Genomic DNA, 144,179 nt, shown 5'->3' with positions numbered 1-144,179 from the left:
TAAAAGTAGGAGCCCACTGTGATTCTAAGATGAATGCTCCCATTATTATTTAATGTGTCAGAGATAAATTAGAATCATTAGCATTTAAATATCATTTAAAGTGTAATATTATGTTAATATTTGGATGATGGATTCTTGTTATAAATGCAATGTTATGTCAAAAAGAGCGTACTGCTTTGATAAGGGCTGTCACGGGGCCTGTAACTGTGGTCTGCCCATCTGTCACAGGCCAAACGGTCACGTTTCTTATTACTGGGGTTAGTGCTGTAGTCTGTGCTTTTTCTTCTTTGAGCTTTCACTCTCTCAGATGGGCGTTTGGTCAAACTCTAGGGCAGTGGGGAGACAACTGTCCCTTTACCTGGCACCGTCTTTACTGCACACAAATGCTGAATGGATGGTGGCCTGGAGGGGCGAGTGTGGACGGCTGAGTCAGAGCTGAGGGCAGGGGAGGGGACGTGCAAACCTTTCCACTATGTCTCCTTCATTGTTTCCCTCCACAGTCCCCTGGGCAGTCTCCATGTACAATCTGGCACTTGTCCTCCAAAGTAAAACACAAATCTACCCAGCTCCACATCCCACCAGCCCCCACTGCCTTTTCCTGGACCTCTGTGATAGTTATCTAGGGTCTTTCTTTTCCATGCTCCCCCACCTGGAGATGGACAAGGTCATTGTCTACACCACAGCCAAAGTGATCGTAAAGCCAAGTGCGGGCACGGGCCAACTTTGGAGGAATGAGGGTGCAGTCCCAGCCCACTTCAGTAAAGCAACTATCACAGTAAAGGGAGTCATGCAGCCCTTTGGTTTCCCAGTGCACATAAAGGTTGTGCTTATTCCACACTGCAGTCTGTCAAATGTGCAGTAGCATTATGTCTGAAAAACGCCTGTTCTATTTAAAACATACTGGTTTGCTAAGAAATGCTAATGGTCAGCTAGCCTTCGGAAAGTCATTATCTTTCTGCTAGTGAAGGGTCCTGCCTTGAAGCTGATGGCACTGACTGGTCAGCGTGTGGCTGCTGAAGGCTGGGGTGGCAAGTTCTTAAGATGGACAGCAGGGAAGTCTGACACATCAACTGACTCCCTCTCACCGGAGCTTTCTCTGAGTAACAGCGTCTTACCTATTGTGGAACCTCTTTCAGATTGAGTCCATTGTCTCAACCCCCTGCTACCGTTTCATCAGCTAAACTTACTCACTATTCTAAATTCATTATTGTCATTTCAATATTGTTTATAGCATCTTCACTAGGAGTAGATTCCATCTCAAGAAACCATCTTCTTTGTTCATTCATAAGTGACTCTTCGTGCACTGAAGTTTGATCATGAGATCACACAATTCAGTCCCATCTCTGGCCTCACTTCTAACTGGAGTTCTCCTGCTATTTCCACTGTATCCCCTTCTTCCACTAAAGTCTTGAATCTTGAACCCCTCGAAGTCATCCACAAAAGTTGCAACTAACTTCCTCCAAACTCCTGTTATGTTGGTACTTTGACCTCATCCCATGAATTACAAATGTTGTTAACAGCATCTAGAATGGCCAATTCCTTCCAGAAAGTTTCAGTTCACTTTGCCCAGGTCCAGCAGAAGAATCACTGTCTATAGCAGCTATCACTTAGAAAATTCACTACATAATAAGACTTGAAAATCAAAATTACTCCTTGATCCACAGGATACAGAATGGATGCTCTGTTATCAGGCATGAAAATAAAACATCATTGACCTTGTCCATCTCCAGCAGAGCTCTGGGTGACCAGGAAGGAGTTTGTCAGTGAGCAATAATATTTGAAAGCAATTTTTTTTTTTTTCCTGAGCAGTAGCTTTCAATAACAGGCTTAAAATATCCAGTAAACCATGCCATAGACATATGAGCTGTCGTTTAGGCGTTGTTGCTCTGTGTATAGAGCACAAACAGAGTAGGGTTAGCATAAAGCTTGAGGGCAGGAGGATTTTCAAAGTAGTAAATGAGCATTGGCTTCAACTTAAAGTCACTATCTGCCTTAGCCCCTGATGAGATAGTCAGCCTGTGCTTTGACGCTTTGAATCTAGACACTCACTTCTTTTTAGTCCTGAAAGTCCTCGTGTTAAGACCAAATTCCGCCACTGAGAGATCACCAAACACACGTGCAAAAAAACAAAGGTGTGACTTTATTCAAGCATGCTCGGGCCGTACCTCTGGCAGGACTCTGCTCAGAGGGGACGATGCCCAGGCAAAATGATGGCAGGTTTTATACTCTTTGGCGTGATGCATTTTGGGTTGCAATAAAATGCAGGGGAAAATTCCTGGGGGAAACCGGGACCAAGCCGGGGGGTTGGTCGGTGCAGGGATGAGGTGACTTAGGAGGTTTGGGATTAGCTGGCTCTACCCGGGACTGGCCCTGCCTGGAGGCTGTGAGAACAAAGGCATGCATGTTGGATGGCTGGCTCTATCTGGAACTGACCCTGCCGGAGGCTGTGAGACCCAGGAGCAAGGGCCAACTTTCACCTGGTGGGGACAGCAGCTGTGACTCTCTCTGCCCCCTTTGCTTCATTTTTCTAACCAGCCTTCCTCCTGCTCTCTCTCCCCTTCTATATCCCCTCTGTCTCCCATGGCCCTCAATATCTCTGGGTGGGAGTTAGTCCACATCGTAGTGTAAATAACCCACTTGTAGTCAACATCCTCCTTTTCTAGCAATTAAAGAGTTACTATAAAGTTTGTTAAAAACTGTTTTTGGCTGTGAAAAAACTGGGGTTGCTATGTTACAACTGTCTTGAGATAAGGTGCTGGCATTCGGCAGAAGCCCCAAGGTCAATTACTTATTTAGAACTAGAGGAAAAAAACAGCTCTTTTCTTTTAAAACTGTAGCTTGCAGCCACTTTTCTCTCCCCTTCCCCTCTGCCCCATCGCAGAGTTAGAGTTCGGCGCTGGGCCCTTCACTCGATGGCCTCTTTGTCAAATAGGAGGTTATTTGGCGGCGCCTGTAGCTTAGTGGGTGGGGCACCGGCCACATACACCAAGGCTGGCGGGTTTGAACCCAGCCCGGGACTGCTAAACAACAATGACAACTGCAACAACAACTAAAAAATAGCCGGGCGTTGTGGCGGGCGCCTGTAGTCCCAGCTACCTGGGAGGCCGAGACAAGAGAATCGTGTAAGCCCAAGAGTTAGAGGTTGCTGTGAGCTGTGACCCCACGGCACTCTACCGAGGGGGACATAGTAAGACTCTGTCTCAAAAAGAAAAAAAAAAAAAGAAGGTCGTTTGATTTGCACTGGAAGTCTGGTGCTGAGTGGGTGCCCTCCCGGTTACGTCTGCTAGCCCTTCTGGGTAGCTCGCTGCCACCCTCATTAGCCTTGCTGCTGCACCTCGCCATTGTCATGGTCTGGAGATGGTGTCCTCGCCCCAACCAACTGCCCAAGCTCTGGTCACTTCACACTTTCCTCAGCAGCTTCCTTCTGTCTCTCAGCCTTCACATAACTGAAGGGAGTCAGGGCCTTGCTCTGCTTCAGGCTTTGGCTTAAGGGAGTGTTGTGGCCGGTTTGATCTTCTATCCAGACCCAAAAACCTTTCTCCATAACACCCATAAAGCTGTTTTGCTTTCTTATCATTTGTGTGTTCACTGGAGCAGCACTTTTAATTTCCCCAGAACTTTTCCTTTGCATTCACAGGATGGCCAACTGTTCGGTGCCAGATGCAAGTTTTTACCTCATTTTGGCTTTTGACACGCCTTGCTCCCTAACCTTAATCATGTCTAGCTTTGGATTTAAAGTGAGAGATGTGTAACTCCAGTGAAAATGGGAACACTTAGAGGTTAATGAAAGGTGATTAATTGGCTTGACGTCACTATTACTCTGTCTCAGGGAATAGGGAGGCCTGAGGAGAGGGAGAAAAATGAGGGAACATCTGGTTGGTATAGAGGTCAGAATATCAGTAACATTTATTAATTAAGTCTGCCTTCTTATTTTGGTGTGGTTTGTGGTGACTCAAAACAATGATAGTAGTACCATCAAAGGTCTATGATCGCAGATCATCATAATAGGTGCAATAATGACTAAAAAGTTGGAATCTTGCAAGAGCTACCCAAATGCGACACGTAGACACAAAGTGAGTGTGTGCTGTTGGAAAAGTGGAGCCAGCAGGGCTGTTTGGTGCAGAATCACACGAGCCTTCAGTTCATATGAAACACCGTCTGTACAGCATGACAAAGCCAAGTGCAATGATGCAAGATGTGTCCGTAAGTTTTCTGCTTCTTAAAGCTCTTTGAGGCCACGCACGGTGGTTCAGGCCTGTAATCCTAGCACTTTGGGAGGCTGAGGCAGGTGGATTGCCTGAGCTCATGAGTTCGAGACCAGCCTGAGCAAGAGCAAGAGCCCATCTCTACTAAAAATACAAAATCTGGCTGGGCATTGTAGTGGGCACCTATAGTCCCAGCTACTTGAGAGGCTGAAGCAGGAGGATCTCTTGAGCCCAGCAGTTTGAGGTTGCTGTGAGGTAAGATGCTGTGGGGCTCTACCAGGGTGACAGAGTGAGACTCTGTCTCAAAAGATAAAAAGAAAAAAAAGAGTGGGTGAATGTTTCTGAGCAGTCCCTGGACATCCTGCCTCCTGGCCGTGCGGCTTGCTTTTCTCTCTGGACAGAAGCCTTTTCTCTAAGTTTCTGATTTCCTTAGCTAATTAACTTCTACTAACTGTCCAGATCTAGGCTGAAATGTCACTGCCGCAGAGAGATATTTTACAAAATTATTGCTCTAACTTGTCACCCTCTGTCATTTTGTCACATGATACTGTTCCCTAAGAGCTTCTAAAAATTTTTAATTCTATGTTCAAAAAAATTTTGGAACTCTTTTTCTGGAATGGCCATCAGAGTTGTCGGAGTATGAGGTCTGACAGCTAAGTTTGCAAACTCATCCTACAAAAAACACTTTGAAGAGTGGCGCTGGCGTCGGAGCAGGACCTCCCCAGGGGAGTCCTTCCAAGGTGACCGCACTGATGGTTACAATGAGGCGTGGAGCTCTTTTTCTAGGATGAGTTCACAAACCTACTTCTCTGACCTTGTAGTGTTACTTCGTCCCAGGCACTAATCTACGTGCTTTATTTATTAACTCTGTTGATCTTCACAACTACTCTGTCAGTAGAAGTTGTTCTTATGTTGTGCAGATGGAGAATGAAGCGCAGAGAAGGAGCGTGACCAGCCCCAGAGTCTGGATCCAGAGTCTGCGCCCCAGCACGAGGCAGCGAAAGCATTTCTTCTGGGGACTGGGAAGATACTGTCCAGCCTCATGGCTGCTGATGATCTAAATTAATCAGATGGAACTTAGACAGCCTAGAAAAATTGATAGTCACTGTATTCCCTAGACTGTCTCTTTCAATTACCAGTTTCTCCAGTAACCTTGTAGCTCCTGTCGGGTTTTATCTGCATCAGCCTGCCTAGCAAACCAAGCCTAAAACGTTCTATTCCTGCTCATCTTCTCTGCTGTTCACATTACTGAGTTGGTCAAATAGTCAACTTTGTTTCCCACCAGTGGTGACTGGCAGCTGGGCTTCTGTGCAGGCTCTCCGGCCCTGTGAGGTCACCGTTGCTTTACTGCAATATCACAGACTGTGTTCAGCAAGGCTGTGACGAGATGCGATCAGCAGGGCTCATTTTGACTGGGGTGAAACACCCCTCAACTTCCTGGTCTATAATGGGAGCATGAGAATAGCTGACTCAGAGTGCTGGGTGAATATTATGAAATTAAGTAGATCACTTCCGTGGGAGCTGTGATCAGGGCCTGCCGCCTCCAGGTGATGTCTGCTGCCTCCAAGTCACTGCGGCCGTGGGTATGCAGGTAGCAGTGAGGCAGACAGAGTGTTTCCCATGGCCCAGCCCTGTGCTTGGTGGTGATGTGCACACTGTTTTATATTGTGGAATTAGGAAGTACCTTTATGAGATGATTTCCCTGTGCGGTCTAAGACCCAAATTAGGTCCAATATTGTGTGCTGCTTCACATTTGGTGAAACTGGGTGGCTGGGGAGTGTTGAATGTCCCAACCACGCGTCCTCCTCCCCACCCTGCTCTTGCGGATCAGGTGCCTAAACCAATCAACCCTCCTAATCAAATGGACCGGGGCGGGTCCCACTCATCTAAACACCAGGCTGCAGTCGCTGAGAGCTTGCAGATTTATTTAAAAGGCCAATCATTGGGTCAAGGTGTGGTGGCTCACACCTGTAATCCCAGCACTTGGTGGGGGGAATGGGGGGGGGGCAAGGCAGGTGGATTGCTTGAGCTCAGGAATTTGAGACCAGCCTGAGTAAGAGTGAGACCCTGTCTCTATTAAACATAGAAAAACTAGGTGTAGTCCCAGCTACTCAAGAGGCTGAGGCAAAAGGATTTCTTGAGCCCAAGAGTTTGAGTTTGCTGTGAGCTATGACACCACAGCACTCTACTGAGGACAGCAAAGTGAGACTGTTTCAAAACAACAAAACAAAGCAAGTCAATCACATCTTCCCGTAGGAAACAGGGCAGTTCACCCCCTTGGCATCGCAGAGCCCGCCTCCCACAGCCCTGGGCTGCTCACTCTGCTCCTGAGCACAACCCGTGCGGCTTGGTGAAGTGTGTGGTGCCCCCGCTCCGACCCTGCGGTGAGTGTTCCTACTAATAAGCCGCTGTCATGGCCTCTGGCACTGTCAGGTGTTGTGTGTTTGGTCATCCCCATAATTCTATGGCGGGAATCCTTCAAACAACAGGGTGAAATAGGAGACTGTCAAATACCCAAGAAGAAGAAACTGAACTGAATGGGGGCCCCCCCACCGAATTCCTTAGATCATTGCTTCTCAAACTTCAGTGTGGAAACCAGTTACCTGGGGATCTGGTTAAAATGCCCATTTGACTCAGCAGGTGTGGGTGGGGCCTGAGAGTCTGCATTGCTGCCAGGCTCCTCAGACCACAGGCTGAATAGCAGGGCCTGAGGGACAGATGCCAGGCTGGGGGCGCTGGAACATTCCCTGCATCACCTGTCAATGACCTTGCAATCCTCTAAGAGTCTGGCCTCTCCCAGAATGACTGACATCACCAGGAGAATGACCGACATCACCAGGAACTGGGATATCCAGCCCAAGGGATGAGAAACTGATTAGGAACTGTGTAAGGTGCTGCTGGTACCAGAGGGGAAATGCTTAGGGATACATGTAGCTGGGAGAAAAGGTCCCTCCCCACCTCTGCCATTCTGCAATCAAAGAGGATTACTATTATAAACAAGAATATATTAGTGTCCAGGAAGCTCATCACTGGGCTCGGTGCCCACGGCACAGTGGTTACGGCGCCAGCCACATATACCAACGCTGGAGGATTCAAACCTGGCCCAGGCCAGGTAGACAACAATGACAACTGCAAACAAAAAAATAGTAGGTGTTGTGGCGGGCGCCTGTAGTCCCAGCTACCTGGGAGGCTGAGGCAAGAGAATCGCTTAAGTCCAGGAGTTTGAAGTTGCTGTGAGCTGTGTGAAGCCACGGACCTCTACTGAGGGTGATAAAGTGAGACTCTGTCTCAAAAAAAAAAAAACAAAAAAAAGCTCATCATTGGACCACTTAGGATTAAAGAACTTGCCTTATTTCCACTAGTTTTCTAGTAGGTTTCACTGGGAAAGATGTCTGTCTGACTCAGGAGAAGGGGGAAAAGAGACAGGTTGGTTGTAAAGTGCTCTAGTAACAAGCAAGGCAGATACTTCTCCCTGAGGCCAGGAGGCCAAGGAAGAAACTGGAGCTGAAATCAAATTGCGTTCCCCCCAGGAGGCCTGACCTCAGTGAAGACCCCAAGACAGAGCCCCAGCAGAGTCCACCGGCCCCCGGGGGCCGCGCATATTAGATTGGCCTGATGCTTAGCGGAGGGCCCTGATGCTAATTTGTTCCTCTTGACCTTCCCATGTGACTCTAGTCAGCCTGGGCCTCATTTGTTAAGCTTGCTTACATTGTGCATAATGGCTCATTATTTTTTATCAAGGAAGCAGCAAAGGAAACAATTATGCAAATGAATGAGGTGTGTTGTTTGCTGGAGAGTCTCCGGCTAATTGGGCACTGATACAAAACACCGTTGCCAGCTGCTAAAAAGAACCCCACCAATCCTGAATTCAGGTTAAGTATGTCGGTACCTACCAGATAAAATTAAAGCTCAGGAATAAAGCTACAATGCCAGAAGAACTCAGCTCGTCCTTGGGAAGGCTGAAGGCTTATCTCGGTCGGAGAAGGCAGAGCTCCTAACGGCGTCTCTGTTTAGTGGTTGCCACATGGGGAGAATTTGTGTTGAACCTGGCATTCCTGCCCCTGGCTGCTCCTCTGGATTTTCTCATTCACCTATTCATCTTGCCTGTTTAATTCAATCCAGCTGAAGTCTTTCCTTGCCAGACTCTGTGTGGTGTGGTTCCTTTATCCCTTACCAATGTCACCTCTTGTCACCCCACCTCACTCCACGATGTGGCCCCAATTCTGACTTACTGATTAGGTCGGGAACAGGTATCAGATGCTTCCATGTTATCCTGTGTATCTCCCGTAGGGTGTTTATATTTGAAATTAGTTGCTGTTGAAACGTGATCTAAGGCCCTTGGGCAGTTATGATTATTACGTCTCCCCCAGAACTCACAACCATCAGGGACGTTACACTGAAGGTGAGTTTCAAAACAGATTCTGTCCAACAGATACCACCAAGTGGGCATGAAGACTGTCGCACAGCCTGCTGGTTGGCTCCGTGAAAGCCTCGCTGTCTGTCTTTTTAAGCACCTAGACAGCCCTGAATTAAAAGCTTCATTTGAGGCAGAGGTAAACATATTCTAGTAACAAAATTCAGCTACATTTCAAATCAGGATCAAATGCTGAGTAAATGGTGGGTACGGGTCCAGAAGAAATGCCAAGGTCGAGAACATCATTTCAAAAGATATAAGGCTGTTAGATTTGCATTTGTTTACTATAGGAGTGGGGGTGCCTATATGACATTTTTAGTCATTTCATACAACTAGAATATTATTTATTGGATGGAAGAAAATTCATCTACCATATCCATTGTACTAGTAACACACCTGCTATTGATCAGACATTAGGGCAACTGTAGCCTGCTGGTCTCTGCCCCTGGACTGTAGCTTTCAAATGGTCTCCCGGGTGCAGACTAACCATCCTGGGAGGTTTATTTCTGATTAGGGAAGTTTGGATAATAACCATCCCTAGGATATAAACTGCTTACCCATTTATCACACAGGCTAGAAAGTGTTTAAAGTGCAATAATGTGCTAGTTGTTAAATTTGTGGGTTGAAGTCTGATTCACTTACTGGGGGTGGGGGGTAATTTATTCCCATCAATCCAGGCAGCTCCAGGCCTGCTGCCCTCACTCTTTTCTTCCCAGTGTTCCCCTGGATTCTCATGGTCCTGTGTCACTCCTCTGCCCTTTATTCCTTCTGTCACTCTGTGAGCAGCTTACCCCTGCTCTTTCTCTTCCTATTTGCATGGGAACAATCATATATATCCCGCTGCTGAAGCTGTAGGCATCCAAAGACTTGCTTCATCCTGTCCCGTGCGTGAAGGCTGTGCGCTGTCCTGCTTCATCCTGTCCCGTGGGTGAAGGCTGTGTGCTGTCCTGCTTCATCCTGTCCCGTGGGTGAAGGCTGTGCGCTGTCCTGCTTCATCCTGTCCCGTGGGTGAAGGCTGTGCGCTGTCCTGCTTCATCCTGTCCCGTGGGTGAAGGCTGTGTGCTGTCCTGCTTCATCCTGTCCCGTGGGTGAAGGCTGTGTGCTGTCCTGCTTCATCCTGTCCCGTGGGTGAAGGCTGTGTGCTGTCCTGCTTCGTCCTGTCCCGTGGGTGAAGGCTGTGTGCTGTCCTGCTTCATCCTGTCCCGTGGGTGAAGGCTGTGCGCTGTCCTGCTTCGTCCTGTCCCGTGGGTGAAGGCTGTGTGCTGTCCTGCTTCATCCTGTCCCGTGGGTGAAGGCTGTGTGCTGTCCTGTTTCCCCTGTGGAGGAGGATTGCCCTTCAGAGCTGTGTCTTCTTCTTCCCCCTTCTAATTTATCCCCAGACCTGTTTCAAATGGGACTAGGAGGGGTGGGCTGTAGGAGTCTTGGTCCTTTAAACCTCCCAGATGGAGTAACCAAGGGCCCCACAACACATCTGCCTTTTGTCTGCCTGGGACAGTCAATGGAGTCGATGGAGTGCTGGGCTGCATCGGGATCTTTTTCTCTGAATGCTCAGAGAGAACTGCTTTGGAGTTAGCATTAGAGCCGAGGTCAGAGATCTCAGAGCCACATAAAGCATGACAGGCTTTGAAAAAAACACATGGAATCCCTTCTCCAAGCGGCTGTCGTTTATAGCTCAGTCACTGTGCTCACCTGGACAGGGCCCTGAGACAGGCTGCTAGGGTTTCCATTCTCCTGATCAATTCAGAAGATACTCTAGTTCTGGACAAAGATTGAGCACAAAAAAGTGCTTGTCCCCTCTTATCAATATTTTATATCAGGATGGCATTTTCCAGACTTCCTGGCTGTTCTGCTATAAAGTCACTCTCTCACTGCCATGTTTCTGCTTTGGAGGCCCAGAGGGTCCATGTGGATTCCTGAGACTTCTGCTCGTCCCTGCAATTAGTCAAGAAGTCCTCAGGGGGAGCGATGGTTTACAGGAGAAAGCAGTGGCCATTTTATCCCTACACAGTTCATATATTTGCGACACAAGATTAACCATAGGCATCAGGTAAGTTTTGCTAGGTTCCTAACAAACCCAAATATGCTAACGGTGTTGCTTATGGCAGGAGACCACGTGGCCACTATTCCTGCTGACAGCTAGTTATTGTTGCAACCATGTCCTGTTCAGCTTAGACTTCAAAAAGTTCCCAGTCACTCCAGATGGACAGATTTTACCTCAGACTGTGCAGAGAGTAAGAATAAATGGCAGAAGCAGGATTCCTGGAAACTTCTAGGCTCCCCTCCTTCCCATACCTCCACTTGTCGGGGTGAGGGGTGCTGGAGCACCTGCTGGCCTCAGGTTCTCTGTGGGAAGTGAGGAGAGTACGGCAGGCGGGGGACAGCTTGGGAGCAGTTAGGACCAAGCATGCACAGGCAGCAGGCCTCTCGCTACTTCTTAAGCCCCTCTGTCCATGTAGGGGCTTCGTTTGAGGCCAGTGTAGAAGGTCTGAAGGGGAAGGGTCTGTGAAGTGCAGGAGCCCAACCCCCCAGTCCCAGCTGCCACCCCCTTGGCCAGATGGCCATTCTTCTCTCTCTTGCCACAAATGTTTTCTTTGATCTGTAACCCCACATTCCGTTCCTGCCAAAGCTTAACAACTGTTTTTTACTTGATATGGCAGATCTAAAAATATGTGGGTCTTGTCTTAGACTCTGATTTATGCTCAGCGTCTGAACCACTGTCATTCCTTCTTTTCTTAGGTAGTGCACACACGCCAGTCCGTGCCACGTGTAAGTGCGCGCCCGTGGACTCTCACACCCAAGTGCGCGCCCGCGGACTCTCATACCCAAGTGTGCGCCTGCGGACTCTCATGCCGAGGACGTTCAGCTTCTCAGTTGTCACACCTGCCAGGTCTTTATCCACCTCACACCTGAACTGAGCTGGGCCGTTGAAAACTATTGTGCGTGGGAAATCTGCAAGTCAGGGCGATGCCTGTGGCTCAAAGAGTGGGGTGCCGGTCCCATATACCGGAGGTGGTAGGTTCAGCCCTGGCCAAAAACTGAAAAATATAAATAAACAAATATTTCCCCCAACCTCTTCCTACCTTTGTGTTATATTTGGTGTTATCCTTTATGTTTGTTATTTTTGATTTTGATCAATGCGTGATATCCTAATTTTATTAAAGTGATTCAATCCTATTTCAAAGGATTAGGTATAAACATTATGATAGCAACAGTCACTGTGAATTCCTCTGAACTGGGACAAGTAAAACCATGGGAATGATGATTTTCACAAGACCCCCCTCCAAGAAAAAAGGTATCATCAGAAAGTATAACAACAGATATTTGAAATTTGAGTGTTACTTGCCCAATACCTTAATTTCCCTTATGGGTGTATCATTCTTTTCAAAAAGCAGAGGCATAAAACCATTGCGGCCTTTGCATCTTTTTCAGACAAAGTACTAGGGGTAATTTCAGCCACCTATTAGAAATTAACCCTAAAATAACAGTGATGTGAGCAAGAGAGAGATTCATTTCTCTCTGGAGCAGTAGGGAGTCAAGGGTTGGTACAGAGGCCCCACCACACCCCAAAGACCCAGATTTTCTCTTTATCCCACCGTCTGTGTGTAACTTCTTCCTCATAATGACTTCTCGGTCACAGATGGCTGCTGGAGCTCCAGCGATCACAATCCCACGGTAGCCAGCGGGGAAAAGTCAGGATGGGCACACCCATTCCTGTTCTAGGAGACTTCCCATGGGTTCCACTCAAACTCGTCTATTTATACCTCACGGCCAGAAGTGAGTCACATGACAACGTGGCTATGAGGAAGGTGACAACTGTGGCCTTCTGTCTGAGCAGCATGGAGTCCATCTAAAATGTGAGGTTATGATGCAAAGGACGAGAGAGGGGAAAATAGACCTTTTATAGGCAATGAGGAGTTTATTCTGTGAGTGACCTGTGTAGCAAATGAATTGGTTTTTCAAGGAGAAGCACAAAATGACACTTTCTAGCATAATATCATACATTTTGTAGCTAAAGGTGAAGAAGAGACCAGAATAGCTGGATCATTTGAAGTAGTATGACCCAAACTGCCCCCAAATAAATACTTCTTACTCAAATCACAAGAGTCTTATAAAATTTGTAAAAGATAGTGAGAAATACATCTGGGGATTATTGGTACAATTCCTTTATGACGTGCACCCGCTGTGCCCTGCAACATAATGTGAAGGGGCAGTTACTCTCGCCAGGGCAGAAACATGGTGAACAGGTTCCCTCGCGCTTCTATGAAGCCACAGACACTCAGAGTTTTACATCATAGTAGCTCCTTACATTTAAGTTAGGAAGAAGAAAAATTGCTACACAATTTTTTGTTTAGTTTATTCCTGAAAACTCATGCTACAGATTCTTGTTCATTTAGTTAGCAGTCATTCTGTGTAACAATGTGAACATGGTGAGTTAGCACTGAAGGAGGACCAGCCATATCTGCAGCGAGGGACGGTGATTCCACTGAAAGACAAAATCATTCAAGGTTTTGTTTACATGGAATAGTTGGTGATCAAGTGTTGTGCCCAGATCTTGAAATCCCCCACAAAGACCACCAAGAAGCTGAGTCTGATGCAAAAGCAGAAGACCCGTTTTATTGCAAGCTCGAGCTTGGGCTCCTGGGGTCTCTGCTACAATGGATCTGAGCCAGGAGCCCCAAGCTCTGGAGCAGGGGGGTTTTATGGTCCTATGCAGCGGGTGGGCATGCACAGCTTGAAACAAAGGGGGCACTTCTGGATTGGTCACATGGGGGGTCCCTGATTGGTGGGCAGTTGTCTCATGATTTCGGGGAATTGCCTGGGCTTGCCTGGAAAGTGAAACTTACTGAGTGAAATGGCAGGGGGTGGGGGGGGGAGCGAAACCTAACTCCTAAGATGGTGCTGGTCTGGTTCTTTCACAAGGAGGCCACAGGTTTTAATTTTAGAGGGAATAATGAAAGGTATAAACACAAATAGTGGCTACTTAGTGTACAATGTTCAGTGCATTATTAAAAAAATTGGTTAGTATTTAAAATGTACTGCTGGTGGGTGGAATCAGCCCCTGGCATACAGGGGTAGTTGTGGTGCCACCCGACAGTTTTGGGTGCAGGTGACAAGACAGCTGTGCACAGCAGGAGGGCAGGTGCCCAGAAGCTCCAGCAAGGGCCTTCCAGGGGTGAAAGTGAAGATGCCAAGACAGTTGCTCCATCAGGCCTGTGCCGTGAAGCAGAGGCACAGCTTCTTCTAAATCTCTTTGGCTGACTATTATCATTGGAATGGGAGTGAATTAGTTGACACACAGCCAACACCTTGACTTTGCCCTTGTGAAATCTTAAATAGAGTCCATTTGAACCTGCCTGGACTTCTGACGGATAGAACTGAGAAGTAATGTATCTATGGGGCAGTGTTACACTGTTGAGTCTGTGGTTATCATTTATGTAGTGGTGGAAAGTCCATCTGATATGTTCCAGAGGCTGAGGATAAACCCTCAGGAGATTCAGGGCCCACAGCACTGGTGCAAAGTTCAGTACAGTGGTCTGAGGCACACTGGGTGTGCTCTAAAGCTGGGGGAGGATTACTGCACCTTCCACTTCCCCTTGCGTGGGAGGAGCACAGTGCCTGCACGGAACGTTTACAGAGGCAGCACATTGCACCCTTGAGATTCTGCCTCAACCATATACTGGGTGATGGGAACGACTCCTGTGGGGCCCAGATGGAGAAGCTCTGCAGCGAGTCCAGGTTGTGGGCCCCTCCTACACTGGATCTGATACCCTTTCTGTGTATGGGTTGCCTTTTCTGCCTGCTGGCCTTGGCCAACGTGGGCTTCCACATGGAGTTGCAAGAGATCTAGAGACCCGGATAGCAAAGGAGGTGCATCAGTGAGCATGTGGCCGTGGTATCCATAGGTCCCACAGTGTGGCCCACCACCCGGAGGCCACTGGCCTGCAGGGATGACACAGTCTGGATGAAGGTCCAGAAGAAGGGCCATCTTAAAGCAGACCCCTGTGCACAGGGATCCTATCCTGAGACGACAGATGCACTCCAAACGGTAAACCCTGTGTTCTATGGATTTTCCAACACAGCAGGTGGCTTCCAAAAGCCGGAGGTAAAGAAGGTGGCGGCTGACACTTGGCCCTCTGCCCCCGCTGGGAACTGGTGCTTCCTTTCCCTGCAACTCTGGGCGGACACTTTGTGTTCCTGGTTTTTAGACAGGCTGGTTTCATCAAGGAAGACAGCAAGATCCTGCTAAGGTGAAGACTGCTCTCAGTCACTCCTCAGACTTTGCTCCTAGAGACCAGCAGGTAAAGGAAGGAGTCACTACATGGCAGGGAAGAACTGACCCAGACCCCCAGCTGCTGTTGAGCAAACGGGGGCAGGGAAGAATGTTGGGCACCTAGGCGACCACTTGGGTTGCCTTTTGTAACATTTTGCTCTATTCTGATGAAGGTCGTGGTGACCAGGGAGTGGCCCATGGCCACCCTAGGAGTCTGTATGACCTCCGCAGCCTAGCCACCTAGATCAGCAGGCAGGCCGGCTAAGCACAGAGGGACTCCAGAGTTGGGGGAAGAGGACAGGGAAGACAAGAGTCTGTCATCCTCTGAGATCAGCTGTAGTGGGAGGAAGGCAGCTTTTCTTATTAACCTTCCTCTTATAAGATTCACCCACAGCACTGGAGCAGCTTCTCCCAGAATTTATTATGAGACCAAGTGTATCCAAATGGTGCACAGAGCTGTCTGTGGTGAATGTCAGTGTGGCTCCCAGAGCCCTCTGGTCTGTGCTTTCACCCGCTCCCCCACCCCAGGGGGGAGAGCTGTTGGTGGACAGCTGAGTTGGGTTCCCTTTCTAGGAATTGCCATGAGCTGGAAAGAGTTGTCTTGCCAAAAGTTACGCCTCTGTGGGCCGGGGACACAGGGAGCCTGTGACACTCACCTATCTTAGTTGGTGAAGGGTTGCCAAAGCTGAAGGGTTGCCTCAGACCCAGAGGCCCCTGTGGGCTCAGCTGAAACCTTTGCTGCACCTGTATGGCCGCCCCACCTGCCTGCCTGGGCCCGGCCATCCCTGTTCGCCTGCCTGATCCTGTTCCCTCAATCTGAGGTGTGACCTCACAGGGCCCCAGTGAGCCACCTCCCTACTTTAGTGTGTGACTCTGAGGTTTTTAGTGGGATATAAATTGCCTGTGCCAATTTATATCCCACTAGAAATAATATGAAGTAAAAGCTTCATTAAAGCATTTCTGGTATTGAATATTTTGGTTTCTATCGTTGGAAATTCATTTTTTGTTGTCTAAATTTGTTATGCAAAATGGTACATCACTTTTATTTAGAGTTATAAAAATTACCAGCAAGGTTCAAAGCATTTATCCATGTGTGTTTACCAGTTATACTTTTTCTTTTGTAAATGACTGTAGGCGTGAATAGCTTTGGACCTGTACTTTTTCCGCCATCCAGACCCAGGGACTGTTTCTTTCCCCCTCCCCCTCCCACCTCTTTCCTGTGGTGCCCATCAGGAGATTTTGAACTATGCTGGTCTTGTTTGCGGTCAGTGTTTGACAATTCTGTCATCCAATCTCCCAAATTCCAAGAAGGGCCAATTAGTGAAACTCAGCAGAGTGTTGGGTTGGAAATACGCTAACTATAAATAGATTTTTATTGAAGAGCCATAAACATGCTTCACAACTCCTCTTTGTTTGTTTAAGCTTTTAAAGCTTATAACTTCAACTTTTCCACAGCCAGGCTATTTTCTCTGGGTGCTGGGGTACACATTTCAGGACTCAATGTGCAGACAGTGCACATATCCAGGGCCCTGTATTGGGATCCTCTTTTGACAAAACCTTCTGCTTTCATCTGACTTCTTAGAAAGATGACACAGACTTAAGGATACTCAAAAGCCTTTTCAAAAATCAAAAAAACTTTAATAGTACTCTAAACTACTACTGACATTTAAAAATTTGCTTATGGCTCAGTGCCTATGCTCAGTGGTTAGGGCACTGGCCACATACACCGAGGCTGGCAGGTTTGAACCTGGCTCAGGCCTGCTGAACAACAATGAATGACAACTACAACAACAACAAAAAAACACAACAAAATAGCTGGGCATTGTGGTGGGCGCCTGTAGTCCCAGCTACTTGGGAGGCTGAGGCAAAAGAATCGTTTAAGCCCAAGAGTTTGAGGTTGCTGTGAGCTGTGATGCCACAGCACTCTACCAAGGGTGAAGCTTGAGATTCTGTCTCAACAAAACAAAACAAAACAAAACAAAAAAACCAAAGACAAAAAACTTGCTTATGCAAATAACTTCATCTCTGGGGTGTGGAATTATCTACTGCCAAAAATAATTCAGTTGAGACCTGGAATCCTTTTCTAGCTCTGATAGAAGAGATGTTGGCTCGATCAGTTGGCTGAATCTCTGTTTTGAGCAAAGACATGAGAAATGGTATATTTAGGAACAGTTACCTCCTGGCTCAGGAGGTAACTGTTGGTTTAACTTGAGAGGTTTAATCTATATAGGCTTCTCCTAATTAGGACTTGAACCACAATGAACAAACTTTGTCTTTCAGCCTACGATCTGAAACCCATGAAGTCGATGCAAATAATTAGCAATGACTCCATGTGACGTGTGGATTTGAGAGGTAAAGAATTTTGATGATACTCATGATTGGCAAAAGAAAAGTTCCTAAACTAAGCTAAAAATTTTGTCAAAGACATTACCTCTTGTTTTTAAGATTCTTGTGACCAGAGATTGAGAAGCCATCAAGAAAAGCCGAAAAATGGAGTGAAGGATGGTTTGATCCTTCAGAAAGAGAACTGGCTGCCAGATACCAGATTCCAGGGCAAGCAGAAAAGCCTTGCGTAAAGACAGGTAAAGCTTCTCCAGAAAAGGTAGCCAATGTCTTTGTAGATGAAAGAGTCTATTCAAGATGGTTGTTAATGTTTTTGAAAAGGAAGCAGGAAAGTACTGTAAGAGAACTCACCTTGGAGGCTCCTCCCTTAGAATTGACTGTTTATTCTCACTAGCTTATCAGTGGGAAATTTTGCCCCTGGTGATTTAAATATTGAACATTTATAGGTCCCTAAAGCAATAAAAACTGCAGTTTTGGACTCCTTGGAAATGTAGGAAGAGAAGGCATCCTCAGTCCACTGGACTCACATTTTTAGGAACAAAATAATTAACTCATACTCTCCATCCCAAATATTTTTAAAGGTACGTTTATATCATGTGTTGGTTTTACATTCTAAATGCAGTAGAACCTGTGTAGCTGACCACCTGCCAACACTGACCACCTTATGTTGAGCTGATTTCCATAGGCTGGACATGCATCCCATGTGCGTATCAGCACAGCAGGCCCAGCTCCTTATCGACCACCTCTGTGTGTTGGCCACAGTAACAAACTGTGTTGCTGTCCTTTGGGTGGTCAGCTTACAGAGGTTCTACTGTGCATGTTTATAAAAATATGTATCCAAAGTGCAGGTTTTTTTTTTTTCATGACCTTTTGGCATTTTAAATATGTGAAATGAGATTATTTCAGGCGCAAAACTCCACTGTACAAAACTTCAACTCTTGGCGGTTACTGACGTAACCCAGGTCTCAGTGACATCTGCTTCATTTCTAACTCCAGTTTGTCACTCCTTCCGAGGCACAGAGTCAGGAGGAGACGAGAGGACGGTGAGTGTTTATTGAGCACTGTGCGTGAAGGACCTTACCTAGTTCTCATTAACACTGCCGAGTCAGTGTCATCATCTCTGTCTTTTCAGGTGAGGAATGTGAGAGCCAGTCATGTGCCTGAGGCCGTGATAGCTGGTGACCAGGACCTGACAATTAGGGGCAGGTTCACTGCCACATGCTGCTTCCCAGGAATCTAGCCAATAAGAAGTTAAGGAGACAGCATGGAATTATTAATTTGAAAGTCAACATTGTAACTTTACTGAAGTTTGCCCAGCTCGGGTTTGGACACTCAGCAGGTGACCAGCCGGGCCACGTGAAGAGATGGGTAAGCACGAACTTGAACCTTTGGCTCTGGGGTCGAATCCTGGATTCACTAATTAAATGTGTTACCTCCCATTCCTACCTCCATTTCCTCAAATGGTAAAGTGAGGAGAGTAATGTTACTGTCTAGGTAGTGCTGAGTTGATCCTAGTAAAACACTTAGAATAATGTCTGTCGCGTATGTGCTAGTGACTATTAGTTTTTATTATGATTAATTGTACAGATTCTACAACATTATGGGTGTAATGTTGTAAGCCTCAGTTTCCTCACCTGTAAAATGGGGAAGTAATTGATCTTAGCTGCCCATTTCATTTAGCGAGAATATTCTTTTAGAATCTTTGCCTAGTGCCAGGTACTAAGTGCACTACAGGTATTAACTGATTTAACTTTCTAAACAGCCTGGGAAGGCAGACACCATTCTGATCCCCATGTTACAGATGAAGGAACTAAGAATGAAGAAGTCAAATGATTTTTTTGAGTCGCACAACTGGTAATGAGCTGAGCTAACATTCAAACCCAGACACACTAGCTCCGGGGTCTAAGTGTGTAATGATATTAGATGCTATGAATCTAATGAAATAATGTTTGTACCAAATCTGCCCAGGTCCTGACACACAGAGAAAGCTTGGGAGCTGTCAGTGCTTCTCGTGTCTTTTCAATGCAAACCATTTGAAAATCTCATGGGATGCAAGATGGTATGAACTTATCAGCTGGCCTATGTGCTTCCCGGAAATGCCTGCATCTGTGTAACAGTGGGAGCCCTGCACTCCTGAAGGGCCCCAGGAAAATGTGAACACACCTCTCTGTGGAACACGCCTCTCTTGGAGGGCTGTTTCTGTCAACACCTGGGATTGCAGGTAGCATGGTGTCAGCGTGTTCTCAAGTGTGTGCGGTGATAATTTGTAGAGCAGCCATCAGCAGAGACAGTAGGAGCAGAGCAGCTGGAGGGCAGAGCTGACATCTGTAATGAGGGAGAGCAGGCCAGGGAGGGATGGTGTCTGCCAGTGGCCAGCTCCTCCCCAGGTGGCACTGGGGGCTCCTTGATGGGGATGCTGTAAAATTTTAGGAAGACCCTGCTCTGTGTGGTGCAGGCCTGTCCTGTTTTATGCATTGTAGCATTTGTAGGATCCGTGACTCCCAGGCACAAAATGCCAGCAAATCCACCACTCTCAGAGACGACTAAAACAAGCCCAGAATATGCTGCCACATTTTGCTGCCCTGGGGGAAGATGTAGCATCATCACCCCTGTTGGGAGCTGTGCCCTGCGGAGGTCTTGGGGTTATATAGCATCTTACATTGGCTGGCTGCTGGAAATTGGGGGGAGGGGCCTGAGCATCTGCACCACCTGAGAGCTTAACACAAATGCAGAATCCCAGCCCCCACCCAGACCTGTGAACCAGAATCTGCATTTTAACAAGACATAGATAGGACATGACTTGGAGTAAGAAATTCTGAGGTTGACATCCAGCTTCTGCATCTTACTAGCTGTGTAACCACGGAGATGTCACTTAACCAAGCTTCAGTTTCTTGCTCTTTAAAAAGGTCTTACCTTGAATGCAGACATTCAACAAATGTCGTTCCCCTTTTCCTCTCCAACCTTCTACCAATCATAGGATCATAGTCAGGAAAACCAGTTTAGCTCTTTAGATAGCATTAGGGAATCTTTACCATAGGAGAGAGTGATAAGAGACAGAAAGGTCATTATTCTCTCTCTCTTTGCCTCTCTTTCTGTCCACTGTTAGAGACATACTATGGGTCAAGTTGCAGCTGGAGCACGGCTGGGGCATGACGCCCCTGGAAGAGGGGCTGATCCGGGTGTGACCAGGGTCGGAAGGGTCAGTGCCCCCGATTCAAACAGAACAGTTGGAGTAGCAACTTAAATCTCCCAGATGAAGTCTGGGACTGATGGCTAAGACGGGTCTACAAAGGGAGAGCTCAGAGAGCAAGTTCTGGTTTAGGAACCCACCGGGCACATGGTGGGGTCATGAGAACCAGGGGAGTTTGGGTGGAAAGATGAGGGGAGAGGGGAATGAACTTGTCAGGACACACTTAGGGCCTTCAGCACGTCTGCTTCTGACCCCCGGGTACCCAGCACATTGCTCTGCCAGGGTGCTCAGCACTCCCTATAGAATCATAGATTGGACTGTTTTATTATTAGACGGAAAACTTCATAAGGATGGGCATTGTCTGAGGTGTTTTGTCTTGTTTCATTTTCGCTCTGACATTGCAGGCATTGTCTAAGCAAGTACCATGAATGTAGAAATAAGTCTTGTTTATTGAATGAATCAATGAACAAATGTTTTGCTTCCAATTCTGTAATTTCCATCACTGTCCATTCCTTAGGGAGCTCTGTGAGGCTTATTAACAGAGAAAACACGGAGGCCCTGTGAGCAGACGCGTCCTCCTGGGTCTCAGCTCCCACCTGCCTCTGCTCAGGGTGCAGCCCGGACTTCCCACCACACCCTCTTCTTGAACAGAGAAAAAAGCAAGAGGGAAAGGATACGAGGTTGCTGGAATCTTCAGCCTACGTAGTTCTCCCCGCTCATAGTTTTGGGCGTGATTACACTGAGAGCCCCTTAATTTCCAAGGACCAGCTGCCACGGTTTCCAGCTCAGGCTGGCCAGAAAAGAAGGACTGAGACTTTCTTTACTGACAAGCCACCTGCCCCCTCCCTGAAGTAGCTCAAGGATTTTCCTGGTACATGAAATGCTGAAGCTGGCCTGTTGAAGAGACAGACGTGAAATCCAGCTTCCCCATTCTCTGGAAGAGAGGTCAGCAGCCAGGTCCCGCGGGAGCCTCTGGAAGGGGACGTGTGAAGGCCTCAGGCTGTGCCCCTCAAGAGGGGAGGCCCTTAACTCAGGCTGCGTTCCAGAAATAGATGTTCAGGAGGGGAGGGACACACCTCAGTCCCTGGACCTCAGGACCTGAGATTAATTGCTGCTGGGTATTACATGTCCTAAAGAGTATAATGTGATTTGTTTCATTTATCTCAGCTCCCAAGCTTGTTATCAGCGGCTCAGCAAAGCCATCTGCAGCCAGGAATTTCCTGGTGAGAGGGGAATGGTGTGTGTGGGGGGGGTAGGTGGGGTGTGGCCAGGGGAATGGGGCTAGCACTTCCGAGTTGAAAGGGAATCAATTAAAGGAAACCCTCCTCTTACTCTCCTCTCTCTGCCCAGCAGGTCTTTTATCAAGTCCTGGCTGTGTGAAGAATGCATCCTCTCTTCAGAGGGCTGGGGGAGGTCGGGGAGCTGCGGGGAGGATGGGCGGGCCGGAGTGGAGCATCCCCAGCTCTGCCTGCAGCAAGCTCAGTGCTGAGGATGCTGCCAACCCCCTACCCCCTTTTATCCCCTCACCTTTTCTTTGTCTTTGTGGGGAGGGTGGGCAGGGAGGGTAGAGGGCGGGCTAGAAGTATGCAGGACGAGGGAGAAAAGAAAGAGGAAACCTGGGAGGGGAGAGTGTTTGGGGCATCACATACAGTGTGAATTGGTCTTTTTTCCATTGGTAGAAACACTACCCCGTTCAGCAGCTCCCTTTATTTCCCCATTACCCAAGCATCAGTCTTATTCTGAAGGAAGTTTGAGTCACCTGCCAAGTAAAGCACCATGACCGGGTGAGATCCAGGCTGAGGACAAGAGGAACATGCAATGATTTGTACACAGAGAACGTTAGGACACCCATGTCGTCACATGGGCAGGAGCGAAAGGAAGTTTTTAGTAACTGCACATGGCTTGCTTGGCTGTGTGTATACATGAAAACCGATTCTTCTTTTCTGCCATTTTTCACCCTTTCCTACCCAACATAAAATGAGTGACAGTGGTTAACCCTACAATGTGGTATCAAGTGAAGATTGTGCTGGAGCTGGGAAAGGGATGAATGTTCCTAGAAACGGAGCCATGTACTGGACAATGTGTGTGTCTTTCTTTTTAGGGAGAGGCTGAGTATCCTCAGCTCTCTAAGGGGCAGTGGCAGCTTGTTAGAGGCAACGTGTTTCTATTGACATTTTGGGGATGTTCTGATTTGGAGTAAGTGGGAAGAACAATGGTTGCTATCACCCTTTTCTAAGCTCTCTTTTGCAGTAGAGAGAAGCAAGAAAGTACAGATCTCGGGAGGTACAGATCTCGGGGGTACAGATCTCTGGAGGTACAGATCTCGGGAGGTACAGATCTCGGGGGTACAGATCTCTGGAGGTACAGATCTCGGGGGTACAGATCTCTGGAGGTACAGATCTCGGGAGGTACAGATCTTGAGGGGTACAGATCTCGGGAGGTACAGATCTCGGGGGTACAGATCTCTGGAGGTACAGATCTCGGGGGTACAGATCTCTGGAGGTACAGATCTCGGGGGTACAGATCTCTGGAGGTACAGATCTCGGGGGTACAGATCTCTGGAGGTACAGATCTTGGGGGTACAGATCTCAGGAGGTACAGATCTCGGGGGGCACGGATCTCGGAAGGTACGGATCTCGGGGGGTACGGATCTCGGAAGGTACGGATCTTGGGGGGTACAGATCTCGGGAGGTACAGATCTCGGGAGGTACAGATCTCGGGAGGTATGGATCTCGGGATGCTCTTCCCTTGTGGTTCTGGTGAGAGCTTGTTTAGGTGAGACATGGAAGGTGGAGAAAAGGCACAGTCATTCTTCAGAAACAGTTGCCACCAGGCGTATGGGTGGCTGTGGCTTCCCGGTGAGCTGCTGAGAACCACCCACTTTTCCAGTGTGGTGGAGAAGGTGATGGTTTGCCAGAAACCCTAGCATTTTCACATTTCCTGCCGGTGGCTTCCTGAACCTTTTTTCCCGTTTTCTTGAAGTTTGTGTAAGATTCTACATTCTATATGAAATCTCTAATTTTGTATTAAAATTTTAACATATATTTCAGGAACACATGAGAGAGTGCTTTTTTCCCCAGCAGATGCCAGTCTCAGAGCCGAATGTTCAGGTGCTGGGCAGGAGGGGAGCGTTTGTCTTTCACACCGCCTGACAGGACCTGGCTGGTGACTGACTTGAACTTTTCAACACTCAGCTCAGCACTATTTGCCATAGCAAATTCCATCCAAGTCCCAAGGGAATTGCTTATGGGAGGACAGAGGTCTGGATTGTCTCACCACAGATGCCTCTGGGTCTGGTGACTGGGAGAAGGTCAGCCTGGAAGCTCCTGCTGTTGAGCTGGTGGAGATTGGCTGGGTGACCTTGACTAGAAGAACTGAGGTGTGGAGGCAACTCAGAGCCTGCCAGGTCATCAATCTTGGGGGCCCTGCTGTTTTTAAAAGATTCCAGGCACTGCCTTGACACATGTGAATGCTTGGCTACAAAGCTGCCTTCAAGTGGGTTCCGTTGAGAGGACCCTCTTCTCTGTTGGACACCTCCCTTTGGCCCAGTTGTCTCACAAAGACAGGCAGTGTGTATGTGCTGGGAACCCTGTGTGAGGATTCTACACAGGAGTGGCCAGAGCATTGACCCTGGAGAACAAGTGTTGGTATTTCAATTCTGCCCACCAAGTGACCCTGGGCACTTTTTTCACTTTTTTTGGCCCTTAGATTCCTCATCCAGAAATGAAGATATTAATAATATCCACATCATTGGGATGTTAGCCTCCAGAAGGTTCTCAGAAGGGTATCTATCTGAGTCATAGGAAGTACTAGATGAGAATCAGCTGTTGTCATTATTACCACCCAAGGAGAGTTTCCCCAGTGCTGGAGCTCCGGGTGATTCTAAGGGTGGCGTGCCCAGCCTGGGCTGCTGCAGACTCATGTGACTCCTGAGCATAAAAGTGGTAGGTGGAGAATAGGAGAGGTTTTCATGAAAATTCTGTGAGATCATGGTGCTCTGTGCTGGTGTCCTATGAGGACAGGAGGGAGGGCAGCTTCCTCTTGGCAGGGGGTAGAAGTGCCTGGCAAGACATACTTGCCTGGGAGCTGACTGGGCTTGCTTTTGGACTGCGTGATAGACACCCTTGAGGGGGGCTGTGTTGGGGGAGAATTTCCAGCATTAGAAGGAGCTATGAGGTCTCAAGACCTAGACATAATTTGATGCCAGTCCCTTGGGTGAAATACGACCAGAGAGACCTGCTTCAGGTCCTATCCCTGCCACTTACTGGACTGTGAATACATGGAGAGCAGAGACCATCTTACTCCCCATGGAGTGCACAAAAGCTCAGTGCATGGATGAGCAAATTCAGTATCAGTTTTCCCATCTGCAAAATGGAGACAGTGTCATGCCCTCTAAAGCTGATGCAAGGATTACATGAACGCCCAGAGACAACCAAGTTCCCTAAAGAATATTAGATTCCCTTCTTTTTCATAGTAAATATTTAAACATTACTCAAGATAAAAGCTCAGTAGTTTGTTGACTCAAACCGATCAGCGCCTTTGTGGTGAAGTGTGTATGCATGTGCCAGAGACTGGATCCTTTAAAGGGGACAATCCTCTCTCCCACAGGTTTTCCCAGTGAGGTCAGTGCTTCCTGAGAGTCATTTATGGTTGAATGCTTTCTGACGAAAGCTATTGGTGAGTGCTTCTGAATTTTAGAGAGTAAAAGATTTCAGGTGAGTTGCTGGTTATGATCTGACATAGGCAAGCTCTAACAGAGAAACTATATTGATCCAGACCTGAGAATTCGCAATTCGCAATTCCTGAGAATTCGCAACACTACCTACCATTATTTTTATTTATTTATTTTTTTATTATTAAATCATAGCTGTGTACGTTAATGCGATCATGGGGCACCATACACTGGTTTTATAAACAGTTTGACACATTTTCATCACACCTGGTTAAGATAGCCTTCCCGGCATTTTCTTAGTTATTGCGTTAAGACATTTATATTCTACATTTACTAAGTTTCACATGTACCCTTGAAAGATGCACCGCAGGTGTAATCCCACCAATCACCGTCCCTTTGCCCATCCTCCCCTTCCCTTGCCTCCTTCTCCCCCTTCCCCGTATTCTTAGGTTGTAACTGGGTTATAGCTTTCATATGAAAGCCATAAATTAGTTTCATAGTAGGGCTGAGTACATTGGATACTTTTTCTTCCATTCTTGAGATACTTTACTAAGAAGAATATGTTCCAGCTCCATCCATGTAAACATGAAAGAGGTAAAGTCTCCATCTTTCTTTAAGGCTGCATAATATTCCATGGTGTACATATACCACAATTTATTAATCCATTCATGGATGGATGGGCACTTGGGCTTTTTCCATGACTTAGCAATTATGAATTGGGCTGCAATAAGCATTCTGGTACAAATATCTTTGTTATAATGTGATTTTTGGTCTTCTGGGTATATACCTAGTAGAGGAATTATAGGATTGAATGGCAGATCTATTTTTAGATCTCTAAGTGTTCTCCAAACATCTTTCCAAAAGAAATGTATTAATTTGCATTCCCGCTAGCAGTGTAGAAGTGTTCCCTTTTCTCCACATCCATGCCAACATCTCTGGTCTTGGGATTTTGTGATTTGGGCTAATCTTACTGGAGTTAGATGATATCTCAAGGTAGTTTTGATTTGCATTTTTCTGATGATTAAAGATGATGAGCATTTTTTCATATGTCTGTAGGCCGTGCACTTGTCTTCTTCAGAGAAGTTTCTCTTCAAGTCCCTTGCCCAGCCTGCGATGGGATCACTTGTTCTTTTCTTGCTTATACGTTTGAGTTCTCTGTGGATTCTGGTTATTAAACCTTTGTCAGAGACATAACCTGAAAATATCTTCTCCCATTATGAGGGGTGTCTGCTTGCTTTACTTACTGTGTTCTTGGCTGTGCAGAAGCTTTTTAGTTTGATCAGGTCCCAGAAGTGTATTTTTGAAGCTGCTTCAATTGCCCGGGGGGGTCCTCCTCATGAAATACTCACCCAGACCGATTTCTTCAAGGGTTTTCCCTGCACTTTCTTCTAGTATTTTTATAGTTTCATATCTTAAGTTTAAATCTTTAATTCAGTGAGAGTCTATCTTAGTTAATGGTGAAAGGTGTGGGTCCAGTTTCAGTCTTCTACAGGTTTCCAGCCAGTTTACCCAGCACCATTTGTTAAATAGGGAATCTTTTCCCCACTGAATGTTTTTAATTGGCTTGTCAAAGATCAAATAATGGTAAGTAGCTGGACTCATCTCTTGGTTCTCTATTCTGTTCCAGACATCTACTTCTCTGTTTTTGTGCCAGTACCATGCTGTTTTGATCACTATTGATTTGTAGTATAGTCTGAGGTCAGGTAGTGTGATTCCTCCTGCTTTGTTTTTATTTCTGAGTAATGTCTTGGCTATTTGAGTTTTTTTCTGATTCCATATAAAACGAAGTATTTTTTCAAGATCTTTAAACTATGACAGTGGAGCTTTAATAGGGACTGCATTAAAATTGTATATTGCTTTGGGTAGTATGGACATTTTAACAATGTTGATTCTTCCCAGCCATGAGCATGTATGTTTTTCCATTTGTTAATGTTTTCAGCTATTTCTTTTCTTAGAGTTTCATAGTTCTCTTTATAGAGATCTTTCACGTCCTTTGTTAGAAAAACTCCCAAGTATTTCATCTTCTTTGGCACTACTGTGAACGGAATAGAGTCCTTAACTGTTTTTTCAGCTTGACTATTGTTACTACCTACCATTATTAAGCCTTTTCTTTGTATGCACATTTAAAGGGATTTTTGACCCCTCTTGTTTGGGAAAACTTGGAATGATGGGGTCTCACTCACTTTTGCGCCCACAGCAAGGCCATAGAACTGACCAGATAGTTGCAGGAAGGGCCTGTCTCAGGAGTGGGTCTCGTTTGCTATCTTCACTCTTCCCATAGTCTCAATACTATGCCCGTGGATGCCAGAAAATTAAACTTATGAAACTGACAGTTCACCTCCGTCATCTAACCCACAAGCCCCACCCACAGTTCACCTCCAGTCATCTAACTCACAAGCCCCACTGGGAACGTGGTCTGTGTCCCTCCCGAGGAGCAAACACATGGGTTTTGTGGCTGCTCTCTCTTCAGAATCAGAAGAGTCTTTGGTTGGCCACTGGGGATTGAAGTGCCATCCTGGATGACTGAAACTTTCTATTTACCTGGCGGATGAGGACAGCACGCTGAATTTAGCTCTTTAGAGGTGAGTGAAGCAAGTATTGAAGGGGTCACTCAGGCAACGCACCATAATGTGACTGGATTATGTGTGGCCACCAACTCATGGAATCACAGAGTTTATTTTCAAATCCATTTTATAAGGCACACAATCTAAGAGTAAACTGACTGCTTGCAAAGTTTTGTCAATCCTGATGTTCTTCAATTCTGCTTCAAGATCAGGAAGACCTTCCTACCATGCAGGAAACACAATTTATTACTGTAGATAGGTTCTCTTTAAGAACAAGGCAGAACTCCTGCATAGGAGAAGTATTGCCCATGTCCATTGAATGGCTTGAATAACCAAGCATATTAAAATACAAATCACCACAACCAGACACAAGCTTTTAACAACTTTAATTGATATAATTATAATTGGTATGTGATATGTCTTACAACAAATGTGGATACAATGACATCAAATGTCAAAGAAGTTTCACATCTTTCCATCTTTAAATGACATTGGCTAACTCACCCCAAGAGAGAAGTCTGGCATTGCCTGCTTGGTTAGCACTTTTACCAGTATCAACTAGCACTTTTAAAATGAAAGTTGAAATGGTGCATTCGTTTGCCCAGAAAAAAAAAAAAAAAAGGAAAAGGTTAAAGGCAAAGAAGGTGAATCAACGTGCAAATTAGCATCTGGCCCAGTTGCAAAATTCATGTCCCAGACGCGAAGGATTCAACCATGCATACTTGCAAGAAAGATAAAGAGCAAACAGATGACATCAAAGAATCCAGAAGACCTCAGGACGGTACAGGCCCGAGGTCCACCACTGTTAGCACTCAAGTATACACTGTGCTACCCTCACTGCCTGGACCCTCACTCAGGAGCCTGGGAAACCTGCGTTCTGGGCCAGACTTTCCTTTGGAAACAAAATCTCTCATTGGTGATCCCAGGCATGGTTAGCCCTGTAATCAATCAGCTGTGCTGGGACATGGGGTGCAGTCTGGACCTGCTGCAGCCATCTAATGTGGCTGGGATACAACTGTCACCTTATAGGATATGTAAGAACAACACACCAGTATAACAGAAAACAAGAAACTGAGCTCACTTAGATAGCCATATAATACTTAAAATGTCTATGAATATTTTTTCTCCAGGAACTGAAACCACTGTAGATGTGATTTCATTAATCCTCACCACACATCTTTGAGGTAGTGTGGTGTGAGGGAAGTCTGAAAGCATCACCCCAGTTTAGAAATGAAACCACCCCAGATGTGCAGCGAGGGCTGGAGATTTCATCGGGGCCACAGGAAAAGAAAACGTTGCACCCCACTCTTTCACCATGTGACATCTGTGGTTGAGGACTGGCTGGTGGCTCCTCCCGCTCTGATGTTCTCTCCAAAGCTTTATGGCTGGTCCTGTCACAGACAGGATGTGCATAGACCCGTTGGAGCCGTTGCCCTTGGGTACAACCAAACTGACTCCTCCTGAATTGAGTCAACCACTGGCATACATTTCAGGGCCATGTGTGCACGTGAGTGTGTGTGTAAGTAACATCTGTAGAATACACTTGCTAAAATCCTTTGGCCAAATCAAAATCAGACACCATACATTTGGCAAAATAAGGCTCAACCCTTAGGTTTTTATATTGACGTAACATCACAAGGAGCAGTAGAGGTTTTGCGGGAAGCTGTCACCTTGCTGAATACACCTGCTTTAGGCCCAGGCCCCTTTCCATGCCCAAGGCACCTGGAATTTAGTGACAGTCACAGGCCCTCACATGCTTGCATAGCAGCCGCCTGTGGTGAGGAGAAATGGGCTCCAAGTCTGTGGTTTGACAGGTCAGGGTTCCTGCGAAGAGGCTGGTCCCTCTGACCCAGTATTTATGACAGAGTACACCTCCCCAAGGGTATTTATGGATGTTTGGTCAAAATGTTTTTGCCCATGGGAGGAAAAAAGTGTATGGAATGTGCTATTTTTATTGGCCTAACCTTTGCCAAACTGCAAGCCCTATGGGGGTGTGTGAGGAAGAAGGGCAATGACCCAAGCCACGCACAGCCAGACGGGCCACCCTCAGTAGCTCCTGCCCGTGTGTCTAGGAAGGTCCACTTTGGTTATCTTTTGCTGTCAATACTCAGAGATGCCATAACCCCCCGGGCCTACTCCTCACTGCCGCGCAGGCTGTGACCTCTCTGTGACCTCATTCTCCTTTGGCAAGCGAGGAGCTCAGAAATAAATGTTTTTCAGAGTGTGGGAGGGCAGATTGCAGAAAGTGGCATTGCTTTTAGTGTCTCTGCCATCGGGCAGCTTAGAAAAGAAAGGGTGGTTTTCATGTCAGGCTCTGCCGGCCACTGCTAGTGACAGAATAAGCCAAGGGTCAGCGAGGTCCAAGTTTAGAAATAAAAACCGACCCATTTTCAAGTTCTTTATGACAACGTAGGATGATAGAACATTTTGAAATAAGTCCTAATGCTTTTTTCCTACTACAGGAAATCAGGACATAAAATGTTGACTGCTCATATCAGATGTTATGGGAGACAGGGTTGCAGCCTGTGAAAGAAAGTTCTCTAGAAAACACACAGGAATTAAAAGATGACCATGCATATCACAAAAATAAAACAGAGCCTATCAGCCAAGAAGCAAATACTTGAAGGATAAAAGTTTAACACATCATTTCATTAAAAATAAAAAAAAGCACAACTGATCTGTGGTGTCAGTAACCCAGTCTTGGCACTGTTGATACTTTGGACCACACAATTCTTTGTCTTGGTGGGTTGTGTTTGGTAGAAGGCTTGGCAGCATTCCTGGCCACAGGTCACTAGCAGCACCCCCACATCATGACAATTGAAATTGTCACCAGACATTCCCAAATGTTGGAGTCGGGGACAAAATACCTCCCAATTGAGAACAACACAGTGAAGGGACGACTGTGGGGCTGAACCGTTCTTTCTCAAAACTCCCTGTCAGGGTTCTAAGACTAGGGACCTGGGTGCGCGTTTCTTGAAGGGAAGAATTAGTAAGGTAAGTATAAGGAGAAGAAAGTGGTTAATCATGGTTTCTGTTTCCTATGGGAAGGCCTCACTGAGCCATTGCAGGTAGAATACCAACTCTTTTTAAAAAACAGTTTACAGCCATTATCCAGCAGACAGTAAAGTGGGGGACCGGGTGCTTTATGGCTATAAAGCCAGGGCTGTCTGGGTCCCCTGAGCAGTGGGTGTCGCTGACTGTTACTGGCCATGGATTTCCATGTGCGCTAATGAGACGCTAATGCAAGTCGGCATCCCTCTCCCCCATTGTCTCTGCCAACCTCCCCACCTGCACCGTCCCCCACATGCCGCCCCACTTGTCTCCAGGACGCAGCCTTTCTTATACCCTTGTTCCTGTAGAATTGCGACTCTGCCGCTTGCCTGAGGGTTGGGGTCCCACTACATCCCAACAGAGCGGCATCCCTCGCAGAGATGGGGATCTGGAGCAGGAGGACAGGCAGAGGGCACCAGCAGGGGTCAGCGGTCCCCACTGCCTCTCAGCCTGCTGGCCTCCTCTGGTACTTCCCGTCTGGTCTCGTCTTTCATTAATCAGGCAGCTAAGAAGCTGTGATTAACTTGTAAAGCCGAGAGGTGTCCTGTCAGGTACAGCCGGGTAAACACAGAGGAAAAAGGAATTGAAAACCCTGCCCATGTGGGGGAAAGCCTTGGGACTCCCAGGCTTTATTTCCTTTCCCCTCATTGATATTTAATGTAATTTCCTGAATAGAATTTTAAGAAATATCTAAAACAGAAATTTTTCCTAAAAAGTAACTTTAAAACAACAATAACAACAACAAAACTCCAACCCAATTGTCCTTCCTAGGGGCCTTCTCCATCTGGGTCCTGCAGTGGGGAGCAGGGGTTGAGGGGGGCAGCAGTCTCCACCACAGTGGTCTGGCATGGCCAGAGTGAGGTGGGCCCATTTCAGCAGAAAATCAGCCTCCACTCACCTTTAAAGAACGTTTTTTTTTCTTTTTGTACCAAAAGGGGAGGTTGTAGCAGCTGGAGGAGAGAGAGGAAACAGAACAACCACACCAACAAAACAGGGCTTAAGATTGTCTGCAGCGTCCATCAGGAACTCGCCAGGGACTCTACTGGGTAAGGGTGTATAAATAAAGAGCAGTCATTCCTCCTCCCGGGCCACGCTCCTTCGTTAGGAGTCATCATACAGAGGGTTGTTGTAGTTTCCCCAGGACCCGTAGTCGTGGTCATCCAGGAGTCTTCCATAGGCGGAATGCCTGGTGGGGGGGAGAGAAGAGGGCTGTGGTTACTTGGAGACCTCGCCCATTGGGGCACAGCGAGATGGAAAGATGTGGTGCTCCTACAGGGACAACAGACCCACCACCACAGACCTCCCTTGCAGGGAGGCCCAGTCCACTAAAAACCACCCTGCAAATAGTGATGGTCCAGCTGGGAGCCCAGCTGGCACCTCTGTTGAGGGCAGCTGGGTCCTTGTCTCTCTCCTGGAAGCAAGAGGAGGCCCTATTTCCATGGTGATCTCATAAGCGGGTGGGGGCAAGGGGAGCTTGAGTTCCTAGCATTGTGACTTAGGTCCCGGGCTTATTTTTTCTTAAAATAGTAACGACACAACCACAACCACTATGGTTATCCCACCTCTTCCGACATTTCCATTGCGTTTCGTATTTGCATGGTGCTTCTATATTCAGTTTTTATTTGGTCCTCAAAATAAAGCCACAGGACAAGTGTGGTTTGTTATTATTCTCTCATGAGGAAAATGGGGTTCAGAGATGTTAACTGATGTGCTCCAAGTCGTCCAACTGAGCTATGAGTCAAATCCCTGCCCCCTGGATCTAAATCCAGTGCTCAGAGCCCAGTTCTGAGTCTGATTAGCACCAGAGTTCAGTGGTGATATGGCTAAGTGGGATTTGCTTAGTCATTCTGGGAATCTCTTTCACAATATTATTTCTATAAGAAACTCTGAGTGCCATCACTTCTGCTAAGACAAAGTCATTACAATGGTCTGCAAAGCCCTGGGATCTGGTCCCTGCTGTGTTTTGAGCATATCAGCTACCGTGAGTGACCCCTGCTCCTTCCGCTGCAGCCACACAAACCTCCTTCCCTTCACTCTCTGGCACACCCTGCCTTAGCGCTTTTGCATTGTTTCCCCAGCCTGGAACAAGTACTGTCCAGAAATTCACAAAGCTTATTCCTTTGTCCCCTTCAAGAGTTTGCTTAAATGTCACCTTCTCAGTGAGATGCAGCCTCCGTCCCTGCCTAACGTTTCTCCCAGTGCCCTTCACCCTCTCACAGACTCTGTGGCCATCTCTTCTGTCATTGCCTCTCTTCCCTAACTGGACCATGAGCTCCACAGATGAATTAGGTGCTTGTTCTGTTTCTTCTTGGCTCTGACTTCAGCAGTGAGGAGAATATTCGGCACATAGTAAGTCTTCAACAAATGTTTGTGGAAGAAGCAGTGTTAGGAGAAAATACATCTCAAGTTTCTCTCAAAACCAAATCAGATGGGAGCTTCCACGGTCTTTGTAAGACTAAAACTAATGATCGGATTAGAAGAACGCCGCAGAATGAGCACTTGGGCCCTCTGAGTTTGGTGCTAGCCTGTGCATGATCACGCCTTGCCCCTGGAAATGCTTATGCCAGGGATAGTACTGAAAAGCATGCCCATTCCCCCCACCTTTTTCTTAGCTAGATAGGAAAATTAAACAAAACAAAAATATAATCTGAGAGGCACACAAAAGCATTTGCTATGCTAATATCTGTTGCTAAATAATTGCTGCTGCTTTTATGAGACTTATTTACATCTGCCAGACATTTGCAAAGAGATGATATTTTATAAAAAAAAAACAAGGCCCTCACTGTGCCTGCTTCAAACTCTTAGCCTTCCGAATTCTGATTTATGTCCTGAAGGCAGACTCAGCTGACCCAGTCTGTATACCTGGACACTTGGAGATGTTCTGCTATTTGCTTTGCTTTTCCTAAAGACCCATCTATCTATCTTCCTTCCTTCCTTCCTCCCTCCCTCCCTCCCTCCCTCTCTCTCTTTCTTTCTTTGAGTCTCAGGCTGTCGCCCTGGGTACAGTGCCATGGCGTCATAGTTCACAGCAACCTCCAACTCTTGGGCTCAATTGATCCTCTTGCCTCAGTTTTTTTTCTATTTTTAGTAGAGATGGGGTCTCACTCTTGCTCAGGCTAGTCTTGAACTTGTGAGCACAAGCAATCCACCTGCATCAGCCTCCCAGAGTGCTAGTATTACAGGCGTGAGCCACCATCCCCGGTTGTTCATTTCTCTTGGTACAAGAAAGGGACCGCAGATAGCAATCCAGAAGCACCAGTGCTTTGGAAGAGGAATTTTGATGGGAATGGAGGAGGTAGTGTTGGTAGATGAAGGCCACGGGCTATCTATGGCCAACACTTCCCCAAATTTAAAACTCACAATTCCAAATTCCCTAATGGGATGGTTGAGAAATGGAAGCTGTAGAATTAACAAGCAAAACTCCGATGACTGCAGCACTGGAGTGGCCCAGCCTGGCGGCCTCGCCTTGTAAGGGGCTCTGGCTTCTTACAGCATTTTTATCACTATCATATAATTTTATTCCCATAAAATGTCAGTTTGGTCAATAGATACATGTTCTTGAATGGGATTTTTAACCCTCTGCTTCTTCATATATAAAAGGAAGTCATTTTTAAAAAAATTGAGTTAAAGTTGTGATTAACTTCAAAGGGTTAAATGAGGTCATGCAGATAGAAGGCCAGGCACAGGACGTGTGCAGCGAATGTGGGGCAATATTACATTTTTATTTTTATTATAATGAAACCTATACCAGTGTGTGGGAAGTCTGCAAATAGTGGAACTTGGTGCTGAGTGAAAAGCCAGTCTTCCTTCCTGAGACTTTGCCCCAGGCTTAGTTAGACACTCAGTTTCTTATATTATTGTTTCCGTATTTGGATTTTTAAAAATTCTTACTCTCCTTGGGTGGTGTCAGAGGGTTAAAAATCCCCTGTCAGGGTTCACTGCCTCTGGTTACCCTAGGCAGGACCGTTTGGTCAGTACGGTACCTGAATCTGCTGTGAGAGGCGCCTTCTGCAAAAACACTAATAAAATGAAGGAAAAAGAGGGCTCTTTACTTTCATGTTCCTTTGCCTTCCCCTTGGGATGAACAGTGAGTGAACAAACCGCTGTCAAGCGAGGAAAGAGGCAAAAGAGATATGGAGGAACCAACATGGGGGTGCAGGGGACCCCAGCTTGTTTAGTGAGTCCGTGATGAGCCTCAGCAGGGGGGACGGGGTGTGCGGGTTCCAGCCTGTCTGGATGACCCCAGCACGGCTGGGCGGGACAGACGCCGTTCTGATGCCTGTGTAAAGGGAGAATGATTGCCGAGCAGGTTAAAAGCTCTAGCTCAGAACTTCTTAACTCACACAGCATTTTGCATGCAAATGCGCGGCTCTCAGATTACCATTTACATTGTCTGTGAGGTAAAAAACAAAGCAAAACAAAGCATTCCCATTCCTGAGAGCAGGAAAGCGGGACTGAGGTTCACATGACTTTGTCAGAGTTACTTAAGGGTCCCAGCTGATACCGAAACCAAGGTCTCCTCTGTTTAGAAGGCAACATTGCTCCATCTAATTTCAGTCTGAACGGCAATCTGTACGACTGATGTCATCATCAGGTCCAAGCAATTTTGTTCACTCAATTTCTTCATAAAGACAGTGCTGACGGTGCTGTAGCCACGTTTCCTATCTGCTGCAACTTGGCTGTCTTAGATGGTGAATTCCTTGGGGGCTGACGGTGCCTTCCTTTTCTTTTAGCTACCTGAACACCTAATACGTTGCTCTTGGTGCAATGCCTATGTCCTAACCACCATATGTGATAACTGCTTACATCCAGTGTCATGTAAATGAGTGTGTACGGAGTTCACTTGGTCAATATTGCCTGTGGAAATTCACTGCACAATACAACTGCCACAGAGTGAAAAATCTCATTAAGGAGTATCAGTAGCCAAAGCTGCCATCTGTCTTTAAATATAGGAAGGGGAAAGAGTGATGGCCATCTGCCATGTGATGACGTGTGCACAGTCCCTGCTGACCAACAGCACTGCCCTCACTGCCCAGGAAGCCAACTACAGCCCAGGGTCAAAGGAAGGCCTGGCTTCTTCTCAGCCCTTCCCTCACAGCTTCAGTCTGCAGCGCTTTCTAGGGGAAAGCAGCAGTCCTCACTCCCTGCTCCTAGGTGGTGACCCTTTGTTGGTGACAAATGATATTGATAACATTGGTGGTTTGGGGCCTTCATCCCCACTGCAAAATGGCATCTATTTAAAATAATTGTACGATCAGTGCTTAACAGAACTCAATAGTCTTTGAAAGCGAGTGAGTGAGGTCTTCCATTATCCTTGTGTTGAAGCAAAATATATTTTAGAAAATAGCTTTTGTTTCACAAGGGCCAACCCCAGTTCTCCCAAGCCCGTTTAGTTTATTTATGACCACACCCCCCAAAGCCTTGCTGCTCAATCGGCAGTGCCTATCACGTGTTAAGAAAGAGGGAACACGGGCCATGAAGTGCCTATCATGTGCTAAGGAGGGAACAAGGCAACAGCACGGCTTAGAGCTGGGAAACACGGCTGAGCTCCCAGCTCTTTAGCCAGTCTGAACAACTTAGACTCTTACTGTCCATTAGCAAAGCTGTCTGGTGCAGCTGACACTCTCTCTCTCCCCCTCTCTCTTTTTCTTTGATTCTGTTGGTGGCTCTGTTTCTGATTGTCACTCCCTGCCCGGCTTCTTTGATTTAACCATTTGCTGAAAACTTCCCATCTCCTTGGCCTTATTCTGAGAGGTATGCGGCTGATACCTCAGTGAGGGAAACAGACCAAACCCCCAGTCCTCAGGGGGCTTACACTCAGGGGAGAGAGAAAGGATGAGTAAGATGGAAATAATCACACGGTGGACGACACGGAGCCGATGGCGGCACTGAAGCCGACAAGGGTGAGGACTTCCAAAGGGGGTGAGGGCTGCAGTGCTGAGCTGAGTATGGTCATCACCAAAGATGGCACCAAGACGTCCTTTGATGAGAACCCGCAGAAGCTGAGGAATGAGCCACGGGGATGTGTGAGATGTGCCCTCCAGACAGAGGGAGCGGGACGTGAAAAGTCGGGAGCAAACAACACAGCTGTGTGCTGGCAGTGTCATTTTGTTTAGCAGGCCTGGGGTGGGCACGAACCTGCCAGCCTTGGTGTATGTGGCCGGCACTCTACTCACTGAGCTACGGGAGCCAAGCCAGGAACCGTCATTTTTAGAAATAAACTTTATTTTCTATGTTTACCTGGATGGTCTTGAAGGATATTCTTCTTAGTAAAGTATCAAAAGAATGGAAAAATAAATATCCAATGTACTCAATGCTAATATGAACCAATATGTAAACAATGTCATGCTTACATGAACAATAAAACACAAATATAGTGTTGTACCTCACAACAGCTAGAAGGACTCCATTTGTTTAAAATGCAGTCACCAGAAGACTCACAGCAAAACAAGTGACTTGTAACAAGACGCCTGATAGCCAGGCCCTGCTGTGTCTATCAATCAAGCTCTCCCTGACTTTCGTGAAGGAACAGCCCGTGTTGTCTGACTGAGTTACCATCACACCTAATTATAGGAACATCCACATCTCTGGCCTCAGCAGAGATGGCCTCCTATGCGAGGAGATTATCTCCTGGCTGAATAGCTTTGAGCCAACCTAAACAAAGCAAAACCGACTCACCTGGTTCTTCAACCATCATTACACCTTTCTGCAAGAGGCAGGCAGGGCCTTTGCTTTCTTTTAAAGTTGCAAACAAGCTCTGGAATGAAGAGTGTTCAGAGATAGTTTCTATTTTTGAGTGCATAACACGGATGCGATTTCATAGGTGTTTAGGAATAGCACCATTAAAATAGCCAATGTGGAGTGTGGGGAATGTGGGAGCCGCCATGTCAACACACAGTTAGAGAGCCGAGCTGCTCTGCGTCTCTGTCCCCTCTCCCTCTCCTTGGAATCCCTTCCACCTACTGCACACAATGGCAGGATGGGGGCCGATCTCCCAAACCTCAGGCCCTACTATTGGCCACTACCCTTTCCTGACACCTGTGTGCTAAGTGCTGTCCTGTAAACTACGGCGTTAGCCTTCCGACCCTGTGGCCTCATCCCAGCATGGAATTATAGTATGTGTCACACTGAATCCTCCCAACAGCCCTGAGTTGACAATATCATAGTCCAGTTTTGCAAATAAAGCAACTGAGTCCAGAGTGATTAAGAAACTTGCCCCAGACGCATCTTCTCAGCCACCCATGCAGTCCCTGCAGCCACTCTGCAATCACTACTTTGTTTCATTCTTAAAACAACCTAGAAAGACATGAACTATTAGCTCTGTTATTGCAGGATCGAGATTTTAACTTCCCCAAGGCCACCTGGAGAGTAAGTAGAGGGTGTGCCCTGCCCGTGACGGTGAAGCCCACGCCCTCCTTCACCCCACACTGCCGGTCAGGATAGGGCTCCGAAGCAGAGGAGGGCCCTCCCTACTGTGTCCAGGGCAGCTCATGTTTACAGGCCACACTCGAAGTGGTTTAGGTTATTAAAAGATGTGGCAGAGGACACTGACAAAGCTAGGGGTCACAGGTCCCTGGAGAACAGGAGGGTGAAAACTGATGGCTCATGGAGGACTCGAGGATTTGGGAAGAACAAGGGGTGGTGTTGAGTCACCTTCAGCAGAGCCGGCAGGGCGTGCTGCTCATCCGCTTGTGAGGCTGCCCTTTCTAGAAATTTCCCCTTGCGTTTGCTGCAGTAATGCAGGCCAGAAGGTAGTGGTCCCTGTGGGTTCTGAGTTCAGTCACTCACTGCTCCAGCCAAGCGAGCAAAGAGCCCACAGACAGCAGGCCTCTTGTCACGCTATCATTGCCAGAGATTTGGGATGACAGGAGAATAAATTTCCAGCGAAAGCAAAGCCTAACCCTAGGTACACACACACACACACACACACACACACAATTGAACCAGATGCGTTTTTGATGAATGATTAGTGGGGCTTTCCAAGAATCTGGCAAAATAACACTAGAAGGGGTTTTAGAATAGCCGTAAGCTTCATCAGAGCTATTAACCTCCTTCTGGTATCATTTTGCCAAAATAATTAGGAGAAGCAGAAAGGGGTTTTCCTTAGGGAATTTCTGAAAAAGAGGTCTGATCACTGCCCGTCCTGACGTGTATAAGACCAAACTTAAGTAGCACAACAGATAAATACTAGTCTCCTATTTATACCACCGTGGAACATTTTTACATTTAGGAGAGAGAACCTAGATGAGGGAGAGAAGTTATGATTAATTCAATTTAATCATTCACTTGATCTGTCTGGTGCTCAGAAGCCCTGGGTAAAAATATCGTTTAAAATAAAATTTTAATCAGCACTCATCAGAACAAATTGTAACAGCCTGCTTGTTCCTTGCGAGCACAGTAAGTTCTGTGGTGGCAGAGCAGTGTCGTCACCAGCAGGGCCCCAGTGCTCAGAAGAATCCCAGGCAGGAGGCGGGCACCCAGCGGCCACTGTTGAGGGCCATCTCCCAGGGTCCTTCCAGTTTACCACCCTGACAGCTGCTGATGATGTTGGCAGTACCACATATTTGGGAAGTAGTATCATTAAGCATTAAGCCCCAAGCAATGCTCCAGGGTAGTTAGAACCAACGCCCTTGTTTTACAGATGAGGGAGATGAGGGCCGGTGATGTCCCATAACACGCCCAGGTCACAGTGCTAGAGAGTGACAGAGCTGGGACTAGAATGGAGGTACCTGCAAAGCTAGTGCTGGCTTAAGATGGTGAACTTGAACCCTTGCCTAAGGTCAAGAGCAGCAGTCCTTTAGCTCGTCCTGACAGCGTTCTCGGGAGGTGCTTCTGTCCTGCTCCAGGTCCCCCTGAAGGTTGTATTTTTGGTGGCACAGCCCTTCTGAGTCTCGCCATTGGTGACTCCAAAAATATCTCTAAAACTTATGTGTAAATTCTCTTTTGTGGGCGGGGGTGGGGCCAGGACGTATATTTCAAGAGATATTTGGTTACAAAATGGGAATGAGGTTCTCAGAGTAGTTCATAAAAGCTAATTTAACTCATAATTAAAGTACAGCCTGTCTGTGGTGATAAACTAGTAATTAAACCAGATGGAAAAAGGTACCATTCAGTAAGATATAATTTATAAATTAAGTTTGCTGCTCAAGGAAATACGGACTTAATGAAGGGAGTTTTTTTAACCCGAAGGGGACTTCTGGATGTTCTTATAAATCTCTTGTTAGACACAGGCCCCGCTGGCCTTCTCTTTGAACCTGGTCCTGTTCTTGGCACCTTAGACAACACAGTTGATGTTACCAACGTACTCTCCTGTCTGCTACCAGGGCAGGCTGATTTGGGGAATTTCTGGCATGTTTAGAGCACAAGACATGGGGAGGGCAAAGGGAGGGGGAGGGGTGTGCCCACTCCCAGGTGGCCGTGGGGACGCGGTGGCCTTGGAGCTTGTTTACTATCCCGTTTATCAAGCAGCTGCTCACGGATCAAGTCCGGGTCTTCACGGAGCTTACATTTTTGTGGCAGATAAGAAGCGATAAACAAGCAAATATATGTTAAAAAATTAAAAAGACTGGACCATACTAAGAAGCAGACTGAATGTAATCCAGGCACTCAGAGGGTAAATAACAAGCGCACTGCCAGCCAGCACGGAAGGAAAGTCCTCGGGCTGGTGGGCAGGAGGAGAGAGCCTGCTGTGTGCTGGGGACTGAGGAAGCCAGTGGTTGGAGTTCCCTGGTTCAGAGGGAGTGGGGACGATGGACAAGGAGGAGAGCAGGGGTGGGTCCGTCACGACCTTGAGGCCACCCCGAGGAAGAGTTACAATTTATCCTCAGCTCAGGAGCCCTCTGGGGGCTTTTAAGGGAGGGAGCGGCGGGGACAGAACACTTTCCACGGAGAGGGCTCTCTGGCCGTGGCCAAGGGTGGCCGTGCTCACCGTGGCAGCCCATGTCCTTTTATCCCTCACTGTGGACACTGCACAGGCTGGCAAATAAGACTGCCCCTTGCCATCTGGCATTTCACAGCTGGAAGGACACTCAGCGTGTGAGTAATGTGGTTTAGAGGCTTTGATTTCACAGTGCAATAAAAACAAACACGTGACTCACAGAGCTACAGCTCTCTGTCTGGCTAAGGAAGGCAAGATTCTAGGCCACTAGCTGGGACCACCATCATTTCACAGGAGAAAAGATGTGTTAGAACTGAAAACAGAGGGACACAATCTCAGGGGAGAACCCCAGCTTATAGGAAACACGGCCCTTCCCTTATGCTCCTCACACTTTTCTTTAGAACCCATGAGAACCTCATTAGCAGATGGGGCAGGAATCTGAGGATCAGTATTCTGAACATTAGCATTTAGGAAGCACTGAGTCCACCCTCAACCCCACCGGAGAGGTGGGAGCCTGGATAGGCCCGCAGCCTTCCCGGGTGACAAGGCGAGGTCAGGGCACAGAGTCAGGGTTCTGTGTCCTGACTCCAGGTTAATTCTCGTCCCATTGCATCAGCACACAGCTGTATATTTCAGCATATTTCTTCTGCTCTGCTGGGGATTGGACAATGTACAGATCCCGTCTGTGTGGGGCCTCCAGCCGTTCTCACCCCACCAAGGTTTCTGAGATGCCTACTCAGGGGCAAGCACTCAGCAACACGGGGGCAGCCTGGTGAGGTGGGGGCCTTTCCTTGGCCAAGAAGGGGAGGGTGTGTCTCACCTGATCTTCAGGTAGGCTGCGACACCAAACACCAGCAACACCCCTGCAATGACCGTCACGGTGATGGCCGCGATGCTGCCTGCGGGGGGCGGGGCACAGGACAGAAGACAGAAGTCAGAGTTGAATCACCCTCTGCCCGGCCCCGATATGAAAGTCAGAGCAAGCACAAAACCCAGAAACTTAATTCTATTACCAAAAATGTTTTTATGCCACATGAAGCTGGGTGAATGGTGAATATTTATTTCAATGTTTATCAAGAGCTTCGGCTGGCCCGGAAGTCAGGGAACAGTACTCAGTAATATTTGATTATCTTTTAAAGAATGACACGGCTCTGCCGCTGTCACTGCTGCTGTTGTTTGCTGGGCAGTGGATTGTAAATTTCCTGAGGTCCTGTTTTCCTCTCTTACAGGCTCTGGCTCATCTTTCCATTACTTGTGAGATACTGGGAGATGTGCGATGCTTTATACTACAAAGTGACGTGGTTTTTTTTTTTTTTTTAAGCGAACCACAACCACACAGCTATATTGGTAGTGCCCACTTCAAAAAGGTCATCTTGGTAGGAAACACACTCATCTTAACAATGCCATCATATCAGAGCATTTCTAAAAACCTCTTTGGGAAGGATGTCCAGTTTTCATTTTTGAATAGTAAATTTGGCTTTATAGAGAGTAAAGTCAAGTTTGGTGTATAAAATAAGGTCAAGTCCAATAGGTAACACCATTCTTTTGTTTGTAGAAATAACCAGATACAATTATAAAGTTATGCAAATGTTTTATTCTACAGTTTGAGATCTAGTTCCAAAAGCAACTATTAATGGGCAGTTAAAGAAACCTATCGGGCCTGTGACATCGTAAGAATAAACTTACTGCCGCCAAATACTTCTTGGAAGCACAACACTCTTTCTGTGAGAGTTGTGGACTAATAATAATGTGTATACTTGGTTTTATTTCCCCATGGGAATGCCAGCACTCAACTACACCCTTGTGCCCTCACACTTACAGCGACTTTTTGGCACTAAAGCTGGTGTCAGGGACCTCATTTACTCTTTAAGGCACTGGGAAATTATTTATTCATACTTTAATCAATGAATAGCACTCTTCTTAAACACACTGGGAAGGGGCTGGGAGGTTTGGAGTGTGAATGCAAGGCTCAGTCATTACTAGCTGTGCGACTGCAAGCTGTTTGCTTAGCCCAGTGTTCGTGATGCACACCTGTTGGGACAGGAGAATGGGCGTGTTCTGCTCACGTCACAGGGGCTAGGGGACGAAATGAGACGCAGCGTGTGTCCGTCCGAGGTGCATGATCCAGTGCCAATGCCCACCTCGTGTCTTAGGTCTCAAATCTTCCCACATTTTTGAAGTGTTATTTTTGTAGATTATTTTGCTGTGGCTCCTTTTATCCTCTGCCCCCAGTGAAGGGCTTTCCTTGGTTGTTCTTTTTAGTGGTCCTTCCACCAAAAGGATTAGAGCAAAGGCCAGTGAGGTGGCTCACGCCTGTAATCCTAAGATTCTGGGAGGCCGAGGCGGATGGATTGCTTGAGCTCAGGAGTTTGAGACCAGCTTGAACAAGAGTGAGATGCCATCTTGTAAAAACTAGCTGAGCTTTGTGGTGGGCCCGTATAGTCCAGCTACTTGGGAGACTGAGATAAGAAAAAGAGGCTTGCTTGAGCCCAAGAGTTTGAGGTTGCTGTGAGCTAATGACATCACAGCACTCTACCAAGGGTGACAGAGTGAGCTGTGTTTCAAAAAAAAAAAAAAAAAAAAAGAATTAGAGTTTCCCTGAGAGGCAAATCAACTACTTATTAGCTCTTTACTAACTCCCCAAAGTTTCAGGTGATAGAGACTACGTCAGACATCCATGCTCTCACTGGTGATACTTTATAAAAAGAGAGTCAGAAAAAAGAACATGACTAACAGGAAGACTTCGGACGTGGACGGACCAGACTCACCCACGCGCCCGGTGCAGACCTCGCACACTTCTGGACATTCAAACATCCATTCTTTGCTCCCGGAACCTTCTGAGCCAGACTAACATATTTATCAGTATGATTCTCTTTCTCTTTTTACTAAAGACAGAACTATGGCACCCAATGCTCACAGGTGCAGATCGGGCCAGACGGGGAAGTTTGAGGTCAGATCCCCTTATGGAAAATTCCTCTCCCACTTTGCGAGGTTGCTCTGGGCTTCTTGGCCTCCAAACTGAGCTGGGAATAGGATAATTCAAATTCACTGATGTAAAAGCTCTTTTAAGAGCTTGTGACCAGTTATTATTGCAAAGTAAGGAGATGGGGTATTTTAAGATTTGGAAAGATACAGTTACTGCAATTAGGAGCAGATAAAAAAACTGATTAAAAAACTTTTAATTTAATATCTCTCTTTCAAAAAAGTGGAGGAAGAGAAAGAATATAACTGATTTCCCTCTAGGACACTTCTCTTGCCTCAGCCATAGTTTGCCAAGGAAATTGTAGGCTTGACCTTCTTCGAAGTTTCTTCCCTAACTCTAAGCAGTTGGGTCTCCTCCAGCTCTGCGATTTACTGAATTTATTTATACACCATCCCTTTCTAAAGATAAATCATCTAGTTCTTCCAGCTAAAGTGCTGATCTTTTTTTTTTTTTCTGTGAGACTGCAAGTGATAGAGTTGCTGCTTCTCTCCCCACCCCCGAACAGGGGCTACCTGGCTGCCCCGGGTAGCCCCCGTCTTCAGAGGGGGCCCTTCAAGACCACCCTTCCTTGTACACAGAATGCATCAGCCTGTGCGACTAAGGCTGGAATTAGCTGTTGATTTTCCACCTGATGGGCCCTTGAGGGCAGCTGGACAAAGGGCACTTCTCAGAGTGGGTACTGAGGCCCAGGGGCACAAGATTGCCCAGCGGGTGCTCAAACATGGTAATTAACTGTTCTGGCACCCACTGGCTCTTCTCAGCGGTATAAGCCAGGAACCAGTGTCCTCCAGAGGCAGAAGACCTTGGTGGGGTCCCAAGCCTGGGCCATCTTGTATCCCAAGCTTGCTCTCACCCCCCACGGCAGCTGCCTGCGGAAGCCGCCTGTCCCCTCCATCCCCGGAGGGTCCACACCTGAGTGCCTCACGGTCTAGGCATATGGAAGGCTGCTAAGTTGCGTCAGCAGAACTTTAAAAGGTGACTGTAAAAGCTTCATTTCCTCCTTGTGAAAATAGATGCCATTTCCTCCTGAGTTCTGTTTAAACACACTGGAATTCCCCTTCCCCTACTCTTTCTTTTTTCAAGGTGGGGCAGGGAGAGGAAAAATGAGGCAGGTGTTGCAGGGGCTGGGAGGCTCGCCCCGCAGGGAAGTCACAGGACGCAGGGGGTGGGGGTGGGGAGGTGGGCGGCATTCCGGCCCTCCTGACAGGCTCGCCAGTTACAGACTGGGTGTGTGTCCTGCTGTAAAGTCCTTGACTGGGCAGAAATTAAGAGAGAACGAGAGGAAATTCATCTGTATATTTTATAAGCTAAGGTACGAGAATATGCCACTGTGCCAGCACATTCCACTCTGCTAACACGTTCTGCCTAACCTGGGGCCGTTCAAGATCCGTGAACAAAGCCTCCTTGAATCTTCGGCCTCCCTGAAGTCTGGAATCTGTCAGGGTTGCATTTTGTCACTTTCACGAGAATCTAGGACAAGGATAAATGGTATTGGATGGTCTCGGGTGAAACTTTGGGCTGGCGCAGTGCCAAGACCTTCCCAGCTATCACCTCACTTAACTCTCTCTGTGATGTAAGTGGAATTCCCATTTTATAGATGAGGAAGTTAATAAACTGAGCCCCTGGTAAATTTTCCGTGTGGTAAGGGATGGACTGGTATGTGCTCCCAGGACTGTTCATGCAGGTTTTATATGTTTAATCATTGATACACCAGCTCTCCTCTCCGAGCAGCCAGCTCCTAAATGCCAGCTTTTCTAAGAATCTTTCCCTGACTTCCCCGGGTAAATTACAGGGTTACCGTGTGTTCTGAGATCTTGGTCCTGTACCTTTTCAGCACTCTGTGCTGTGTTACGGGTTTTCCAGGGAGCTCATAGCCACCTTCCATCTCTTTCCATTTCTTTGTGTTCTTTTAGCTCCAGGCATAGTCTCTGGCCCACAGTGGGTCTGTAACCCATTTAGTGTGGACTAAATATAATATTGCAGGAAAAGTGATGGCTGGACCACAGTGACGCTGGTCACTGTGCTGGGACAGTTGCCAAGTGGCAGCTGCTGCCCTTCACCTGGGATTCCTGCTGTGGCCCCACTAGGCTCCTGCTCCCAGACTGTGTCTGTGGTCCTATCCCCTCAGCCTGTGACCCCCCATGCTGTGCACCTGGGAGTCCCCAGGGTGACCAAGGTTTTTAGCTGGAGCGGAGCTTGTTTAGGAGTAACTGTCTGAATAGGGTCAGATAATAGCCTGGGAGCAGCCAGAGCGAACTCCTGGTTGGACTGCTGGGCTGGCCTGTTCTCCACTTCCCCTGCCCTGGGGAGGGAGGTTGACCCCCAGGTTCTCTGTTCCGTACTCTGTGGTGGTCCTGGAGTAATGGGCCTCTACATCTGTCTCTCATGCCACAGACCCGGGCCTCTTGGTGGTCACTCTCTGTCCTTGTCCTGTACTCAGGAGGGCTCTACTCCCACCCCAGCCTCCTCCCCCTCCCTAACCACAAAGGCCATCCTGCCTTCTGGGGCCTGATGACATCCCAAACCTTAGGTGTCCCTCTGGGAACTCTTCTCACTGAGGGATTCCTTCCCCTTTTAAACAGGAAAAAACAAACAAAAAAACAATTCATTTGACCTCTTTGGCAGGAATACTTGCCAATTGTATCCCAGATAAAAATATTGGGATGTGATGGGATGAACCCAAACGACCTCTAAGAGAAAGAACTTTACTAGACTCTTTAAAAACAGTGTTGCTTGGAGAGAGTTGCGGGGAAGGTGACTGATGGTGGCAGATTTCCAGGGGTGAAAACAGTGAGTGCCTCCTTCCTACCCAAAGATGACTCCTGAACTATATTCCCCTTGAAAATTCCCCAGTCAGCTACTTAGAAGGTGCATGTGTGGACTTGACGGAGCCCCTGGGCACGTGTGCACACCTGTGCTCTATTCTGGGAGGAGTCCTTAACAGACTTTGTTTTCCAATATTCTTGCTCTTTTTCTCTCCACTTCCTGGTCCAGAGGTTAGGTAAGAGATGGAGATGAGGAGCAGGTGGCTGCTCCAGAGTGTGTGGCTGTTCCTTCAGTCAAGGTCACCAACAGGAAAGGAATGTTTTGTCTTGAAGGGACTCCTGCTCTTTACAAGTGTGTGTCTGTGGACGTGCGGGTGAGTGCAGGGGGTGCCTGGGAGGGCCTGGCGGGACCTGTGTGCTGAGTCTCCATTGACTATCTCGGCTTCCACCCCGACAGTGGGGGGTGTCCACTCACATCTCCTTACTCCAAAGAAAACAGTAATTGATACAGGAATAAACAGCAACATGAAAATCACAGTCACCCGCACAGGATAATGCCAGGGACTATCCTGTGAGTGTCACCCCTTTCAGTATGCTTAATTGTCATGAGAGCTTCATAAGGTTGATGCCCCTGTGAGCTCCACTTTACAGACGGGGAAACTGAGGCACGGGGACACTAATGGTGGTGTCTCTGGACACACAGGGCTGGCAATCAGAAGGACTGGACACACTCCAGAGGCCGTGTGCTGCTTTCTAGGCATTCCTGCCGCCCTGTCTACCTGCTGGGCCTGAGTCTGATTTTAGATCAAACCCGAGCTCTGGTCCACCCTCTACTTTCTGTTGGCTGCTGAGGAATCAGGGCCTGACTTGGGCTGCATGCTGGCTTGTTCTGCGGTAGGACTGGTGAAGGTATGCCAAGCACGATAATTCAGATTAATTGGCAGGAAGGCAGATAGCAGTCACGGGACAGCAGCCTAAGAAGGTCCATGTCATTGGTTTCTGGTCCTGTACAGCTGCCCAGAGTTGTTGCCTGTGCTGTCTGAATTTGCTGTGGTGTGTGTGTGTGTGTGTGTGTACAGTGTTTGTGATGGGGGTTTTGTGTGTGTACAGCATGTGCAATGGGTGTGTGTGTATAATGTGTGTGATGGGTGTGTGTGTGTGTACATTGTGTGTGATGTGTGTGTGTATGTACATTGTGTGTGATGGGTGTGTGTGTGTACATTGTGTGTGATGGGTGTGTGTGTGTGTGTACAGCATGTGGGATGGGAGAGAAAGTGAAGGGAGGAGGCCTCGTCCTTGGGTGCCCACCTAGGTCAACCCCAATGTCACCACTGCTGAAGGCCAAGTTGACTTCTGGCCTTGTCTTCCTGGATTCCACCCCCATCCTTCCTGTGTGACCCCACTGTGGGGACACTGATCTTGCTCCCCTCCCACTTACTCCAAACAGACTCACAGGCCTGTCCTGAATGAGCTCTTTGGGCTGGTCTTGAGCCAGGACAATGTGGGGTGCAGAGAAGCAACAGGCTGGGGCTCTGAGCTTTCACTGCTCCAGCGTGGAGTCGAGTGTCAGGCCCCGGGGCTACACCAGAGCGTGCAGGATGGGGTGGACAGACCAGGTAGGGAAGAGAGGTGGGGGTGCCAAGCAATGTGTTTCTGCCTGTGGTGGGGGAAGTAGATCGGCACACGCTGGCGTGGTCTTGGGAAGAGGTGGGAACCAGATGCTATCTGAAGAAAGGCAGGTCTGTTCTGACAGCAGGGAGGCTCCAGTGGGGCCTAGCTAGTGGGAGAGAAGACACCCAACACTTAAGGGCCTGAAGGGTTTGCGCTGGGCTTAAAGATGAGCAGCTCTGCTGCTGTACTTATCTGAAACATGGGCTGGCCCTGGTCCTCTGCTCTTCACAGGGCCATTGGGAGGATCGAATGGTGGGGGGCTTTGAGATATTTGTAATGGAAATTAATAGGAACCATGAAAATGATTGAGTACTCAGGACAGAGTCATGAAGAACTCTGAAAGCTACACATGGGGTCTGGGCTTGACAGTGTGGGGAGCAGGGACTGACTGTGCCAGCGTTTGGGGAGGAGGGATCCACCTGTCTTCTGCAAGGACCTTTCCAAGTCCTTCTTTCTCTTGCAAATCATCCCTAGTGATGGCTACTCTCTCAAGCCCTCTTTCTCCAGATGTTTGCTCTTTTATTTTGTATGGCACAGTTTTGTAAAGGTATTTTGGCATATAACTGATGCCGACATATCAGCTGTGGGCAGCTATGCACATCATACGTACAAGGTGTAGTGCTGTCACACGGGGGTGTAATGAGAACGTGCTCTACCTGCCCTCTAGACCCGTACGCCCCAAGAGCCAAGTTACACTTCTCTATTTGTCTAGGCCCAAAGTCAGTAGTTCGCAAAATAACTGCTCTTCTGAAGCATAGCAATTTTTTAGAAAATTGAACTTTGTAAGTAGTTACGATACAAAAAGGAAGCTCTTTTATACAGTTTGCTGCAAATACCCAACAGAAGCGCTTTTAACTAATGCAGCCTAAGCTGGTCTGGGTTAAAGTGGTCCTTTCCCCACTACCCCCCCCAAATCCTGAAATCATCAGCTGGCTCTGTAGCATGTGTTCACGCAGAATAGAGGAGGTTAGCATGCTCACAATCAGTCAAATATCATCACAACTGGACTCTTTTTCCTCATGTTTATGTTCTTTCCTGAGCACTAGCTGTGGGCAGAGCTGGGATCCAAGCTCTGGGGAAGGATCCCCAGTATTTATACCTACTCACTTCCCGTACCCAGAAGACCTGGTTTGGAGACTGGCTTTCCTTTTATCTAAAAGCACTTACTAAACTAAAGTACACAGTTAAAAATGTACACTAGAAAGTGTGACCTTAGTTGAGACACGTGAGGTCAAAGATTTGCACCTGCACAAGCCAAGTGCTTGTTTCCTTTTCCTCATATCTCCCTCTCTCTCTCTTTCTTTCTCTCTCTCTCTCTCTCTGTCTCTCTCTGTCTCTCTCTCTCTCCCCAACTGTACTGTAAAGAGGCAGGGAACACAAGCCTCAGTTCATACAAACCAGGACACACGCAACAGCCCAGTTCTCAGTTACCATGGTTTTGAAATTTCTTCACTTCACTGACTGTCACAATCTTTCCCAAAACAAAGGAAGCCCCTTTCCCATTTGGAATTTTTTTTTAGGTAGCCTGACCCTGGATCTCCCTTGCTGCCTGTGAGATGAACTATGCTGGGTTTCTGAGAACAGCAGAGAACGCTCCTCATCTTTTTTCTCAAAGCAGAGTAAGCGTCTTCCACACCAGGCTGAGCTGCTGAGCACACAGAAGCTCCGCTCCAGGTCTGGGCACTCCCTTCATGCACCCGGCTCCATGATGCTCCCCACACAACAGGGAGTCTGCAGGGAATGAGACACGTCAAGGGCCAGGCCAGGCTCTCAAGGCCTAAATCATGTCTTTGAATGACGCCGGGAGATGACTAGTGTGTGGCCGGAGGTGTCCCACTGCCTTGCTCCGAGTTTGTCTCTGTGACCAGTGAGAGGGAACGAAGAGGCTTTTGTTGTTGGTTTTACCTCCTTCTATCGCCTCAGTGTCTCAGTGGTGAAAATGAATCATGGCTATGGACAAAATAATACTGAGGGGAAGAATAAAGCAACAGGTCTGCGTATAATGTTTTTAAAACCCACCCAGTCTGCCAGTGCGGGCTCGGGCTCCTGGGGGTTCCACCAGCCTTGGCAAGTCAGGCCTTCCACACTGGTGCTGTCTTGGTTCAGAGGACATGAGAAGAAATGGAGGGACTTCCGAGAGCCTGAGACAGAGTGCTAATTCTTTTTGCCAGCAGTCTGCAAGTTTATCACTTTTATCATGGAATATGGGCAAGGAGCAGGAAGTCACAGCTGCAGGTCACCTTCCCAGCACCTTGGCCAAGGGCAGTGACATCAATATAATCACCCCAGGCCAAGGACTCAGGGGCCTCCAGGAACCACGAGCTACATGTAGCCCTGCCCCCACGTAATGAGTCACCAAGGCCCCCAGGGACTCTGCCGTTGAACACTGTGTCCACCAACCTGTCATTTCTCCCAGATTCAGGCCCCAAAGGTTTAGAGTTAACAACACTGGAAAAAAGAAATAATTTCCAAACTTGGGCGCAAATTAAGGGAGCAGTGCACAACTTGTAAGTCTGCACGGCCCACCCCGGGCGGGCGGGGGGTTAGGCTGTGTCCTGCAGCTCAGTGTTTGTTCCCCCAACTCTGCAAAGTGGCTTTTCTCCTGCTAGAAATCTCCAGTTGTTTGGACTCTTCAACACTTTCCTTTGGATTTTCCGAGTTTTCCGGAAGTGTCACTGCTTCTCTCTGTCACACCCCACATCGCCCCTCTCTGCACTGCAGGCCCGTGCGGATAGGGCCCTTTATTACCTGGTGTCCGCAGTGATTACCCCTTTGGGAGTCTTAAAGTGTTTTACAAACATTCTAATTCTCCAAATTAAGAAAATAAAAGTCTACAAGAGTCAAAACTCTTGCTGGTTGGTATCTACACAGAGCAGGAAGAATCCAACTGCAATAATAGCTAACATGGTTGTGTAGGATGCATTTTATATACTTGCTCATTTAGTCCTGAGAAAAATCTTGCAAAACAGGGATAGTACTATAATGACCCTCATCACATAGGGGAGGAATAGGGGACACTCATGATAAATAAACTGCCAAAGTCTCTCATCTCGCAAGCAGCACTGCTGAGATTTGAACCAGGCAGTCTGATAGCAAAGCATGTGTGATAACTAACACTCTTGCTGTCCCAGAGCCTCGCTTTGAAATGACTCCACGAATTCTCCACACGGAAATATGGTAAAATGCTTTTGATGGCCAGTTTCCATGGACTTACTGAGACTTTGTTATTTTAACGTAAGTTAATCCTCACCTTTGAGCCTCTGGTCTGATAATGGAGGCATGATACTGTGAAATACAATGCTATTGCTTGTTGGCCAGTATTTTTCATTCCTGGGACCTGAGGAACAAGCCATGCTGAGGACAATATGAGTTTAGTATCCACAACGTGTTCTCCTAACACAGCAACCGTGACTTGACTCCCTGGGATGGGATTTTTAGATCCATTTCTCATAAGGGCTATGGGAGGGTTCTGATCTATCCTCACCTCCTCACCAGGTTATTTTTGTAACTAAAAAGACATGCTCTGATGAGTTGGAAGATTATAATAAAAGTTTAATGTGGATGTGGAATCGGGCATATTCCAAATCAGTTTCCCAACAAGCCAACAATAGCTTCATGAGTGATGCCAGCCGTGCCCATCAACCAAACCCCACTCTCCCAGGGCGGCACCCATTTCACTTCGGTCATACAGGAATGGTGAAAGCATTGAAATAGGAAAAGAAAACCCATGGAGACAGAGACCCTGAGTGTCACAAAACATGGCACTGAGACAATTAGGATATGTGACGTATCCCAGGTGACAACATAATAATGATGATTGGCTGGTTTTAGTCCCTCAGCATATAGTTTTCCAAAGGAAAATTTCAAAACCAGATTAGCATTTAGGTAGCAAAAGTAAGACAAAAGAGACAAACAGAGGAAGCAGAGACAGTAATTCAGAATAATTTTTACCTAAAACAAAATCTGACAGTTGGAGTCTCTTATGGGAGTTGACCCGGCTTTAGTAAGCCCTTAAAGTTAGAGTGATTAAGTGACATGGTTAAAATCAGTGTATGACAGTGACAAATCAGAAAATGGTATAAGCTGGAGCACACATTTCCAGTCCTGAACCTGCTGCAACTCACCACACGTAGTCCTGCCATGTGAGCAGCCTTACAGTATATAACAATTCTCAGCATGTTTTCCTCTGAGCAGAAGCCTTTGGTGACAATACAGCTAACTGTCTTGCCCTGAGACCCAGGGTCCTCCAAGACTCATTCTGAAATTTCCCTTCCTACTCCATCTATACAGCCTGGCATCCAAACCAGGTTACTCTGTGAGTCACGTGCATCCTACCTGCTCCACTGTAACGTCCAGAGTGCAGGGACCACATGGCCTGCGGCTCCCTCCTCTGCACTTGGCCAGATGCCGGGCTCATAAAAGAAGCTCAAGAAATGTTTGTTGAAGACAGTGGGCCAAACGTAATAACAATAATAATGCCAATCACAATAGCAAAATAGTAATATAGTGTTACTACAACAAGAAAAGTAGAGCAGGGTACAAGGATCAGCCCTGATGGGGGCGAGTATTCAGAGGAGGGAGTGGGTGAAGGCTCTGGGAGGAGGTGGCAGGCAGATGCAAAGGAGGGGGGTCTTCAAGGAGGGAGGATGTTTCTGGTGGGGGAACAGTGAGAGTAGGACCCTGAGGCAGGCGTCTCCTTGGTAGGTTTGAGAAACAGCAAGATGGCCAGTGGGTTAGAGGGTGGAAGTGGAAGGGGTGCGAGCAGAGAGGTCGTGTGTGTTCGGATCGTGTGCACATGGCAGGCATCGCACCAGGTTTTACTCTGATTCACAGAGGAAGGGATTGGGGTGTGAGAGCCAAAGGGCAGCAGGAATTGTTCTGAGCGGTTAAAAGAGCATATGTAGTGAGTATGTAGCAGTGAGATGGGCTGCAGGGATGTTACAGCAACACATGCAGTAACATGCAGTGACACCTGCCACACCCCTGTCTCCCAGCCATCCACCTGCCACACCCCTGTCTCCCAGCCATCCACCTGCTGCACCCCTCTCTCCCAGCCATCCACCTGTCGCACCCCCTCTCTCAGCCATCCACCTGCCGCACCCCCGTCTCCCAGCCATCCACCTGCCACACCCCTGTCTCCCAGCCATCCACCTGCCACACCCCTGTCTCCCAGCCATCCACCTGCCGCACCCGTCTCCCAGCCATCCACCTGTCGTACCCCTGTCTCCCAGCCATCCACCTGCCGCACCCCTCTCTCCTAGCCATCCACCTGCCGCACCCTCTCTCCCAGCCATCCACCTGCCGCACCCCCTCTCCCAGCCATCCACCTGCCGCACCCCTGTCTCCCAGCCATCCACTTGCCCCACCCCTCTCTCCCAGCCACCCAGGCACTCAGTCATTCACTCTGAGTTGCTATCTTTAATATTCCTGAGAACTACAAAAGCCCTTGACTTAACTCTGCCACTAATTTTGTGTCTCTTAATTCTTCTGGCTTAGAGTTGAGGAAATTAAGATACATGGCCTAAAAAAACAAGCCAAAATATCAGAACAGAACCATCTTGGATAGTCTAACCCATGAAACTAGGTCCCTTGTAGAAAGAGTAGTAGATAGGCTAGCTGATGGAGACTCAGGTATGCTAAGCTCACACTTGGTGCTCAGAAGTATTAATCTGCCACGTCCAGGGTGTCCTGAGTGGACAGAGTATGAAGAGAGAGAGACCAGTTAGAAAACTGAAGAGTGCCCACAGGTGGTGGTGAGAGCCTGAACTAGGAAAGAGAGAAGAGATGGGCCACTGCCTGACAGACCGTCCTTTGATGGTCCCTTTGTTACAGAAAGTCCTCAAGACACCATATTGAAGTTGACACCCCTTCTGCTTCAGGATCAATGCCAGAGATGTTACCTGCATACTGGGAGTGCTGGGGTGCAGGCAGACAGAAGGCAAGTGTCCAAGCAGAGTGAGCTAAGTGCTAATGGGGGTGAGGCTGCACAGAGGAACCCGCAGGCCTCCTGCCTCCTCCCCTGCAGACTGGCTTTGCACCCTCTCCACTCTGCTCTCTGGCCGCCCTCCAGGAGGCTGACCTACCAGGACACACCAGCGGGTTCCCTTGTTCTGGCTTCTGGCCACACATCAGAGGGAAGGGACAGAGGCAAGGTGGAGTATTTATTCCTTTCGCTGTAAGGAGGTTAACCTTGGGATAACTGGGTCCCTTAACCAAGGGTCGCTGCTCCTGTCAAGGTGGTCACCTCTACAGGCTCTCGTTCTGGGTTCTGGTTTCTCCTGCCTCCATCCCTCACGGGCCAGGCCCATAACAGTCCTGCTGTCATGACCTCATGCATTCCCCGGTACCCCAGAGACACCACTGAAATCAGTTCCTTTATCCCAATCTGAGTGTCGCACTTGTTCTTGTTGAGGTCCTCACTGATGTACTAGACTTTTAAAAAAAGAATCTGTATTTCTTTGGAACCTCTTCCCTCACAACAGAGGTGGGGGAACCTGTGGCCTTCTAGGTCCTGAAGTGAGGCCTTTTGACTGAATTCAAATTTTATAGAACAAATCTTTTTATCTTTATTAATACATTTTGTTCACCTTTTATATTTTATTTTATTTTTTAAAATGTATTTAAAATACCAAAAGATAAAGTAACTTTTAATGAAATAACCTCCCAGGTTGACTGACACAATGAGAACATTAGTCGTCATAAAGGCTAAATTGACAGCTGCTACCGTCACGGTTTAGTTCTCACTTCCCCTGCCTGGCTGGCCCTACTACCACATGAGGCTGGTTGGCAAGAGTTTATGCCAGTCTGTTACCAGCTTTTGACAATGGTGTGCTGTGCTTCTGTTAGAAGTGGAATTTGTGAATAGTTGCTCGACAGTATTTTTAAATTCTGTCTGCTTAATAGCCCATCATGTTGGAGAATACCAGGAGAGTGCTGGAGGAAGAAAACAGCTCTTTGATGAGGATTGGGAGTTGCACTATTATCTTGTTTCTGCTAAAGGTAAAATGATTTGCTTGTTTCGTGATACGGCAATATCAACATTAAAGAAATTCAATGCTCGTCAGCATTATAACACTCGTAATTTAGAGGGAGAGGCACTAGATCAGTGGTTCTCAACCTTCCTGATGCCAGGATGTATTTTCATTGTTACAAAGGGGTCGCGACCCACAGGTTGAGAACCACTGCTCAAGAGGCTGTGTTACAGAAATTAAAAGGTGAAAAGCAAAAGCAAAGACAATTCTTTCAAGCATCAATAAGACCCGGAAATAATGACATTTAAATAACTTATAAAGTAGCTTATATACTTGGGGTGGGGGGAGGGATAAAAGGGAAGCCATTCAGTGACATAGAAATTGTGGCAGAGCACGTTGTCCACGTGGTAGGATACTTAGACCCCAATAACATTTCAAGGAGAACCGTAACTGATCAGCAGCATGGTTTAGCCTTCAACTTAACAGAACAATTTCGTGTAATACTTCAAAAGGAAATATGGATGTTATTTGATTGCTTTGGATGAGTCAGGTTTTGTATTTCATTTGGGGCATGACAGAAGATTTCCTTTGCTATGAAGAGTTACTCCCTTTGGGTACTCTTGTGAACAGAACACAGGGAATAGATATCTTCAACAACTTTTAAGATAAAAGTCACGAAGTTGGACTGAATTTGGTAAATTAGTAAGTGTATGTACAGATGTGCACTCTCCGTGACAGGAAAACACGAAGGGTTTATTTCACAGATTAAAAGAAACACTACTAACAGATTTAGCTGCTCTCATTTCTTTTCCCTGTGTCTTGCATCAGCAAAATCTCTGTGCTAAAGCTATTATTTAGGTGGCAACTTGCAATAAGTTACAAGTTAACTGTATTTTTGCAAATGCAACATGGCACGTCAGTTTCCTAACATGTTAAAATAGCACGATGAAGTAGTAGGTCTCTAGCATGGATTTGCCTGATTGTTCTAAAGTGCATTGGCTATCAAGGAACAGGTGTGAGCCAAAATTTTACCTCCACAAGAACAGATTAGTTACATTTTATGAAGAACACAGTCAGCAATGTGAAATATTGAAATACGATTTTTATAGGAATGCAGCATTTTGTGTGATATGTGAAATCAAAATGACTTGAATGTTTCTTTGCAAGATAAAACTAAGTCTTATCTATGAAATGTGTCAACAAATCCAATCATTTTGAAAAAGTGTTTTCTTCAAAAGGAAATTTAGAATGCACATTTTCCCTCATTGGCAAAAGTGATTGATAAGCAGGATGAAACATGTGGATCACTTGAATACACAGCTGTTATAGAACAATTAATGGGAGAATACAATGAAAAGTTCACTGACTTTGAGCATCATGACATCACACTCAAATTGGCATTTCACTTCATCTAGTTGATATCAGTGAGGCATCTAAGTCATCAATGCGAAGAAAGATGCATTTGAAATATGGAAAAATGTGGTAGAATACCCATGCCTTTGCAACATGCCTGAAAAAAGATTTCTTGCTTTTCAATCTCTTATTGCTGAAAATCTGCATTCTCCTACTTAACCCAAATCTAGATGCCTTTAAGGTCACAAATGACTGACATCCTAGAGGATCACCTGAAACTGGTGCATGCTGCAACCAAACATTCCAGTGCTTTTCAACAAATTGCAGACACAACGTCATTAAAAGGTTAGTTAACTTTAGAATTAACAAATGCTTTTCAATTTTTTGAAATTACTAACTCTATAGAAATCATATTTTTACAAAATATGTGCATTTTAAAGTATATCTAATTGAGGTTTCTTAAATGTGGCCTTATTTGATTCCAGCTAAATTACTGCTACCTTTCGACATGAAAAGGCCCCCACCCCTGCCTCATGGTATCGTGAGCTCTTCCCTGGAGGAATCACGTCTTTTCTAACTTTCTCTCTCTTCCTACCTTGTTGTCTAGCACAGTTTCTGGTCATAGTGGTTGTTTATCAGTTGTTAGACATGAGTCTCTCTTGTGTGACAGCTTTTTGCTTGACCGCAGCTGCCCACGCATGGTTCTATCTGGAATATTCTGGTTCTATCTGGAATATTCCCTTCTCAGTCTGCACTCCTCCCAGGACCACTCTGAAGGGGCTACAGCTCCACTCGCCCCTTCTCCTTCTGGCTGTTCTCACCTCCCTATTTTTCAATCAAGTGGCCAAAGGCGCTCATGAAAGCCTTTTCCTGCCCAATACCCTAAATCTTACGGTCTTCACATGGAGGTCAAGTGCATGTGGGCTTAGAAAAGATTGTTATTTCTCTCCAGTATAATTTCCAAGATTGCAGAATGGAGAGAAAGGAAATACTAAATTTATTGTGTTGCTGGAAGAATAGAAACAAATGTGATGTCCTGTAAAAAATTTTTTCCCACAAAATACATCAGTGACTGTAAAGAGTGAAAGCGCTCTTTACCCCCATCTTACATGGACTGGTTTCCAAAAAGTAAGCACTATTTAAAATATTGATCAGAACAATAACGGCCACTGACATTTCCTGAGCATTTCTCTGCTGCATCTCATTTAATCTGCGCAAGGAGAACATATTTCATCCCCATTTTTCAGATGAGGAAAAACAAGAGCATGAGAGATGAAGTGACTTTCCCAAAGTCAGGAACCAAAATTGAAACCTTAAAAAGCTTGACCCAAAGCCTCTCTGTTCTGTTAACCCCTTTGGATACAGTTTTGCTCTCTTACATTTCCTGCAAAATCATCTGAAGACAAGTCATAAAAATGTACCTGGCCACGAGGAATAAGACACCATATGGAAATCATTAAGTGTTTGCACTTTGTGCAAATGCTTGTGAATTTTAAGTCATCTTGGGTACTGCACTCCAAAACTGGGGTGCTGGACTACACTGTCAACATGGCAGCGCAGTCCAGCACCTGTAACGGCCTTGAACTCACCTGAACTTAACGCGTGCTCCACTTCCCTCATGATCACTCTGGGGAAGGTGGTGGTGGTCTCCATGTCTATCAGCTCGCACATCGCTTTGCTGGACACAGGGGTCAGGGGTGTCCTCTCCTCAAACACTGGCCCCACGGAAGCATGAGAAGTGGGTGCGTGGCCAGGGGTGGGCTCCTCCGTCGGGGACTCTGGCGTGGTGGGCGCTCCGGTGGGCTGGGCACTGGTCTCAGTGGGGCTGTGGTCGGCGGTGAAGGAGGGAGATGAGACGGCCGGTGCGGAGGCTGATGGGGATGAAGGCAGTGATGAGGCCGGAGCTTGGGAGGAGGTGAGTGTGGGCGGCTCAGCCGGGACCCGGGGCGCTGTGGCCGGCACGCTGGCTTCAGGGGGGCCCGAGCTGCGCTCCTCGGGGGTGGCCGTTAAGTGGCCCCCGCTGCTTGTCGCCTGGAGCCCGGGAGGAGAGGGGTCTATGCGGGGGCCCTTCCAGCTGGGAGCCGGGCTACTGGGCTCCTCTTCTCTGGGCTCTACGGAAACGTTCTTGGGCAGTGGAGACGTGGGGTCCGATGCTGTGGCCGAGAGCACTGCGTCGCCGTGAGTCCCATTGGTTGGGGCCGCAGTGGCCGCAGCAGTGTTCTGTGGAAAGCTAGTCCAGATGGTGGTCGAGGGGGCAATTTTCTCCATTAGAGAAGTGGGCCCGGGCGCTGGTGTGGGCGCGCCCTGCACCCTCCATCCTGCGGAGAGCCAGCACAACAGCGGTTAGTCAGGGCCTCGGCCGGGACGGCCAGGCTGCGTCCCCGCGCGTTACCGTATTTCACTGGCGTTTCCCACCTTGCATTGTGCACCTCTCCCCCTTCACTTCTTCTTTCCACTAATTGCTCTCGTCCTGGGCGTCTCAGAGGGAACCAGCCCGAAGGCTCCTAAGAGAAATCAGTGGGCGCCTCAACTCAAGACCAGCTGACGCGTGCTGCAAACTGCTCTAGTCCGCTGCTAGCTTAACGGGTGTCTGTAGGGAGCGAGGCCCTCTGGGGAATTGGTTTTATGGGAATTAGTCTGGAGGGGCCTGCGGGGATGCTGAGGCTGAGCGTTCTGGGAGCCAGGAAGGTGCGTTTGGGGACGAGTGTAGGGCCCCGGGCAGGGACTTCAGACCTGCTCCACCCCACAGCTGAGGAGTGCACTGATTGGCTGCTCTCTGCAGGAGGAGCGCACTGATTGGCTGCTCTCTGCTGGAGGAGCGCACTGATTGGCTGCTCCCTGCTTCAAGGGCTACGTGCTCTGCTCTTAACCTTAAGGGATGAGAGGGCTGTGGCCCGAGGGCTGGGATGGTAAAATTTAAGAGCCCATCTCCTACTGGGGAAGGAAAAAGGAGAGGTCTCGGGATAAAAGCTAAAGGGAGTAATCTGCGGTTTGGAAACATTTTCTGAGACTGGAGCCCAGCTGTCCCAAACTCTAGCCTGAGGTCGTTATCACTGTACATTTTGCCAACTGTAACCCTTCCTGTTCTGTAAGATTTAGAGCTTATCTTCCTCCTTCCCTCCGTCCATATATTCATTCAGTTTCATTCATTCATTCATTGACTCATCCTTATCTGATAAATGGCTACTATGAACTAACACTCGGCTAAACTTGGGCTGAGGAGTTCACTTGGCTGCCTCCCTTTTATTATTCCTTAACTGGCTTTTGCCCCAGCCATTTCCGTCTCAGTAGATAGAATCCGTATTCGTTAAGCTGCTCAGTAAAAAGTGGAGATGTCACCCTTCATGCCTCTCTTTCCGTCACACCTCACATCAAATCATTAGCGAGTCAAGATGACTTTACTTTAGAAATACAAGGCTAAGCCCACCATTTTGCATCATCTCCACATTATCTTAGCATCTCCTGAGCCACTGTGCCACCGGCCTGGCCAACTGCAGCAGCCGAGTTTGCCTCCTGGCTCCCGGCTTCCTCTCTTCCCATCTGCTTTCCAGTGGGAAACCAGATCCTGTTCCTTCCCTGACCGACACCCTGCAAAGGCATTCCGGTGTGTGTAGAACACAATCCAAAATGGATCCCTAGATAGCCCCGGCTGCCTCATCATTCTGATCCGTCTCTGCCAACTATCGCCCTCCCCTCAAAGGAGTCTGCCCGGACAATCCTAACTAAAATCCTTGCTCCTCTGGCCTCTTGGATACTTTTATACAAATATATATATTCTGAATTTTTGTTTATAGTAAAATATACAAAACATTTACCATTATTCAGTTCAGTGACATTAATTATATTCACATTGCTGGGCAACCATCATCATGAACCCTCCCCAGAACATTTTCATCCTCCAAAACTCTGTGCCCATCAAACAATAACATTTCATCCCCCGCTTCCCAGCTCCTAGAAGCCACCGTTTTGCACCCTGCCGTCTGTGACCCTGGCTGCTCTCGGTATCTGATGTAACACCGTTCTGCACCCTGCCGTCTGTAACCCTGGCTGCTCTCGGTATCTGATGTAACACCGTTCTGCATCCTGCCGTCTGTGACCCTGACTGCTCTGGGTATCTGACCTAACACCGTTCTGCACCCTGCCATCTGTGACCCTGGCTGCCCTTGGTATCTGACCTAACACCGTTCTGCACCCTGCCGTCTGTGACCCCGACTGCTCTGTATATCTGGCATAAGCAGAATCATGCAGGATTTGTCCTTTTACAGCTGGCTTATTTCATGTAACATGTCACAAGTTTCATTCGTGTGACAGAATGTGTCAGAATTTCCTTTCTTAAAGGCTTCCTGATACAGCATTATATGTATATATCACGTTCGTTTATTCGCTCACCCATCCCTGGACACTTGGACGGTCCCCACCTCTTGGCTGTTGTGGAGAGTGCTGCAGTGAGCGTAGCTGCACAGATGCTGTCTGACTCCCTGCTTGGAGTTTTTGGGGCATATTCCCAGAAGTGGAATTGCTGGATCATATGGTAAATCTACGTTTATATATTTTAGAAAATGCCATCCCCTTTGCTCATTTTTGTTTTTGCGATACTAGTAGCATCTTCCTAAAATTCCGTATCTGTTAAATTTCCTTGCTTTTCGTCTCTCTCTTTTACCAGAATGGAAACTCAGAAGGGGTGCAGTGATCTGGTCTTACTCACTGCCATTTCCTCCAAGCCTAGGGAAGGTCTAGGTTGTACTAAGTACTCCATAAGTGCTTGTGGAAGGAAGGACAGAAGGGTGTAAAAATGAATTAACCTAAGAATTTTATTCACAAATACTCCCAACATGTCTAGATCACTGAGTTGCTTCCCTACCCACCCTGGCTTCCTCGGGTAGCACTGCCTACCTGGTGTTAAGTCAGGGCAAAATCCTCCCTTCAAGTACCAGCTTTGCTCCTTGTCATTCTAACATGACAGATGCCTGTGGCTGATGTCTTATTAGGACTTCAACTTGTTAGTCCAGCCTGCTGTGAGATTTCATTGCAGGTGGCATAGAGGTGAGGGCCACCCATAACCACAGTTCAGAAGGAACAGCTCATGGGGTGGATGCCAGAACAGAAGAAGGGAGAAAGAGCGAGGAGGCAGCGGCGGGGGCTGGGATGACACCTGCTGCCCTTGTCAGACGCAGGGGCCGACAAAAAGTCAAGCTGTCAAGTTTATCTTGAACTTAACATTTGGGTTCTCATCAAAATAATCAGTCGTATTCTATTGAAAGAAGTTGGCCAGGACCATAAACTACAGGACAGTTACTTTCCTGGTAAATAGGACAGACCTCCCCACTCAGGCCACATGACATTCCAGGCCCGTGGTCTTGGTGGCGTTTCAGCAGCTGTGAACTATCAATAGTTTCAGAATGGATATAGATCAAGGAATCGCTGAAATATAGACAAAACACAAGTTGGTAAAATATTATTAAAACACTAGAGCTTCATATGTGACTTTTGAAGCTTACTGGTTTTGCACCTTGGCAGCTCCCATGACTGAATAAAGATTATTATTTTTTGGAGATGAGGTCTTGCTACGTTAGGATTCAAACTCTTGAACTCAAGTGATCCTCCCACCGCAGTCTCCCAAGTAGCTGGAACTAGTGGTGCGCACCACTGCCCTGGGCCTATTTAAACATGTGAAAGGCTAAAAATGACAATGTTCAGCTATTGCTTACAACATCGTATGGTTGATAGGCAGATGGAGCCATAAAATGCGTTGGTCTGACAGTCAAAGAGTCTTCAGAAGCCTGAGATAAATAGGGACTAAGTCATACACAGAGGAGTACTCATTCATTCATGCATTCATTGAGTAGCTTCTGTGTCCACAGCTTGGCCTTCAGAAAGTTCATTATCTAGCAAGACAGAAAGGATACCCACCTTCCTGTTACATGATGTGGTAAGTGCCATATACAAGTAAAAACCCAAGTTGTAATGGGAGCCCTGAGGAAAGATCAATGAATTTTGTATGGGGACTTCTTAATGTAAAAATACACAAACGCCACTTTCAAATGACATTTAAATAAGTCAGAGAATTGATGACATTGGAGTTGGTTCTGAAAGGGTAAGAATGTACAAGATGCCACTTAAGATATATGATGTTCAGGGTGACACTTGTGTTTTTATTTCCAGGGGAGCTATTAGCTGTACTATTTTAGCAGCTTTACCGGGATAAAGATGACAGGCTCCAGGAATTGGTTTTGTTGTTGAAGACACCCATTTCTTGTTTAATTCTTACCAATATACTTTTATAATGCCTATCACACCTGCTTCCAAAAAGGATTGGAGGTGGTCATTCATTTCCCATTGCTATCTGCTGAGTATTTACTTACTTTACGGTTCAGAAATTTCTACTCCTAGCCAACTGACAATGTATGCAATCGTGTGGCAGTGTTGGTCATCTTCACCCGAGCAAGGCATAAAGCCTCTGCTTGGCTGTTTGAATGCACATCCCACACTGCCCTGCTCAGGATGGGTCTTTTGTTTAGCATGAAGATGGCCAAGGCTGAGGTGTCTTGACCCTCCTAGAGAATGCAGGCTTAGTGTACTTGGGCTGTTATACGTAAACACCACGGACCGGGTGACTTAAACAATAGAAATTTGTTTCTCATACTTCTGAAGGCTGGAAAACCTAAGATCAAGGTGTTGGCAGATTTGGTTTCTGCCGAGGGCCTCTTCCTGGCTTGCAGATGGTCACCTTTTAGCTGTGGCTTCCTGTGGCCTTTCCTTGCCCGACACACAAGTGAAGATGGACAGTAAGCTCAACAGTGTCTCATCTTCTAAGGGCGCCAATCCTATCATGAGGGCCCCACCCTCACGGCCGCATCCCACCCTAATTACTTCCTGAGGCCCCACCCCCAAATGCTGTCACCTTGGGCTCTGGGGTGTCAACATTCAGAATCCCGAGATAGTCTGAGAAAACATGGTTTCTGCTTTCTCATACATAGGACGTGTGTGTCTACAGGAATGCCAAACTGAATAAGTCAAGCACGTAAGATTGTACACTGTCTCAGGATTTCCAGGAAATTTTAGGGCTAGAGAGAGCTTAGGTGATAGGTGAGTACAACCCCTCATGTGTTAAGTGCGGGTACAGACACAGAGAGGGGTGGTGATGCAAGTGGCCTCATACATCTAAGAGGAAGAACTGGACAGCGCAGCCTTGAGGGGACTGTGCAGGAACAGAGTCATGCAGAGTCCCACCCTCTCGTCCCCACTGACGTGCAGTGCCCCAGCCCTGAAAAAGCTGGTAGGATTTTAGCAATCACCATTACAGAGAAAGCGGTGGTGGGGAGGGCTGTGTGAGACTGGGCAGCTGGATAAGCTTAAAAAAATGTAGTGTCTCTATCTGTACACCTTCCCATCAGAAGAAGAACCACTTTCCTTTGAAAAAAAGAATTCTTTCTAATATTCCCTCGAGAAACTAGAATGAAGAAACTGAATCCATTAATTTCTCAGTTAGAGGTGAATGAGCGTTTTTCCCGAGCACAGTGATGTTGCCACACAGCATGCCCTGCCTATGCAGGGAAGGGAATCTCTTCCCTGCCCCCACGTGTGAGGTCTACAGGCACCATCACCACCTTAGCCTGGAGTCTACACATGGCGGTCCTTCCCGAGGTTTGGTTGGGTTCAGGCTTTTACATTGCAAGAATAGTTGACAGATGGCTGCTCTGAAAAGCAGCAGATTCTTAGTTGTATAAAAAGTTGTTTGTTTCCGTGTGTATTGTCTTTTATGGGGACAGGATCACAGTCATGTGGCTCTTTCCCTAGGGATGTGGGCTGACGGCCGGGCCGGTGCTGAGCTCTCCCAGTGCTGAGAGGTGCTGCGAGGCATTGTGGGGTACGGCCTGCCCTCTGCGCCTCCTGACCCGACTGGGATGCACGGGTCAACAAGGGCCCTGAGCTCTGTCCCCTTTCCCTGGGTTCCATGAGCAGCAACCCGGGCCCTGGGCAGAGTCCCAGGCCGCCTGGTGACTGTACCACTCCCTGTTCCTCTTTCCCTTCCTTGCTCTCAGCTTGTCAAGCACCTGAGAAAACACATGACAAAGCTTTGGCAGATTTGGTGAAACTTGGCCAAAATGCAGTCAAGGCCTCTCCTGCTGCTGCCAGGTCAGCCGGGAGCGTTGCCTGTGGTCGCTCAGGAGCCCACGGCTGCTGGAGGCTGCATGCCCCAGAATTGCTGTCAGTGCCTTGGCCACCACAGTGAGTGGAAGGTGAATGGGACCTTTCAGTGTGTGTGTTAGTGAGAGTGCTGAGCACTTCAAATGCCTCATCTCACTTAATTGTAATATAACCTCTACAGGGAGGGCACCACGGTTACTTTGGTTTCATAGATGGTGAGATAGGAGCTCAGAAAAACACAGTAATTTCCCTAAGGTCACACAGCTAGTACACAGTACAGCAGAAGCTTGAACCACCCCCTTTCAACCTCTCCATGGAATTAAACTGGTGAGTCCAAGGAGAATTTTGAAGTCTGGGCACCATGTTTGTAGTCAATCACCAGTTTGCTTCCTCTCCCCGAACACATTCTCTAGTGTGGGCCACTAATGTGACCTTCAAACATTATCTGACTTAGAAACCCTTCCCCTTTCTTCATTCTGATCACGGGTTCCCTGACATCCTAGGGATAAATCCCGATCTCTGTGGCCCAATGCCTGACATCTTTTGTGGTGTTCCCAGTTCACCCCTCGGGAGCCCCGTGGTCTTGTCAATCTGAATCACCGTGAGTTCCGAAATATCCCCTACTGGACCTGCTTTCCTTCCTGCCCCGAATCTTTTCTCTGTAACTCCCCTCTCAATTCTGGAAACCAGTAACCCACCGTCCCCTATGAAATACTCTTCAACTTGAAGGAGGTTGTCTCCTGTGTGAGGCCACAGCACTGACTGCAGACTCCAACCTAAAGCCACTGTGCTTCGAGCCTGGCACAGAGAAAGTGCTCAATAAATATTCATCAAGGAAAAACGTGAATTTTCTCTTCTTTGGAAAGTAGGAATGTTCTCTGGCTCACATGCCAGGTGGTGACAGAAGAATGGCATCCTCCCTTTGTTTTGTCCGTAAGTTCCATGACAATGACCAGTTCACTGGAGCTCTGGACGGCCTCCAAGCCGACTTTGGTTAGTGCTGCTTGTTGCTTCTTACTTTGCTGCCTTGACTCGTGACACAGACCAGAGTCCCCAGTCCTTGAATGCTGACGGCCCAGCAGGCGGCCCAAACACAGGTCAGTCTTCACTTCCTCACACTGAATCTACTGAACTTCAGAAGCGGTTAAGAGAGAGAATCTTACAATTATACCTATGTATTTTTTAATATCAAAGCTGGGTTTTAGTGTTCTTTAGATTGAGTGAACCACCATTTGGGACTCTCACACCTATGATAGTTCCCCATGTTCTGTTTGGCTGGGGCTGCTCAGGGCACCCAGTGCCCCAGCAGGCTCTTCTGACACCTGCAAAGCTGAGTGTGGTCCAGCCATGTGATATTTGAAAGTTATCATATGTCCGGACAGAATGCGTGCGCTCTAATGTCATCAAACTGTGTCTACGAAGATATGGGTTTGAAATAGAAAAGCCGTATTTTCTCTTGAGAATTCTGTTTATGAACATGAGATATAATTCAGTCCAAAAAAGAGAACAGAGCTTCTGTTTCCCTCTGCCAAGTCGGAACTTGCAGGGCTGGCATATGACTCAGTTTCTCCATCTATAAAATCAGTGATGATGTCACCAGGCTCCCTGCAGGTGCCGGGAGTGCTAATGAGAGGGTGACATTTGTGGAGAAGGCTGTCCTTCCTGGGGGGTGGGGAGGCACAGTTTATTCTTTTCTCTTTTTCCCAGAAACAACATCTGTCTTTGGCAGTCAAATGCCTCAACCCCCAACTCACTGCCTTTAGTTTGGGAGGGACCCTCCCCCGAGGAGGAGGCTGTGCTGAGAGCAAGGGTGCCAACAGATGCCCGAGTTGAAGGTCCCATACTGGGCTTTCCTAGGATGGGGCAGTGGAGAGAAAGAGGCCGGGGCAGGAGGGCGGGCGGCTTCTCTTCAAGCCTTTTGTGGCTGGAGGCAGATGTGGGCACAGGCAGGGGGAAGGGAGGAGAGGGCCCGAGGCATTGTGCAGTTCCAGGGGACCTTCGGAACAATGAGGTCAGGCTCTCTGGTACTTCCCCTTTATAGGCCCCCCCAACATCTGTGGGGTCCAGGGTAAGAGTACATGCTAAGGTCCACACAGAGGAGGTCAAAATACAGAACTTAGAAATGAAGAGATGCCCGTGGTCCATCTTGCACTCGGTCCGGGGTCCTGCAGCCCACTCCAGGGGGTCCCTCTGGTGACTCCCAGGCTGTGGGACCAGGGATCCCACTGGCCACAGCTGGGTGGAGGGTCGCTGGAGCCCGGCTGGAGACTGAGCTGGACGTGTTTCCCAGGTGACTTTTGTGGGAAAGGACGTGTATCCCAATTTCCCTCCCCCATGCCTCACGTTTCTGGCAGGATTTTCAGGCATTTCTAAGCAGAGGGACAGGAAGAACACAGGAAGTACTTTGGGTGATTTGCAGGTGACCAGCTCGGAACAAGCACAGTTGTTCCGGGTCTGGGCCTCCGGAGTTGCTGCTTTGATGTCTTCCTCTCTACGCTCATGCGGTGCCTGCTGGCTACACCTTCTAGCCCAGGGGCCCAGTTTAGCTCCTGTGTTCCTCTTCCGTCTGCTCAGTTACTGAAATTAAAAAAACATTCTCAAAGAATTGGAAGAAAAAGTCTTTGTGATTGGATGCTGCAGAAATGCAGGGGTCTCTTGCCTGGTCATGGGGTGGCATACCCTGCCCCTGACCCGCTATGGCCCCAAATCACAATCAAGTCATTTCTCACACCTGTGGTTCCGGGAAGTAGTCAGAACTTAACAAAGCCCATGTGATTGGCATGTTTCGAATCTTGACCTTTTCCTTCAGAGCATCTTTTCCAGGCTTGGAACTGCTCTTGATAGAAGCTGCTCGGTGCAGGGACACCACAGCCTTGGCAGCCGACGTGCACCTGCCCACTTCTTCTGCTTCGTCTCCCACTCGTCCATGATGCCTGGACCCACAGACAGCCGGGCTGTCTCAGTGGTCTGCTCCATGGCACGCTGCCTTTGGGAGGACAGTTCCTAGGGGCTCCACAGGCAGAGGCACGCTGGCGTCCTTCCTGGTGAATTAGCAGGCAGTGTGATTAATTACAGGGTTAGCCCCACAAAATGTGACCAGACTTTGTATCACTGTTGGCTTCACCACTGAAGTCCACCCCTGACTGTCCCTGGGGCAGGCAGGAGGGCAGGACAGCTCCACGAAGGGGAAAATGACTCAGAAGATGTTTCCTCTGAGGGGGTGAGGCCCCGGGCTCTCTGAGGAAGGCGAGGGCCTGTGACTCCACGGACCCTCTTTGTCGTCTCACCACCATTTTTTTGTAAGGGTTTCTACCAAAGATGCCAACATGAATGGGTCTGCCTCACAGTTTTTTTGTTTTTGTTTACTTTAAAAGTTGAAATACAACTTAAATGCAGTAAAATGTACCCATCTTAAGCGTACAGCTCAGGTTCTTTCTGCCTGTGTTACCACCACTCAGATCAAGGCACAGAAACTTGCCAGCACCCAGGACATTCCCTCTTCCTCTCACAAAATAATTTTTCAAAGGTAGCTTTTACTCTGACTTTGATCACTATGGATTTGTTTTGCCTGTATTTGAACCTCACACATGTGAAATCACACAGCGTGTACTGTTTTGTGAGGCTGGCCTGTGCTGCTGGTGGATCACCAGGCTACCATTTTTCACTGATGGACTGTTTCCAATTGTGTGAGTGCACCCCAATCTATTGACTGTTTCCAACTGTGTGCCCCAATCTATTGACTGTTTCCGACTGTGTGAGTGTGCCCAAGCTATTGACTGTTTCCAACTGTGTGCATGCGCCCCAATCTATTTTCCTGTCTAATAATAGTACATGTTTGGGCTGTTTTTGGTCCAGGGTTATTACAAACAAAGCTGCTTATTTCTTCGTAATACTCTTCTATTGCTTATTATAGCCCAGATTCTGGGTTCTGTACAAGTATTAAGTCATTTGATTTATACAATACACCCATAGTGAGGATTAGTGATATTTCCATTTTACAAGAGAGTGAACTGAGACACAAAGAGGTTATTTGACACCCCAAGATGCGCAACTGGAAAGTAGTACAGCTTGGATTTGGACTCTAGATAGAATCTGTCTCCAGCCCCTGCCCTCTTAACCACCCTGGTCCAGAGCTGCCTGGAATGGTTAAAACTATAAGCCAAACCACCTTCACCTATGGGACCTTGGACATGTTCCTTAATCATTCTGTTTCCTTATCTGCAAACTGGAGGTAACAACAGTATCTCCATTCAAAGGGTCACGATTAAATAAATAATCCCCATGAGGCAGATACAGGTGCTCGGCTAATCTAACAGCCATTTCCAATCTCCTTCCTGCCGGCCTCCCTACGGAGGCTGTAAAAGTTAAAGGCTCCCTCCTTAGCCTCTTTGGCAGTGTAGGGATGTGTAAGGGCCCAAATCCTGTGCAGTGAAATTGATGGGACATAGGCTAAGAGACGTCTAGAAAGGTGTTTGCCTCCTGATAAAAGCACTATACAAGAAAGTGGCTCTCTTGGGGACTTCTCTTTCCTCGTCCTTCCTGCCCTGAATGCAGCTGTGATGTCTGGTGCAGTGGCAGCCAGCTCGTGAAGCCAGAGAAGAAGGTCTGAGGATGATGACGGTGAGGGAGAGCAAAGGCCTCTCTTTTTGATGATTCTGCTCCTCTACTCAACCAGGCCTGGGACGCCGATCTCCAGACTTCCCGTTAAAAGGACAGCATACAGTTTGTGGATTACAGTGTGGTTGGTCATATTCGAAAGAGCTTATCACGATGCCTGACACACATGAAGAGCTCAGAAAACATGAGGCTGTTAGGTTGATCTCTGTTTAACTGGAACCTGGGCCCATGGGCCCTCACCTCTTTAATCTGTTACTGATTCTCAAAGGTATTTTTAGGCCCTGGAAAGGAGACAGTTACTCCCGCTGGTCAGCTGTGAGCTTGGGGATGGAGGGCTTCCCACATCCCTCACAGAGCAAGGGGAACTGGACCCCTCAGTGTCTGGAGGTCTGAGCTGGGCTGATGCCTGTGTAAAGCCAAGCTGCCTCAGACACCCACAGAACACATCAGAAGGGTGGAAAAAAAGACAAAAGTCCAGTACATGGGATTTGTATTTTTCCACCTTATTAAAGCATTCAGGACTTCTGGGGCAGTTTCTCTGTGACATGTGTTAGGCTGAGTGGTCCAATCGGCTGGAGAAGCAGAGGAATCTGTTCAAGGACAGTTGGGGCCTTTTCCCAGCCAGTTGCACTCAGTGACAGGAAGGGCAAGCCTGACCGCACCTACCCTGAAGGCGCCCTGCTCAGTGACAGGAGGGGCGAGCCGGATCGCACCCAGCAGAAGGGCGCCCTGCTCTTGTTTTTAAATTTTATGTAATGCTTAGGTGACTTTGTCTGTGTGGGTCCAGCTCAACAGCTACATATGGAAAGCTGCTGTGACCAGGGCCCCCAGCAGCTAAGCGAGATGGAAGAGGGCCTGGCGGAGGTGCGTAATGTCATGTCCGTAGTAGCCTCTCCCTGACTGCTGCAGTGAAGCTCTGTTTCTCTCACGGATGTTAACACGTAACATCTCCTGCCCCTGACCCCTCAGGACAAAAGCCCCTAACACGGGAACATCATGCTTCCTCTTCTGCCTTTTCTGCAGCACGTGATGTGTTTTGCCAAGTGCGCTGGGAAGAAGGGATTGTAAGCAGTTATGTAACAGCCGATGTAAGGGGCTCCATCACCATGACTCCTGCCCTTCAGCTCTGAATGCTGTCTCCTAAACTACAGGCTTTAAAAGCCACAGAGTCAAGATATAGTTCCTAGAATTTGAAGGTTACTGTCCTTTCCAGACATTTAAATGGAAATGAAGTTTGTTGCTCACTTGGGTGTTCAGGCTAGAGGTACCGAGGCCGAATTGGGAATTCTGACACCTCTTCCTGCCTGGGACGGGCCTCCAGGTTCTGTGGATAACCCGCGTCTCCTCCGTGAGGCCCAGTTCCTCTAATTCAGTGATTTTTCAACTGGTGGGCCACGGCACACTGGTGTGCCGTGAAAGGATCTTAGGGGTGCCATGAAAAATTTTAAAGATCATTAATTAAATTATTTTTGAAAGAGTTCAAAGCGTAGTAAGTATATCCTTTTTTTTACTTTTTTTTTTTGATTGACATAATTTAAGTGTGCCGTGGAAGTTCAACTATAGGTTCAAGTGTGCCATGAGATAAAAAACATTGACAAACACTGCCGTTGTTAACCCTCCTTCCCATCAGGGACACCTGATGACGTACTTGGCATCTCTGAGGAGAGGTTCATTTTCAGAACTAAGATCCGGTGGAGGGTGGCGATGGAGCCACACAGCCCAGCAGGACCCAGTGCATCACAGAGGCTCTGGGAGACGCTGTGGGTATCATTTTCTCATGGACTGTCCTGATGTGTCATCAAAGATAGGTGATAATGCTAGGGGAGCCACAAGCTGTATCCTTCCCTCCCTGAATAGAGAAGGGGGCTGGAGACTGGGAGCCAAACACGGGCATTCGCAGTGACACATGCGTGCCTGCAGCTCACGCAAAGATACAAACAGCATAAAGCGAAGAAGGTGAGACAAATATTATTTCCAGTTCAGGTGTTACTATGGTAACCTATTAATTTTGTAGAATTGACTCTTTCTGCAAAAATGTTCCTTCTAATGAACAAAATCAGTTGAAATCAATATGAGGGACCATGCTTGAGGTAAGAGATGTTATGGGTTATGAATTTTAATTAAATGCTTTAAATGACAAGGGCAGCTGGCTTTTTAAAGCAAGTCCATGGCAAATTCTCATTGAATGTGATTAATTACCTCCTAATTTGTCTCTTGTGTAACACGCTTTTAGGTTTTTAATTTTCCTAAAAATCCACACTCTCAAGGCTTTGTTACCTGACACATTCACTGCTTCAGAAAGAGGCAGCTGGCTCTCCTGACAGAGTTTGCGTCTCTGCTGAAAGTAACAAAAATCACCACTTGGACACACACAGCCACACAAACAGAATCTCTGGTGCTTCATTTGTTCACCAGCCTCCGACTCCCCTGTGCATTGCCCCCTCAGCAGCTCCGCTGTGCCTGAAAAAAGCACGTGCAGGGCGGAGCAGGGAGGCACCCCCGGCACTGGGGCTGGAGTGCGGCAGGCTCTGACGGCAAGCTCAGGGGCTATGGAAATGCCCCTCTGCAGCCTGTGCTGACAGATGCTGGTAAACATGTCAGTCTGGAAGGACAGAACCTGGCACCAGGAGCTAATCTGGGCGAACGGCGGAAACTGCGTAAAAAATAGACTGTTGATAATGCAGCCCAAAGAATAATGCTGCTTTTTGGTGTGCTGGTTTAGAATCAGTATAAATCAGCAACGTAATCATATGAGTGATAAAACACAACTCTAGTTCAGAAAAGAAGGAGGGAAGAGGAGGGCAGGGGAGGGTGGAGGCCGGGAAGAGAGAGGGGTTTGGGGGAACCTCACCTAGTGTGCTCAATGCAATGGTACATTTCAAATCCAGTAAGAGTGGAGTATACACGTCTGACCACAACAGTAAGTGAGTGAGGTGATGGTGACGTCAATCAGTTTGATGCAGGCATTCCACACTGTACGTCACATCAGCACACTGTACCCCATAAACGTACACAGTTATGATGTAATAAAAAAGTAATAAAAATTTAAATGCACATATGAAAACAACAACAACAACAACAAAGTACCCGTGCCCATTTTAAAGCGTATAAACCAATTCTTGTGAAGGAGGAAGCCGTTCCTACACACATGATGCTGTGAAGGGAAGTACTTTGTTTGCAGTGGAGTGAAGTATTACCCACACGCACGCCCTTCTGAGATCCACAGAGTAAGAGAAGTTTTCCTGCCCAGCCTAACACAAATCCCTCCTATAGATAATCAGTGAAAATGGGTGGGTCATGCTTCCCGCCACAGGGTAGATGCTCACCTGTCCCTTGGCGGGGGTCTGCCTGACCATACCATAGTAACACACCTTCTGTCTCACTCAGAGGCTGCTTTTAAGGTGACAGATTCTCATCTCTCCCTAAAAGCTCATACAACTCTTAGCTCCCTTCAGGCCTCCTCACAACACTTTGGCTTGGTATGGCTATGGGGCTGTAATTGTATTCACGAGTTTTCATCCAAAAAAATCTACCTTTTACTAAATCCTCATCAAACAATGTTGTATAGAAAAGCCAGATTGTTCTGAGAACGCTTCCGGATCCTGACCTCCCATTCTGAAGGGATTCTCCGTTCTTCCTGGCTCAGCCAGGAGCAACTCCTGACTTACCAAGACTTAGCCTAGGTGGACCGAAGTCCCTGTCCCTTAGATCGTGGGCAGAGCCTGCAGTCCACTTGCTGTCCTGGTACGGTTCCTGCATAGGTAAGGTTCATCTCTGGCCAGCTCTGTGCTGTGTTGAGGTCAACAGTTTTCTGGAGAAGCTCACTAATCCCTATTTATACTGTGGCTGCAAAACCCTCCTGTAGGCAGCTGTAACTGCAGGTTGTACAGATGAAGGTGTCCGTGAAATTGCTACCTAACTGGTGAAAGTCACCCCCTGAAGGGTCTCCTGCCACTGCTCCCAGGCCCTATGTGCTGGGTGTGCCACAGATTTCCAGCACGTCCTAAACTCATCTTCTCTGCCCCCACGATGTTCTCCCTGTGGTCCCTGTTTTCATCAGTGAAGCTCAGGAGTCCTCTCTGACACCTGCTCTCTTCTCACCACCCCTGGTTCCTCCAGCTGCAGCAGCTTTGCATGTGTGAGGCTCCCACGTGCTGCGGGTCCCGCCCTCCCCGCGTCTCCCGTGTCCATCTCCTCCTCTGCATTCCCATGATGACTCCTTTGCTGGGAAGCCGCACCCCTGAGGCGTCCACGATGACACACAAACATGACCGCAGGGCATGGCGAATCCCTCTGGGACATAACGGGACAGATATTTGGTCTTTATCCCATTTCCTGACATACAGCTTCTAAAACCCTGGGGATCTTGGAGTGGTGCGACTGGCTTTGTCCACTGATGAGATGACCTGGGGTGTGGCTAGGCAGCAGGTAGCCACCTGCTGGTGGGGGTGGGGGCTGCTCGCTGAATGACCAAGGCAGGACTGTAGGTTGGGACTTCAGCCTCGCTGCCCAACCTCTAGAGAGGGGAGTGGCTGAAGGTCCAGCTGATCACCCATGGCCAGTGATGTACTCAATATACATATGTATTTAATGAAGCCTTCACAAAGACTCAAAAGGAAGAGGGTTTGGGGAGCTTCCAGGTAGCTGGACGTTCCTGGAGGGTGGCTGTCCAGAGAGGGTATGCCAGCTCTGTGCCCCTGCCAATACCCAGCCCTGTCCATCCTGCAGCTGGCTGTCCACCCGTATCCTCTGTGATATACTTAGCCATAAATTGGAGAGAGTATTTCCCTGAGTCCTATAGGACGTGAGGAGGGGGGCGCGGGACCCCTGATTTGTAGTGGTGGGTCAGAAGCATGGGTTGTGGTCTATTTCTTGTGAGGACCATCTGAAGTGGGGGCAGCCTTGTGGGACTAGCCCTTAACCTGTGAGGGCTAAGCCGCCTCCAGGTAGACAGTGTTGAAATCGAACTGAATTAGAGAAAACCAGCCGCTGCCCACTGGAGAATCTGCTGGAGAAAAGGATTATTCAGTTGCTGGTGGGGGAAGTCCCTACATGTGCTGGTGACCAGAGGTGCTGTTACCGGAAGTGGTGAGAGGGTCAGAGGAAACACCCAGCTCTACCTGATTTACCCTCAGTCCTGTCAAAGAGGACCTACGTTCAGGGCTCCAGGAGTTTCACCAGCTCCTCGGTCCAAAAAACTAACTCCAAACCGACCCCGCCCCATGGAAGGGCCTGTCCCCAGTGCGTCTGGCTCCTGCTCCCTGTAACCTTGGCCCTGAGCCTTGCCCACACCTGTGGTCTCCAGCCAACTCACCTTTGATCTCTTGGAATTCTCTCAGGCCCACTGTTGCCTGTTCACATCAATACATCTTAACTTTAAAGTGTCGCACACATGCCAATCCCTCATGTCACTTTCTTAAATTTCTAACCAAAGTAACAGCCCATGCTTGTGCTTACAGCAGTGCCACATGTGGAGACGTAAGGGGGTCCTTGTGGCGAACGACTCTTTCTCCTTTGTACTTTCCTAACGCAGTGTGCTTGCCCCGAGGTCCTTTTCTCATCCTGCCTCGCTGCTCCCATCAGTTGATTCACTCAGGGAGAACCAGCTGAGCACCCGCCATGTGCGTGGTTCCACCCCACCGAGGTATGGCCTCGAGGCCACCTACCCCATCTCTCTCATCTCTCCCACCAAGGCGTAGTGTACCCACTGTATACACACGGCCCTCTCCCCACACCTGAGTGAATGTGCCCACTGTATACACAGGGCCCTCTCCCCCACAACGGTGTACATGTGCCCACTCATATGTGGTCATCTCTCCTACAGAGTGGGGTACAGCTGTGTACATGTGACCGCGTATACACGGCCATCTCTCCTAAGGAGGTCCCCATGGGAACAGACCACACAGGGCCCCACCAGGGCCTCTCATGACATAGTAAAAGCTGAATGAACAGAAATGCATTTTTTTCTGAATTAATAAACTAACGTGATCAAACAAGATTCAGAAGGATACTGATGATCTGTTTATGTCTGGAATAATTGAAAAGAGCACAGAGATCATCTGATCCCCCAGAGGAAGGGACGTGGACTTTCCTCTTTATACTTGACTTTAACCCTTTCAGCGCAGAATAGAATTCTGTCTTTATAGGTCAGTCATAAGAAAATGCCACAAATAACACGGTCTGTGAAGTTTAGCATGATAGGTGATCGAGCAGACAGAGTGACAAACTTTAAAATGTCACCATTTCATCTCTTGACCTTGATGTAACTGTCTTACTGACACCTCAAATATTTTAATTGTTAATATACAAAATGAATATTCAGTATAACTACTATTTCCAACTTGAAAGGAACCTTATAAATGACTTTGCTTCTTGATTCTGTTAGACACCACTTAAAATAGAGTTTAATCTATATACGTCCTGCCTTCTGTAACTGTTGTTTATAGATAAACAGTAGAACATTCAACATCTCTCATGTATAACTATTAATATCTGTAATGAACTCAAATATAGATATATTCTGAAAATGCCAGGCCTCTTCTCATGCTCCCAACTAACAAGGGAAGGGCCTCTGTGCTCATTCCCGAGCCCTGTGACCCTTCCTCAACCACAGCTGATTGGACTAGGAGTAGACAGCTTACCCACGCTGGACCAGTCAGATTCCTTTCTCTGGGAAATCTTGTTTGGGACGGAGACACTGTGCCGGAATTAATGCTTGCACTGGGAAGACACCCTCCATGCACATAAGGAAGGGGGATGCCAACCTGCAGCTGGAAGAGAATGTGAGGCCCCGATACAACTGGGCACCCAGGGTCCTGTCTCATCTAATTCTCCTGGAACTCAGTCAGCTCAGGAGCTTACAGTCACGGACACCGAGGCGATGAGAGAGTGAGGGAAGGGGCCACAGCAGAGATGTGACACTGGCCGTCCGACTGCAGGGCCAGCTTTTTAGCCCTGATGTGAGGCTGCTCTGGACACGCATGCAGGTTGAGGGTCTCTGATCCCGGAGAACAGAGCTGGGGGCTTCCTGAGTGAGCATTTGCCCGTCTTGCCTGAGACTTCTCTGGGCTTTCTGTCTGTGGATATTATAAGTTTTTCTCCTTTGCTTAAACAGCTCAGGGGTTTCCGTTACCCACACCCACTAAGTCCCGTGCAAGGGCCCTGCCCCTTCCCGTCCACCCCGGAGTCAGGTGTGCGTGCTCGCCCCCGGGGTTCCAGCGGCTCCGCTCCTGTCTGCGTCGGTCTCTCACACATGGACGCACGTGCCCTGCTTGTCTCTGCTGCCCGGACCCAGTCAGCTACTTGTGTGAGGAAACGTAGAGAACGGCGCAGGCTTTGAGGAAGAGTCCCAGACTGCCTGGAGTTGATGGGCTTCGTTAACTCCGGAGGAAACGCTGTCAGCTACTGCTGGTAATATCTGCAGCTAATGCTTTTAGTGTAATTAGGCAGTTCAAACAGTAGCTGTTTGATAATTAAATCTGTGTTTTGTTTTTCATACTGGAAAAAAAATTTTTTTTTTCCAAACAGCCCAGAAAGGTAAAATCCAGCCAAATCTATTCTTTACCAGGTAGGTTTTTGGCAGGCTTTTGCGAGCCTCTAAACATATATAAATCTTTTTTTTTTTGGTTTTTGGCCGGGGGTGGGTTTGAACCCACCACCTCCAGCATATGGGACTGGCGCCCTACTCCTTGAGCCACAGGCGCCGCCCTGAACATACATAAATCTTAAAATGGGTTATTATGCATCACAGGCCCTATGCGTTGTCAAAACGCCATCTCTCAGCATTATCCATATTGAAAAAAGAAAGCAAAGTGATGAATTGTTTTCTCGGGTCTAGCCCATGTGGTTCTTGGCTTCCTGCTGGATGGGATGAGGCAGCTGCGTAGCAAGCTCTGTGTTAGACAGACCAGGGTTAAATACCACTCACCATCTATGAGCTATATAACCTTGGGCTAGTTACTTTTAACCCTGGGTAACATGCTTTTGACCTTGGGCAAGTTGCTTTTGACGTTAAGCAAGTTACTTTGTCACTTTCCTTTCTCTGAGCCTCAGTCTCTTGGATTGTGAAATGGGATAAGCAGAGGGCCACACAGAAGTTCAGTGAGGTTAGGACAGACAGCCCCTGGTGGGGACAGCGTCTGCCCAGGCGTCTGCCCCACCTTGGCTGAGTGTGCTAAACAGGGGACCCAACCTTACTGTGATGCTGAGCGATGTTTGTAAACATAGCCAACTAAGTAGGTTGTGGGGACACTGAGGGACTCCCATATGACTACTAACCCCCCAGGGGAAAGAACTCGGCTTGTCACTGTTTGCTATAAAAGGTGCCGAGCCCTTGGCCCCAGATCCCCCAGCGGCAGCATAAAATGCCTGCACAGCTACCCCCTGGGCCCCCAGTTGCCGGGAGTTAGTGGCAGAGGAACCAGCTCTGCCGGCGACATCCTTGCAGTCTGCTGTGCTGTAATGGAAGCTGCTGGCTGTGCCGCACCGAGCCTCCCTGTCCAGCTACAGAACCTGAGGGTTGGTGGCAGCCACCATCCCGCTTGCTGACTCTTGTCGTTGGTCCTTTTTGTAGTCTTATCACTCTTAGCCATTCTCTGTGACAATTTTTTTTTTTTTTTAACATGAAGAACCAGATAGTAAGTATTTTAAGCTTTTTTTTTTTTTTGGCCGGGGCTGGGTTTGAACCCGCCACCACCGGCATATGGGACCGGCGCCCTACTCCTTGAGCCACAGGTGCCGCCTGTATTTTAAGCTTTGGGGTCAACATATAGTCTGTATTGCTCAGTCTTCCTTGTGTATTTTTTTTTCTTTAACAGCCTTTCAAAAGTATAAGTATCTTTTTAAACTCACAGGTTGAACAAAAATAAGCTAAGGGTTGGATTTGACCCTAACTCTCATGAGGCTGGGTTCTTCCCTCCTATCTATGGATAACACTCGAAACAGTGAGTGTTACAGTAATGAAAATTCAGAAGTCACCAGCTCCTCTTGCACTTAATGGTTTTGTTGTTGTTGTCACTCTCTAAGGAAACCCTGTTGGTGCTCCAGATGTTCCCAGATAATGGAGAACTTCCCAGGACCCACCACACGCACTGACTGAGTCTTCCCCACTCCCATAGGTGAGTTCTGTTTCTCTGAAAAACAGGATAATTCTTTATGTCAGGTTTCCCAACAAGGTGCCAAGATTAGGTAACAGGTGTGCATGGGGGACATCGCAGTGCTCAGCCTCAGGGCAGGGGTTACCCCGACTGTTCACGCACTGCTCAGCCTCAGGGCAGGGGTTATCCCGACTGTTCACGCACTGCTCAGCCTCAGGGCAGGGGTTACCCCAACTGTTCACGCACTGCTCAGCCTCAGGGCAGGGGTCATCCCGACTGTTCACTCTGTGTGCTGTGCTGGTGTTCTCCTTGATATGCGTGTCAGGGCGTGTGAAAGGCAGTTAAATCCTGCTCAGATTGTTAAGTTACTGCCTAGGAAGGCGCAGCTTTCGCATATAGCACCAGGGGGGTTTTGATGCTCAGACCACTATTTTCAAAGAGAATCTATGGCTGGTGTGGAGCTCAGAGGGGACGCATGGTTCCCTTCACTGATCCCATGATTGCGGTGAAGCTCCACTCATAGAACGGGACAGTCCCACAGGTCACACTAATGGGTTAACTCCTAATGTCCCAAACAGCCTCTGTGGAGAAATATGACCAAGAACAGCCCAGGATGGCTCACGCCTGTAATCCCAGCACTCTGGGAGGCTGAGGTGGTAGGAGGTGCAGCCCAAGAGCTTGAGGTTGCTGTGAGCTAGGCTGAGGCCACGACACTCTACAAGGGTGACAGATTGAGACTGTCTCTGAATGAATGAATGAATAACTAAAGCGCATCCCAGGAAACATCAGAGACATGAAGAATGGACACAAGGAAAGGCTTTGAGGGACTGTAGAACTGGAAGGTGACGGAGCGAGGGGGGAAGGGAGCCAGAGGGAGTCAATGAGTCAGAGTCCACAGTGTCCAGGCCCTGGTTTCTAGGTAACAAGGGCAAACTCTCCAGGCTCAAAGTGAGGAAAAGAAGCCAGCGAAGGTGGTGGAATAAAGAAGCTCAGATGGGTGGGGGAGGAGGAGCTTCAGGATGGCCGCGGGCGCACACACGGCAGCAGACAGCGGAGGCGGAGATGAGGCCAGCCGTGGGACTGTCCGGGATGGGACAACAAGCTGCCACTGAAGTCTAAAGGCTGGTGGCGCTGCCCACTGTACCAGAGTCCCATGACCTGGCCGCACCACTGAAGTTCTGTGACAAGAAGCCTGAGTCATCAGAGATGCAGAAACGCTGCGTACTCTGTCTTTTGTCCTGACTCAGAAAAGTTTACCTTGAAAAGATTGCCTACAAAATATAGCTAAGAATTAAGATTTCAGAAATTTCCAGCCTGAAAGGAGACAGGTTTTAATTTTCTGAAAAACCCTATTATCACACTCAGTGACTAGAGCTGCTGTCATCTTCTGTGTCTGCCCTGAGCTCTACAGGGCTCTCCTGGCCTGGGAGGGTGAGTTGGGGGAAGCTTCTAGAAGGTTAACCTCTGGAGACCTTCCTGCTGTTGTGTCAGTCACTTCCTCTGATTTCCCTCCAACTCAGTATGAGAGTCTGAGATGTCATTGTAGGTACGTTATAGGGTGGTATCTGGGCCCTGGAACAATTCTTTCCTTGTCGTGGTGTTGGTGGTGAGGTGAGGCAGGGGATCGGCCCCTTTACCCCAGTGTTATCGGGAGGATAGGAGAAGACGTAGGCGCCTGAGTGTGCGTCACAGGGTCAGCGAGCCATCCTCTGAATAGCAAGCTGATTGACTCAGAGGCAATAATGATTTTCTATATAGAAAGAATTAGATCTAAACTATACATGTCTTGGAATAATGGCAACTTAATTCAGGCATATTAGTGAGGAAATTGCTTTAGAGTTTTTTCTTGGAAAGTTTTACAGAGCTCTTTAGAAAATGTTCCTAAAGGGAGCTGCTTCTGAACGTTACCCTGGAAATACAGGGCCATTGCCTCTGGAGTGAGCTCACTGTCACTGATGGTGGCCTTGGAAATACAGGACCATTGTCTCTGGAGTGAGCTCACGTTCACTGACGGTGGCCCTGGAAATACAGAGCCATTGCCTCTGGAGTAAGCTCATATTCACTGATGATGGCCCTGGAAATACAGGACCATTGCCTCTGGAGTGAGCTCATGTTCACTGACGGTGACCCTGGAAATACAGGGCCATTGCCTCTGGAGTAAGCTCATGTTCACTGATGGTGACCCTGGAAATACAGGGCCATTGCCTCTGGAGTGAGCTCACGGTCACTGATGGGGGCTGCCCTTCAAACCCCAATCCCACGACTCAGAGGCTCCATTTAAGAAATATACTCCAGAGCTAAGGGTGAACAGTGGTGATCTTTGGGTGGTAGGATGAGGAAATTTTTATTAAAAATATATTTGTTTGCACAAATTTTCTAATTCTCTATAATACCTACATGTTGCAACTATAATAATGCAAACCTAATTTAAAAAAAAAGAAAATTATACCCAGCCATTGTGAAGGTTGATTATATGATTATACAGAGGCAACTACTAATTTACTTGTCTCTCTGAAACACATTCATCTAATTAATACAACAAATGTAGTCTAAGGTAACTCAGTATAACTGTTCTCTGGTATGTCGATTCCAGTAAAATTTCTGGGAAATGTCAAAATCTAGTAAAGAAAAATTCAGAGAGAACACAAACACACACACAAAAGAGAGGCTATTACTTCCTTTGTATTCACAGCCATGGGTAGGTCTTTGAACTGCCCCAAACTCACAAATTCAATCAAGGAAATTGAGATCACTGAACTACTTCAGGGAGGAGCTTCCTATCCCATATTTTAATTTCATTTTGTTTTCCTAAAAAAAAAACAAAAAAACAAAAAAAACCTTGATTTAATATGACTAGAAATGCCAAACTCTCATTAACTACAGTCTGGTTGTGTCTAATTAGAGCTCATTTCACTCTAAAGCTGAGCTAAAGATGCTTTCTTAAAAAACATACATCAGAATATAATGCATCTAACAGGAGCTGCAATCTTTCAAAAATCAGATACCATGGTCTGCCTGTTCTAGCTATGCAGACTGCACTGACATTCAAAGTTTAGGTGAAAGGGGAAATGAGCAAATTGTCTCAGACATAAAACAATAGCATCAGCTTTCAGGGCATGGAGGTGCTGGACGAAGTCTCAGTGACATGGTAGGGTGAGGTGGCAGGGCAGCTTCAGGGTCTAAGGCTGCCTGCATGACTCACCCCGACTGCCACAACAAAATGCCACAGACAGGGGCTTATACAGCAGAAATTGATTTTCCCGCATTGCTAGAGCCTGCAAGAGCAAGATCAGGGTGCTGCATGGGCAGCTTCTGGTGAAAGGCCTCTTCCTGGCTTGCCAAGGACTAACATGATGGAGACAGAATAAGGGCACTAATCCTATTATGGGGGTACCACCCTCATGACATCATCTAAACCTAATTTTCTTCTGAAGGCCCTGTCTCCAAATATAATCACATTGGCAACTGAGGGCTTCAGTATATGATTTTTTTGGTGTGTATGGAGGGGAGACACGGTTCAGTCCTCAGTGCTTCTCCTGAAAGTTATCCCCTTAGGTGGCCAAATTTGGGAAAAATCACGATAATATTTTCTTCCACACTTTTTCTATTCTATTAGAATAGAATGTGGAGGTATGTTGCAATCACCTTCACATTCTATGCTAAAAATCCCTAACAGAGAATGCAGAAATTCTGATGGGTAGTACCAAGAATCTAAGCCTTAAATGTTTCCATGCCTTCTGAGCAGAATGAATGAGCAGAATCATATCGGAAAAGACATGGAAGTCTAAACAACTGGGCAAGTCTTTTCTAGGATGCTATTCACAATTCCCAGCGTCCCATCCTTCCAGGGCATCTTTGCTATGTCATCGGGGAGCAGGGAATCGCTGACAGTTAATTACATGTGTCAATTTTATTGTGCTGTATGGTGCCCAGAGTAGACATTATTTTTGAGTGGTGTCTGTATTTCCAGATGTGATCAGCCTTTGCATTGGGGCTCAGCAAAGGAGGTTGCCCTCCCCCAAGTGGAGGGGGATCATCCAGTCAAGAAAACAAAAGGCAGAGGAAGGAGCAATCCACCCTCCCCATGCTGTCTCACTGCTGGAGATGGGACACCTCATCTTCCCTGGTTCTTAGACTGAATTACATCTGCACTGCCTTGGTTCTCAGGTTTACACACTCACACTGAATCACTCTGCACTTTCTGAGTTCCCAGCTTGCAGAAAAGCAGATGGTGGGACTTCTCAGCCTCCCGGATGACAAGTGCCAACTCTTCATAATGAATCTCTCTCTCTCGGCCCTCATCTCTCCATGCACGTGCATGTATACAAATATGTTACATATGTGTATGTGTGTATGTAACACATTTGATTCTCTAATCTTGACTGATTCAGGATTCCAGTGTTCTGAAATCAGAGGGTGGTAGCCTGGGAACGCCTCAGGAGCTTGTGTCAGACAGAGGAGCCAGTCAGAGTCTGCAGAGGGGGATAACGAGGGTTTCTATATCTGAAAAATGGGCATTCACTTTATGGCCATCTTGAGGCTGGTGCCACCACTACAGAGTCTCAGGGAGGATGTGAGGTTATCCAGATCTTTGGGGAAGGACTTTATATCCTATTTGTACTCCTTTCCAGGACTCATAGGCAGTTGAGGAAACCTGACCCTCCAATGGCCTCCAGGAGACAGAACACCCCCAGCTCTACCACTGGACTGTGATTTCATACCAGGGATGAGGAGTGGGAGAGTTCCTTGGTTGTTACAAGATGCCGAGATCTTTACAGGGGAAATAAAAGTATTTTTATAAACTTTTATATGCTGAGATCATTTATTCTTTTATTTATTATTTATTTAGATTATTTATTCTTTTAAACACCTTGAAATTCTACTCCTATTTATTAGAATTTTTTTTTCATTATTCATATATGTTGACACATATTCCCCAGCATTATCTAGGTGGCAGCCTTCATTTATTTTTCTACTTCAAGTTTTGTTACACACAATGCTTACCATTGTGAGGGCATCCAGAGTTTATACTTTGTTGACTGAAAAACAAAGACCAAAATAAAATTTCAAACCTACAAAAATATGAAGGCCCCGGAAAGCAGTGTGGGCCTGAGAAAAGGGGGTGCGTTTAAATACCTCCCATGGCGGAGGTGCAAGGTGCTTCTGTAGTTAGTCTGTTTAATCTTCTGAATGACACTGCAAAGCATGATTGTCTTATTATTTACAAATGAGGGAATGGAGGCTGAGAGAACTAAAGGTCCCCAAAGTGGAGGAGAAGGCCGGACCTTGCCTGTTACCCTCATAAAAGCCAAGACCAGGCTGTCTCTACCACACTGTGCCAGCTTGCAGATGTCCTCAAGCCTCCTGTCCCCAAACTGTAAATTTTCATTTCACTTCATTTTCTGAAAATACGGGTCACCAGCAAGATTACATCATCAAGACTTAAGATTTAAAATAAAATAATCCAAAGAATTTAGAGAGCCTCTTGCTGCTGGGCTCGGACTGAGCCTCTGTTAGTTTCCCAAGGTCTCTGCTGAGCAGGACAGAACAGTGCCGAGTACTACCCTGCGTATTACCAGAGGAATGTTCACAAGGGTGTTAAAATAAAAGATGAGTCTCCCAAATATAACTTTTGATTCCAAGAAGCTGTTTATAGCAGAATGTCAAATTTCACACAATACCACTGAAGAGCTGCACTAAATGACAGAATTTTGGGAGCATTCAGAGTCATCCGAAGATGTTTAAAAAGGCAGAGATTCCAGGAAGGCTTCAGCTTGGATCTGTGTTTCTTCCTGAAGTCATCTTATTGTTACAAAACATACAGATACCAACTTGATGCTGAACAGAGGGGTTCTGAGGAAACACACAGCAAGTTTCCAAAACCAAGTGAGTGAATCTGCTGGGAAGGGAAGTGCAGTCACAGGCATTTAAATCCAGCGTTTGGAGTACTAGTCAGGGATCGCCTATGCAGGCCAACCTCTGACGGATGCGCCGCAGGCCTGGCCGCCAGGTGCAGCCTTCGCCCTGCTCCCTCTGTCTCCGCAGCTGTGTGGAGGTGAGGTGAGCGGCACTGCTCCAAAGCTCTTGGGACCTCAGTGTCCCCCTGTCCTAGTCAGAGACAGGGTGCTGTCCTTGCTCACACCCACATGCCTCCAGCCACACCAGTGACCTCAAAGAGCTATTGGTGAATAAAAAAGTATCTGCGACACGAAATTCTTATGCTACAGCTATAAAAGATGTCCACTGGCCCTAGCTAGGGTGGGCACTGTCCAGGTGATTGGTGCTGCAGGAAGAATGTGTGTGTTTTTTAAGTTTTAATATGAGGGAACATACTTCAGGTTATATTGTTTGTAGGGTAAAGGAAAGAATATGTTCTAATTCCTTGGACTTCTCAGAAACCTTGAAGACTTTCTTTGGGGGAGATGAGCCAACAAAACTGAGAGAAGATTAGGATAATTTAATCCTAATCTGGGAGATTGAGACAAGCAGATTGCCTGAGGTTCAAGACCTGCCTGAGCAAGAGCCAGGTGTGTGGCGGGCACCTGTAGTCTCAGCTACTTGGGAGGCTGAGACAAGAGAATCAATTGCTTGCGCCCGAGAGTTTAAGGTTGCTGTGAGCTGTGACGCCACGGCACTTGACCCAGGGTGAGAGAGTGAGAGTCTGTCTAAATAAATGAATGATAAGGTGAACCCAGCTCCTCACTAGCCCTCCCGCAGGCAGTGTGAGGAGGGGCTGGAGTGCACACAGCAAGGCAGAACTCAGACCCTTGGAGAGGAAGGGGCGCTGAGACCTTGACCAGCTCACCCGCTTCATTTTCAGAGAAGCAGACTCAGCCCAGAAACTTGAGTGTGTTTCATCAGATCTAAAAAGTACCTGTTGTCAGACGTGCTGTTACTGTGTGCACCACTGAGACAGACACAAAACTATGGCGTGCCACTGACTGGGAGAGGCAGCTCAGTTTCAGAGATGGTAATAGTAAAAATAAAAGAAAAAAGGGAGAAAAAAGAATTTTCTTAGGAAAGAAGGTGTGGAGGGGAGAGAGTTAAGCAGCTGCCCCCAAATGCGCAGTTCTCAGTGGTCAGGGCCCTTTTTGTTCCCCACCGTATGCTGTGGCTTCATTTCACGGATGAGCAACCCCAAATCCAGAGGTGGAGTGACTTTGTCAGAGTCCCTGAGCATAAGGACCAGAGCCGGGGCTGCAATGGGGCTGCCACCCCCTTGTGCCGACTCTCTCTGGCTGCTGCTCTAAGGTATTAATCTCTGACTCTGGGAAACAGAACTAAATCAGTTTGCAGGACATTTGCCCTCTGACCAGGTTTGCTTAAGGCAACATACAGATTAAATTCCTGCCCTGCTCGCACGCGGCCGGAAGCAGCAAGGGCAGACACATGCAGGGGGTGGGGGTGGGGGACATGGTCTCTAGGTTTGCAACGTGCTCAGAGAATCTGTAAAGCAGGTTATCCCTGTGCCAGGAGACTGAACAAGCCATTTGTCTGTTAGATCTCGCATTCTCTTGACCCAGACTTACTGGAACGTGAGAGAAGGGTCAGGAGAATTCTATTTTCCCGTAGGCCTAATTCCTCCCTCTGTCAGGCAGCTGGGCACTGAGATTCCTATGTTGCTGCTTATAGGTGGAAGTTTGTCATATCTGTAACCAAGAGCCTGGTGGCTGACATGTGAACTCTCCAGCCTCCTGTGGTCCTGAATCCCATCAGATTTGAGGACACAAGAGCACAGCTCCTTCTGCAAGGCCTCCTCTGGCCGCCTGGCATCAAGCACAAATCAGGCCTGGAGAACAATCCGGGATGCCTCATCTGCTTGGTGCCACAGGAACCCCCAGCTACTGCGTACCTCCTGTCCACAGACTGTCACTCCTGAGGTCAGGTCAGGCAGGTGTGGCTGCTATTCCTTCCTTTAACTCAGAGTACAGGCAGACCCCAGGTTACAAATGAGATAGGTTTTGTAGGTTTGTTGTTAAGTCAAATGTGTATGTAAGCTGGAACAGGCATATTTATTTATCTATTACCAGTAATAGCCTCTGTTCATAAGTATGAGTTACACGTCAGTCGGATATTTATAACTTGGGGAGTGCCTGTACTCCAGCCTCTGCACTGGGACTGGGTTCCGTGGGCGTGGAGACACTGTCACTTCCTGTGAGCTGCCTTGGTTTTCTGAGTCTGCCAATGACTAGAAGGTCAGAGATTTTCAACCGGTGGGCCCTGGTGCACTGGTGTGCCACGAGAGGATCTTAGGTGTGCTGCGAAAACTTTTAAAGATCATTAGTTAAATTATTTTTGAAAGAAGTTCAAAGCAAAGTAAGCATATTCTTTTTTCTTACTCCTTTTTTGATCAACATAATTTAAGTGTGCCATGGAAGTTTAACTATAGGTTCAAATGTGCCATGAGATCAAAAAGGATGTCAAACACTGGCCTACACAATAACAGAAGCTTGTCTCCAGACTCTCCTGGTCCTGCCAGGCCGGGAGCTCAGCCCACAGGCGTCAAGATGAGAACACCCTGCACACTCAAGCTCTACAATGTCCAAACAGCGAAAATGAACCCGCAGCTCCCTGCCTCTTGATTGCTGCTGGCCGGCTGGGCTGGCAGCAGGGTGGCCAGGCATCTGGGTCTTTTACACAAAAGCGTGGCCTTTCCATCTTCCTGTTCTTTCCCTCTCCTGCCCAGGGAAGAAAGGAAACCCTCCCAGCGCCGTGCCTTCCGGCCAGGTGCCTGGGAAGACTGTTCTTCCTCTTGTGACACTAGCTGTTTTTGCAGCAAGGTGGGCACTTGAACTCTCAAGATGAAGTGTGAGACCTGTGCCCTCTCTGCCCGTGCGGCACCGTGTGAGTCTGGGAGACAAGACACATGTGCTGGCCCTGATAAGACCAGTGGCTGCTGCTTGTCTGCAACTCGGACGCTGGAACAAGAGCTCTTGCTGCTGTGCCCTACCCCTGGCCCTCAAGTCTCTTCTCACTTGCACCCCCAACATGGCCGCAGGAGGCTCTAGAAGGGACAGAGATAAGCAGAAGATACCAGCTGCCCTTCCCCACCCTCTCCCTCATCGTCCAGGGAAGCCCTGAGAACACACCACGCTCCACCTTCACAGTGGCCGCTGGTGAGGACAGACGGGCAGCCAGACATGGTTCTATCTACTTGTTTCCCATCCAGCCTGACTTGCTGTCCCTTGTTGCTCTTTGCTGAACACGAACCACTTTGGCAAACCACCCACAATCTGCTATTGTCTTTCAAAGCATGTGTTAAATATGGGAAATTGTCACTATTCTCAGGATGACTAGAAACCGAACATCCTACAATTTCACCCGTATTTCCAGGATTCAGTTTTGATACCTCCCCAAACTTAAGCTTGTTTTAATTCTGTCCAGAGAAGTCACATCATGTATTTCACCACCTTTGAGTAATGAGGAAGCAGAAGTGAATGATCAAAAGGAAAAGTTCTTTCTTTTGTTCTGAATGAATGGATAAAAATAAAAGAAAGAAAAGAAAGAGGGAGAGAGGGAAGGGATAGAAAAAAAAGAAAGAAAGGAAATGAATATTGGTAAAAGAAAGAAGCACAACAAACAGCAAAGCCCAAACTGCCCTTTCTCTGCAGTCAGCAATGTCGTGTCAGGGGGGTTGAAGCTGCTTTCACAGTTAATTACTATTTCTTTGATTTAAGTGCCAGGAATATTTTCCGTCCTCTTCTTTCTTCTGTCCACGTTGACAAATAATCAAGGTGTGACGTATAAAAATTTCAAATCTCATTTGAAGTTGTGATGCATAGACCTCAGGAGTGCTAACGTCTTATAGAATACAGTACCCATGTAAATAGAAAGGCTTAAAACCAAAATAAATCAACTTTCTTATTTCGTGACCTGTACAAACTTAATTATCTAGACCTGATGTTTTAGTAATCTGATTTTCAAATGATACAATGTTTTTTTCCTCTTAATTTTATCCTGGGACAAATGCTCTAATTTTATTTGTAGCAGTTGGGGGAAACTAAAGTTCAATGTCTAATTTTTCTGATATATTTAGAGCTTTTCTCCTTTGCTTTGCAGGAGACAAAATAGAGAAAACAGAAGTGGGATCAAATTATATAAATAAATTATAGTTGGCTTGTCCTTAAACATCACCAGCTGCCGAAAAGAAATGAACTCGCAGACATACATTCATTTTATTTTGAAAGCTGGTTAAAGGATGGCGTTAAAATTAAAGAGTTTTGCAAGAAGGAAAATGAAAGGGGGGTTGGGACCTAAAAACACTTGAGAAATAATGAAACACCTATATTTTCTTGTCAGTCTCTTCTACAAAAACAGAATTCTGTGTTTGCTGCTTTATCTGCTGTTCTGGGGAATATTAAAGCACTGGGGTATTGGCAGACAGTCTACCTGTTTGCCGCTTGTTAATAATGGTTACATTTTGCCCAATATTTTAGCCACTGTTTCACCTTCTCCATATATTAAAATATCCCAGAGGAAAAACCACAAGTTAAATAACAGCAGAACAAAAGGACCTTATAGGTAGACACGTGTTTGGTTGGGTTTTATGAGCTTCTTTCATGTCCTTTCAGAATTTATTTATGGAGTTGGGAGAGTCAGAATGTCTTAGTCTATGAAATTTTTTTTGGAAACTTTTTTTGGAACCCAAAAATAATAATAATAAAAAATCCAACTTTGAACTTAAGTTTTTACCGGCTCAGCCCACGTGCCAACATCAGCCCCTGTTGGCCTCTGCTTTGGTCCTGCCCATGACATGATCTCCCTCCCTCCAATGTGTCTTCAGAGCCAAAGCCAGGTAGAGAAATGGGGCTATTATGCAGAAAATTTTAGGTCAGGATACAGGCCAAAAAACAAAACTGGTTCTGTTTGAAATTGCCTGGCTGCCCTGATTCTGGCTCTTGGCTTTACATGCAGAGACGCTGACCTGGGACTCGGCCAAGTGACAGGCAGCCACGACGCTCTGCACCAGGAACGATGTGGGCTGCGAGGCTGCACTTAGCAACGTCTGCAAAGCCTCCACGTTGGGACGTGTTCCTGTGAAGGAGGCTCAGGACTGGCACAGAGGGTGATAGAGTCCTTCTGAAGTCCGCTTCTAACCCTAACTGGCAGACCCAGAGGATTCCCGTGTGCATCGTGTGCACAGTCCTTATGCCTGCATGGGCGTCTCTCGGCTGGAAGATCTCAGCCCTGAGAAGCAGCCGCCTGGTGGATTCCAGGAACCAAATCAGCTGCAAAATCACAGGCCAAATTCCAGAAGCTTGCTGCCCCCAGGCACACAAGCCAAATTTGGAGGAAACTTGCTCATATAATATCAACACTGGTGATACCAACGGCCAAAATCTAGATTCTGATTATGAAATCCAAGGTGAAACCTGCCCCCAGGCTGCACCACGCCAGGACGGTGGATGCACCAGATCAAGTGCACCCATGGCCTCCCATGATGCAACTGCTGGTGGTGCAGGCACCACAGAGACTCTCTCCTTGACCAGACTGCGTTCCGTCTCTTCTGAGGTCTCTTCTCCAGTAGGCCTCGACCTTGACCCCTGTCCTGTCTCTAGCCTGCCTAAGACTGTCTCCCAGTTGAAGTTTGTCTGATGCCTTCCTTATGAGTAGATAGGGGCTCTCAGGTTTTAGAAGAGTATTATGGAAACGAAGCGTTCTTCTTATCACACGATCATGCTTTTGTGATTTTTTTTATTTTTGAGACAGAGTCTCACTCTGTCACCCTTGGTAAAGTGTCATGACATCATAGCTCACAGCAACCTCCTGGCTTCAAGCAATTCTCTTGACTCAGCCTCCTAAGTAGGTGGGACTACAGGCGCCCGCCACAATGCCCAGCTATTTTTAGAGACGGAGGCTGGCTCTGGCTCAGGCTGGTCTTGAACATGTGAGCTCAGGCAATTCACCTGCCTCGGCCTCCCAAGTGCTGGGGTTACAGGCATGAGCCCCCTCACCTGACCTCCCATGATGATTTTTGATTATTCTGTGCACAGCAAATGCAGTAGCCTTTGATTCTCACACTCAGAGCAGGACTTGCCATAGTCCATTGCTGTCCAAAGTGACAGTCACTAGCCAAGGCATCAGTGAGGAATTTTACCAAACATTTCATGCTGGAAGGAGGTGGAGGGGAAGGAGAAGGAAGATATTTAATAGGAAGCAATGAAAATACCCCCTAACATCAAGTTTTCCCCTTTTTCTGTAAAGGAAAGTTGGCCCCTATGTCATCCACTTGCCCAGGCAGCTTCTGGTCTCCACCAGTTCCAACCCAGCTGTACCCCAGGTCCCCAACCCCTCTTCCTATGCACCTGCACACCTACCTAGTTAGATCTTCCGAGAACTACCTGCAAAGAAGGCGCCAGGGGATAGTAAATAAAAAACAACTTTTCAATCAAAATCACTTTTCTTTTCCTTTACATAAAAGGAAGTGAATTCAAGACTTTCTACCTACAGTTTGTTAGCAAGAAGTGACTTTAGGACAATGTCCACTCATCCGAGATGAACTGGGGAGTTGAGGCAATTGTCTTGCCCCTGGAATCTGGGGGGTGATGGGTGAGGAGGAGCTTACTTTGCCCAAATGTCCCACCCTGGTCTTCATTAACAGTCACATTCAGGCTCAGCGCCCATAGCTCAGTGAGTAGGGTGCTGGCCACATACACCAAAGCTGGTGGGCCTGCTAAACAAGGACAACTGCAACCAAAAAATAGCCAGGCATTGTGGGGCACCTGTAGTCCCAGCTACTTGGGAGGCTGAGGCAAAAAAACCAATTAAGCTCAAGAGTTGGAGGGTTTTGTGAGCTGTGATGCCATGGCGCTCTACCCAGGGTGACGTAGTGAGTCTCTGTCTCAAACAAACAAAAAAACCCAGTCATGTTCACAAGGCGTCACCAGTTCACAAGTGCTTTGCTCTGCTTGTTTACCACATGCGCCTTCTCTAGTCCTAAATGGTCACTAGTCAAAACTACTCCTAAACTCCCCAGACAAGAAGAAATTAAATTAGAGCTCTCAGGAGGACAGGTGATTTATTCATTTACTCACTCGGTAAAAAACTATTCTTTGTGTTTAGTTGCTAAACCAGCTAGCTATTACCCCGTAAGGGAGTTTTTGTTTAAGCTCCTACCAAGTGTCTAGTACTGGGCTAGATCCCAGGGATGGTGCAGTACGTGAAACCATCATGTCCTCATGGAATCTATTCTCTAAGGAGGAGGAGAATACTAAGCCAATACTCGTAAAGATGAAGTAATGATAAGCTATGCAAGAATCACAGAACCTCTCTGAAGGATGAAAGGGGCTGACTTATTTTTTAAGAGTGGGGTCAGGGGCTGCTGTATTTGTGGAGACCTGACGAATGAGAATTAGCTAAACTGGCAAGAGGGAACTCACAGCCCAGTGCAGAAAGGAGGGCTTACTGGAATTTGTTCTAGGAAGTGCAGATGACAGAGAGACTAAGGGGACCTCACAAATCAAGCGGGGCCCGGTTAAGATCAAGTTCAAGGTTGTGAGTGCTGTGCTCCATGCAAGGTACACTGGGAAGTGCTCAGAAAGGCAGGAGGTACCTCTTTCACATCAGAGAAGAGCACTGTTTACTGAAACTGTGAATAAAGTGCTAATGAACCTGTCCCCACCTCCCTGAGCCAAACCACCCTGCTCCTTCCACGCCATGCCCACATCTCAGGGAGCAGTGTAACAGAATGAACCTGCAGTGCCCACTCAACCCCCTGATACCATGGCCATGTCCTGAGGGTCTCTTATAGCTAAGGACTGGGATTTCTCTCTGCAGAGGGAAAGAGGAACATTAGGTACCACACACAACAGCACGTCAGCCTCTCAGCGCAAGGAAAACCAAGTAGACTGGTGGCCGCAAAGACCTATGCCTGCGTCTGATTATCCTTTTTTTAATTTTAATTTTTTGGTGTATGAAAGGATGTGAAAGGTAAAATACATAGAACTAATTTTGCTGTTTTAACCATTTTTTAATTGCGTGATTTGGTGTCATTAGTTATGTTTGCAGTATTGCTCATCATCACCATTATCTACTTCCAAAACCTTTTCATCACCTCAAACAGAAGTTCTGTATCCACTGAGCACTCACCCTCACTTCTTTCCTCCCCGCAGCCCCTGGTAACCACTAATCTACTCTCTGTCTCTATGAATTTGCCTATTCTGGATATTTCATATAAATGGAATCACACAATAAATACATGATCTTTTACATCTGATTTCTTTCACTTAAAGTGATGTCTTCAAAGTTCATCCATGTTGCAGTGTGGATCAGAACTTCATCCCCTCCCATGGCTGGATAATATTCCACTGCACAGATACCCCACATATGTTCACCCGTTCACCTGTGGATGACACTGGGGTTGTTTTCACCTTTTGGCCATTGTGAATAATGCTCCTAAGAACATGAGTATGAAAATATTTACTTGAGTCATGTTAAATTCTCTTGGGTCTAATATGCATTTTAAAAATCATTTTTAAAAACTGTGGTATGATGCACAAAAGAAAATTTACCGTCTTAACAATTTTCAAGTGTAGGTTTCTGTGCAGCCACCACCATTTGCATTTTCATACCTCTTTCAACTTGAAAGACTGAAACTCTATACCTGTTAAATGACAATTCCTCTTTCTCCTTCTTCCAAACCCTTGGTAACCAGTGTTCTCCTTTCTGTCTCTGCAAGTCTGAGTAGTCGGTGTGGAATCACTAGTCTACGTGGGATCACAGAGTATTTGCCTTTTTGTGATGGGCCTGCACTTTTCTGGTTATCATTTGTATGGAATTTTTGTATGGAATTTTCTGGTATCATTTGTATGGAATATTTTTTTTCCATCCTTTCACTTCTTACCTATTTAGTGATGAGTTGCCTCTCTCTTGGTGCTTTCAATATTCTCTTTGCCAAAAGACAGGTGTGGGTCTCTTGGAATTCATTTTACTCAGAGTTTGTTGAGCTTCTTGAATGTTTACCTATCTATCTTTCATCAAATTTGGAAAGTTTTGAGCTGTTATTTCTTGAGATAGTCCAGCTTCCCCTTCTTCTCTCTCTTCTCCTTCTGGTACTCCCATAATGTGTGTGTCAGTTTGCTTGAAGGTGTTCCACAGGTTCTTCATGCTTTTTTCACTTTTCTTTCTATTTCTCAGACTTGATAATTTCCATGGTCAGTTCACTGATTCTTTCTTCAGCTGGCTCAGATATGCCATTAAATCAATTTCCCTAGTGAATTTTTAATTTCAGTTCCACAATTGCCTTTTGGTTTCTTTTTAGGTTTTCTATCGTTGAGCCAACCACTTTCCCTGGAAGTTGTAATCCTTTCCATAGACTCTAGAGTTTTATAACAGTTATATCAGGCCATGTGGGTGCAATGTTGCCTGGCTGGGGAGACAGACCCAAGTGCTGCCCACTGTGCAGACACTCAGAGTTCCCACATTGACTCTTCCTAGCCAACAACTCTGCCAAATGGTTTTGTCACCTCAATTTTCTAATGATGAGTAATTTGGACTTATGTTTTGCAAATTCTATAAGAAGATAGGTATTTTTGTTGACACAAGTCTAACACTCCAGCAAAGTAACAAAAATTAATAGTAGTCTAGCCACCAACAAAAAACCACTAGCTATGAAGATGAGTGTGCTGGGCATTTTGTACTAAGTGAGTTGCTGTTGACACGTAACATTCCGTGAGCACCTGTCAAAATCAGGAAGTAAAGTTTTATTCAACAGACCTGTTCTAGAGCTTTTTCTTTAAAAAAGACTGTTGAGGGATTACACCTGTGGTGCATCTTACAAGGGTATATGTGAAACTTAGTAAATGTAGAATATAAATGTCTTAACACAATAACTAAGAAAATGCCAGGAAGGCTATGTTAACCAGTGGGACGAAAATATGTCAAATGGTCTATAAAAACAGTGCATGGTGCTCCATGATTGTATTAATGTATACAGCTATGATTTAATAATAAAAAAAAGACTGTTGAGAAGTCTACTGTGAACACGATTAAGTTCTTATACAGTGTTATCAGTCAAGACACCTGATGTTATTATAAAATTGACTGTTGCTACCCTGAATAATTCTAAGAGTTGGCGATGATTGAACACACTGTGTGGCAGAATTGTGCTAACGGCTATTGTGACCCAATGGTCACAATAACTCTGTGAGATAGGAACTATTATTATGCCCATTTTATAAATGAGGGAAACAAGAGTCAGAGTATCTATGCAAGTTGTTCAGAGCCACATCCTACAAGTGGGAGAGTAAGGGCTGAGTCCCACTGACTGTCGTCACTCTGGCCTGGGAGGGGGTCTCTGGCCTCTCAAGCCTCACAGATCCCCACAAGCCCCACCTGGATGCTAGGTCTTTGTATATGCTTTGTCTGGAATGCCCTCCCTCTCTTCTTTTTCTTTAATTGGGAACTTTCTATTTATTCTTTAAAAATGAACTCACATGTTCCATTTCCCTCAGGAAAGGTAGTCCCTCTCTCTGCTTTGGTTTCCGGGCCTCCTTGCCCTCACCCCTCAGGCACACAGCACGCAGGTCTGCCTCAGTGTCTGCCAGGCACCAGGTCTCCTGCCTCACTGTCAGGATGTTCAAGATGAAGCTATGCCTTCATCATTTTTGTACATCTCCTATTCTGACATGGTGCTGAGTCAATGACCCCTGAAAATATCACAAAAATGTTTCTAAGATTCAGTAACCAGCACTTCTACCCGCTCCAGCCGGCCTAGATGCTTCTCCTTGTTCTCGGAACAGGCAGCTTTAGATCCATTCATTACCCACCAACAGAGCGCTCCGGGCCTATAGGCAGAGAGTGAGGCACAGCAAACAGACAGACAGATAACCACTGTTTCTGAGACAAGTCGTTCTTCCTAAGCCTCTCTGTGAGCAGTCTGTCATTCAGGCAAGGAAATACTGCAACTTCCTACCAATTCTGGAGAAGTTCTCTCACATTCTCTACTGTGCACCAGGCCTGGGCAGCACCCTGGGCTACATGCCTACAGGGACAGAGGCCAGGGTGCAGCTTGGCTGTGGTCTAGCTTCAAACCTTGCCTAAAGCAGCAGACTGCAGTTACATAAGAGAGGGATTTTAAGTTGTTTGCAAAGGTCTTGGTGCACAGTCAAGACACCTGGCAATCAATCACGCACACTCTCTCAAGGGACAGAACAGCACCACAATGAGAACCATTCCCTGCCAGCAGCCCTGTGCCCTGGACTAATGATGGAAGAAAACAAAATTATTCTGACTTTTCTTTAACGTCCAGTGGCACTTTTATTTGTGTAATCCTTTTTGCTTCTGCAGCTTAGAAAAAGCTGAGATAAGCCCAAATCTTTTTTTTAAAAAAACTCTTATCAATCAATCTAATAAACAAATCAAACAAGAAAATCAGAGCTACTTTTACCAGAACAAAGTGTAGGGAGAAAAATACTATTTATTGAAGGCCTCCTGTACATTGAGATTGTTCTGGGTAAATTCTTCTCTTATAATCCAATAAGCCTAAAAGGTAAGCTGGATACGAAGCACTGAGTGACAGAAAGAGCCGGGATTTTTTTTTTTTTGTAGAGACAGAGTCTCACTTTATGTTTTTTTCTTTCCTTCTTTCTTTTTTTTTTTTTTTGTAGAGACAGAGTCTCACTTTATGGCCCTCGGTAGAGTGCCGTGGCCTCACACAGCTCACAGGAAGCAACCTCCAACTCCTGGGCTTAAGCGATTCTCTTGCCTCAGCCTCCCTAGTAGCTGGGACCACAGGTGCCCGCCACAACGCCCGGCTATTTTTTGTGCAGTTTGGCTGGGGCCGGGTTTGAACCCGCCACCCTCGGTATATGGGGCTGGCGCCTTACCGACTGAGCCACAGGCGCCGCCGGGATTTAATGGCAGAACAATCTGAGTTCAAATCGGGAGGCTGGTCGCTTTGGGCATTCAATCTCTGTTTTCTTGTTTGAAAATGGAGATGGACAGCACCAACCTTCCAGGGCTGTCGTGGAGTTGAACATGGACATGTCTGTCGCGTGCCTTACACAGTGGCTGGCACTCATCAGGGTTAATGCGCCGCAGTTCCCTCTTCTCCTGCTTGATCTGTGGCAGAAGTGGAATTAGAAAGCAGGGCTGTGGGCCTCCAACCCAACTTCTTTGCACATTTATTATGAGGACTTGTCTGAGCTGCTCCTCCACCACCGTGGTGATACGGTCAGGCTGGCTGAACCTGAGTGATTCCTTCCTTTCCCCTGAAAAACCACCCTCTATCACTTCATGTATCTATGCCCAGATGTAAATCTCTCAGAAGCCAAAATCAAAACGCATAAATCACGCGTCTCCCCACTGCTTGATAATTTAGTGCCTTCAGTGCAGCCTGATGGTAAAAACATTTCTGCCAGCTACTTAATGTCATAGACCTACTTAGGAAAATGGTTTAACTTTGGCAAAAGATAAACTAGAATAATTTTTGTGCTTCGGTTTCTATGGAATTTGCAGAAAGCCAAGAAGACATAGGGAATATCAACAGCCTTTCTTGTCCTGAATCTCTTATCACAGGTCCCCTGTTTTAAATCAGGACACATTTTCTTCTGGAAAGAAAACAATGAAAGCCCCCCGTCCTCCAAAAAACTGTTCTCATGAAAATTGTAGGTTGCATTTACAATTGGGGAAGACTTCAGCCTCATTCACTTTCTTGCTGGTCATAGAGATATGCGTCCTTTGCTTCCTTGGTGAGGAGAAAGATTCCGAGCTTTTAGGGGGAAAAAAAATTCAAATCTAGACTCCAGGGAATGCACTGTTTATCTTACTGTGGAACGCTGTTTGCAGACTGTTCTCCCTCCAATGCATGAGCTGATGAAGACGGTCTCACCTGCCAACACAGGCCCCAGCCTGCGTGCCCCTCCCTGACCCTAAAAACGTTGCAGAGATAGTGGCGGTGCCTTGAGCAAGTGCAAACTGGGAGCGTAACAGCAGTGCCGAGTTCCAGCTATGCCCCTTTCTCTCTGACCTCATACATGTGGCCTCAATTCTGAGTCTCCATTTTTCTCATTAGCTGACTGCCAAGAGCTGGTGGGGACTGAGGGCTCTACCTGGAATCACATGGTGTAATGTCTGTTCATTTTATTAGAATTTAAAGAGCAGAGCCTGGAGAAATGTGTGCTCAGGAGAGCATTTTCCATTTTTAAATTGAAATTCATACTAGTCTGATTTCTTTTTGATCAGTTTTTGTTTGTTTGTTTGATTGTTTGTGAAGGGGGAACTAAGCTTTGGAACCTTTGCTAACACAAGTGGCTTCCAAAGTACTGAACTTTGTGCATTAAACATAGCTTTTGTGATTCTCTCTGTAATGGACTCTGATGGAAGGAATGTCAGACCAGGAAGCCAAAACACCCATAACCGAGTCTGATCACCAGCGACACATCTCTGAGCCATTCTGCCTGTCCATCCCCCCATCTGCAACTCTGGACGACCATCTCTACCCTTGAAGGTAATCTGAGCATGACTTCATACAAGATAGGTCTATATGATGGAAGGTGGGGCCCAAATAAACTTGAACCAATACTGAACCGTCTATGAATTTTCAAGACAGATTACCTCATTAATCAAAGAATGAATGTCAGATGTTTTTATCCTTATTTGGGGCACTGTGTTGAGGTACTAGATAAAATCTATGAATCGCTCAAGGAAAAAAGTGCACTTGAGGACATATACACAACATTTGATACAATTGCCAGTGTTTCTTGGACTTCCTGATGCTCATCTATGGATCATCTAAGTTTTGGTAGAATGCAGGTTAAGAATCTCTTTTACAGCATAAAGAGCAGACACTAATATCATTGCATTTAATCATATTATTTAAAGATGATGAGTGGACAAATAGAGTTTATTGTGACCTTAGCAAAACTGTTACGTACAGTTTTAAATGTGTTTTTTCCCCAGTTTTCAAAATCTTCAACCTACTTTTTATGGAGTAAGCTCAGTTATTTGGAATATTTTAGTTACCTGACATTTTATTTATCATCCCTATAAAATCGAAACGAGCTCATGCATATCTTTGCATTTATAAGTTGAATTTACACTTTGAAATAATGTCGTATAGCAAGAAAGCACAGATTGAATCAATCCAGTGCTCCTTTTTTTTATTAAGTCATCTACACATAGATAGTGAATACATTTATGCATATGTGGGGTACAATGTGCTGATTTTTTTATACAATCTGACGTGCTTACATCAAACCCATCAATATAGCTTTTGCCTCATTTACTTGATTATTGTGTTAAGACATTTATGAGGCGAACTGCCTGCCACTTTCAGAAGGAAACTTTATCCACCATGGCTTATGCCTAAATTCTTAGATAAATTATGATCTAACTGTTAATCAGGTTTCCTGCATTTACATAGCTCTCAGCTAATTGTCTAGGTTCTGCCAAATTCCTCATCAAAAAACGAAATCAAATGTTAAGTCTGATGCTAAGAAAAATGTGTTTGTATAAAAATAAAATCAAGAAGACACATAAACCATGTAATTTGCACATTTAGGAGCCCTGGTGATGAGAGGCAGCATTCCCATTGCAAACGGATTTGCGCTGTCTTCACGCCCAGGTGAGGGTCTGCTTGACGTTCTCTGAGCACGAGGCTGGAATTGGTCGTCAGCATCGAGAATGAAGGAAAAAGGAGCAGGTGGGATCACTGAGCATGTAGCAAGGTTTCTTCTCCTCTCTGCTATCTGTGAACTTTCAAACAGCAGCATTTTTGGTTGGGTATCGTGAGTCAAATACAGGTCAAATGTAGGTGGTTCAGAACCTTGCAGGAGGCGCCAAGGCCAGAACACAGACGCCGGTGCACATCCAAACTGCTGCGGCAGGCGATGTCAGACCAGAAGAGACCGGGCTTCAGGAAGATGCAGGATGCCAAAGCCCGAGTGAGGCGTCGACCGGGCATCGCCAGTGAACTTGGCCTCTCCAGTTCAAGTTTTCTGTGCCTTCCCAGAAACTCAGATTCTGACCCAGATTAAGTCATGGAAAACCTCGGTCTTTCCCCTAGAACTCCTGTTCCTTCACACACCTTATCCAAGGGCTTTTGGGTCTTCCTGGGTAGTTCTTGCTTAAACAGTGAATCTTTCCACTGATTTTGAGAAGTATTTGTTGTGGTTATTGAACCTGCAAGCCTCAGAGGGCACATTCCAGATCTGCTCCTGATGGTTGCCTCAGGTGCCTTGTGGAGCCCTAAGCTGCAGCCCATACCGCCTTTGAGAGGAAGCCGTGAGGGGGCCAGACCAGGAGTGGTAGGATGGGAGCCTCCAAATCAGTCAGCTGGACTCTCCCAGAGAGGCAGCGGGGAGCTGTTCCCAGGTGTGACCCACTTCCTCTTCCGGCAGGGCTCTGGGTGGAGCCGGCTGGCTCCTCTGCTTCCCTGGGTCATATGTCTCTGGAGAGACCAGGACATTCTCAGATGTCAGGGGCGATAGGGATCACTTTTCAGACTTTAATGTTTCTTGTCACTTCTCTCACTCTGGAAGCATTATCATAAGGTACAATCTTCCATGGAAAAGTCTGGTCACCCCAGTGTGTGCCCCAAACTAGACATACGAGCTGGTTGACCTGGTCACCCCTTATATAACCTCAGATTTCCTGATTAACTCCTTTAATCTTAATTGTTTTGGAAAAAATTCAAAGCTTCTAAAGCTCTTTTCCCCGGTCTCCCAGGCACTGATGTTGGGTCCCAGTCTGTATTACGGCATTGCTCTGGCAAAACAATGACTCTCCCTGGGATTTTAAAACTATAATGAGGCTGTTCTCTTGCTTTGTAACTTTTTATCTCAGCATGAACTCAGTTCTCATCAAGGAGCTTTGTTTACAGTATCAGAGCTTTAAATTTTTTTTATTCCTTAAAGAATAGCTCAAATCAATAAAGGCGTTAGACAGTGGATTGCTCCTTTTTTCTTAGAATATTTCTCTTACCTGCGTAAGCAAAACTCTCTAAATAATTAAATATCCAATAAGTGAAATTATATTTCTTCCAGAGGGAAGAATTTCAAATGTTGACTTTCATTCTAACTTATAAGAAAACCTCTGCCTCCAGAAGAACATCATCCAGGGAGCTATGGGAGCAAATAAATGTTCATGTTTACCTAGCACATGCCTTAGTACTGATTGGAAGAGATGGACGTGTGTGATTATGGCTCGGAACTGTACAGAATGTCCTACTTATTTATAGTTAGGGTAAGTGAGTTTTATATACTCCAGAAAAATGCATAAATTCATTGAATATTAATTTGCTCTAAAACAGAAAATTGGTCTCTCCCTTTTAAAATCTTCTGATTATTTTAGTAAAGAAGTGAAAAGGCAAGGAAGGAGGATAAGGTCACATCCCACTCACAAATGTACACATGCACACATTTCCCACTGGCAGACAGAAGCCTGGGATGTCACAACTTCTGCATTTTTCCATGGAAGATTCCATGGAAGATCTCTATGTTCCCACTGCTAATAATCCTTACACAGACCTGAGAATAAGGTGCAGTTTAGAAGGGGGTCCTGACCTTCTGCACACAGAGGGAGGGATGGTATCTCCCACACCACGCCCTGCACCAGAACAGAGCAGAAGGTCACTTGCATCTTTGCAACTTCTCTCTCTCTCCATCCTCCTCCCGGCCTACCTCAGCTCTGTGTTGTAAACAAGATGGTAAGAACTGTGGCACAGGAGAAGTGAAATGGGGCCTCTGAAGTCGACCACATGCCTCCAGATCTTCCGACTCTCCCTGTCCAAATCAGAACCTTCTAGAGTCCGCCACAGGCCTCTCCTAGCAGGCTGCTGCATCAACACAACTGCTATTGTTGAACACAACCCGTTCTGTGGGCTCTAAGGAGGGGCATTAAAGAGCTCGTTAATTTACATTGTTGGTTTCAAAGAGCTTCATGGTTTGAAAATATGTGAAGGCATCTCCCTTCCTCCTTTCTTTCTGTCCTTCCTTTCACTTTTTCCTATTTTCCCCTTTTCTTGCTTGTCACAATGCCTGCAGGGTGCCTCTACTGCTTAGTAATCCCGGACTGGGAATGCTGTCCCCACGTGTTGAAGAACTCTCCTCTCCAAACGCCTACAGTTCTCAGACTGAGCAACATCTGATTTAGACATTCCCAACCAGCCTCCCACCACCAAGAGTAACAAATAAAAAAGTAAATAAGTAAACAAATACAGTGACAGCAAATGCTATCTCAAATAAAAGTGATTTATAATTGATTAAGTTAATAAAGAGGGAGGGTCTTTCACAAACATGGTTTAGATATGAAAATAATATCAGTTCTCTGGGTTGAACTGTGTCTCCCAAAAAGCTATGTTAAGGTCTGCACCCCTAATGTTTGTGAACGTAACTTTGTTAGGAAACAAGGTCATTGCAGATAGGCTCGTGTTAAGACGAGGGTGGGCCCAAGTCCAGCTGACTGGATGATGGGGAAATTTGGATGCAGACTGGCCAGAGGGCAGAAGGCCAAGTGGGACAGAGGCCAGATTGAAGAGAGGGGCTGCAAGCCCAGGGATACCTGGGGCAGCAGGAATATCCAGGAGGCGTCCTCATCTGGAGCTCTGGAGGGAGCACGGCTCTGCAGAAACCTCCATCTCAGACTTCAGGATAAATTTCTGTTGTTTACAGCTACCCAAGTTTGTGGCTATTTGTTTGGCAACCACAGAAAACTCAGACAACAGCTAATCTACACGTACCCCACATTTAGCAGACTGTGCCCAGCATTTTATGGGGAGTAACATTCAGGGTCAAGACCCTCTGCTTTCGGGTGACTGAGAAGCTGCAGAACGGTTCTCCTTTCTGCACAGCAGGGCCATATGTCCGCACATCTTCAAATGCCTGTACTTTGGTTGATGACAGGATGGATTTCTAGAGTCCCAAGTCGAAAGGAAGAAAAGTGTCCTTTTGGTGACATCCAAACCACTCCCTCCTTCATCACTCCTTTTCCGCTGTAGAAGCAGATCATGTTGAAAAGGAAAGGGGGCTGGCCACAGGGGGGACCCCTCTCTGTAACCCCACCCTTCATCCCACAGGGCCAGCTGGTCTTGTGAACTCAGTTTACTGGCCTCGCCAGATTCTGTTCTGATCACCCATTTCAAAGGCCAAACCATAAATGACAATGTTAAAGAAACTCCCCTACACATCAGTACAACTCACGTCTTTTTCTTACTGAGTGTAAACCTGAACAGATGCATTTCCCAGAGGACTCACGCCCGCTGCCTGCTTCCCAAAGGACTGTCCCTGTGGTCAGCACCTCCCCCCCAGCCCTCCCTATGGGAGGTTCAAAAGACAACCCCTCTGGCATTCATTTATCTAGAGTAGAATGTCATTGCACGCGGATGTGCAGGTGAGGGGGGGTGCCCACACGTGGAGAGCTTGTCTGGAAAGTGATTATCCTTCCTTTCGAATTTCACTTGTTGGTAGGCTGCCTGGATCTCCCGCAGCCCCTACCTCCTCCGCCTGTGTGTCCTCTGGGCCTTCCGGTGTCCAGCGTGTTTATGGCCCTTCTCACCAGGTTCCCGTGTGTTGCAGGCCCCAGGCCACTTTCCTCTGTTAAGACGCATCTGTCCTGCAGTCCATTCCCTTGGCAACCTGTGCTTTTCCACCTGACAGTGCATGGCAGGAGACAGTCACTTTCAGCTGCTTTGGGTTAATATGTTACTTCTTCCTCAAAGACCACAAAGCCTTCAGAACTTAGCTGTCAGGGAGAGGAATGCTGTGGTGAACAGGGCTGAAGGGGCTGCGGAGTTCCTGAAAGCAGGAACTGAAGTTTATATTCATTTTCAGTCTAAGTTCAGCCACTGACCAGCTGTGAGACCTGGAGGTCCACAACTGTGAGCTTCAGTTTCTTCAGTTCGATGCCGTAGGCACTGAGCATCTGTCATGTCTGGACTCTCACACGAGAGGGGACGATGTGACGCAGGGACATGATCCCTGCTCTCTAAAGGAGGAAAAGACTAGCAGGGTTAACACGCGCAAACAAGGGGGAAATTTGAGCCTGCGAGATGAAGAGAGTGTTGGCTGGCAGAGAACGGAGAAGTGCGGCCTTCTAGAATGAGGAAATGGCAGCGAGGCCCGACGGTGTGCCCTTGTTGGGAATGACTTTCCGAACAAGAACGACCCATTGGCTTTCCTGGCCTCTCACCCCTTGACTGCCTGGACCTCTGTCTTTTGTTCTGCCTTTGATTCAGATCCTGAGCTGCTCGCTAAAAAGAGTTTGGACTTGTTTGTAAAAGCAATGAGGAAGTCCGGAAGATTCCTTTTAAAACATTTTACAATGAAAAGTTTTAATCATCTACAAAGCAGGAGAGAAAAGGATAATGAACCTCCATGTTCCCGTCACTCAGTTTCACAATTATTAACTCACAATCATTTTTCCCCTAAAATATCTCCACCTGTTTTCCCACTCCCATAGTATTTTGAAATATACCTTAAGCATTATAACATTTCCTTTATAAATATCATCGTGTGCGTGGCTAGCAGATACGGATGATTGAAAACATAAGGGCTAAAAATATTAATAATACCTTAGCATCATCAAATATCTAGCCAGGGTTCAAATTTACAATTGACTCGTAACTGTCGTCACTAACTTTCAGAATTTTGGTCTGATTCCTGATCTAAATAAGGTCCAGAATTGTGATTGGCTGCTGTGTCTTTCAAGTCTCTTTTTAGTCTCTAAATTCTTCTCTCTTCTACACACTTTTCTCTCAATCTCTCTTTTTTCCTTGTAATTTATTTACTGAAGAAGTCAGGTTTTATTGCATAGAGTTTTCCGTAGCCACGAGTTTACTGACTTCGTTCCCACGGTATTAACATCTGCCTCAGTCCTCTCTATCTCCTGTCTGACTTGACTGGTGGTAGTGGAGGGTGGATCGCTTACAGGTTCTTTTTAATTTGGCAAGACCGTTTCATAGGGGAGGGCACGTCCTTCCACCAGGAGACATGGCAACTGTGCTTTCCTCATTTATTAGCTGGAATACTTCTACAAAGACAGCCAGTCCACCCATCCTCTAATATTTGGTCACCCAATGATTTATTTCACAAAACTAACAGGAGAATAAGACAAATAAATCAACAAAGACTTGACTCTTTCTAGTTACCCATTATTTTCCAAGTGTGTTGATTTACTGGCACTCTCCAGCGAAGAGCAGTGAAAGCTGTTTTTTATGATCATTCTTTTGTTTTTGGTATCATCACAAAATCACAGGTTTACACATGTTCAGGAAGCTTCAATCTACTGCACTTCTCATCACATCCATGCTCACGCGATCCCAGCTGCAGCCGGTGGGAGCCTCAAAGTTGTTCTGAGTCCTTACGACAGGACCTCTTAGACTCTGATGACACCTTTGCTCTGTGGTCTAATAAGATATTCCAAACTCATCTTTTTTTTTTTTTTTATTGTTGGGGATTCATTGAGGGTACAATAAGCCAGTTACACTGATTGCAATTGTTAGGTAAAGTCCCTCTTGCAATCATGTCTTGCCCCCATCCAAACTCATCTTATACATTTCCAGTCCCAGACCTGGAATTACCCACCTCTCCAAGGAGTCTACTCTCCTTTTAGTAGAAATGTAATTTTGTTACCATAGTCTGAGCATCTGGAGGACTCAGGCAGATCTGGGCCTGCTCCTTGTTCTCTGGAGGACGGCGGGCAAGGTGGCCTGTGCTGAGTGAGCGCCAAAGACTGCTGAGAGAGGCGGGAAGGAAAAGCGTGACTGTGTAGGAATCACTACCATGATTTAGGGAGAGATGATATAGTTCTCAACAAAGGCCATGGTTGTGGGGATGGAGAAGTGAATCCAAGCCAGGAAAAATTACAGAGACTAGGCAATTCAAGGTAGTGAAGGCAGAGGTAGCTCAAAGTCCAGCTCTGTTACTTATCAACTGTGTGATCTGTGGCTCATGACTTAACTTCTGAACCTCAGCAACCCGAACTGTGAAATGGAAATAGTACTGCCTACCTCACAGTGTGCTGGGGGAAAATACATGAAGTTAGTACTGCCACCTCGCAAGGTGCTGGGGGGAGTACATGAAGTTAGTACTGCCACCTCACAGGGTGCTGGGGAAATACATGAAGTTAGTACTGCCACCTCGCAAGGTGCTAGGGGGAGTACATGAAGTTAGTACTGCCACCTCGCAAGGTGCTAGGCGGAGTACATGAAGTTAGTACTGCCACCTCACAAGGTGCTGGGGGGAGTACATGAAGTTAATACTGCCACCTCGCAGGGTGCTGGGGGGAGTACATGAAGTTAGTACTGCCACCTCACAGGGTGCTGGGGAAATACATGAAGTTAGTACTGCCACCTCGCAAGGTGCTAGGGGGAGTACATGAAGTTAGTACTGCCACCTCGCAAGGTGCTAGGCGGAGTACATGAAGTTAGTACTGCCACCTCACAAGGTGCTGGGGGGAGTACATGAAGTTAATACTGCCACCTCGCAGGGTGCTGGGGGGAGTACATGAAGTTAGTACTGCCACCTCGCAGGGTGCTCGGGGGAGTACATGAAGTTAGTACTGCCTACCTCGCAGGGTGCTCGGGGGGAGTACATGAAGTTAGTACTGCCTACCTCGTAGGGTGCTGGGGAAGTACATGAAGTTAGTACTGCCACCTCACAAGGTGCTAGGGGGAGTACATGAAGATAGTACTGCCACCTCCCAAGGCGCTAGGCGGAGTACATGAAGTTAGTACTGCCACCTCACAGGGTGCTGGGGGGGAGTACATGAAGTTAGTACTGCCACCTCGCAGGGTGCTGGGGAGGTACATGAAGTTAGTACTGCCTACCTCGCAGGGTGCTGGGGAGGTACATGAAGTTAGTACTGCCTACCTCGCAGGGTGCTGGGGAGGTACATGAAGTTAGTACTGCCTACCTCGCAGGGTGCTGGGGAGGTACATGAAGTTAGTACTGCCACCTCGCAAGGTGCTGGGGGGGAGTACATGAAGTTAGTACTGCCACCTCACAGGGTGCTGGGGAGGTACATGAAGTTAGTACTGCCACCTCGCAGGGTGCTGGGGAGGTACATGAAGTTAGTACTGCCACCTCGCAGGGTGCTGGGGAGGTACATGAAGTTAGTACTGCCTACCTCGCAGGGTGCTGGGAGAAAGTACATGAAGTTAGTACTGCCTACCTCGCAGGGTGCTGGGGAGGTACATGAAGTTAGTACTGCCTACCTCGCAGGGTGCTGGGAGAAAGTACATGAAGTTAGTACTGCCTACCTCGCAGGGTGCTGGGGAGGTACATGAAGTTAGTACTGCCTACCTCGCAGGGTGCTGGGAGAAAGTACATGAAGTTAGTACTGCCTACCTCGCAGGGTGCTGGGGAGGTACATGAAGTTAGTACTGCCTACCTCGCAGGGTCTGGGGGAAAGTACATGAAGTTAGTGCTGTCTACCTCGCAGGGTGCTGGGGGAAAGTACATGAAGTTAGTACTGTCTACCTTGCAGGGTGCTGGGGGAAAGTACATGAAGTTAGTACTGCCACCTCGCAGGGTGCTGGGGAGGTACATGAAGTTAGTACTGCCACCTCGCAGGGTGCTGGGGAGGTACATGAAGTTAGTACTGCCACCTCGCAGGGTGCTGGGGAGGTACATGAAGTTAGTACTGCCACCTCGCAGGGTGCTGGGGAGGTACATGAAGTTAGTACTGCTTACCTCGCAGGGTGCTGGGAGAAAGTACATGAAGTTAGTACTGCCTACCTCGCAGGGTGCTGGGGAGGTACATGAAGTTAGTACTGCCTACCTCGCAGGGTCTGGGGGAAAGTACATGAAGTTAGTGCTGTCTACCTCGCAGGGTGCTGGGGAGGTACATGAAGTTAGTACTGTCTACCTTGCAGGGTGCTGGGGGAAAGTACATGAAGTTAGTACTGCCTACCTCGCAGGGTGCTGGGGAGGTACATGAAGTTAGTACTGCTTACCTCGCAGGGTGCTGGGGGAAAGTACATGAAGTTAGTACTGTCTACCTTGCAGGGTGCTGGGGAGGTACATGAAGTTAGTACTGCCTACCTCGCAGGGTGCTGGGGATTACATGAAGTTGAGGAGAAACAAGTGTAGCATAATATGTGATACCTAGTAAAACTAAAGATTTAAAAACGTGCCCACCTCCGACGTGCCTAGTTTTATCTGTAACATAAGAAGTGGGCCTAGGTCACACCCAAGCTCTGTCCAGTTCTGTGAGCCCCAGCCCCCTCCCCCGTCACACCCGCATCAGCCTCTGACAAGGCCACAGAGTATTATAATGGATCCTCCAGCATTTGCCTAAACCACATTTTATTGATTATTTTACTGAAAAGATGACATAATGAATGTCATGTTGCCAAAAGAAAACTGGAGTGTATATTCTTCTACGGGGTGTTTTTCTTATTTAGTATCTATGTTGGCAACTTTCGTTTTAGAAAAGCTTAGAACAATATTTTAAGACATTGCTCCTATAAGTGACAAATGCAAGAAATTTAAAAAACTAACAAAGGTCCTTAAATACTGATCAGCTGGCTCAGAGCCCCTTAAAATACCATCTAAGATGGTCATCTTGATTAATGATTGATGCAGCACTTTGGTTTTTAAAATGCCATTTTGCTTTAAGTCAATGCTTTCCCAGAATTTTCACTGCCCATTACATCAGGGATGCCCTACGAACCTTTCTGAGGTTATCTGATTGTCTAACATCTTATTTTTGAGGGTTTCATAAGAACAATTTTTGAATCAAAATTTTAAGGATTGAAATAGCCATCTTGCAGTTACTATAGCCACATTAGTTGTTAAAGAGAGATTAAAACTGTTCATAAGATCCATAGCTTTTTAATTGTAAGGGCAATACAATCTATACTTGAAAAATTTCAGGCAGAGAGAGACAGAGAAAAGCTGATCCCAAGTTCACTTGCCAAAGATAACAACTGTATCCCTCTTCTCCATGGCACACTCATATACATAGGTGTTAAATGTTAAATGTTTCATGGCAATGTACATTTTACTCTGTAACTGGCTTTTTCGATATGTCGTGAAATATAAAGTTAAAATATATCTTCACCTGTCAATGCCTGGTGGACCACTTCACTGTTCTAAGTAGTTAGTTGGTATCACCCAAGGTGAATGCTGAACGCATGCTGGTTTATCTGGCCAGCTTTATCGTTAGCCGCCTACATGGTTTCTGATTTATTTTTATTAAAAATAGTTATTAATCAAAACAGACAAGACTCTGAATCAGGTGCATTCTTGTCTATCATTTCTGTGTATCTTTACAATAACAATAAATGAATAACAAAAGCAGTACTCGAATACAGCTTTTAAAAAGTGCTACAAGGGAGCTATCCCTTGCGACTTTTTTGTTTTTAAGAAAAATTTGGCTGCAAATTTCTGCATCTCCAAACCCATGCTTCTGCCCTTACTCAGTGATGACGCTATTTTCACCCCTCAGAGACCGCACTTGCCTTTGCGATTTGGGGCATCACAGGCCGCCTCTTGCTGGTGCATCTCCAGTGAGAAATGAAGCCCTGTTTGTCATTTCACTCAGGGAACGGGATATGCCCTGTGGGAGGAGAGGTGGGCAATGGTCACCTTGCTCCAGTGCCACACCCGGCAGGCGGCAGGGTTGTGTCCTCTGCCACACCTCTGCTCACAGCCAAGGCCGCTGGGCTCCAAGAGGGCTGAGAGTCTGCCCTCCTCAAGACTAGACCAATGGAACTCACGGAGCAAGCAAGGAAAATGCTTTTAATATAAACTGTCATCTCTCCCCATTCTTTGGTTTATGGGTGCTCTTAAATTGATATAATCTTAAGTTTCACCATTACCCCTAAGCCTTCACGAGCATGCTGTTATTTTTTTAAGCTCATGCTCTTTTTGGCAGCCACTAAATAATTAAGCAGTCCTATTTTGAGTAAAACAGAACACACCACAAGTATCTGTTGCATAATGGAGCTGGGGACGTGGCAGTCTGGGGCATTTTACTACCAGCCATGTCAGAGTGTCAGCCCCGTGGGTGGACGACAGGCACTTCCCTCCCCGTGCCCAGGACAGCACTTCCCCCTGTCCACACCCAGCCTGAAGCAGGGCTCATGTTTCAGAGTCACCAGGGAGGTAGATCACAGGGTGTCTAAGGCCAAGGAAAGCCCCATTCTGTTCTTGAGCTTATTGCTGACTACACCTTCAATACTCAGCATCCGAATTTACTTACACTTCTCAAACTTTACTGGGTATTTGGCAATTGGGCTTCTCCTATACTCACCATGCTACTTTTAGTTATTCAGAAAATTTTTCAAAAAATTTCAAACAACAAAGACATCTTTATTTTCCCTAGCTGAGCTCAAAGGTGACATTTTCTTAATTGGACAGAGAGTTTATGAAGTTTCAGCTATTTTAAAATGATGCCCCTGGCAAAAAAAAAGGCTTACATTTTAAGAAGACTTTTGTATGCACAGTGCTCAAAAATAGCTGATTTATAAAGTTTAGCTTCAATGAAGACCAAAGGCCTGACTCTTTTTTTTTTTTTTTAAAGGCTATTTGGAAGCACTAGATGCAGGAACCTCATAATAGGCGAATTTGCCAACATCCCACTTTGGGGTCATCTAAGGCAAATCTTGAATGACGTCTTCATTTTGTCAATCTTCAAAAATGTATCTTAATCATTTCATTTGACAAGTAGATATTGAGTACCCTCACATACACAGCACACCGTATTCTAGCACTGTCAACACCACACCAAACAAGAAAAGCAAAGTCTCTGTCCTTGAGGAGCTGTGTTTTAGCAAGGGCCCAGGGGGAGGGGTGGAGTGAGAGAGACAGTAAGGAAAAAGCAGAGGCAAGCGTCAGAGAAGGCGCACTGGGAATAGGGCGTTGGCAGGTGGAGCAGACTGTCATTTTAGGATGCTGGCCAGAGTAAGTCTCAGGGAGAAGGTAACATTTGAGCAGAGGTTTGAAGGAGGTGAGGAAACCAGTCCTGGGGATATCTGGAGAAAGAAGGCCTCAGACAGAGGAAGCAGCCCCTGCCTGTTGTAAGTGTGTCTGGTGCAGAGGGAGCAAAGGCTAGGACAGAAGGTCAGGGTCAAGGCCAAACGGGGCACCTGCTCACGAAGGTCCTGAGGTCACTCTGAGGACTCGGCTCTTACTCTTGAGCACAACGGGCAGGCTCTGCAGAGCTCTGAACAGAGCAGCAACACTCTGGACGGTGTTTACACACGGCAGATTCTCCATTAAAAATTAATGACTTACTAAGCACACACACTGTGTCTTGCTCTGTTCCACGTGCTGGGGACACAGCAGGGGACAACACAAATGACATTCCAGCCTTAACGCACTTCATAACCGAGTAAGCAGGTGATGTGAGGTAAAATAAAGCTCTGTCTGTCGGCATGCGGGTGAGTGCTCTGTAGACACCAGCTGCACGTCTGTCCATAGGGCTTTCTGGGTGTCACTGTCCCACCGGCGACGGAACAGGCTGCAGAGCTGGCATTCCCTGCTGGCCTGTCCCACCCCACGGCCCCTGCTCCCACACCGTATGTGTCTGTGGAGAATGACACAGATGTCTCCTCACCAGAGTTTCTCTTCATGGAAGCATTTTAAAAAGACCCTACTCAGAATCGAGCCACTTTAAAAGTGCGAGCTGGGAAGGCTTCCAGGAAGGGGGGCGCCCCAGGCCCTCAGCCCTCCTTAGCTGAGCCAAGCCCCTACCTTCTCCTACATGATCCATGCAGAAACTCTAAAACTGCCGCTGCCCCTTCCCACCGTCCACCTCTTACCCAGCTTCTGCATGTAATTCGATATCACACTCCCTTCCCCACCAACATTTCCTAGACTGTAAGTGATGAATAATCATTATTTATGCCCCCCCAAATTTGTAGTTCTCTCTTCTGCTCCAACCTGTCTGAATAGTTCTCCTCTTGAATGTCATCTTCATCAACATTGTACTTTTCAAGACACTACATAAAACATCCAGGCTTCCCCATTAGTTGGCTGGATAGTAACATATGTCTTATGCTGCCTCAGCAGAGGTCATCAGCAGCAAGGACCCCCATGACCGGCAGAGCGCATCATCTACAGACAACTCGTCCCTTTTCCCAGGCTAAGAAAGAAGTGTTCAGTCCACAAGACTTTCTGCTCCCTACTAACAACTTACATAGCTAGTGAAGAGAGCATCCTTATAATGACTGTCATGGTCTTACTTGAGTAATTCAAATCACAGCACAGAGCAAGAGTCATATAGTGTGAGGTATTGGACAATCAGGTAAATGTTGGGCACCAGGATAATGATATCATATCATGATCTGAAAGCCTGCATTCCTCCCTGCCCCCCCGATTTATCTGTTGAAATCCTAATGCCCAAGGTGATAAAGGTATTAGGAGGTGGGGCCCTTAGGAGGTGAGGGTGGAGCCATCTGTGGGACCGTCCCCCAGAGACCTGCATCAACCCTTGCACAGGGAGAACACAGCTAGAAGGACCTGTCTGTGAACCAAAATTCAAGCCCTCACCAGATACAGACCCTGTAGGCACCGTGACCTTGGATTTCCCAGTCTCTAGAACTATGAGAAATAAATGTTTGCTGTTTATATGAATCACCCAATACAGGGTATTTTGTTATAGTAATCTGAATGGACTAAGATCACAAAAACTTTCCCAACAAAACTGAAAATGCTTCAAAAAGACAGACAGTACTAGTAAGTAGCCATCAGGGATATACTACTTGGTGCATAAACTTTTCTAGTAACAATGTGTCCTTGTGGACTACAGAGAGCTTGTAAGAATCTTACAATGTAAAAGGTAACACATATTTTATTAATTCCGTATCAGGAATACAATGTGTTCTAACCTATGAGAAGTCTGAACCATGGGTTAGACTCTAAGTTTATAACCACATCCAAAAAACCAAATAAGCAAAACCATCCCTCATCTAATTCCTTTCATGTTCAGCACCTGCACTGCAGTTCCCATGTCCTTATTTCCTTGTTCATGGAAAAGAAAACCAGGCATCAGAATTGGAATATAAGTGAAAGATATTATCATCAAAGGTGTATTTCACCACTTGGCTTATTTGTATTAAATAGACATGTTTTCTAAACATCAAACCTGGTAATTTCCCACATTTCCCCCCACTTAATGGTAAGTTATTCACAGATTTTGTTGCCTTAGGTATGAAAGGTGCAAATTTCTACCACAGTCCAAGTGATGAAAAGTTTTGTGGTTTTTTTTTTTTTTTAACATGTCTTAAAAATTCTGTCTGATGAGTTGCTTCAGATCCTGTGTAGCTTTCAAGTGATACCAATAGACGTAAATAGCAGAAATCATGTAAACCCTTATATAATTCACATTTGTGAGATGTCTTAAGATCCTGGCACAAGAGAAAGAGCTGAAATCCAAAGCTTTCAGTTTTCATCGTAACTTTCTTTTTTGGTCAGCTGCCAGCTAGATTCTGGAAGGCTTTTAGTTCCAGCTCCTCTACAAGAACATTGCTACCATTAAAAATATACTGTTTTTTAGAAAAGGAAAGGACAAAAAGAGTTCGTTAAGGTAGTGCAGGGATGCTACAGAAATCCACCAACTGTTTAGGAACACACAGTTAATGGCTGAATAAGCTGAACAAGCACATTCAAGTATTTCATTGAAGTGAGTGCTGCGTCCGAGTCCTGATCTTGGTAGTTGCTAACCAAGATCTTACATCTCATGTCTTCCCGTGAGCAGGGTATTTTGAATGGAATGGTGCAGGGCAACTCAAAGTCCCAGGCGGCAGGATTCAAAATAAATCTTATCCTCTGTCCAGACCAGTGTGCCGATGGACCGCAGATGAAGGGTTAAAGGTAATGCTGCCAAATAACATAGGGAACAACCCGCTGGATTTAAATTTAACACGAATGACAAATAAAGATTTGGTCTAAGTATGTCCCAAATGTTGAATGGGACACACTTAGTTAGAATTTGCTACTTATTTGAAATTCAAGTTTGACGGGGCAACCTATTTGCTAGGTCTGACAACAGAAGCCAAAGGAAGTTTAAGACCACATATTTTCAACTGACACACCATCCTGCTGCCAGGGAAAGCACATGGGAAAAAATTCTATAATTGTGTATCTTGCTTTAATGATTTCTGTTACTTATAAAATGGCAAAGGTCTTAAGGTTTATAAACAATGCTAAACCAGGCGGAAGAAACGGGCTATTCTGGTGTAAAGAAGTGTGAGGAACATTTAAAGATCCACACAACAGAAAATTGGATGTTCCATCAGTCCTCATCATTACAATGATTCAAGTGTAACTAAAAGAAGATACCTGGTGTACTACACACAGAAATCAGCCTTTCTCTGTAGTCAGCCTGCGTGTTCATGGGAGGAGGGTCTATAACTCTGCATCTCCAGGTCAGCAGCAGTAACTGAATGAAGCCACCACTATCTGCCCACCTCTTTTTAGAACTGTCATCATCTTCTCCATGAAACCTTAATTTTCCAAACAACTGCTTCATTTGGTATCTCGTGAGCAAGGCAAATGGATTTGGTTTCTAAACTAACACATCCAATTTTAACATCAGATAATTCCAAAGGGAAGCAAACTGTTGTAGCTCCTGTTGCAGGATTTTTTTCATTTTGGTGTTAAGACAGGCAGTTGATTTGAAGACACTCTAAAAATGGTCCTGTCCATTGTTCCCAGTGAGATGCTACAGCCCCTGAGGGAAAGCTATTGCTTAAGAAAGTGTGTTTAAGTCCTGTAAATACTTGGCCAAGACTTTTCTCACAAAGCCACAAGCATGATTTGGGTGAGCTCCATGCAGAGCTGAGTTAGAGATCTGGCGATTACCAGATCTGGGTTCTGAAGGTGATGTCCTGGAGCTTCCAGACAAAATAATCTGTCTCGTCCTAAGTTGCTGGTGCAAATTATCTCAAATTTGGGGCTCTGGAGACTTCGAAGTTTTAGCTGAGTTGGGTTTTTGAAACACATTAGTTTGCAAAAGTCTCAGTGGAAGAAATACAAGTCCTTGGTGAGGTGTGACTTCTATTCGCTCCTGAGCATTGTTTGGACGGTTGTGCTAAGTCTGAGTTGACACATTATTAATCTTTTCAAATCAGATTCAGTCAGCTCGGCTGAATATTTCCTTAATTTGCACACTGGGTTTACTGCAACATCTGGCCCTTTACAGAAGTATTAGTTGAGATCTTTAATTTACATAGTCGGAGTACAGACATGTAAGCTCTGCTTTTGGAAAGGATGAACTAACGGGTGCAGAATATAGTGAACGCTGTTAGTAAGAACATCAGCAACAACAGCTAGCATGTACTGGACGCTCTCTGTGTCCTGACGCCTTATGCCTGTAGGTGTAGCCAGTCATTTAACACTTTCGATAACCTTATGAGGTTTGATTCTCCCAATTTTGTAGAGAAGAAATGCAGAGTGGTTCAGGCATTTGCTGTAAATCACACAGTGAGTAGGTAGTAAAACTTAGATTTGTACCTAGGCAATCTACTTGCAGACTGTGTGCCCAGCTACCAGGAAACACTGTCCCTGCAAATGCATCAGATTACAATGCAGAGGGCCCATCTACCTTCTCAGGTCAGATTCCACCAGGCAGAAACGTCTCCACTTTGACTATAACTGCAGGTTTCAGGACACTGGAGCAGGCTACAGGGATACAAACAACTCTTCAACATACCACCCCTAACCAACCACGGGTAACCTTCATGTTCCTGGAAATGTGTGTGCATTTTTGGTTTATTTTAATATATTTGTGACTAGGCTACTGAGCTGACACAGATGGGGACCTATAGCACACACAGAGCTGAAAATGTGGAGGGTGGGGTCTCCCTTCCACGACAAAGACATTCTGTGTGTTACCTGGACAAGAGGTTATCTGCCACACTTAATACAAACGGGACCCCTAGCTGGGTGGCTGTCCTGGTCTTGGTCACCAAGTGACCCAAGTGATGAGTAAGTGTGCACCGAGAGCCTGGGTAATGGGGTGGGAGGTGCCCTTCCTTGGGGAGACCCGGCAGGCAGGGCGGGTCCAGGGCAGGAAAGTAGGGTCACGGGGTTTGTGCCTTTCTTAGCTACTGTGCTTCCCTTTGTCCCCCTGAAGTGTTTGGGAACGGCCTTTTGAAAGTTGCACTGAATCTCAGAGGTCTCAGTAAGGGCGTCTGAAGGCAGTGTGCTGGTGGGGAGAATAAAGGAAGAGAATCCAGAGGGGATTAGGGGAGGAATAAACGTGGAAGCCACCCAGGGGCCTGCCAACCTGTCTCTCTTCCTGGTTCTGGGGCAGACTTTGGAGATTCAGCTTGTATTTAATTTTGAGGCAGTACTTTTATATACCTGGTACTGGCATAAGAGATGTTTGAGGAGAAAGCAACGGTACATCCCATGTCATTTTATAGACAAAACAAAAATAGCTATGCTGGTTTCTGCTGTAATCAACCTTGAGAGAACTGAAGACTAAGGTCTCTCTTCCTCTTTTTAAAAACACAAGTGCCTAAGTGCAGAGCTCTATCCTGGCTGGATGGTTGATAACGCACATATTTGCAAGTGCAGGAGGAAATGCTATATATATATATCTGTCTCTCTCTCTCTTTTTTAAAGGATTAGTTAAGCTATAAAAATCAGTCCTTGCCCAACCCTGTCCCGACTCAAGAAAGTATATTACCTGAGGGTTTTACAGAAAATTTTTTGAAGTCTCTAAATCTAGAGGGGATGAGAGAGAAGGGACCAGCCAAGGAAGGGCGTCTGGGGGAGCAGAGCTTCGCTGGGGGAGTTCCAGAGAGAAGGGACCAACAGAGGAAGGGGGTCTGGGGGAGCAGAGCTTCGCTGGGGGAGTTCCAGAGAGAAGAGACCAGCAGAGGAAGGGTATCTGGGGGAGCAGAGCTTCGCTGGGGGAGTTCCAGAGAGAAGGGACCAGCCGAGGAAGGGCGTCTGGGGAGCAGAGCTTTGCTGGGGGAGTTCCAGAGAGAGGGGACCAGCAGAGGAAGGGCAGCTGGGGAGCAGAGCTTCTTTGGGGGAGCTCCAGACAAGCTGTAAAAACAGGTTTCATTTCAAGGGCCCTCCTCACTTTCTTTACAAACACATGTATTTTTTCTTTGAAAATGATATTTTACATTCTGAAAGCACCTTACATTGGGGTGCAAAGAACCTCAGGAGTACTTATGCCAATTTTTTTTTTTTTTTTTGTAGAGACAGAGTCTCACTGTACCGCCCTTGGTAGAGTGCCGTGGCGTCACACGGCTCACAGCAACCTCTAACTCCTGGGGTTACGCGATTCTCCTGCCTCAGCCTCCCGAGTAGCTGGGACTACAGGCACCCGCCACAACGCCTGGCTATTCTTTTGTTGCAGTTTGGCCGGGTCTGGGTTTGAACCCGTCACCCTCGGTATATGGGGCCAGCGCCCTACTCACTGAGCCATAGGCACCGCCCAATTTTTAAAATGTTATTTTTCTGACAATTCACTGCAAGTGGCTCTGACAAGAGACTGGCCCAAAAGAGATCTCCGGTGAGGCAGGAACCTCAGAGGGAAGGATGGAGCTGCCCCTGGCTTCGGCCCGGTTTGGGACCGGAGCCTGGAAACCGCGAGGGGAGCAGTCAGCGCACACGTCTTTCCGGACCGGAAGGGAACTGTCAGGCTGGGTGTGACCGCTTCGCTCCGACCTGATCCCGACACCGTGTCTGGGCCCAGGAGGGGGCTGCTCTGCTCTGCCGGTCCCCCACTCACCAGCCTGCCCACTCTAGCAGTGGCCAAGGGAGATACTTCTTCTCTGGGAATGGAATATTGAGGCTGACCAGTAAGAATGGACCCCCCAAAGACAAAACCAGAAAACTTTAAGCTCCTAGCTGGGAGGTGGAGGGACGCTGCAATTCACAGCTTACTATGGTTAACCTGGGGTTTGCCCACTGCTAGAGCTGTTCAAAAAAATAGTCATTAAATGAGACAAGCCACACATCACAGTAGGAGGCAAACCCACGGCTCTGCAGAGCCTCATGAAAAGACTTTCAGTGCGGAGAAGTAAAGGTGGCGTCCTTGTCATTCCGTGAGCACCTCTAGTTTGGAGGATCGCAGGAATTATGGGCTTGGTGTCCGTTACACCTGCCCCAGCCCAGCGCCCTCTGCCCTGCCCAGCGCCCCGCGGCCGAGCTCTGCGCGGACCCGCCGAGCCGGCTGCTCCCGGCATCTGCCGACCGTCTCCAAACAGCGCGGAAACCCCAGCGCGACACGCGAGTTCCCTCGGACGTTCACCAAGTGCAGAAATAACACTCTGCGGCCTTACACTGGGAAACTTTCCCTTAACCCCGTTTTATTCCTTGTGAGCTGCCTGGAAACCGCCAGCTTCTTTACAAGGTGTTAGTGACCTGACCGCCCTCCCAGGAACCCGAGGCACCCAGAGGGGGACGCAGCCGGACTGACGCACTAGGGGGATCAGCTGTATGTAACTGAGGGTCATTCTTAACTAGACACACCGTTGGCCGCGTGCTCGGGCTATTTTTTTCTACCAGTGCCTTATCCACAGTCGGTTGTCCCTTATCGGGCGACATTTTTTCGGGAAAAACCCGGCACCCGAAATCCACCCTCAAAGTCTGTTACTGAATTCTATCCTCAGCCCCTACCAAGTGGAGCTGGGTCATCGGTCTGCTGGCGCCCCGCCCCGGGCCCACTGCCCGAGGTCGCCGGTGGGGAACCGTCTGGAGGGGAAAGCATACTAGTTTCAGCCAAGTTAACAGTTTCTTCCCTGGAACGCGTCTGGGGGAGGGCCTCCAGGCCACAAGGTAGACCTACAGATGCCAGCGGTGACCCCGATCTTGACTGAGGGGCGCTTGCCTCTAAGGCTGAGAGCATCAGGAGCCCGAGATCAGAGGCCGCCAAGTCTCGGGAACGCGAACCGGCCCCGCCGGGCGCGCAGCTACCGCTGAAGCTTTCCGAGACGCTACACCCCGCCCACCCACTTTCCTCTGCCTTTCGTCCCCTCGGGGGTCGAACCACGACAAGACGTCAGGTCCCAGACTCTGGCAGGGTGCGTTGCGAGACCCTGGCGGAGATCAGGAAGCCTCCAGGAGCGATCTGTATTGGCCGCTCCGGGTTGGACCGCACAGCGCGGCCAGCCACCTGTTCCCCGAGGCCGGAGTTGGTGCGGGCGCAGGCTGCGGCACCACGGACCCTGTCGCGCCCTCCCTCCGCACCTCTCCGGACCGCCACAGGCGTCGATCACCCCAAATCTGAGAGCACACACCCCTGCGCTCACCCCCGAGGCTCGCGGCGACTTACGTCCCCATCTCTCGGCTGCGGCCTCGGCCCCGGCGCTGGCCACCCGGTCCGCCCCGAGCCCGGTCCCTCCTAGAGGATCTTGCCAAGTACCTGCCGTGAAGATGCAAAGAGCCAAGAGGGTCTTGCACACCATGGTACCTGGGCTCTGGGGGCCCAGCCCGGAGCCGGCGGCGCGGAGTTGGCGGATGAACGGACGCGGCCCGCGCGGCGGCTCCTGCTCCGCCCCGCAGGCTGCTGTGGGAGTCGGGACCGGCGCTCAGCCCTGGGGCAGGCGGCGAGCGGAGGCGGCGCGGTCAGCTGCGGGCCCTGCGCTGCGCGGCGGGCTTCTGCTCCATCCCAGTCTCCCGAGCCGGGGCCGCCTCCGCCGCCGCAGCCAAACCCCTCCCACCCGGCCCAGCGGCCAGCAGGCCACCTCCCGCGCTCGGGTCCCGAGAGCCCCGGCCCAGAGCGGCCTCTGCTGGACAGTCAGGACGCGGGACCCGGACCTGGGGTTCCGCAAACGTTTGTCGCTGCTTCCTCTGTGCTAGAAACCAGGGAAGCACAGGTGTGAGCCCATCTCTGTCCTCAGAAATAGCTCTCAGCTTTTCTTCCCCGAACTTGCAGCCTCTACGGAGGCGACCATGTGCTATTGTACTTGTCCCTGTGGACAGCCAGCACGTTTCCTTCCAAGCATGAGGACCTTTTCCTTCGTTTGTCTGAACATTCCAGCGTGCACTCTGCACTCTCACCTACATCCAACCCCACTGCACTTCCCGGTGCCTGAGCCAGGATGTCTGTCGCCCTGTTCAGCTTCTTGCCAGAAGAAATAATACTGATGCCAGGTAACATTGCTTAACGTTGATAATGATGTAACCGAGCCAGGCACCGTCCCAGGTGCTGCATCTTGACTCCTTCTAACAACCACATGGCACAGAATCATTACTATTCCATTTTACATATGAGAAAACAAAGTCACAGAGAAAATAATATACTCAAGGTCATCTAGCTGGAAAGAATAGTTTGTGCACCAGGCCCATAATAACAAAGGCTGAGCCATAAGGACAAATTCCCTGAGCCGTGGCAGTGTGCTGGTGGGGAGTTAACCAGAGATCTGCTGGGGTGGGCACTGGTATAGGACCATTTCGGGGAGAGGAAATGGACGCAAAGGTCCTGTAATTGGCAAGTGGTGATAAGAGGCCTGCCTAGTACCTGGCTGGTTCTCTGGAGCCCAAATGTCTCCAAAGCTTGCAGATCAAAGTTGCTGGTAATTCTCTCCCATCTTGCTGCACTTTAGATTTGCTTAGCTCTCAGCCTCAGTCAAAGCAGATGCCAAGTCCCTAACATTGCCCATCACTGGGAGTCTGGTGAATGCTGCAAGAGTTCACTCACCTAAGGAATTGATTTGCATTTGCTTGGTACAATTATTAGCTCTAGAGAACAGGTCCCCTCCCCCCACCCCATTTTCATATACCAGGAGCTCATTTTTTCATTTCTGCCTCATACAGTAGAAGCTGACGATTTCCAGCCTTCGAACTTTGTCTGTGGTGAGATCAGCCCCTTTGCCTGGCCCCATCATCACCTGTAGATTTTGCTCACACTTCTGCAACCAGATTAAACTGGGATCATATTTTTTCCTTTTGTCTTGGTAAATCTATTAATTCCTGTTCAAATGAAAAACTAAAAAAAAAAAAATACTGTAAGCAAGTGCCCATCCCCCTTCGTCTTCCCTGGCCAGAGAAACTACAAAGCCTGTCTGTTAAACGTGTTCTCCAAATGCCTTCCACTTGAAGATCTTTGCAGTTTTCAGCACACTCTGCACGATTATGAAGAATTTCTGCATCTGGGTATTGGTTGTCATGGAGGCAGGGACCGCATACAGATGTGGTTTTGCAGAGACATTCTATAAGGCTCTGGTGCCCTTAAATAGGGTGATTTAAGTAAGAGGCTCAACGGCAGAAATAAAGGTTTTTGAAGACTACTTCACAGAAAAACATATTCAATTCAAATTCACCAAAACTTGAATGGAGACTTTCTGGAGTGCAAAGCATGATACTACTCAAACTTTGATATCTAAGATGTTGGTGTGGTACCCAAAGGATTGGGTTCCTACTTACTTACCAGTAAAATTTTCTGATACTTTTTATTGCACACAAAATCAAGTTGAAATAATTTCTTTAACAAATATAATTCTTTTTAGATGGTCATGAGAACTTTTTAATTTAATAATTTAGTCAAAACACATTCAATCACTTATTATATGCAGGCCTTAGTCCAGGCTGTGGGGGTATAATGGTGGTGTGAGCCACAGCAGGCCAGGCTGTGCTGCTGTAATAACCAGCCCCAAGTCTCCCCTTCCTAAACAATAACCGTCTATTTCTTGCTTGTTAACGTCTGCTATTGATCCAGGCTACTCTTCAGAGCAGGCGTCTTCTGTCAGGACTCAGCATGGCATCGCCATCTCCAAACCTGCTTTCATGTTCACTGAGGTAAGGGAAAGAGGAATGGAGAGTGAAGTATTTAAATCTCCCTCCAGAAGTGACACTTCTGTTCCTATGACATCGGCTAAAGCAAGTCAGTGACCAACTTCAGGAAAGCAAGCACAGTCTCTTCATGTGCCCAGACCCAAGGGGGAACGGGATAGAGGTAAGAAGGAGAAAGGACTTTTATCTCAGGAAGGTGAGTCCTTTAAATTATCAGGCCCAGAGAGACATTAAAATGGTAAAGCAATGACCTCTTCTTTCTGTTACTGGACAATGAGGGTCCAGCTGCCTGTCACTATCAGCTAATATGCAGAGAAGGGCGACAGGTCCACCAAACTTTGACAGAAGGCCAGCAAGTCCAGAGAGGGGTGAGAGCAGCTCTCCAAGCTGTTCTGTCATCCTATTTTCAAAATCACAGCTTTGTACATAAAAGTTAAAAGTAAGAACTGTGCTAACCCTTATCTTAAATAACAGTAATGGCCATAACCCACGACCCATAATAAACAATTGACATAATCCATGACCCAAAGTAACATTTGTAATTCAAAAGTTAATCTCCTAAATGAATTGCCAAAAACTACTAGATATATACACTTTTAGGTTAAAGCTGAGTTTACAACACAATAAGAATAGGAAACATGAGGTAAAGGTCACTTAGGCCCAACCAGACCACCGGTGTGGTGTCAGTCTTAGCCTGATGGCTTCCATTTCATCCTCATCACAGGGGCTCTCACTTCTCTCTTTGAACTATGGGTTCCATTCTGGACACACCAGTAGCTGTGAATTAACCTAACAGTGCTGCACTGTACACTGAAACCCTCACCCATAGCTTAGCACTGTATGGCCACTCCATGTTCTTCCTGTAAACTGTCCAATCCTGCATCAGCCCATTCCCTGTCCTGTTCTGCCTTTAAAAACCTGTGTGAGACCAGGGTAAAGTGGACCACTTGTCTAAGATGACTTGGACCTGAGTCTTCCAGGCCGTCCTCACCAGGTAAATTTTTTATATTCTGTGCCTCAGCTCTTCCTTGTAGGTTGACATATGATGTGATGTGTGCCTGAGTGGTGAATTGCCTCTGCCACTAGGAAGCTTTGATTCCAGGAGCAGAAAGTCAAACATTGAATGAATAATCACAAAAACATGTGCAATAAATTTTATTTTCAATGCTACAAATAATAATGCGCACTAACATTTATTAATTGTTCCAAACATTTTATTGATTTTTATTTTTTATTTTTTTGAGGAAGAGTCTCACTCAGTCGTCCTCGGTAGATACATGCCACAGTGTCATAGCCGATAGCAACTCCAAACCTTCGGGATAGAGCAATCCTCCTGCCTTAGCCTCCTGAGTAGTTGGGACCCATTGCCCAGCTAGTTTTTCTATTTTTAGTAGAGACAAGTCTCACTCTTGCTCAGGCTGTTCTTGAACTCCTGAGCTCAAAGGATCCACCTGCCTCAGCTCCCAGAGTGCTGGGATTACAGGTGTGAGCCACCACACCTGGTCCCAAGCATTTTATACATATTCATAAACATATACACTTTATGCTTAATGTGTTAGATACTGAGAGAGACCAGAATATGCCACCCCCCAAATATGCCTTTTTGGTATAATGATTATTTGAGATTCCATTTGAGAAATGCAAACTGGAGGAGAAGCTGAAAATAGAGTACAGGTTCCATTTTTTTATAAGGAGAATATGAGCCTGTAAAGGAACTCTGTTTGTAAGGGTGTCTCCCTCTCAGCCCTGGGAGGAGAGGGCAGCTCTACCTGCTGGAGGTGCATCAATGCGGAGGCACTGTCTTAAGTCTGTGTAACAGACTTTATTCTCGTTCGCCAGGTTTTTCTGGTGCTTTCCTCAGAACTGGCCCCCAAGATTCTTTATTTCAGCTGCAGGTAGTATTTAAGTCTGAATTCAAGGCCACCTCTTTGCAAACTACTCATTCCCTGTGTAACGCTTACACAGGTGTGAAATCCACACCATAACAAACTTGGGTTTGTTTTCTCTTCTTAATCCATCTTTTGTTACAGGGAGTTCCAGCTAAGACATCAAAAAGGCAGAGAGAAGATTATCTTTGCTCCCCTAAAATGCTATTATGATCTAAAGTTTTCAAGAAAACAAGACGTGGTTAAACAAGAAGAGTTTAACTGTGGGGGAAATACGAGTGCTGTGAGGTGGAACAGCAGAGGACAGAATTTGTCCATCGTTCTTTTATTATGCCTTTTAGCAAAAACCATTTTTTTTTTTTTTATAGAATGCTCTTGGTTCTTTTATAATACTTCACTGGGATAAAATCTAAGATAAATCTGCCTTTTACTGACTTCCACTCCTTTAAAAAAAATCTCTTTTTAATCATTTTTTAATTCATTGTTAAAAGGAATTTCTAGTGTTGTGGAGTTTTAACAACTTACCAAAGATTGCCTTTGGCTGACCTAGTTTTTGACGTTCTGAACTTACTATACTTTATATGTAATTTTAGATAATATACATTAGATAATATAGAAGTGTTGTTTCTGAATTGCTGCGTTCTTCCTGGCTTAGGAGACAGAGAATAACCCCGTGGAGTGAGCTGGGTGAGGCTGTGTGTGCAGGGGTTAGAGGGGTTAGTTCCCTCTGCCGTCTGGCTCTACATTACCTGGCACCATGATTCCTCAGTTCCCTTGTTAGCGTGCCTGGGCTGCCATAACACAAAGTTCCATCCAGAGAAATTGTTTCCCCAGAGCTCTGGAGGCTGACTGTCTAAGACGGAGGTGGGGCCGCCATAACACAAAGCCTCATCCAGAGAAATTGTTTCCCCAGAGCTCTGGAGGCCGGCTGTCTAAGACGGAGGTGCCAGCAGTGCTGGGCCTGGTATCTGGCTCTGCTTGTCTTGCTGACTGATGCCTCCTTGCTGTGTTCTCAGACGGCCTGGTACCTCTTCCTCTTCGTGTAAGTATACCAACCCTGTTGGACTGGGTCCCTCCCATTCATATGACTTCATTTGATCTTAATTACCTCCTTGAAAGGCCCTAATTCAAATACAGTCACATTGGGGGTTGGAGCTTCAACAAACAACCTTGAGGGGAGCATAATCAGTCCATAACATTTCACCCTCTATTCCCCCCACATTAATGTTTTTTCCTGTGTGAGATACATTCACTCCATCCCAACAGCATCAGAAGCCTTAATTTATTATAGTATCACACTAATGATTTTTAGTCTCATCTAAAAATCATCCAGATAAGGTATGAGTGAGACCCCTTTCTTCTGAGCCAGATTCCTCTGTGGCTATGAGCCTGTGGAATGAGAGGTTACGTGCTCCCAGGTCATGTGTATCTTAAATACAGTGGTGGTGCAGGTGTCAGAAAGTCTCCTCCTGTGTTGGCAGAAGGATCGGATGGATTATATATGCGAGAGGACTGGAATGTTCTAAGTGCTAGCAAATGTCAGCCATTATTACAGGAGAAACTGTAGGGTGCATTAAAATATTTTGGGGTCTACAATACAGGGGGAAAACATTAGTACCTGCTGTGGCTATTTCTTGGCACATGTAAATGTGAGCCTTGGACACTGCCCTTGGTGTCTCACTCCTGCAGTGGAAAGCTCTTAACTGGCTCTGACAGACCCGCCCTGAGGGCAGCAGTGCAGAGCCCAGTCCCGGGGTCTCTTGTCTTGCCCTCATCTCCTCTTCCCCAAGCTTCTCTGCATAGCGTGTCCTGTGGGTCGGCCACACTTCTCCCCACCTCTTTGCTCCTCTATTCCTAACTCTAATTCCCTCAATTTTAATATTAACGGCAAAAAGATTAAAGACAGTTATACAATATGTGCAAAAGGGTAAATTCAAAATTTATCTAAGAAATATTTGCTTGAGCTGGGATGCTTTAAAAGGGTGTGATGAAAACATTAATTTTTAACTCAGCATGTTAATATGTTGTTTAGGATATTGTATATGTTTGTAATTTCTCCTTTATAATAACATCTTTTCTCCAACTTTAATATCAGGTGTACCCAGATCAAGTAGAATGATTTTGATGTATTTCTTCTTTTCCTATTGTCTATAAGATTTAGCATGATCTGTTTTTTGAAATTATCTTTTACTTTTATTTATAAATATGAGTTGTCTATTTTTTTTTTTTTTTTTTTTGTAGAGACAGAGTCTCACTTTATGGCCCTCGGTAGAGTGCCGTGGCCACACACAGCTCACAGCAACCTCCAACTCCTGGGCTTAAGCGATTCTCTTGCCTCAGCCTCCCAAGTAGCTGGGACTACAGGCGTCCGCCACAACGCCCGGCTATTTTTTGGTTGCAGTTTGGCCGGGGCCGGGTTTGAACCCGCCACCCTCGGTATATGGGGCTGGTGCCCTACCTACTGAGCCACAGGCGCCGCCCGAGTTGTCTATTTTTTGATACTTAAAAAAAATAATAAGTTAACTGATGACTCCATACTGAATCTCAGAGTCAAAGCATTCTATGATAGACATACTCTTATTTGACAATGTGAATGTTACTTTCTTTGCATTATTATTATTATTATTGCTTACTATTTCACTGTAGCAATTGTCTGATTCCTTTTCTGAATGTATTTAGGTTCCTTCGTTCTTTACGAGGTTTTTGTTTCTAGTCCTTATCTTAAACATTGTTATCGTTATTAAATTTTAAGTCTTTTCAATTTTGTGAAGGCAAAAAAAAATGGAAACCTAATTAACACATGTATATGTGAAAATAAAAAGGTATTTTTCATGTAAAAAAAAAAAAAGGTATGATGAAACAGGCCTATTCCCCTGACTTAAAGGACATTGTTAGAAGCTGCATGAGATCCTTGAGGTTGATAAATCACACTCCAGTAATTTTTATTTTAATTAAGGATAAAGCCCCTAAAATATTTTAAGAAGGAAGAAACTGATTTCTTGGAGGTGATACACATAGTGAAACTTCTTATTTAAACTGGTGTAAAATTTAATTCACTGGATACTGTTAGATTAGCACTGTCTACTAGAAATATAATACAAGCCACACAGAGATTTTTAAATTTTAAAAGAGGAATAAGAAAGAAGTGGAATAAATTTTACTAATATGCTTTGTTTAACCCCATATATGTATACATATCTAAAATATTTATCATTTACACAGGTACTGTATACAAATATCAATGAGACATTTTATTTTATTTTTTTCCATTACAAATCTTCACATTCCAGTGCATACTTTACACCTGTAGAACATCTCCGTTCAGGCATCCATTCATCTCATTTGCAGTGCTCCAGAGCCAAAGGTGGCTAGTTGCTATCATAACGGGCAGTGCAGCTATAGCAGGTGGACCCAGAGTTTGCTGCCTCTGGAGACTCTCTGTGAAAGTGAAGAGCAGTGAGCTGAAGACTTTCTTGACTGACAGAACTGCGTAGCAGCTGAAAGCCTGAAACTTGCTGATTCCATCTACTGAAGCAAGTTCTTTAACCCCTTTCACCCTGCGTTCCCCATCTGTGAGATGGGGACAATGATAATAGTAATACCTTACAACCACTCTTCTAAGTACATGATTTTGTAACATCATGCATTGGAAACAAAATATTGGTTCAACGAGTTAGGACTATGATCCAAATTTAACACATTTCATCACATATTAAAAATTTAATATTAAAAAATTGTTAATATCTTCATCTCTATTATCAGTTTCTGAGCACTAAAACTTGTCACTCTAATAGTGAAGGTTACTAGTTTCCCAAACTTCTATTTATTTTCTGAAAGCTTGAGTCTCACCACTGGCACCAAAAGATGTCATTGGGGGGAAGATATGACAAGCTAACTTTGTGGAGAAAATGTCTCACAAATACTCATGTTAAATAACCATGGTCAGTTTGCAACTCAGATCATCACACAAGTGCATGTACTTAAGACGGCCGTCTTATGGCAAACAGCTGTATGCAGCCTTCTTATTTACGTACAGCATGAAAAAAGGTGTGCTGACATTTTACAAAATGCGTTAATTTTATAAAAGTTAATAATTTTCACTGCTTCATCAAGTAAAAACTGCTTTTGTTCCCCTTTCAGTGAACACGAGTGGTAAATACCACAGTAACTGCTGGTATAGCTGGTGCCACTTTCTCCTTTTGCACTAAGGTACCACGCATTTTATCCACAACTGCCTTTGCAGCATCAATTCAAAAGTTAAAATGCAAAAAATAAGGGTAATATGTAATATCTGGGTAATATCATGAAGATAATGTTGACTTTTGCATATAAAAGTATCTGGAGGTTCTTAGGAGTCTGTGAACCACATTTTGAGCCGTCTGGTTCAGAGAAACACCATAGAGAACTGCTGAGGACATCCACTGTTGTAGCTGCCCAGAGCAGCCTTTTCCTCAGGGAAATGCCCTTGCTCTGAGCACGTGGTCCCAGGGGGGGGTTGCACCTGCCTGTGAGGCCACCTCCCCGATGGTGACTGGTGCAGGGTGGACACCAGACCCCTCTGCTCAGCACGCGTTCTGCTCGGTTCCCTCTTAGACACCAGTAATTGTTAGGTTTGGTCTTTGGAGATAACCTGATCCACCTTAGGCACTTTCCAGTCTTTCTCCCCTTTTTCACCCTCCAGCTCTGCCTTTTCCGACAGCTGGTCTCTGAGCTCGCTCACTCTTCCTTCTGCTGGTTTCACCCCACTGTTGAGAACCTCTGGTCTGAAGAGTTCTTCAGTTTAGCCAAGACATTTCTCAGTTCCAAGAATGCCACTGGATTTTATTATTATCATTTTAATCTCTTTGCCCAATTTCTCTGATAAATTTCTAAATTGCTCTTTTGTGATGTCTTGGAGATCACTGAGTTTCCTTAAAAGTGCTATTTTCGATTCTTGGTCCGAGAGGCCAATTGCTGTCTTGTTAGGGTCAGTCACTGGGTTTTCGCTTTGTCCTTTTGGGAAAGTTGCAGTCTGCCTGCTGTTGTTTCTTGTGGGTATATGTCTATGTCTTTGCATTGAACGGTCAGCTATTTATTGCAGTTTTCTCTGCCAGGCCTTCTTTGATTTTTCTGAGTTTATTTTTGTAGTGAATCTTCACTGCTAGGTGGTTGTTTTCGGATCTAGCTGTCACCTTAAGCCCGGGTTCACCTTGGCTGTAGGAAATGGTCAGAGCACTGCCCGACCCAGATGGGGAGGTTTCAAAGGGATTATCTAGGCAGTGTGGAAGGCTCGAGGGCTCCATGCCCCGGGGACCTGGGGAACACAGCTCCTATGCCATGCTGCCAAACAGCCACTCTGCTCAGCACTTCTGTGGCTGAGCCATAGAGCAGTGTTCAGGGCTGGGGACAGTAGTCTCACTTCCCCCATTTGTCTCTGCGAATTTCTCCTTTTGGGCAGTCATGATGCTTCCTGTGGGTAAAGACAAGGACAGGTCTCCTGCCAGGGAACCCAAGAAGTTGGGGAAGTTGGTTGACCACCACAGTTTCATGTTTTCCAGTGGAGCAACCAGAAGTTGGGGGGGATTTTCTGTGTGCTGGGCAGGCTGGGGGGAGGGAGTTGGTGGTGGATGTGGCTCTGCCACGGTCTGCTCAGAGTTTTCCACTTCTCTGTGGCTCCAGGAACTGTCTCCGCCTCATATTTGAGTTCTGAGTTGTTGCTGGTAAATATCTTGGAGCTGTTTGTGGTTTTCTTTGTGTGTGTGGGGATGGGTGGGGAGAGTGAAGTCAGCTTCCCCTGCTGTCTTGGACTTTATAACCAACTTCATTGTTAATATTACCCTAACCAGAACTCCTGGCGGGAAGCAAACTTACAGCAGTGTCACTTTTATACTAAATTTGACTCCCATATTACTTAATCCTTAAATTAGTAACAAGTCACTTGTCTGGAGAGAAAACAAGTCCACATAAATTATTGGGTCAAATTCTTTTGCTTTTGACTGACAAGCACAATCAATCTACTCCTTGAGGCCAGCAGGGTGGGAGAGGTCAGCAGGGTGGGAGAAGACAAGAATATTATCTTGAGGAAATATGATGCTATTGGCATTTTCATTACCCTGTAGTATATCCAGACAGAGACCATTATCTTCAATGAATTTGTTTTGATTGTTATGTGAAAATATTTTTTTTTCTGTTTATCTGCCATTTGGGTTTACACTTGTGATTGATTAGGTGATTAGTTTTTACAAAAATATCAAAAGAGATTAACTAGTAATATTTTTCTTTAGATGTGGCAAGAATTAACTAAAATCAACTGGAGATCCTTATGTTATTTCTTCTCCTTGATGGTATTAAAAAAAATACACTAAGCTCTGTTTCAAAACCAATGCCATTCTATTTTACATTATGTATATTTAAAAATACTATGTTGCTGGGTAATCCTAGCACTCTGCGAGGCTGAGGTGGGTAGATTGCTTCAGCTCAAAAGTTCAAGACCACCCTGAGTAAGAGCAAGACCTCACCTCTACTAAAAATAGAAAAACAAGCTGAGCGTGGTGGTAGGCACCTGTTGTCCCAGCTATGTGGGAGGCTGAGGTAAGAGGATCTCTTGAGCCCAAGAGTTTGAGGTTTCTATGAGCTGTGATGCCATAGCACTCTGCCCAGGGTGACAGAGTGAGACTCTGTCTCAAAAAACAAAAAATACTATGTCAAAGCTATTTCTGGGTATACATTCATGCTCCCTCAGATTACAATACTCATGATTAAATGAGGGCTTTAGGAACAGAATATTGGCAGCCAAAGCAGCATGGAAAACACTTAGGTCATTTTTCTATATGTAAATTTTGATATCCTATTTAATAAAGCTGTAAGATAACACAGTCAAGCTACAGAAGTGTCAAGGCATTGTGGTCATTACACCTAATAATTCAAAGCATCAGTACAAGGAAGGCCTTCTTAGGCCCGTGATTTCCCAGGCAAAATGAGTCACAAGTTTGTGTGGTTAGCAAGCAATGTACAGACAAGTGAAGAGGGAGGTTGCTTTACCTTGAGTTATCTGAATTGGCTTGTTATGTGTTTGTGGCTAGTTACAGCTTAGGGGCCAACTAAAAGTTTGCACTCTCCTCACACGTGGTGGTGTCAATGGGTGTTCAGACAAGGATCCCATTTCTCAGCACCCCCTTCCTTGCCTTCAGATGTAGCAAATGATCAGTCTGAAGTGTGATGGGAAGTTATCTGTGTCCTTTCCGGGCTGGGACCTGTGAGGGGTGGGTGGGACTTGGCCTTCCTCTCCTCTTCCCAAGACAGAGGAGCCTGGCTCTGCTCACTGAGGGAGAGAGAACATCTCTGTTCAGCTGGAAACACCTGCTAGGAATTGTCATGTAACCAAGCAACCAGTATGTTAAGCCACTGAAATTTGGGTTTTTTTCCTTCAATCAAAGCCAGTGTAATTTTAATTAATATAGCGTTTTTAGCAGGATATTTCTGTGATGCTCTTCGCTAATCTGTTACTATTTACACCATCCATTTGTCTATCTGTCTGTTCATTCAACAGACATTAGAGTGTTTGCCTGCGAGGCACACACCCAGAAAGGCAGGGTCCTCTACTGTTCACACCTCAGTCTAAGGGATGGATCCATTGGAATGAATGGGGTAGGGGTGGGGGGAGACAGATAAAAAAATATTCCTTGTCAATGTGACGAGTGAAGGAGAAACATGGGGAGCCTCATTCAATCAAGGAGGCAGATAGGCCTTTCCAGGGAAGGGCCCTTCAGCTTGGTTAGGGGGTCAAGTAGGAATGAACCAGACCAAGGCTGGAAATTGGGGGTGTCGAGCTGGGGAGCCCAGAGAGAATTCTGAACAGAGGCAAGAGGATGCATAAAGCCCTGGGAGAGGAAAACGTGTGACTTTCAGCAACCGCTGGCTTATACATTATTTTCACTTACAGTGTTCTTTAGAAAACAGGCAAATTAAAGCACTAACATTTTCAAAGTTGCTTGGCTCATGGCTTTTTCAAGCCAGATGCTGTTCCGTGATCTCTGGGCTGTGAAGCTGGTGGAGTAGCTGGCTGGTCTGCTGAGCTGGGCCTCTCTTCTGTAAGCTGCCCTCCTGCAGCAAAGGGCTAGGCCAAGTAGCTAGCAAGGCAGGTACAGACTCTCAGCAGCTGCCCTTTGTCCCTGTGGCAATGATGCGTCTTTGATTCTTCAGCAGTATCTGTTCTAAATATTTTGTCCTATTATTTTTTGATATAAGTGCACCCCCAAACCAGAACCAAAATTGGTGCTGCTGGCCTCACTTTCTTCTGCTCCTTTCCCTTCCTCTTCCTCCTGCTTCTTCTGAAAGGTGGAAGAATTTGGGGAAAATTATTATAAGTAGAAAATATATTACATTATTCTATTATACATCTTTAGAAGTGATTTTCAGTCAGTGAGCTGTGAGAGGATCTGAGGTGTGCCACGAACATTTTTAAAGGTCATTAATTAAATTATTTTCAAAAGAAGTTCAAGGCAAAGTAAGTATGTTCTTTTTTTCCACTCTTTTTTTTTTTGACATAATTTAAGTGTGTCATGGAAGTTTAACTACAGGTTCAAGTGTGCCATGAGATAAAAAAGGTTGACAAACACTGGTCTATAGGAACTCATGGGAATAGCAGCAACCTGGTTAGCACTGAACCACAGAGGCCCCGCCTCATCCCATGCCTAGGAGCCCAGGGTGACTATACCCCAAATACTGATCGCGGCGCTCCTCCCTGAGGCCACTCTGGCTGAGCACCCTGTCTGCATCTGTGTCTCTCTCTCTCCTCATACAACCCATTCCCTTCTGGTCATTTTTTCCTCCAGTGAGACACCATAGAACCCGAAGGGGAGGCAAGTTAACGGCTGAACTATACTGTTGTTTGGAAACTTACCAAAGCACAGAGCAGCTGGAAGATTTGTCTCTGACCTGGGCTGGGTCTAGTTAATCAGGAGAAACCGGCCGGACACCTGTCAGCCTGAGTGAGGCTTACTCACTGAGCAGGTCTGCTCTGCTTCCTTCGCGTCCTTTCTGTGTAAGAACCCCCAGCACACCACCAACACGGGCCGTAGCTACTGGTCATCACATTCCTACTGCGTTCCAGGCCCCATTGTATTTATTTTCTCCAGCAGAGCAGGCTGTTCGATGGTCCTGTTTCGAAGCAGCTGGGTCAGAAGTCACTGCAGGTCAGTGAGGGGGCAGCACCTGACACTCTGGCTACTGCTAGCAAATGTGATATTTGGGGTTGTATAAAAAAGTGCTTTTTTGTTTTATTATTTCTATTTTACAGATGAAGAAATGAAGGCTCAGAGAAGTTAAATGGCTTTTCTCCAAAGTCAGGTATCCTATAAGGGACCTAATTCAGAAGGTTTCTAAGTCCTCACTCTTTCCCTGAGCACTGCTGTTTCGAGAACATATGTGATCTGATCTGATTCTTCTTCCAGGGACTGCAAGGGGCCCCCTGCCTTTCCTCTGGGCCTCTTCACTGAGCTCCATTGCTGTAACCACCTGGGATTTTTATTACCAGTTAAATAACATTTTCAATGTGGCTGTTTCAGGTTTTGCTTGCTGGAATTTGGCAACTCAGCTTCAGGCTGAGCTTCTTGACTCTGGAACCCACCAAGTGATTGATTTGGATTTGACTTTGGATTTCCCACTCACCGTTATGTGTACCAGTCTCAGCCTGGAACTTGGAGACGAGATCTTGGTCACAGCCTGACCTGGCCTCCCTCCTGCCCACCCTCTGTGCACTTCAGCCCCGAGACTTGCTGGAGCAGCAGCAGGTTGGTAAAGTAAAGAGAAAGAGAACCCTGTTGCTATCAGGTGCTTAATCTTTCCAGAATTCTACTTCTTATTCATAAAAAGGAGAATGATAGTTCCCAGGTTACCAAATTATGTTTAGGATTAAAGGGGCAGAAGTTGAGAATGGACCCCGCACATAGCAGGCTCTCAGCTAGTAACCGCTACTGTCAGCCTCACCTCACAGAGGATTATATTCTCAAGAGTGTTCAGAACCGAGCCTGGCGTATAAGGAAAGCGACACAAAGGAGCGCCAACAGTCAGAATTTGGGGGCTGAAAGAAAATTTTAAGTTATCCAAGTTCAATTTTTATTTTTTATTTATTTATTTTTGAGACAGAGTCTCATTCTGTTCCCTAGGCTAGAATGCTGTGGTGTCATAGCTCACGGCAACCTCAAACCCTTGGGCTTAAGCCATCCTCTTGCCTCTTGCAGCTGGGAGTACAGGCACCCACACCACACCTGGCTAATTTCTCTATTTATAGTGGAGACGGGGGTCTCACTTTTGCTCAAGCTGGTATCAAACTTCTGAGCTAAGTCAATCCACCTGCCTTGGCCTCCCAGAGTTCTAGGATTACAAGTGTGAGCCACTGCGCCAGGTCCCCAACTTTTATTTTACTCTGCTTAGAAGTATTCTTTATATAAATCCAACTACACCTTTACTACTCTGTTTACTAGTAGTTACAGTAAGAAAATATTTATTCTGTTGCATAATGTGCAATTACATGGGGAAATATCATACCCAATTATGGGACTTAACATTTTCACTAAATACGATAGGCCTCAGGTGTCTCTGTGAAAGCCCCTTTAGTTGCGCTTTTAATTATCCAAGTCACTTGGGATTTCACGTTGGCATGTTATGTTACCTTAAGCGCAATACGTCATGTTTATAAATTCTGTTTTATTTGGACTACTGAGGTCGGGAGCATTAGCAATCAGCATTAGTAAAAATTCTGATTAATAGCTCATTTGAAATGCAGGTTTTTTTTTTTACTTACAGATATACGTAATGATTTACTTCTCAAATTATTTCTGTGTAGGCAAAATATTTCATCTAAATTATCACTTACTCTGAATTTTTTTGGCTATGACTATGCCCAATTTTGGCTTATTAGAGCTTCATGTTTGATTGGCTGTGAGAAGCTTACTGGAGATTTAGCATCCGGGAGCTTGATACGATGAACCTCATGCTACGTGACCATGACTGCTTGGGGTCTTGAAGGCTGACTGCCCTGATTTTTATGATTGCCCTCAATGATGATCTCTCTTAAAGACCTTTCCTAAAAAAAATCCTGCCTTCTTTCCACTTTGACTAATGCTCTTAGCAAAATGTCTTCTCTGCTTAGATGTGATATCCCTGTCATAATAAAACATTTTTAATGAAAAGACAGGGGGCTGTGCAAGGAAATAGATGCTTTAGCTTTGAGATACTGAGTGTGCAAAGGAGTAGTGGCCACACCAACTGTGACAACAGGACTCTGACTGCAGTCTCTGCAGGAGCCAGCCCAGAGCAGCCCAGACCTGGTCAGTCACTGCCAGCCTGCTCAGTTTTTCCTGCTTCCAACCCAAGGCCAACCAGGAAAAGACAGCATGTTCCCCACACCCGTCATCTAAGACGCCTCACTTCTGCTATAGGGTGGCCTCCTCCAGGTTCCCCATCCCAGCAGCCTCCAACAAATCATACCTCAAGCCATCCTTTTATGTTTTAACTATAAAACTTCCATATTCCCTCATCTGCCTTTGAGTCCCAAACACAAGTAGCAACTGTGAATAAATGCTGTTTGTTCTCCTTCGGATGGTCTTTGTTTCTCTGAGCTTTCCTTGACATCCTACCAAGACACAGTCTGCACTGTTCAGTGCTGTGTGGAGGCCACAGAGGCCCCTGTGCCTTGCTGCTCCCAGCTGGTCAGGCCCACACCCACACGGCCAGTCTGCACTGCGCTGAGGTCTGCTCTCCGAGTGCTGAGCCCCTGGGATATTTATTCACTGGTTGACATCCAGTTTTCCATGTTGATTTCCTCCTATTAGTGTGGCATCCTGGGTGGTATCAGGTCATTCTTTCCCACCCCTTTGTACCCTCTTTTTGCAGAGCAGTGACTGGCCCCCAATCCTACTGATTGCTAGAATCTTCCCTCCGCCCCCAATAAAACCTCTGGGATAAATTCTGGTTTCATCAGCTGGGATCGTGGGAAATTATGGCTGATGGAAATTATGTCTACCTGCACCTACAGGTAGGTTAGGTGGACAATTAAGTTTACAAAAACCAACCTGTGATTTTGCCACATTCCTCCTTCCCAGGAAAGGAACCAATTATTACAATCTATGCATAAGACCCTAGATTATTCTACATCTTAATTTAACAACTATCATAAGTTGGCGGGCCAAGTACTTGCCACCTATGCAACTAATACAGACCAAACTATGTAACACAATTAACGTATGGCCTTGTTCTGGCCCCAGGTGAGGAACTGCTCTCTTTCCAGGCTTCCCACGGGCCCCCACTGGAGACCACACCTTTGTCCCCAAGGTGCCGGCTCCGGTTTACATCAGACTATCACACAGACACTTTAGGAATAATAGTATCCCTAGACCTGTCTGTACACACAGAGCCTGATTCCATAAATCACCAACACTGGAAATTCTGATTTAGACACACACTCCAAAACAATGCCACCTTTGATTACTCTGGTGTTCTATCTGGGGAAATTATTGATTCATTGTTTATGCAAACAATCAGAGCAGTGTTCCCACCTGTGGGACTCATGCAACTAGGGTAGGCTGTAAGCTTATTACCAACTTTGGCAGAAATGATTAATGATGTCACCTCTGCTTTAGATGAAACACAGATCTATCTCAACTCACTGGCGGGAGCTGAGATGGTGTGACCAGTCACTTTTCTCTACATTTCTTGTTGGTAAGTTATGGTGGCATCTGTGTCATCGCTTATATCAATAAAACACACAAGGTAGAACAGGCCATATATCACCATAATGAAAAAGCTACTTATTCCTTTAAGACTGATTCTGAGGGCCTATGAAATTTGTTTTTCAAGCAGCTTTTTCATTGTGGTGATATATGGTCTGGGTTGGACAACTGGTTCCATATGTCTTACCCGGACTGTCGGACGTTCTTGTTTTTGCCATGGTGGTCATTCTATGGGTTTGCTGCACTCTGCCCAGAATGGCTGCTCTCAGGTTACGTGACAGCCATCAGGCGAGAACAAGAAGGTCAGGGTGGTCTTGGCGCGCAGCTGCTGAGGGAGGTGGGAACAGTCCCTGACGGTGGGGGCTCGCATCTCCAGCCTTCTAAGAACTGATCAGCCCCTCACAAGCAAGAACCTCCTGAACACACAGACTGGGAAGTGGACGTCCAAACACACGGTGTCCACACCACTTTGACAGCAGGACTCCGAGCCACAGGCTCTGTGGAAACCACCAGGGGAGGCAGACCATGACCTCTGCCATGACTGCCCACAGCAACCAGGGCATGGCCAGTCCCTGCCCGCTTCCCAGCTAACCAGAGAAAGCCAAATACTGTGTATTCCGCAAGCCACAGGAAGCCTGTCACTCATGCGATGTCCTCATGCTAGTGACGTCCCTGCAGCTCCCGAGCCAGCCATCTACAGTCAGATAGCTCTTGAAACCTCCCTCCTGTTCCCTCAAGCTTCCCCACTTAGCTGCCCGGCTTTGCACCTCTGCCGAATTCAAGTGATAGTGGCTCACTTCCTTGCCAAGCAGGGGGATAAATCGCCCCTATTTATTCTCTTTCCAGTGCTCTTTGTTTATTTCCCTACCGCTTCCATTTTGTGACTTAGATGTGCTTTAGAATACCTCTAATGACGGCACAAAGGTGGTAAAATTATAAACTCTTCCTCAGGTGAAAGGTGTGAGTGAGGGGATTATGTGGAAAGGGTCTTTTATTTAAAGTGAAGGAAAAGTTGTTTCTGAAAAACTGCCTAGAAATCCTCTGGAAAATATGAAGGGGAGGAAAATAAATGATTTGTCTGGCTTTGAAAAATGACTTGATGGGGTGGATGAAGTCTTTGTTTTTTACAATAAGGAAAGAAAAAAAAATGTTCCAGGGCTTTGCATCTGAGAGCAATCTTCTTACCCAGGTTCTAAAAACACTTTGCAAAAATCATCTGGTGTCAAATACTGTAAATCCTCTTTCAAAATTGAGAAATGGGAGCACAGTTGATTTTTCTGGGAAAGTAGAATAAAGATCTGTATTTTCCCATTAAACGTTCTAATAATTATTCTGGTATAATCTATATGCTAGTCTGTACGACAGGCTTTTATGTATTATGCATGCTTGACACAATAAAAAACTTCTAAGGATAAAAATCCCAATAAATAGCAGTTGACTTTTAAATTTAGTCTGTTTCTCCTCACAATATAAAGAAAGCTGGCACCACAGTTACATATTTATATGGAGTAATTTTATGGCTTGCAGCGACCCTCACGCCCCACCCCTGTGCTGCCCACGCACTTCCTAGCATTTTGAACTTACTTTCCTTGCCTCAATTCCATAAAGAAAAAAGAAAACACAAACCTGGCCATTATCTGTCTTATTTGTCTTTTTATGCTCTAGCCCGGTGAGCGTTTTAGTGTTATAAATGTGGCCTGTGAGTCTAATTCTCTGCAGCCAGATCTATCACTTTGGGTTCCGTCTGAATGTCGTTATTTCTCTTCACTTTGGAAAAAATGACTTAGATGTATGAAATTCAAGTTGCTACGTATTATTTTAAAATCATAAATTACCTCTAATAAAGTGATTCTTACATTTCTAAAATACCGTCAGTGTTATCTGAACATTTCAAAAGATTATTATTAAAAACACTGGCAAGTGTATATCAGGTGTAATTCTTTCATCAGAGAGACGGGTAGTGAAATACAATTCCAACAGGGCTTCACAATTCCAGGAAGATTGGCAGACAATCTTCTCAGTTTTGAGAGTGGTCTTTCCTCTGGGGTCTTGGCTTCCTCATGCCGACATGGGGGCAGGAAACTGGGCTGTGAGCACTGCCAGTGACTTGCTGAATGTTCTAGACCACTTCAATCTGCTCTTTCCCCAGTGCTTTCCTGTTTTTAGAAGTGTTGCTGTCTGCTTGCAGAGATGATGTAAGAATTCATTGCCTGAGTAACTCTGTACCGGGAGGCTGAGCTTGTCTACCTAAGCGAGCCTCTTTCTTTTCTGTAATCTTTGCACACCTCTTCTCTCCGAGGACATCATTCCTCCATATTTTACTTCTCTCCTCGATAACGGCAGTGTTCCACTTTCAGTTTTATTATTCTTGCTTTTCGAGAGCACAGTATCATATGTAAATATGAGTCCCTTTCCTCTCCTGGGTCTTTGAACGTGGAATTAAGATTTGCTTTGCTGTTTCCACCATCCTTTTTTCTTTTAAATATTTTTCCCATGCCACCAAGGAACTATCTGATCTAACCTATCTGATGTTCTCGTCCTAATAGGAAAGAATCGGTTTTTTAGATGGAAACTTTTATCCATCTATTTAACAAACACTTACTTGTCACTTACTATACGTCATGTGTTCTGCTGGGCCCGGAGGGCACAGAGCTGTTAAGTCTCATTTCCTCACCTTCAGGGCCTCCTGCTAGTAGTGCAGAACCCTCAGTTAGCTGCTGGAGGCCGGTTAGTATAACCCAGATGGCAGCTGGAATCCCCCTTCCTTGGACTTAAAAAAAAATTGTTCAAATACTTACTGTCCACCCCAGAGGAAGGCTTTGCTGCTGTTGCTGTTGTTTTAGATTCTCCCGGCTTATGACCTCACGGTCAGCTCACTCTGGACTCCTGAGGACACCGTCCACCTGGTTTTGTTGCGTCCCACCTTCCATGGCTGTTCTATTTTCTCTACCGTGCACAGACTTCAGCCTCTTTTCCTTCCTTTCCTGTGAAACATAGGACCTTAATGCAAGTTAAAGGTTATCAACATGCTCTAGTGCAGTTTGGGGTGAGGGGACAGCCAAAGGCCACACAGACCTAAAGCAAATGTGGACGCCACCCACTCTCTTTTTATTTCCTAGGCCACCTGCCCTGCCCAGAGCTGGCTGGGGGTGCTCCTTGACCCTTTCCTCCCGAGTATCATCTCCTTACATTTCTCCCAGATCCCTGCTCCCTTTGAATGTAGAGCAATTTTATTCTCTCTTTGTTTCTGTGGACCATTCCAGATCATGCTCTGGGGAGCCTCCTTCAACAGAGGACTAGGAGCCTATTCTGTTCAATAAAGGCTTTCTTCTCTACAGAGAAAATTCTATCACACCCTCAGGGGCTGAAGTGGCCACAGTGAACTTTGGTTTTATTTTATTTATTTATTTTTTTATTAAATCATAGCTGTGTACATCAATATGATCATGGGGCACCATACACTTGTTTCATAGAATGTTTGACACATTTTTATCTCATTAGTTGACATAGCCCTCCCGGCATTTTCCTAGTTACTTTGCCAAGACATTTACATTCCACATTTGCCAAGGCTCCCATGTACCCTTGTAAGATGCACCACAGGTGTGATCATTTCAATCCCCCTCCCTCTACCCACCTCCCCCCTCCCTCCCCACGCTTTCCCCCTTCCCCCTGTTCTTAGGTTGCAACTTGGTTATAGCTTTCATGTGAAGGTCCTAAGTTAGTTTCATAGTAGGGGTGAATACATTGGATATTTTTTCTTCCATTCTTGAGACACTTTACTAAGAAGAATATGTTCCAGCTCCATCCATGTAAACATGAATGAGGTAAAGTCTCCATCTTTCTTCAAGGCTGCATAGTATTCCATGGTGTACATATACCACAATTTATTAATCCATTCATGGATCAATGGGCACTTGGGTTTCTTCCATGACTTAGCAATTATGAATAGGGCTGCAATAAAGATTCTGGTACAAATATCTTTGTTATGATGTGGTTTTTGGTCTTCTGGGTATATGCCCAGCAGAGGAATTACAGGATTGAATGGCAGATCTATTTTTAGATCTCTAAGTGTTCTGCATATATCTTTCCAAAAGGAATGTATTAGTTTGCATTCCCACCAGCAGTGCAAAAGTGTTCCCTTTTCTCCACATCCACGCCGACATCTCTGGTCTTGAGATTTTGTGATATAGGCTAGTCTCACTGGAGTTAGATGATATCTCAAAGTAGTTTTGATTTGCATTTCTCTGATGATTAAAGATGATGAGCATTTTTTCATATGTCTGAAGGCCGCTTGCCTGTCTTCTTTGGAGAAGTTTCTTTTCAATTCTCTTGCCCAGCCTGTGATGGGATCCCTTGTTCTTCTCTTGCTAATGCGTTTGAGTTCTCTGTGGATTCTGGTTATTACACCTTTGTCAGAGACATAACCAGCAAATATCTTCTCCCATTCTGTAGGCTGTTTGCTTGCTTTACTTACTGTGTTCTTGGCTCTGCAGAAGCTTTTTAGTTTGATCAAGTCCCAAAAGTGTATTTTTGAAGCTGCTTCAATCGCCCAGGGGGTCCTCCTCATAAAAAACTCACCCAACCCAATTTCTTCAAGGGTTTTCCCTGCACTCTCTTCTAGTATTTTTATAGTTTCATGTCTTAAGTTTAGGTCTTTAATCCAGTAAGAGTCTATCTTGGTTAGTGGTGAAAGGTGTGGATCCAGTTTCACTCTTCTAGTTGCCAGCCAGTTCACTCAGCACCATTTGTTAAATAGGGAATCTTTTCCCCACTGGATGTTTTTTTTTTTTTTGTAGAGACAAGAGTCTCACTTTATGGCCCTTGGTAGAGTGCCGTGGCATCACACAGCTCCAGCAACCTCCAGCTCCTGGGCTTAAGCCATTCTCTTGCCTCAGCCTCCCGAGTAGCTGGGACTACAGGCGCCCGCCACAGCACCCGGCTATTTTTTTGTTGCAGTTTGGCCGGGGCTGGGTTTGAACCTGCCACCCTCGGCATATGGGGCCGGCGCCCTACTCACTGAGCCACAGGCGCCGCCCTCCCACTGGATGTTTTTAATTGGCTTGTCAAAGAATAAATAACGGTAAGTAGCTGGGTTCATCTCTTGGTTCTCTATTCTGTTCGAGACATCTACTTCTCTGTTTTTGTGCCAATACCATGCTGTTTTGATCACTATCGATTTGTAGTATGGTCTGAGGTCTGGTAGCGTAATTCCTCCTGCTTTGTTTTTATTTTTGAGTAATGTCTTGGCTATTCGAGTTTTTTTCTGATTCCATATAAAACGAAGTATTGTTTTTTCAAGATCTTTAAAGTATGACAGTGGAACTTTAATAGGGATTGCGTTGAAGGTATATATTGCTTTGGGTAGTATGGACATTTTAACAATGTTGATTCTTCCCAGCCATGAGCATGGTATGTTTTTCCATTTATTAACATTCTCGGCTATCTCTTTTCTTAGAGTTTCATAGTTCTCTTTATATAGATCTTTCACATCCTTTGTTAGATAAACTCCCAAATATTTCATCTTCTTTGGCATTACTGTGAATGGGATAGAGTCCTTAATTGTTTTTTCAACTTGACTATTGTTGGTATATATAAAGGCTACTGATTTATGAATGTTGATTTTGTAACCTGAGACGTTCCTGTATTCCTTGATCACTTCTAAGAGTTTTGTAGTAGAGTCCCTAGTGTTTTCCAGATATACAATCATATCATCTGCAAAGAGCGAAAGTTTGATCTCTTCTGACCCTATGTGGATGCCCTTGATCGCCTTTTCTTGCCTAATTGCGGTGGCTAAAACTTCCATTACAATGTTAAAAAGCAATGGAGATAATGGGCAGCCTTGTCTGGTTCCTGATCTAAGTGGAAATGATTCCAACTTAACTCCATTCAATATGATATTGGCTGTCGGTTTGCTGTATATGGCCTCTATCAGTTTAAGAAATGTCCCTTCTATACCAATTTTCTTGAGTGTTCTGATCATGAAGTGATGTTGGATGTTATCAAAAGCTTTTTCTACATCGATTGAGAGGATCATATGATCTTTGTTTTTTACTTTGTTTATGTGCTGAATTACATTTATAGATTTATGTATATTGAACCAGCCTTGAGACCCTGGGATAAAGCCAACTTGATCATTATGTATGACTTGTTTGATATGTTGCTGGATTCTGTTTGTTAGGATCTTGTCGAATATTTTTGCATCTATATTCATTAGTGATATTGGTCTATAATTTTCTTTTTTTGTTGGGTCTTTTCCTGGTTTGGGGATCAGGGTGATGTTTGCTTCATAGAACGTGTTGGGGAGTCTTCCTTCTTTTTCTACATTTTGGAACAGTTTGAGTAATATAGGTACTAATTCCTCTTTGAAGGTTTGGTAGAATTCTGATGTGAAACCATCTGGTCTTGGACTTTTCTTTTTGGGGAGGTTTTGTATGGTTGATGTTATTTCCGAACTTGAAATGGGCCTGTTCAACATTTCCACTTGATTCTGGTTAGGTCTTGGAAGGTGACGAGCTTCCAAGTATCGGTCAATTTCCTTCAGATTTTCATATTTCTGAGAGTAAAGTTTCTTGTAATATTCATTAAGGATTTTTTTTATTTCTGAGGAGTCTGTTGTTATTTCGTCTTTGTCATTTCTGATTGATGAGATTAGAGATTTTACTCTATTTTTCCTGATTAGGTTGGCCAATGGTTTATCTATTTTGTTGACCTTTTCAAAAAACCAGCTTTTTGATTTATTGATCTGTTGTATTGTTCTTTTGTTTTCAATTTCATTTAGTTCTGCTCTGATTTTGGTTATTTCTTTTCTTCTACTGGGTTTGGGGTTGGAGTGTTTTTCCTTTTCCAGTTGCTTGAGATGTCCCATTAAGTTGCTAACTTCTTCTCTTTCCATTCTCCTGAGGAAGGCTTGCTGCGCTATAAATTTCCCTCTTAGAACTGCCTTTGTGGTGTCCCAGAGGTTCTGATAGTTCATGTCTTCATTGTCATTTTGTTCCAAAAATTTGGCAATTTCCTTCTTGATCTCATCTCTGACCCAGCTATCATTCAGCATCAGGTTATTTAATTTCCATGTTTTTGTATGAGTATGTAGATTCCTGTTGTTACTCAGCTCAAGTTTTATTCCATGATGGTCCGAGAAGATGCATGGAATAACTTCTACTCCTTTAAATTTACTGAGGTTAGATTTGTGACCCAAGATGTGATCGATTTTGGAGTAAGTTCCATGGGCTGATGAGAAGTATGTGTATTCAGTTTTGTTAGGATGAAATGTTCTGTAGATGTCTACTAGATCTAAATGCTGGATAGTTAGATTCAAATCTAAAATTTCTTTACTCAGCTTTTTGTTGGAGTTGATCCCTCACTGCCAAAGGAATGTTAAAATCTCCGACTATTATGGAGCTGGAGGAAATCAAGTTGCTTATGTCTGTTAGAGTTTCTCTTATGAATTGAGGTGCATTCTGATTGGGTGCATAGATATTAATAATTGAAATCTCATCATATTGAGTATTACCCTTAACAAATATGAAGTGACCATTCTTGTCCTTCCTTACTTTTGTTGGTTTAAAGCCTATTGTGTCTGCAAATAAAATTGCAACACCTGCTTTTTTCTGGTTACCATTTGCCTGAAATATGGATGACCATCCTTTCACCCTGAGTCTGTATTTGTCTTTTAAGTTAAGATGTGACTCTTGTAAGCAACAGATATCTGGTCTGAGTTTTTGTATCCAGTCAGCTAACCTATGTCTCTTTAGAGGACAGTTTAAGCCATTCACATTAATGGAGATTATTGATAAGTTTGGTGAAATTTTGGGTATCGAGTTTTTCAAAAGTCCAGTGGACAATTTTAATCTTTTCGCCATTGTAGAAGTTGGAGTTTGATCAGGAGTTTCTGAGTGAGTTTACGTTTGTAGCAGAGGATTGGGTTGGTCATTACAGAGGATAGGTCTGAGAATATCCTGAAGAGCTGGTTTGGTTGTGGCAAATTTCTTCAACATATGAATGTCGTTAAAGTATTTAATTTCTCCATCATAGATGAAACTCAGTTTAGCTGGGTACAAGATCCGCGGTTGAAAGTTATTTTGCTTTAGGAGTTTAAAAGTCGATGACCACCCTCTTCTGGCTTGAAAGGTTTCAGCAGAGAGATCTGCAGTCATTCTAATGTTCTTACCTTTGTAGGTAATGGCTTTCTTTCGCCTGATAACCTTGAGAATTTCTCCTTCATGTTGACTTAGTGAAGCTAATTATGATTTGTCTGGGGGATGACTTACTGGGGTTGAATCGTGCTGGAGTTCTGAAACTGTATGCTATCTGAATTTCAGACTCTCTAGGCATGTCTGGAAAATTCTCTTTCATAATTTCATGCCGAAGGGCCTCTGTGCCCATCGATGCCACTTCATCGTTTTCCGGAACTCCTGTTATTCGTATATTTGCCTTCTTCAAATTATCCCAGAGCTCTCTGAGAGAAAGATCCATTTTTACTCTCCATTTCTCTTCCTCTTTGAGAGTTTGGGAGTGTTCGAAGGCTTTATCTTCGATGTCAGAATTCCTTTCTTCTGCTTGGTCCATTCTGTTGCTGAGGGATTCTACTGTATTTTTCATATCTTTAAGGGCTGCAAATTTTTGCTTCAGTGTGTCTAAGTCTTTAGTTTTGTCTTTAAATTCGTTAAATTCTTGAGACAACTTTTGAATTTCTCCTCGGATTCCTAATTCCATTTTATCAATCTTGTATGCAATCCAGATTCTGAATTCAATT

The 144,179-nt window shown here is 46.3% G+C and overlaps 1 protein-coding gene and 1 long non-coding RNA gene across 4 annotated transcripts in view; one reads left to right on the top strand and one right to left on the bottom strand.

Annotated features, from left to right (window-relative positions):
* The window catches only part of LOC128581207 (uncharacterized), a 20,369-nt gene extending 8,703 nt beyond the window's left edge, over window positions 1-11,666 (top strand). Inside the window, exon 3 of the long non-coding RNA XR_008378780.1 lies at window positions 11,356-11,666. This is a non-coding gene — a long non-coding RNA (uncharacterized LOC128581207). The remainder of the gene's footprint in view (window positions 1-11,355) is intronic.
* Window positions 11,667-28,029: 16,363 nt separating this feature from the next.
* On the bottom strand, window positions 28,030-138,378 carry PARM1 (prostate androgen-regulated mucin-like protein 1). 3 transcript variants are annotated; one of them, XM_053583411.1, is made up of 4 exons: window positions 138,226-138,378; window positions 57,920-58,648; window positions 41,408-41,486; window positions 28,030-31,896 (listed from the first exon to the last, which is right to left on the bottom strand). In XM_053583411.1, exons 2-4 carry the CDS (start codon window positions 58,596-58,598, stop codon window positions 31,812-31,814), a joined length of 843 nt encoding a protein of 280 aa, XP_053439386.1. In that variant the 5' UTR covers window positions 58,599-58,648; window positions 138,226-138,378; the 3' UTR covers window positions 28,030-31,811. The 3 variants fall into 3 exon arrangements, with proteins under 3 accessions (XP_053439386.1, XP_053439323.1, XP_053439427.1); XM_053583348.1 differs by lacking the exon at window positions 138,226-138,378 and adding an exon at window positions 118,463-118,712; XM_053583452.1 differs by lacking the exon at window positions 138,226-138,378 and adding an exon at window positions 62,039-62,074.
* Between the last annotated feature and the right edge of the window lie 5,801 nt (window positions 138,379-144,179).

This window comes from Nycticebus coucang, chromosome 1 (assembly GCF_027406575.1).
Source record: "Nycticebus coucang isolate mNycCou1 chromosome 1, mNycCou1.pri, whole genome shotgun sequence".
NCBI lineage: Eukaryota > Metazoa > Chordata > Mammalia > Primates > Lorisidae > Nycticebus > Nycticebus coucang.
Note: the sequence above shows the minus strand (reverse complement) of the source record. Positions and strands in the feature narration are given on the sequence as shown.

What these genes read in the sequence shown, in the direction of transcription:
- PARM1 (XM_053583348.1), bottom strand. Translation starts at nt 118,505, where the DNA reads ATGGTGTGCAAGACCCTCTTGGCTCTTTGCATCTTCACGGCAG. An exon ending in TCTTTGCATCTTCACGGCAG is followed by an intron (nt 58,649 to 118,462) that starts GTACTTGGCAAG and finishes GGCTCTCCGCAG; the next exon opens with GATGGAGGGTGCAGGGCGCG. An exon ending in GGAGCACGCGTTAAGTTCAG is followed by an intron (nt 41,487 to 57,919) that starts GTGAGTTCAAGG and finishes CGCCCCCCGCAG; the next exon opens with GCAGCATCGCGGCCATCACC.